Source organism: Herpailurus yagouaroundi, unplaced genomic scaffold (assembly GCF_014898765.1).
Source record: "Herpailurus yagouaroundi ecotype Mexico unplaced genomic scaffold, PumYag 29, whole genome shotgun sequence".
NCBI classification, from domain to species: domain Eukaryota; kingdom Metazoa; phylum Chordata; class Mammalia; order Carnivora; family Felidae; genus Herpailurus; species Herpailurus yagouaroundi.
In genome coordinates, this window is record NW_024412377.1 from 77,305,137 (window position 1) to 77,449,315 (window position 144,179).

Here is a 144,179-nt window from a genome sequence, read left to right on the forward strand (position 1 = left end):
GGCATAAGCTCTTAAGAATTAGATATTATTTTTTATTCCTCTTTATATTTGAATTATTTTCATTCTAATTCCTATGCAGAAATTTTATTCTAATATTAGAATGATATAATTAAAAGTCTAAGATTTGGAACACTATCATAATTCCCCATAAAAATATACATATAAATTGCAATTAAATTTCTTTGTTATTATTTAATAATATCATACACTGTTAAACTCATTCTAGAATAAGTTAATAAAACTAAAATTAATACACAATTGATCCAAATGACATAGACATACAAATTCTTAAAAATAATTTTTCTTTTAAAAAAATTATTTACTTATTTTTGAAAGAGAGAGAGAGAAAGAGAGAGGCAGAGAAAGAAGAGAAAGAGCATCCCAAGCAGGCTCCGTGCTATCAGCACAGGCCTGACACGGGGCTTGAACTCATGAACTGTGAGATCATGACCTGAGCTGATCAAGAGTCAGACACTTAACCGACTAAGCCACTCAGGCGCCCCCAAATAATTTAAAACATAAAATTAAAGTGAAAAATTTTACTGAGGATGTACCACTTTAAGAGACAGGAGAAACTTTATTTTTTCAATTACCCTGATATCTATAGGTTAATTTTAGCTATTGCTAGACCTATACAACACTTTTCATCAGCCTTGAATGTAATTGCTGCAGAAATTAGCTCACATTAAAAACTGGATTCAGATAAAAGCAGATTGGATTTTAACATTACTTCATATTTTACGTCTGAGTTACAAAACCAAAAGGAATGTCTTAGTCGTCATCAAATTATTGTTATCAGCTCACAACTCATTTAGATCCTCCCTTAGTTTTGTTGAAAGTAAGAAAACAGAAATCCCTATTTGCAAAAGGATTTGTACTCACTGATTAGATTCATTTACTTTCTTTACAGCAACATCAATTGCCCTTAGAACTCCAGACATTTTACCTCCGAGAAAATGATAATATTAGGAACAGCTGAGAGGTACATTATGATTTTGTAAAGAAGTATAAAAATAACTGTGAATGGCTTGTTAAGAGCTTCAGTTTTGTCCCAAATTTCATATTAAAATTGGGAACCTGGAATTGGATTCCCTCAAATCCATTTATGTACCTTATCACATACTTTTTGATGATTTATTGTATACTCTGAGTAATTCTACTCTAATTTGATGACCACTTGTTCTAGAGCAAAGTTGGTGTGATTTGTGGTGAGAGCCCAGTTGAAACTGCAGATGAGGAGATAATTCATGGAAGAGATTCTTAAGAGAGATGATCATGACATTTTGTATGGTGGGGAATTAACAGATACACATAATGTCAGAGAATAGTCCTATTCTATCCCATCCCATCCCATCCCATCCCATTCTATCCATGCCATCCTATATCCAAGAACCCAATCAAAGGCTGAAATATTTTACTGATTCTTAATAAATTTTTGTTGAAAGAATGATATGCAGTAAGCTGTTCTGCTGATATTGCCTCTCAATTTTAGGTTTATGTTAAGATCTTAGGATTGGCAGAGATGTAATGAAATCCCCTGAAGTTGATATTGACACGCTTGCAGAGATTGACTTCCTACCTGTTGGCAGTTTGGTGGGCCAGTGTCTCCTGATGCTCCTGGGTTGCACACAATATCATCATCCATTCAAATGTGTACTGAATACATTGAGGTGGTTCTCTGCAACTGAGCCCGTTCCTGAAAGAGTTGACAATTGATGTTTGTCGAATAGCACTCCTATCAGCTGGGCAAGTAGCTGATAACTAAATGTATTGACCTCTTAGTATGCCTCAGATACTATTCATAATATTTTACATTTTTAACTCACTTACCAAAACAATTTTTTGGCTCAAATTTATAAATGAAGGAACCAAGGCACAGAGAAGTTATATATTTTTTATATATTTTTTCCAAAGAGAGAACCTGGTTATAAATTTACCACTTCGGCTCCAAAAGCATGGCTCTTAACTACTATAATATTGGGCCTCTCCTAATCATATGAATGCCTAGTTAATGATATGTAAAATTCATGTTATCTCTAGAAATTCTATAATATTACTGATTATTGACTGCTGAGAAATTTGAGGTATGTTTCTTATAAAATTCTTGGATTCCATACACCCAGAGGAGGGGGCATAATATTTGATGACTCTGAGCATAACTTCATGAAAAAGGTATTATTGTTTATTATTATTATTATTATTATTATTATTATTATTATCTCTAAGACATATATGAAAAAATTGAGATCTGGGAAAAATAATTAATTTGTTAAAGGCAAGGAGAGAAATAAAACCTTTATAAAGTTCTCCTACTTCAAATCTCTTTGCTTTGTTAATGTGCTGCTTTTTTTTCTTTATTTTAACAAATGTATTGGCAGTCAGACAACCTAATCACCTAGTCCAGTATTAGATTAGGCACTAGAACCATTACTCAGTACTTCATGGGAGTCTGTAGCTTCTGTCTAAAGGCTGTAGCCATTCTGAACAGGGATATAGATAATGTTACCTTGAAGGGTAAAGACTAGGCCATGCCTTAGGGAAGCAGGCTGGTGGAGACAAACCTTCAAGTCAAGTGAAGAAAGAATGTCAATGCCATTTTTGGAAAACAAAGGAGTGACATGTCTGTGCCAAAATTGATGGGTGGAACATATGATTATAGTGTAACAGAAAAGATGAACAGAAGGTGAAGGAGTTATAATATGTAATTGATTTCCTACATGTGAATTTGGGTGCACCTGGCTTGGATAGCTTTAGGCTATACTGTTTCCTTACCAGGGGTAAATAGATGCAGGAAACATAAAACTAAAATATATTTCTTGCTGTGGATGCATTATCATAGGTAGACACCTGACAATCTGAATTATAATTTAACTTTTAAAACAAATTCTGCATAGTGATATTTCTCCTTTTTATTAAAGCTCTCTTTCAGTCCTCAAAATGGAAGTACAAGAGGAGAAATGAAAAAAAAAAACCCTAAAAAATGATTATTATGAAATCAAGTTCCTATACTCATAATAAGGAGGTATTTTCCAGTACCAGTCTCCTGCCCAGAAGCCACAGAATATGAGAATATAGTGAGAGCAAAGTAATTATCATTTGTACATGCATAACTTTAAAGCAAGTACTTTATACAACAGGTACTTCATTCCTATTTATTATTATTACCCGATAAATTACTTATGAGAAACCTCAAAATAGTAAACTGACATCGCGAAGCTCTGAACTGGTAAAGCCAGCATTGGCACCTGAGGTTTTGTGATGCAAATATTTGTTCCGTGCATGTCACAGCTCCCCAAAGGATCTTTGTTATATGTAGAATCTGCATTTTTACTGTTCAGAAGAGAACTAATTTAGGGAATGTTCAAATTAAGCATTATATTATACATAAAATAAACCAACAACATAACTGCCATAAATCATTAGATTGTATAAAGAAAAGGAGCATGAGAAGAATTTCAGTGTCTCCTATAGTTTAAGATGGGCGAGTATAGGCATAGCCTCTGTGTTGTCCACGCAATATCTTATTTCTCACCTCCCAAGTGACAAAGAGAAGCTAATTTTATCTTGTGAAATATTTCTGTGGAATCCTTATTTTTCTGACCCATATTTTAAGCTTCAGGGTAGAAATCAATCTCAAAGATGAAACTGAGAAAGTCACCTGGAATAAAAGTTAGCCAGAATCCCAGAGGTTTAGTGTTTTCGGTTTAGACATTAAAAGCTTAGCTACACACCAGGGGAGGCTTTGCAACTTTATAGTCCCTACTCTGACAAAATGTCTAGCCATCCTGCCTGGAGCCTAGCTTCTTCTGAGACACAGCTGCTATCACTAGTGATGAACAAAAGACAAACTTAGAGCTTCATCTAAATAAACCAAAGCCTCTTTTAATTTCTGATTGTTTTTTTTTTAAAAGACCTGGAATATATTACATTAGAAAGCAAAGAATCTGTTAACTAAATCAGAGAAAAGCAGAAAGTATGTCAATGTCTAGGTTGCTCTATACTTCTTTCAGCCTTAGAATTTCTGCATTGGCTAGTTGCTGTATCTGCTGAGGGTAGCAGGGGCAGAAACTTAGCTTTCCATGGAAATTTCAAATCACTTTAAAAGCAGTGACTGACAGACAAATCACATTTACTGATGGCAACAAAATAAACTGAGGCAGGACATTGATCAGTCACAGTGGTGAGATCTACAGTGAGAGAGCAAGGCCATTTGAATCATATTTCTTTACTTACAGCCTGTTCATACTGGTTTGATTCAAAGTCAGAGTTAGCCACCATCTGTACATAAATTTTTATGTAAAACTATGACTTTACTAAAGTGTTTTTACTAATGGTAATGCAGTATAGAGTTGCTTTTTTAAAAGTGATTTTTTTTTTTTTTAAGTAATAAATCAAGGGCTCCTGGGTGGCTTAGTCATACTCCTTAACTCAGCTCAGGTCTTGATCTCAGGGTCATGAATTCAAGCCCCGTGTTGGGCCCAGTGCAGGGTGTGAAGCCTACTTAAGTACTCACACCCCACCCCAACACACACACACACACACACACACACACACACACAAAGTAATAAATCAAAGCACATTCATTTAACCAAAAAAAAAAAAAAAATCCCCATGACCTTACTGCCTCTACCAAGTATAGTTATACCAATGATTTAGCTTAGGTTAAGAAAGAATTTGGTATAGATGTTTAAAAAATGTTTAAATAAAAGTATTTGTCAAATGATGTTAAAGCTCTGTTTAAGTGGAGTTTTAAGTACTTATTTTCTTTATATTTTTAATCATGTTGCATTTTTTTCTCTCTTAATTTTTCTTTGGTGGGAATATATTTTATGTTTAGTGAAATTCTCAGCTCTTATGGGTAACTTTCAATCAAGTTTTGGCAAATTCATATTAAGACAAAGAATGTTTCCATCATACCAGAACATTCTCTCCTGCCCTTTCCCCCAACCAGACCATCAACTGATCTGATCTTTATTAACAGAGATTAGTTTTGCATAATCTTGGATTCTATATTAATGAAATCATACAGTTTAGCATATCCATTTGGCTGACTGGCTCCCTTCATTCAAAATATTTTTGACTATTCCTCCTGTCATTGTACATATCAGTAATTTGTCCCTTTTTTTAATCACTGGGAGCAATTATAACACAGTGTGTTAATCCATTCTCCTGTTGGTGAATATTGGGTTATTTTCAGTTTTTTGTTTTGTTACTATGAATAAAGCTACTATGAATATTATTCTCAAGGTTCTTGGGTCCATACATTTTTTATTAATTTTAAATAAAAATCCTCAGAGCAGAACTGCTGGATTACAGAGTGTTATGTTTAATTAAAGAAAATACCAGTTTTCCAAAGGCATTAAACCACATTTCTATTTCTCCCAATAACACATGAGAGATTTGGTAGTTCCATATTCTCTCCAACTTTAATAGTTTCACTTTCTTTTTATATTTATTTGTATTTCCTGGTGGATATAATTTTCATTTTACAGGTGATTGACATGAAGCACTTTTTCATATACTTATTAGACCCTAATATATTTTCTGTCTCAAGTGTTGGTTCATATAGTTTGTCCATCCTTCTATTGAGCTGTTTTCCACTTTTATATGGATTTGTAATACATTTTTATATGGATACAAGTATTTTTTCGCATATATATGTGTTACAGATTTTTTTTCTCCCAGTCTATTTATGTTTCCAATCACATCTTCTGATGAGTTGAAAATGTCATTATATTGATGTACATTGCATCAAATTTTCTTTTGTTTTATGGCTCTTCCTTTCTGATTTCTAAGAAATATTCATCTTCCCTACACTTACAAAGATATTCTAAGTTTTCTTCTAGAATCATAATAGTTTTAAAGACAATTACCAAATTGATTTTTGTGCATATGTCTTTGTGATTATGTGCATGCTTTTGAATATACCCCATGCTTTCCAATTTCAATTTCTTTGTTTATTCTGTCTTCTGCTCTTATAGTACCTATTCTATCATTCTTTAAAGTTCATTTCATAGTCCCAGCCCCTTCCATATATATTCCTTATTTTCCCAACTTAGATTTAAAAAAATCCTTCCTTAAAGTTTCTAAATATTCAGTATTTTGGAGTCTATCATAAATGGTATTTTTATTTCATTTTTAAATTTTTCATTGCCAATTTATAGATAGACAATTGATCTTTGAATACTCTCTTGATATTCTGGCATTCTGTAACATGGCTAAGTTCACTTATCAGCTCTAATAGATTTTTTGGTAAGTTCTTCATGATCATCTATTATCAAAAACATATCCTCTGTAAATAAAGTCAGTTTTTCTTCTTCCTTCCCAATCTTAATGCCTGTTATTCCTTTCTAATGTCTTATTGCAATGGCTACCATTCCCAATACAATGATAAGTAGAAGTGATAAGAGGAGACATTGTCTTAATTCCTCATAGTACAGTTGACCCTTGAACAACACAGGCTTGAACTGGGCAGGTCCACTTACATGCAGATGTTTTTTGATAAATACAGTACAGTATTGTAAATGTATTTTCTCTTCCTTATATTTTTCTTAATAACATTTTCTTTTCTCTAGCTTACATTATTATATGACTACAATATACAATATACATATACAAAGTATGTGTTAATTATTTATCCTATCGGAAAGGCCTCCAGTCAACAGAAGGCTATTAGTAATTAAGTTTTGGGGAAGTGAAAGTTATACATGGATTTTTGACTGTGCACGTCTGTCAGCACACATCACCACCACATTGTTCAAGGTGTAAGTACTCGATCTTTCACTATTAGATACTCAGAATTTGTCTTATTTTTTTATTATAGTTTTTATTTTGTCAAAAAATTTTTTCTGTATTTAATGAAATGATAATTGTTTTCTCCTTGAACTCCTTCATGTGGTAAATTGCAGTTAATTTTCCTAGGTAAAACCTATCTTTTATTCCTAACATAAACTACTTGTTCATGGCATTATGTTTATTATATATTGCTTGACTTTATTTACTAATATTATATGAGGTTATTTATTAAACTATGACATTTTTAATTCAGGAAATTCAGAAAAAAACTGTTTATGAGGCAAGTTGTATATGGGCAATTTTGGTCAGGACATCACGTGTGAATATTGTATTTTATTCATAAGATATATCCCTGAATATAAAATATGACTTAATATTCTTTGTATTAGAGATAGAACTTGTAGGCTTGTAACTCTACTAGGACATTGTTTTAGTTCTGTATTTTTGTTGTTAAATATCAGTTATATGAGCCTGCATTCTACATTTTGATAATAGATATATTTATATAAAGATCATTTCTAATTAATGTCCAATTGAGCAAAGAGTTATTGGTTTACATTGTGACACATCCATAAAATAGATACTACATAGTTATTCTAAAAAAGCAGTTAAAATACATTGGCTAATAGAAACAAAAATATATATCAGAAATATTACTAAGGTATAAAAATAAATTTCAGTAGAATAGTTAAAATATTATATTTCTTATATAAATAAGAAAATAAAATGATGGATAGATACATAGATAGGTGTACCAGTTTTTGCATAAATAAACAAACACCAGATATCTTTGGGACTAGAAACTAGACACATATAATAAGAAAAGGAAACTTTTGCTTTTCATATGTACATTTCTGGCTTAAAAATAACATACTTATAATGAATTACTTAAGGATATTGCTAAATAGTCTTATGATGGGATTTGAAATTAATAGTCATTGCCATTTCTATGTGTTTATGTGTATAATGTTTGTGTGGGGTTGGAGGAGGAAAAATAGAAATAAAAGACAATACAAAGGCAATCCCAGCTATGTCAAGAAGATAGTAGTTATTATTTGTTTAAATGGATAATAATTACTATCTTCTTCTACTTTGAACCAATCAGAACAGATGGCATACATTGGTTTTTTGCCATTCAACCAGTCAACATAGAATATTGAATTATTGACATTGCAAACATTTGTGTAAGATAATCTTCATACTATTATAAACCGTGGGGAGAACAAAAGGACACAAAAGGTGGGCCGATAGCTATAGAATACATGCTTCTTCCTAGGAGCTATTACTGAATTATCGCATAACTTTCAATGCATATAACAGCATTGAAAAATATTTCCAATAAAATAGTTTTATGTGGCCCATAAAATAGCATTGATGCTGGCCATACTAATATTAATACCTCTGATTCCTAACCATATTTGCTAGTTTACACTGCTCCCCATATTAATAGAGCAACATAAATTCTAATTGTCTTTTTTAATTTCTTCATAAATTCCTAGTAAAAACAAACTGAAGTAGAAAAGAGGCTAATTTTTGGTATTTGATCACCCTAAATTGTTTCAGTGCTTTTTCTAGTAAGGGGCTTCTTATTCCCATGAACTCAGAGAATACATTTAGTTTATCCTTTATTCCCTGATCTCAGAATACCAGCATAAATATCAATGCAGTAGAGAAGTTTTCCATTCACAATAAATAGTATTTGCCTCTCTTGTTATGCCTGCTTTTAGACTGTTTTGCTTCAAGGAAAGTCATTTGGAAAGTTGTGTGTGATACATGAAATCATTCATTTGTGCTTTCATGATATACACTGCACACTTTTCTATTCCATCGTCAGCCCAGGAAACTGAGATATATAAATCACATCAATAGGGCCTTTGTCTTCAGGCTGAGCTCAAAAAATATTGAGCCCCATAAGAAAGTGGAAGAAGAGATAGTGAAGAATGAGGTCAGGCTGTTTGTTCCTTTGACTCCCAGCATGTTTCCCTAGAGCTGCCTATTACCTTCCAACAAAATTTACTGATTTTTTTCAATATGGAAGACCCTATCTAATTCTCTCTCCTTTCTCTGGTTCTAGTATCTGTCTTTCCCTTTGTCTCTTGGTCTTATTTAGTTGCATTTTGGATTACCTCCAAACTCAGTGGGGTAAAATAACCATTTATTACATTCACAGATTCTATGGGTCAGCAATCTAGACAAAGCAGAGCAGGGTCAGGTTGTCTCTGTTTCACAATGTTTGAGACCTCTGATGAAAATTAAAAGATGAAATGACCATGGACTGGAATTTTCTGCAGACTAGAACAAGTCTTATGACTGGTATTTAAAGCTGGCTATCAGTTGGAACTTCAGCTATACACTGGAATACCTTATTGGAATCTTCCAAATAGCTAAACTTCCTCATATTAGTGGTGACTGGATTCAACATGTATCTTGCTTGTGAGAGAGAAACACACATGCAGAGACAGTGACAGAGAGAGACAGAAACTAGACAGAAGTCCTATTGCCTTTTAGATTTAGCCTAAAAAGCTAGACTGGGGTTGTACCTCAGAAGTCTTGTAGCATCACTTCCACCCCATTCTTCTACTGAGGTATCACAAAGTCTGTCCAGCTTTGAAAAGAGGGAAAATAGGCCCTAACTCTTAATTGGGGGGGGGGGCGGCAAGATTCTGAAAGTATAAATAAGACGACAGATACTGCTATGGACATACGAAGAAAACCTAATCTACCACAAGCCTGGGGTAGTAAATGTTTGTCTACTACGAATTCAAGGTTTCTACATGACTCCTGTTGGTCTCTAAATTTTTGTAATAAACTCTCTTGGCTTATTCAGTGTGTTTTATGTTTCTTGTTGGAAACCTAAATGATAAAGTACACTATTGAAGTATAATTTGAAAGAAAAAAAGAACTATTTTCAGCATGTTGAGGTAGTCATAATGTACATAGTGATCTATAATCTTTTAGTTATTAAGGTGAATCCTTTTTGTTACCTAGAAATTAGGTAGAAGGGAAGTACAACCAAAAAAATGCATATTTCTCATTTAATCCATGGAATTCCTAAGGAACAAGTTAAGGAAACCTATCATTGCCTTTTTGTTTCACTATGTTTTGCAACTTCTGGGATATATGTAATATGTAAAATAATGGACCAAATTATATGCATTTCTAGATGATATACCCAAATATCTCAAAAGCCTAATATACAATTCTAAAATATCTACAAAAATTAAGTATATGAGATGTATCTGTTTCTATAATAACCATTTGAAAACACAAGTACCAAATATCACTTTTGTGCTAGATTGATTGCTGCAACGGCCCCAATCAATGGTTTCCTTATATGTATGTGTTTTGCAATGTGACTTTGTAGGTTCTCCCAAGAAGAGAATCAGCCATAGTCTCCACTCTTTCCTCATTCCTTGCAAATGCCATGCCTGTGCAACTTACTTTTACCAAGTGAATAAAGTGAGAAACTGACATTAGCCAGTTTAATTCTAGGCATTGAGAAGACTTGTGTTTTCATTTCTTATCTTTGAATCCAACTTCCTTCATGAGAGCAGGCTAACCTTTAAAAGAGTGAGTAATTGCACCCCTGCTCACTGTTAGTAAACACCCAGAAACAGAGAGGACAAACCAAACAGCTGCTGACGGCAGATATATGAGGTAGAGCCACTGATACTAAAAGGACAAGCTGAACCTAACCTTAACTGTTGGCTTTCTGAATCATGAGTTGGTAAAAGTTTGTTCTTTTTGTAATCAGCTGAATTTTGAGGTATTCTGTTGATCAGCATCAATAGTTAACTGATGCACCATTCATAAATATTTCAAAAATATGTAATATCTAACAATATTTAACAGGAAATATCTGTATCTATCTATACATATGTATATGTATAAAATATCAGATATCTGTTATAATTTATATATTAAAATTTTTATTGTATATAGTAAGTTTATCAGGAAATATTATATATGTATAGTATATATAATTTTTATATGTATAGTATATAAAACAGGAAACACATATAATGTGTGTGTGTGTGTGTGTACATATAAAGTAAGACTTGAAATATTGAAAATTAGTGCTCTGATTCTTCGATAGGAAGATCATAAATATTTCAGTTGTTCAAAATATATTATTTGCAGTTGCACCCAGAATCCTAAAAGGTAATTTTGCTGTTTTCTTTTTTTGTTGCTGTTATTCTTTTCCCCTTTTGAAATAGTCATATTCTTTTGAACTCATGTCCAAGAATATCCATGAAATTTTTATTTTTATTTATTTTATATTTTTATACTTTTATTCTTTTATTTTTTTAATTTATTTATTTTGAGAGAGAGAGAGAGCGAGCAAGCAGGGAAGGGCAGAGAGAAAGGGAGGGAGAGTATGCCAAGCAAACTCCACATTGTCAGTGCAGAGCCCAGTGTGGGGCTTGATCCCACCAACCTTGAGATGATGACCTGAGCCAAAATCAAGAGTCAGAAGCTCAACTGACTGAGCCATCCAGAACCCCCATACTTCTTATTTTTGTAAGTTTTAGACAGAAAGAGAGAGAGAGAGGAGGGGGGAGAGGGACAAAGAAAAGGAAAGAATCTTAAGTAGGCTCCACACTGAGTGTGGAGCCCAACACAAGACTAGATCCCATGACTTCAGGATCATGACTTGAACTAAAATTAAGAGCTGAACGGTCAACCCCCTGAGCCACCAAGACACTCCTATCCATGAAATCTTTAAAAATGAATGGCTTCTACAAGATTTCTAACCCTAGTCATTCCTTTAACTACCCTACCCAATCAACTTTAGCAAACCACTGGATTTAGATGTCCTATTCCAGAGAAACTACAGAAAGAGCTGCTTGCTTAAAATTCATATCATATAAGCATTGTCCCATGCATGATGTTCCAGACATAAAACTATTTTTAGCCATTGACTATTGAAGTGTTTTTAGTTAATAAACACATTAAAAGACATTTGGTAAATGCCCACCATGCTGATATTATTATTGATTTATCCAATCTCTTTCTTTCTTTCTAAGCAATTAATATAATAAAAAGTTATCCTTGGAATTATAAGATCAAACATCATGAAAAGTAAAAATAAATCTGTAAAACACATTTAAGTTTCAATAAATAGATAATGCAAGCATATATGATTTAACAGAAATAGATTGTTCTGCAATGTAATGAGAAAAAGATAGTTTAATAACTGGGATACCATATCTATTTCTCTGAGAAACGGCAAAGAAAAAAAAACTTTTACTAACTCATGTTATATCCCAATGTAAATCCAGGGAGATTAAATAATTGAAACTTAAAATAAGAGGTGCCTGGGTGGCTCAGTCAGTTAAGCTACTGACTCTTGATATCATCTCAGGTCATAATCTTTTGGTGGTGAGATCAAGCCCCAGGTTGGGATGGAGCCTGCTTGGGATTCTATCTCTCTCCCTCTCTTTCTGCCCCTCCCCCACTTGTGTTTTTTCTCTCTCAAAATAAATACATTAACATTTTTAAGTTAATAATAATAAAATAAAATGAACTTTTACAGAAAAGGATAAAGACACTACAAGCAAACATAAAAAGATATACACATGAAAGTACATTTCACCTTTAATTTTGAATAATATTGTGGCTGGATATAGGCTAATTTACTTCTACACCTTAGGTCTCTACTGAATGCCCATATTTTCAACCAGAAATCTTCCACTTTGCCTGGAAATATTCAATGCCTGCATTAGTTATGAGAATTGGTTAGCTCATAACTTCCTAAGTAGTACTTTACTCACCGGTCATTGTTTGCCTGGCCTCACAGAATCTAACCCTACTCATGCACATTTTAGGATTGGGCCAAGTATTTAAAAGTCCTCTATGTGAATTTCTGCATATCTTTCTAAGATTAACTTCCTCCTCTGACTGCCAGCCCTACAAATTCCAGCCACCTCAATCTCAAAGTTTCCTCAATTGATGAGAATACCAAGATCTCTTTAAGCCATCCCCCCTACCCCCAAACCCTGGTAGAAAGCCTGTGTATTCTCAGGGCTCTCCTCATTTTTATTCCCTCTGAGTGATCATGGCATCATGGTGTCCAATTTCTAAAATCATTTATTTGACATACTTTTTTTTCAGTTTTCTAATTTATTTTAGAAAGAGTGTTTTGGAAAACAGGTTAGTGTGTCCAAATAATATTCTTGTATCTGAATAGATACCATATATCATGAAGTCAATAGATCAATAGTAGACTTCAAAAACTTTGCAACATAAATATCAAAAAAGAGCTCATATCCCTCACATATAAAGAACTCTTAAACCAAAAAAAAAGGAATAAAGGATTTAACAGAAAAATAAAATGCATATTAGAAAATTCATAAAAAGGAAAATACACATTGTTTTAAGGATATGGAATATACTGTATTTTACTTGTGGTAAGGAAAATAAAAGTAAAGATTGAAAAAAGCTTTTAAGGGGCGCCTGGGTAGCGCAGTCGGTTGGGCGTCCGACTTCAGCCAGGTCATGATCTCGCCATCTGTGAGTTCAAGCCCCGCGTCAGGCTCTGGGCTGATGGCTCAGAGCCTGGAGCCTGCTTCCGATTCTGTGTCTCCCTCTCTCTCTGCCCCTCCCCCGTTCATGCTCTGTCTCTCTCTGTCCCAAAAATAAATAAACGTTGAAAAAATATACATATAATAAAAAAAAAAGAAAAAAGCTTTTAAAATCAGATCATAAAAAATTTAAGTATGAAATAAGAGTGAAAATATATCTTATGCTTTTGAGGACCTTGAAAACAATTACATATATGTCTGGTGAGATGTATGTTCCTATAACTTTTTTATTATGAATAATCTGACAGTATATATTAACATTAAATGTATATATCCTTTCAGTTAGTAGTGGTAAGTACATGGGAATCTCTATTTTAGAAGAGGTGCCACCAACATGTAAAGATATGTGTATAGAAATATTTATTCCAGGAGTTACTACCCTGGCAAAGATCTTGAAAAAATCAGACTTTATAATGTCTAGGCTATAGTTGAAGAGATTGCAATACATGCCTGACATAACAATTATTTGAATCTATTTAAATGAAGAAATATCCATTCATAATGCTAATTGAGAAAATCAGGTCCAAAGGAATGTGTAAACTATGACAAAATTATCTTTGCTGTGCATAATTTGTGATCTGTTGAAAGACTTGAAGGTTTCACTAAGTTGTTGACCTTCATTACACCAGATTATTTTTTTTTTAATTTTTTTAGTTTATTTATTTATTTATTTATTTATTGAAAGAGAGAGAGAGAGAGCGCACAAGTGGGTGAGGGGCAGAAAGAAAAGGAGAGAGAGAATCCCAAGCAGGCTGCATGACAGAGCCCAGAGCCTGATGCGAGCTTGGACCCATGAACCGTGACTCATGACTTGAGTCAAGATCAAGAGTTATCTCTCAACCAACTCTACCACCCAGTCTCCCCTACACCAGGAGATTTTTAATAAAAGTCTGTGTGATGGGGTATTAATTTTTCAAAATATACCTTTGTTTCCCTAGTCACAATAAACTATTACTGTAAAATTAAAATTTATAATATGTAAAATTAATTGTTAGAATGTTAAATTTATACAGAAATAAAAAATAAATTACCCATATATGGTATAACAAGGAAAAACTCAAGTAAACCAAGTAGTAATTTAAAATATCTTGCTATTATGAAGATAAATTCCTCTAAGATATCCCCCTTTCTCAGTCTGGCATATTAATTCCTCTAAAAACTTAACCAGAAGTTTCCTTTAAAGGTGTCAAATAAGAAGCCTGCATGATCAGATGGTACAAAAAAGGACTCTACACCCAGTCTCTCTGGTTCTAATACTGAATCTGGCACTGGCCAATTAGTTCAACTTCATAATTATTTGAATCTTTGAATATAGCATTCCTGAGTCTTATGAACAAACACAAAAATTACAAAAGAACAGAGAAGAAGAAAATGAGAAGAATCTAGTTCTAACCTTTAAAAAAATTCTGAATATGTCTGAAGCTGAATGAAGAAAATCTTGTAAATTTACAATTATAATGCTTTAGAAATTCAGTTTAAAAGTAAATTTACATGTTACAAAAGTCTAATATTGGCATAATTAATATTTTTTAAATATTTTCTATTTTTCAAATTTGGGTAATATTTTACTTTAGCAAATAAAACCTGATCAGTATATAGCCTGAAAGTTCATCATAGACTTCTTTAGTTGATACTTCTATAGAAAAGCAAAGCTGGAAATGTTGAAAAGTTATTAATTTGAAATTACAAAGTATATGCAATGTGAGCATAAATGCAAATAAGTTTAGGAATATAAAGCTAGAAACTTCTCTTTTGACAGATATACCATAAGCTACTTAACACATAATATTGGAGGGTTAATAATATTTTGCTGCCTTGCTTAACAGGAAAGAGACAAAAAATTGAAATTTGATAAATGTAATTCCTTTGCTCCTTCTACTGAGACTGTGCTGAGTGTTGATGACATCCAAGGACAGTTATGATTGCTTCAGTGGAACAGAGCTCTCTACCTTAACCCCCATCTGAGAAATCTTTTATTAAAGAATGGCCCACTTATCATAAATAATTATTCCTGTTCACGCACTGTTAGGAAGAAAGAATGACAGTCCATTCAAAGTGATGCAAAGCTCAGTGATTTCCTAAATCACAATGAGAACAACATAGGATTCTTGCAGTGAATTGCAGCCAATTTTCTTGCAATCATCACTATCACATAATAAACTGGGACTGGACTGGTCATTATTATACAGAAACATTTTTAAGTTGAGGTAAAACTGCATTAGTTAAAATATCCTTATATTTTCCAAGTTTTCATGAAGATTTCACATAAGCATAAGAGAATGCAAGTTATTCTTTTCCAACATATTTATTTATGAAGTTGATTTATTTATTTTGAGAGACAGCATGCATGTGCATGTGTGCAAGCAGACAGAGAGAATCCCAAGCAGGCTCTCACTCTCAGCACAGAGTCAGACACAGGGCTCAAAGCCATGAACCATGCACTTTCTTATTACCTTGTGTAGCTGTGTTCTAGTGTAATTGTACATAGTAAACACACAAATAAGGATTGATGAGCTACCATATCCCCAAAGTAAGAAATAGGCAGAGATTTCTGCCCTTCTTAGATTTACTTTGTAGTGTAAATCAGTAGTTCAAGAGAGAGAAGTGGGCTATAAACATGAACATGGATATCATCAGCACATAGATGATATTTAAAGCCATGAGACTACATGAGATCATAAGGGAAATCGAATTTTTTTCTTTAGAGAATGTGTGCATGTATGGGGCAGGGTCAGAAGGAGAGAGAATCTCAAGCAGGATGAAGGGCTTGATCCCACAACCATGAGTTTATCACCTGAGCTGAAATCAAGAGCCAGACGCTCAACCAACTGAACCACCAAGGCACCCTGGGTAAATATTTTAGATAGAAGGTTTCAAGGACTATGAGAAGGGAGAAAGGAAGGAACTTTCAAGAAGCTTGATAAGAACAATGAATAGGAGGTACACTGAGAATTTGTGGTTCTGTAGTGAAAGAGGTTAAACATCAGAAGTAATGAGTAAATCAAGTTTATGACACTGATATGATGGAGGAATTGCAGATACTGGTAATGACAGGGTCTAGTTTATGACCCTGCCAGTTAAGAGATCAAATAATTGGAAGTAAGTATCAGTGAAAGAGAAGAGCTCAAAAGATTGAGAGGCCAGGCTGTTAGAAAGATTCTCTAAATTTGTTTTTCTGATTACCAAGGAGTAAAGTGGGGAAAATCCTGAAATATAAGCAATGAGTTAGGAGGTATATTTATTGTGAAATGAGGGAAATGGCTGGGCTTTTACATATGACAACACAATGAAGGAAGGTAGTGATGCTGTGCATTGATAAGTTTTAAAACTTGAATTTTTGGATGGAAGGAAGTGGAAGATTTGAGAAGTGACAAGGAGGAGACAGAACGTCAAATTATCTGCTTCTAAGCCCAGGGCCCTCAGAGTTGGGAGAAGGCTGCAGAAAAAGCATTATCCACAGTGGAGAGCCAATGTCACTTTAGAGTGAAAAGGTGAAGGAATACTCAAAATAAAGGTGAATAACATAGCAGATTTTACCTGTTTATGGGGCATGACCTCCAGAGGGCACAAGGGAAGCATTTGTGGTGTTGGGTAGAGATGAAAAAGAGGTCTTAGAGAATGTGCTGAGGGTTATGGGCATTAGAGCATATATACAACTGGAAGTGATCTGGTAGTCTGAAGTTCTTGTGATGACTGACACATTGAAACATAATGGCATGGTCTTAGAGAATTTAAGGTACACAGGGATAGCAAGGCTCTGATTGTTTGGGATAGGCAGTGAAGTTGAAAATGAGATGCAGTGATCCACTGGTTCTTAACCCCTAATCATGCAGGACAAAAGCATGGAGAGTGTCTTATATCAATCCTTTCACAAAGATTAATCTTGATCCTTGTCCATGATGGGGGCATTTACTCCAAATGTGCATTTTTTCCCCCACCATGACCCTTTTGATCAAATTCAGGACTTTTGGGGAAGAAAGTCTTACTACATTCTCAGCCCTCACATGCCCCTGTTGATGGAGGATAGACATCTTGGGGAGTAATGAAAATACACTTTCCTCCTGTCACATGACAAGATGTTTTCCACCTATTAAGGTCCATTCCAGTTTTCTCAACACCAGAAGAGAGCATACATAATTTCTCTTTACTTTTTACTTTGCATTTTGTTACCAAATATCACCCTATATGTCTGCTATCTTTCCCATTAGGTCATGAGCTCTGCATTCAAGGACGAGGGATAATCATATTTCCATTTGTGTTGTAAATGGAGGAGTAATTTCTGCTTCTGGAGTTTTGAAGGATCATTCCAACACGGTCATGGAAATTATACTCAGAAAAGAACATTAAATTAAAGGATCTATTATATTCACAGGTTTTAGAAGAGGAAGGCACAAAATACCACACAAGAACAATATGGGAGAAGCACCAAAGAAGTGGGCTCAAGAAAGTAGGTGAGAGCCAAAAGAGAGAGTGAGAACTCCAGGGTAAGGGCATTTATTAAGGATCAAGGTGGAATACTCAAATAAAAGGCATGAGGGAATTTCGTTGGTGCATTTAGATGTCACTAGGTCACAATCAGAGAAGGACAAAGTGGGGAACTCTCAGAAGGGACCAGTCAGAACACACTTGATATGCGAGTCACCCGGAGAATTGCCCAAAGCCTGTTTTGGGGGGATGTTAAGGCATCAGGAACATATAAAGATTTAAAAATTTACAACACACTATTATTTACCACAGGATGTGGAATATAATTAGAGCTCAGGAAACATGAACAGCTTGTGGGTGGCAGTAAAATACTCCAGAATCTTGTTTCTTAAATATATTTAGTGGATATGGGTGGAGCCTGAAATTCCACCACTTATAAAAAGCTACCAGGTTATGATAATACCACTTGCTTATGGCCATAGAGTGGCCAGTTCTAACACAGTAGACATAAATAAATTAAGACTATGATCAATTACTATCAGGTTATAAAAAATCTATAGTTTTACTTCTTTGTTAACAGATTTTGTTTTTCCATATAAGAGAGCCATTCGTTTTTACTTTAGACATTTTTGTGATATTATTTTTTCAAGTTTATTTATTTATTTTGAGAGAGAGAGAGCGTGCACAGTGGGGACGAACAGAGAGGGAGAGAGAGAGAATCCCAGGCAAACTCCACTCTGCCAGCATAGAGCCCAATGTGAAGCTCAAACTTACGAACCATGAGATCATAACTTGAGGCTAAACCAAGAGTTGGAAGCCCAAATGACTGAGTCACCCAGGCACCCCTTTGTGATACTATTTTTGATAAAACTTTGGATTTCATTTTGTGTTTCAGGTGAAATTATATACTAGTCCACAGAAACTGAATTAACAAAGCAAGTCACAACAATATATAAAGAAAAATAGAGTGTAAGTAATTAGACACCATCTAGACTAATGCTTATAATATAGGTACCAAATGTCCATTGTGATCAAGGGGAAGAGAATGTCAGAAGATCTTATCTGAGATAAATACATTTTTATCCCTAGCTCACAGAACCCAGGGCATCAGAAAGGGTAGACATGACAGAAGAGGTTACAGGACGACTTGTGCTTACAACAATTATTTCAACAATCTATTTCTTGCACATTAAGTTCATTAGATTCACAATAGTAATACTCAAAATGTCATTGATAGAAATCCTTTTGTTAATTGCTACAATTGGCATTCTATCATTAGAAGGAAACTCTCTGGTAACACCCCGTGAACAATGTTTTAGGAGCATTCTGAGGGTGTGTCTTGCTGAGAGTAAGGAACTAATTAATTAAGTAAGGATTTAAGAGTCCCATGATATTTATGACACAAATTAGAGAGAAGAGATGTCACAATTTCCTTAAAATGCAATGTTTGTGACTTTTTTTTAAATTAATGTCCAGGATCCTTTCTGTAGATACATATATACTTGAAAGTTTTGCTGTGAGTTGATTTTAATCCAATCCAATAGACTGTAAAAGAAGAAAAGGCATCAACATTTAATTTATCTTTATAAAGACTAGAAGTGGGCACCTGGGTGGCTCAGTCGGTTAAGCGGCCGACTTTGGCTCAGGTCATGACCTCGCGGCCCGTGAGTTCGAGCCCTGCGTCGGGCTCTGTGCTGACAGCTCAGAGCCTGGAGCCTGTTTCAGATTCTGGGTCTCCCTTTCTCTGACCCTCCCCCGTTCATGCTCTGTCTCTCTCTGTCTCAAAAATAAATAAATGTTAAAAAAAAAGACTGGAAGTTATTTTAAGACATTTTATATAAATATTTAATTATTGAAACACATGAAGCAATGAGCATTTCACTCAAATGGAATAATATTGAAACTATATCTTTATAACTATATATTTAAACATTATATATCTATTCATACCTTAGGTTTTATAATTTAATCTTTCTGAGTCTTTTGCTCTATCATACACACACACTTACACCCACACACACACATTATTTAATAGATCACAAGGTTTCTAACCCTAGTCATTCCTTTAACTACCCAATCAACTTTAGCAAACCACTAGATTTAGATGTCCTTTTCTAGAAAACCTACAGAAAGAGCTGCTTGCTTAAAAATTTATATCATATAAGCATATGATGTTTCAGACATAAAACTATTTTTCACCATTGACTACTGAAGTTATTTTAATTAATAAACAAAACAAGACATTTGCTAAATATCCACCATGATGATATTATTATTGATTTATCTAATCTCTTTATTTCTAAGCAATTAATATAATAAAAAGTAGATCCTTGGAATTATCTGAATGAGAGGAGGAAAAGTGGATTACATTAAAGTATGGCCAAATTTCATTTTGTATGTTTCACTTTGGATAACCACTAAGCATTGATATCAAACCTAGTTTATGGTATCAACGAGGTGGGAAAAGGTAATGTGTGCCCCAAGACACATGAAAAAAATTTCAGCTCCTCAGTATTAGCTGACATTTCTTCTCTAGCTGTTCATGTTTTCTCCTTTCATACTCTACTAGATTTGGCTACTATAACATCCAGCCTCTATTCTCCCATTTACTTCCCATTGTTGTTTGAGATATGTGCAAGTTGATTAGGAATTTTCTTTTGACAAAGACAAACTACTAACATCTCTTACCTAGAAAACTGCTGTGGCATTTTAGCCAAGAGTAGAAAAACACAATTATTCTCCTACATGTAAAAAAAAATACTATTCATATAACCATTCCATTCTAGTTCTTCATTGCTGGACAGCTAGAAGTAATGGAGACTTTCTCAAAAATTAAGAGACTCTCGGAAATGGTTTCTATTTCTCTTAGAATCCTTGTGCCTTTGGAGGAAGTGACTCTTAAGGTTCTCAGTTAAAACAAGTATACATTTTAAAGTAAATCCTCACAATTTAGTCTCAATTACAAAAACAATAGCTCATGTTGCTTATCATGTTACAATACTGTTTTAGGCATTTTATATTTATCATTTCATTTAATTACCATCAATTTATTTGGGAGTTCCCATTATGTGTCCACTTTTACCAATGTAGAAACTGAAAATATTATCCTTCACAAAAAATGCCCTATAGGTGTAATTTAAAAATATTCATAGAGTTTCACTTTATATAAATTATGACCTGAAATTATAACCAAAATGATAACCAATATTAATAAAAGATTGTGTTTAGATTGCTTCACAAAAAAATGGAAATTAATCTCCAAAATAATCACTTAGACTTTTAGTGGTAAAATTACTACCTGTTAGTTTAGAATTATCCATGTGTCTGATATTGTTAAAATGACTTAAAGCAGGGATTTTATTTGATAAGAAAAAAATTATTATTATTCTGATTCAATTTGGTCAAAGTAATTTTAATGTTCTCTTGGCACATAAGATGTTTCCTTATTTACTTTTTACTAATTCTGATAAAAATTCTATCATATAACATTCATTTTGAATGTGGGTTCACTGGAACTTCCTGATCATTATAAATTATAAAGAGTTTACTACATTTTTTCTTATAATGAGAACTCTTTTTTTAACGTATATTTATTTTTGAGACAGAGAGAGACAGAGCATGAATGGGGGAGGGTCAGAAAGAGGGAGACACAGAATCTGAAACAGGGAAACAGGTTCCAGGCTCTGACCTGTCAGCACAGAGCCCGACGCGGGGCTCGAACTCATGGACCGCAAGATCATGACCTGGGCCGAAGTCGGCCGCTTAACCGACTGAGCCACCCAGGCGCCCCGAGAACAACTTTTTATACATTGGTAGTCTTTAAGTGATCCTATAATGGAACCATTTTTTTAAATAAACCTTTATTAAAATCTTGAATTTACCATTGGTATCACAGCATTTTTAACATTCAAAATCTGATTGTTCAGGGCCTTAATAGAAGGTCCTATTAATAACTTTTATTTTGTATATGTTCCTTATTTATAACGTTTATTTATTTTTGAGAGAGAGAGAGAGAGAGAGAGAGAGAGAATTCCAAGCAGGCTCTGTGCTATTAGAGCCTCCTGATGGGAGGCTTGATCTCACAAACTGTGAGATCATGATCATGACCTGAGACAAAATCAAGAGTCAGATACTTAACCATTTGAGCCACCCAGGCACCCCTTATTTTGTATATATTCTAATTCTAGTTTCCTAGACTTTAGAATTCATTGCTATCTTATGGATATAAAGTTAGCCATAATTAAAGATATCATCCCAAAATAACATATCAGTGCAATGAATATTGTACACATAACTTCATAACTTAAACAATATTATAGATACAGTGTGCAGATTTTAAAATGTCTTAAGAAGGAAATACTTATTCTATGACATATTTTATCTTTCACTCACTAGGAATGGAAATTTAATTTGCAGTTTCAGATATTATGTCTTATAGTTTGATGTTCTGGCCTGTAAATAGTTATGGATTATGAAAGCCTGAATTTCTCTATTATAGGAGATTAACCCAGGTTATTGGCCTGGAAATACACAAGGATAGGGTAATGAGAATTAATAACAATATTTCACTTTTTCTTTTTTTCTGATTGTAATTATCTCTCTTAGTTTAAGAATAGATTGCCATTTATATTTGTTGTAATCTGTTTACTATATATTTTTATCATTATATTCATCAATGATTGTCTTCTTTATTTTGGAAGAACTGCAGCTTTGCTATTCACAATCATTTATTCAACTTTTCACAGAGTAAATGCCTTGTTGGACTCTTCTTTTCTTTTCTTTTCTTTTCTTTTCTTTTCTTTTCTTTTCTTTTCTTTTCTTTTCTTTTTTTAATATTTATTTATTTTTGAGAGAAACAGAGACAGAATGTGAGTGGGTTGGAGCAGAGACAGATGGAGACACAGAATTCAAAGCAGGCTCCAGGCTCTGAGCTGTCAGCACAGAGCCCAATGCAGGGCTTGAACTCCCGGGCCGTGAGATCATGACCTGAGCCAAAGTTGGACACTCAACCAACTGAGTCACCCAGGCGCCCCAGACTCTCATTATTTTAATCTTAGTCTGAATTTTTCTATAACTTTTTGCTTACATTTCTTAGAGAAGATATTGCTTTATATTCTTCTAAGATAACAAATATTAACCCCCCCCAAAAAAATCACTTCTGATATGCATAATGATCTTCCCTTTCCTTTGTTCTGTCCTATTTCGCCCCCCCCCCTTTCTGGTTAGTTGTTCTAGAATGAGATAAGTTTAGTTCACGATAGGTGTAAAAAGATGGTGTATGCACCATGCACACTCACAGTCCTGTGGGTGTTGACAAAATCGTCGTGTGAACTAATGGGGCAGCCAGTTGTGCATAGCCACTGTTTTAATCTTCTGTATGTACCACACAAATAATGTAGATTAATAAGCATGCTAGAGTTATATAGTTGTTTGCTATTGTACTGAAATTTGAATCTTGGCTTATTCCTGATCACCATACACTAAACCACAATGCCAGACTTGTATCTTCATTAGAATATATTGCTTATTAAAAGTAATTGCTGTAATGAATGCACCTTGTCATTTATCTTCCTAGGTCCTTATCTTCAGTACAACACACATATATACAGTTTTCTTATAGCTGAAGTTTCATATGAAGATAGAAGATTTAATATTGATATCAAAGTGCAAATCATTCCCTGGTGATTTCATAAATCACTGTCAAAATCCCAGAGAGAATTGATAGAGTTTTCTGTTTGGTTTAGATCTTGGGTCTATGCAAGAATGTAGTCACTAAGAAAGGACAAATACCACCTTAAACTCTTTTAGATTGAGCAGTTTGCTGTTTTACATGGCAGAACTTTCTTCCCCTATTTTCTCTCTTTCAATTTTTATCAAACTCTAAGGTTAAAAAAATATATAGTGATAGTTTGGAAGTCCTGACCATCAGCCAGGCATTGCTTTCAACAAAATTAGCTTTAGAAAAAATTTCTGATAATAGGAGTGCCTGGGTGGCTCAGTTGATTTGAGTGTCCAAGTCTTGATTTTGGCTCAGGTCATGATCTTGCAGTTCTTTGGAGCCTGCTTCAGAGTCTCTCTCTCCCTCTCTCTCTCCCTTTCTGGCCCTCCCTCACTCGTGTGCACATGTGTGCTCTTTCTCTCTCTCAAAATAAGTAAACACTTAAAAATAATTAAAAAAGAAAAAATAAAAATATTTCTGATAATAAAGCCACATTATAAAGTAAGGAGTATTAGGATAACATATCTTACAAACATTCTTTGAAATACAAATAGATATGTGGACCAGATATTCATGGCCATTATTTTCCTCACTGAAACTTTTTACCCTTCAAAATGCATAGTATGGCGGATGACAGAAAAACAGCGGCATTGAATTTATGACATTATTTGGGTTATGGAGACTAAAATTATAATTCAAATCACCAAGTCAGTAAGGATTTCAGCAGAGGAGCAATGAGAAGACTATCACAAGTCCAGTTTTCCCACATGCATTCAAAAAGGTAGAAAGGACAAAGAGGCATTATGAGCAAATTCTGCTTTTCTATTAGTTTTTCCCTAAAACAAAATAGTAAACAAAATGCTTTTCCAGAAATTTTCCTTTAAATAGTGTTTGTTAGGGAGACTGGGTGGCCTCAGTCAGTTAAATGTGTGACTTTGACTCAGTTGATGATCTCATGGTTTGTAAGTTCAAGCCCCGCTTGGGGCTCTGTGCTGACAGCTCAGAGCCTGAAGCCTGCTTCTGATTCTGTGTCTTCCTCTCTCTCTGCCCCTCCCCCACTCGTGCTCTGTCTCTCAAAAATAAATAAATATAAAAAAATAATAAAGAGTGTTAGAATTGTCTCATATGTTCACCCATAAATGAAGAAGACTTTGGATAACTGAACATGACTAGAAGTGGCTGCCATTTGAAAATTGTAGTTCTATCCAGCTTCCTATTTCAACACTGAAGAGTTTGATATAAAAACTATTTCCTGATGAGTCTGTTCTGTCTCTGAAATTTTTACATGAGTAATTAATTTTTTTTATGTTTTTTAAAGTTCATTTATTTGATAGAGAGCATTGGTGAGAGGCAGAGAGGGAGGAAGAGGGAGGGTGGGGGAAGAGAGACAGAGAGAGAGAGAGAGAGAGAGAGAGAGAGAGAGAGAGAGAGCGCTCTGCTGGTGCAGAGCTCAACATGGAGCTTGAACTTATCAACTGTGAGATCATGATCCAAACTGAAACCAAGAGTTGGACACTCAAGTGACTGAACCACTCTGGTGCCCTGACTAAATAATTTTAGCATATTTTTCTTCTTAGCCAAAGGGTATAGAAAAACCCTTTTATAGTACAAAAAATGACTGATATATGATAGAAAAATTCAGATACTGGATATACACAGGTAGGGGAAATTGAGGGAGTGGCATATTTCTTGATACAATTAAAAACACATCTCGGGGTGCCTGGGTGGCTCAGTCGGTTAAGCGTCCGACTTCAGCCAGGTCACGATCTCGTGGTCCGTGAGTTTGAGCCCCGTGTCAGGCTCTGGACTGATGGCTCAGAGCCTGGAGCCTGTTTCCAATTCTGTGTCTCCCTCTCTCTCTGCCCCTCCCCCGTTCATGCTCTGTCTCTCTCTGTCCCAAAAATAAATAAATGTTGAAAAAAAAATTAAAAAAAAAAACATCTCACAAGCAGATGCTTAATTTAACAGATCTATAGTTTAAACTTCAGTAGAGACAGAAAATTTTCCATTTTCATAAATTTGGGAATATTAGCTAGTAAGTACAATAAATAATGCTGAGTTCCAAAATGTTAATCCTGTTCTAAATAGGATATTTGGTTTATTTTTAAGCCACTACCATTCCCTTGACTTTTTGGAATTCCTGATTCATTAGGCATCATGTTTAGACTCTGAATAAATGGCACTTGTTCCTGGAGCTAACCATCTAACCACACACTGGTGTCAATCAGTTTCAAAAGCAAGGCTTGAGAATACTTACAAAAAGGTACTCGATTTGTGGAACACATTAGTCAGATGTTTCAAGGGCTCTATCAAATCAACACACTGCAGAACCTAAACTTACACAATATGTCAATAATATCTCAATAAAAAAGAAACCAATAGCCATAGAAATGCCTCTTTCTCCAGTAATTTGTAAATATCTCCGAGAGAAATTGATCTATGTATTATTTATTGCCAATTTCATTGGCATTTGTGTGTAGGTATATGTCATTTCAACTTGACTCAAGTAGCACTCACTCTTTGTAAAACATCTGGTGGTAGAAAAGCTATTAGTATTGATCTATTGGAAATTTTATTTCTTTAAAAACTATTTTGTCAATAAGAATCAGATATTGAGATTACTGCTTATTTTATTATAGGCCAATCACATAATGGGGTGTAGTAAATATTTTTATAGTCTTAGGAGAGGAATACACTACCCATACTTGTTATGTTCAAATAACTCAGTTTTAATCCCCATGTTGATAATATCAATAAAGAATAAAAAGATGCCATAATAGGTGAAGCATAGCCTAAACGAAAGAAGATTATCAGCATGCCAACTACACAGTTTCATAAAAACCTTGGAATCTCACATTTTGTATCTGTTTAGCTTATAAAATTGTTGTCTTGTAAAGTTGTGTTTTATTGGAGTCTCATGATTCATGTCCTTTTCTGAACTCTCTTTACAGCTTTAACACCTTCAGAATAATAAGGTTGGCTGGTTGTCAGAAAAAAAAAAAGTTCAATAAAGAGTTTTGTGGTGAGGGCATGTTACTATAACTCACTGATTCTGTTAAAGTTCCAATGTTCAAAGATTATTATCTATATAATATAAATCTACACACCTATTTGCCTGTCATTACAAAATAGGTCCACGTAACCTACAAAATTACCAAAAAGTCTTCTCATATCTTATGGTACTCATTGTCAAATACCTCAGAGGACTTCCAGATTGTCTCACATTTGAATATGAATCGTATGTCTATTATTGCCAGTTGCCACCAGGAAAGTTGGATCATCACCAGAGAGATTTCTAAAACAAAACCCCATTACTAAGTTTCAGATGGCTCAACCTCCCAGTCTCTATTGCTTCTAGTTATATATCTTCTTTGCATGTTTTATTGAATACTGTGTGAAAACGATGGGCATTACATAAGGAAGAGAATAGGCCATATCATCAATTTTTCTGGGCTGCCGCCTTCATTTGCCATGGTCCACAAAAGAGTTTTGGTGTCATCCTCCTAGTCCAGTACTTACCATCTCCTGACAAAGTCACCTACTGACACTCATCAATCTAATTAATGTAAATCTGTCATAATTCCCCTAGGTCATGGTGATTCCTTCCTAAGCCTTTTGCAACGTGAGATTCTGGCAGATCATCTCATGAAAACAATTCCAGACTAGTATAATTAAATTCAGTGAGAATTTTTGTTTATGCACACACGAATTATCTTGAAAGTCACAGATGGAAGGAAATAGATAAGGATGGTTTCTAAGCATCAACTGCTGGCTATACAGAACCATGAACCCCTTGCAGTTTTGAGCCTCAGGGTTAATCTGTCACCTGACTCATCCCTTCACCTGGGAAGTATATTTAATCTCAGAGGATCCATTTGTTTGTAGTCATCTAACTTCAACTATGGGAATCCCAATTTACCAGAAGTATTTAAACAACTTGATGTTTTGTATTTAAGTTGGTCATATTTCTCAATCTTGTTGATGAAGTCGAACTATTATTTCTTTATTTTAGAGTGACTCAGTTTCAATATCAAATATTATTCTGTTATATGTAAATCACTTATCTTTAATGTTTTTAAAAAATTTTTGTTATTATTTATATTGAGAGAGAGAACAAGAGACAGCGAGAGAGCAAGAGCGAGAGCGAGAGAGTGCATGAGTGGGGCAGGGGCAGAGAGAGATAGGGACAGAACCTGAAGTAGGCTCCAGGCTCTGAGCTGTCAGCACAGAGCCCGACATGGGGCTTGAACTCATGAGCCATAATCACTTACCTTTAATATAAATACATAGTCTTGTAGGCTTCTTTGCAATGTATCTTTCTTTCTTTAAACCAGAGATTCTACCTGAGATCTTAAATAGCTTTTATGCCATGAGTTGTGATGTAGCTTCTACCTTCCTTCCTCTATTCATTCAGGCTCCTTCACCAATCTACAGAAACTTTTCTGGTTTAATTATCGGTTATTTTGCTTACACGACATGCTGAAGTCCATGGGCCCTATTATTGAGGTCTTCTTACTGTATGGCCTGTTAAGCTCAACCTTGGTCTCTTTCACTCTACCAATGCTTTTGGGACTTCTGTATTTCACTCCAAAATATGAAGAAAATCTCTGATTCTATTTACACCACACCTAGGATTCACTCTTCAGTCCATCTGTCTAGACACCTTCTGCATCAGTAGCCTCAAAATGTATTTGAATGTCCCCAGATTATGTCCCCAGACATTTTCAATGTCTCACTGAAAATGAAAAACAAGTACCCCTGCATTAGAATGCCTTCCACATTTATTTGACTGCTTTTCTTTTCCTTCCAGCCTCATCTAACCAGGCTTAATATCATTCCAATTAGGAAGAGAGAGTGGCACAGAAAAAAAGGGAACTTATCTCTAGCACAACAATTCTTAGTCTTTCCTGTAGCCTTTGGAAAATAAAGTTTATAAAAAGGAATATGGTCAGTGACCCGGTTCTTGATATTTTCCTTTTATTCTAAATTGCTTGGTTGGAAGTTCAATGTATAGTTTGTTGTTATTGACTTATCTGATTTACTGTTAACTTTAAGACAAAGTTTCTTCAATGGAAATAATATCTATTTATAGATAAATATTACTTAAAAATAAAAAAGATTATGTAAGTCTTCAATGTATTTACCATGTCTAAATGAGGTAAAAACTGATCTTCTCTATAGCCCAAAGTATAAAATAAATGTGCAGGATTCCATATTTATAAAAGTAAAAGATTGAATAAATAATAAATTGAGGATGAAACAAATAATTCATGCAGAATAACTCCATTATTCATGTAGATATTCCACCACCCCTCAAGGTGGTGGGACAGGACTCCCTACCTCTTAAGTGTGGGCTGCACATAGTATTCAACGTTTATTTATTTTTGGGACAGAGAGAGACAGAGCATGAACGGGCGAGGGGCAGAGAGAGAGGGAGACACAGAATCGGAAACAGGCTCCAGGCTCTGAGCCATCAGCCCAGAGCCCGACGCGGGACTCGAACTCACAGACCGCGAGATCGTGACCTGGTTGAAGTCGGACGCTCAACCGACTGCGCCACCCAGGCGCCCCTGCACATAGTATTCAAAGAAAACAATGTGGCAAAGGGGAGAAAAGAGTATCTTTTCAGTGAGGGAACCTGATAAACACTACCTCAGTCAGTTGATCAAGATAAATAGTAGTAGTAAGTCAAGTTGATAGTATGTACCCTTGATATATAATGAAAATGACAATTTATTCTGTAGTCTAAATCTCCAAAACACATAAGCCTTAATTATGACAAAAACATCAAACAAACCTTCACTGAAGCATATCATACAAAGTACTTGACAAAAAATCCTCAAAACTGTGGTCATCAAAAACAAACATATTTTGAGGAATGATTGAAGCAAGGGCATTCATGAGGGCTGTGAATAATTTGACTCATCAGAGAAATTTCAAGTCATTCAGTATAATAGTAAGTAAGTATAGTTTATACCAGTTTGGCAGGGACAAAATGGTGATCTTTTATATACCATGTTAAGAAGTTCCCACATGGTGCTTTCTCTCATAGTGTTTAAGCTGCAACCTATGGTGTTGTAATTTATGGATTAGAAAATACAGCAGGAGGAGCAAACTAAAGCAAATTGATTAACAGATGATAAATAAATGCAATGACACTGATCATCTGATTTTTTCCCTTACTTAAAATGTTTGTACATTAGTTTGAGTAAATATGTTTATCTCTTCATTATACAATGCTCTGTAACCTTCTCAAATGATATCTCATTTGGAGTCTGGACAAGGACTATCACATTTTCCCCTTGTCTTACCTACTGTAGTGTTTGCCATAGAAAACTAAGCATACAATTAACATGTTTTTATCAAGCTTTAAGGCAATACATTTCTATACACATGTAAGCTATTTTTTTTGGTAATTTGTACTGTTTATCTGACATGAACAATTTTTGCTATTTTTAAATTACTCTGATTGAAATCAGTCTTCACTTTCAATGTTAAAATTAAAACTAATGGCATAATACTTAACCTTTCATTATTATTATAGTAAAATGACAAATAACAAATAGCAAAGCTTATACAGTAAACAAAACTTTCCCAGTCCTTTTTATTTACACAAAATATATCAAAATCTTAGTGTTATAGGGTTGCATATTATTGCTCATTGAAGCAGATTTCAAAATAATTAGCTTGATAAGACTAAACAGTGGATTTGGACTTATAGCATTATGTGTCCATACATTTTTAAATAGATGGTAGACCACTAGTCTATGAGCAAGGGGTCTTTGTTTTATTTTCAAGTTAGTCCATATTTATGTATCTGTAAGCAAGACATTTAATCTCTATACTAAAAAAACATATTTATAAGGGAAAAGGTTTAAACCAGATGACTTCTCAGTTTTTATTTTAATATTTAATGATATGTTCATTGTACAAGAAAATGAATCATTTTGGTCACTGTGGTAAGAGATTGGTGATCTATTAATATCTTCTTGGCCAATTTTTCATACATGTAATTTTAAAGTCACATGTAATTGTTAGATTTACATCATTATCGAGCTTTATTATGCTGGATGAAATGTAAATATTGACATTAAATTTCTTTCTGTACCTGAATTCAATGACAGTCTAATTCCCCAACTTGTCTCAAGTCCATTATCAATATACCTGACCAAGACAATGAGTTATTCCATGTTGGACAAAAATAAGCATATTAAACAAATCTAAGCTTTTATTTGCCTTTTCTTTTTTTTATACAAAACATTCTCCAAAGATTACTGGTTACCTCTTATGGAAGATCTAATGTTAATTCAAATGTAAATGGAGATTTGGTAAGAAAATACCAAAAGAGAATCATAAATAGCTATGAAAATAAAATAGTTTTCTTAATTACAGAGAGAAGAGTTTGCACTCGAGATTTCATTTCAGTAAAAACAAATTACACCTAATTTTCTTTCCAGGGTGGGTGAAATAAAGCAGTCACACTAGTTCTAGAAATGGTGGGAATATCTTGTGAAATAGGATTGGAGAACTGGTATGGGTTAATAGTGATGTCTCAAAAAAAATACTAAAAAACTTGCATGTTCAAGAGAAGATCAGAATGGAAGGAGAATGCTAAAACAGTCTCTCTCTATATATCTCTCTGTCTGTTTCTCTCTCTCTCTCTCTCTCACTCTTTCCCCACTTGTTCATCTCAACACAGCTTATATTACTATTAAAAAAAAAAAACAAAAAAAAAAACAAAAAAACAGCTGCCCTTGACTGCCTGTTCCAAACATCCAGCAAAAGAATGCAGGGCAAATATGCAATCATGGACTTTATAAACTGATCAAAAACAAGCAGTACATTAATCCTGTTGCCTCTAATCTTAAATCAAATATGGAGCAATTTTCATTCTGATGAGTGTCTGTGCTTCCTGCATACCCAGTTTCCATTTTACCACTGATAAAAATGTATCACATTGTGGGGGAGCCATCGTCCCCAAACTAAGTGTAGTGTTCCTTGCAGAACTGACACCGATTCTAACTTCAGCTCCAAGCGTGGGGCCATGAGTCAGTCTTAACTAAATGGCACATTCTTATTGCCCTAATCATAGATGGGTTCATGACCCAGTTTGGAACACCCACTGTCAGGCTCACCATTTCACTGAAACTTTTGGTAAAGCAAAATCTCTTTTCTGCAGATTTTGCTGGAAAAGTAAAAGGTAGGTTGGAGCTGTCGCAGCCAACATCCCTTCAGGAAGTGGTAATCACGTGCCTATGAGTGAAGCAAAGACACAGGAAAATAGCCCAGCTACACTTGAATTTCTGAATTAACCAAAGAAGATAAATGTCCTTGTGTTTAAGTCACTTCAAGTAAAGTGGTTCTATCACTTTACAAATAAAATTTCCTCACTAGCATGCTTCCGATGACTGATATTTATAACTTCATGTTTCTGTCCTTATAGTATGTTGTCTTCATCTAACTGCTTTTGCTTTGATTTTGTTAATTATGGTTAAATGATAAAAATTTCCAAGGGTGCTTTAGGACACACTGTTACTGAGGAATACAAAAAAAAAAAAAATCCACAAGTACATAGCATCTGGTCACTGAGATTTTCAAATATTTTTAAACTCATTTGGCCTAGAAAATAATATAAAACATTTATTAACTTACATAATTTTTAAGAAAGATTCATAAATATTATTAATGGCCAGCAAATAAATTAGTTTGTCTGTGGATTTATTTTATTGTATTTAATCTAATTCAAAATTTAACATTCTATTTGAAGAAGTATTCTGAATTCAATTATTCACTTCTGAAACATATGAACTTGTTTAGTAAGACTTCACTCTTAAGTGGAAGAATACTACGGGGAAAACAATGCATATAATCTGTCTGGTGAAGTATTAATGTAAGTACACGGTCGCCGGAGAAAAAACTCCAACTGATTTTTCCTGCCTTGCAAAATAACACTTTTATTATAATGTAGCATAAGCTGGGCTACAGCTAATTATATAAAAACTTCCAGCTATAGAAAACCTTTATTTAACATTGAACCTGAAATAGTATCTGAATCCTGCCAAGACAGGATTTTACCCATATTTTAACTGTTATAGCTTTTTCAGCTTCAAAGAAAACACATCCTCTGCAGCCCCCATAATGGTCTCCTCCTTGGGATAGAGAGAAACCGACACACTATTGGAAGGAATAGTTATAAGTCGTTACCAAGTAGCCTGAGGCTAAAAAAGCCAGTGCTAGACAAATTCCTATTATCTGCACTGTCCAAAAATAAGTATGAAGGCAAAAGACTATTCATGCTCTTCATTTCAAGGAGATTAAGGAGGCAAAGCTGAGGAAGTAGAGGTCCTTGATGCAGTTTCAAAAAGCCTTTGAATCATGTCGATAAGCTTGAAATACCAAGAAAAATGGAATGTAAGTAAAGTATTAACACAACCAGAAACCAAAAATGTAAGCATTACCATAATATGCTTTCTTCATATATTATGTGTTTCTTAGTCTCAGGTACCTTATACCAGAAACATCCCAGTCCCTTGTTAAAAACCTGGATTTGTGGTGTACTATGGGTCAAGGAACTCAGTATATCTGGGGTTGGAGGAATGTGAATTTTTGTTAATACACCCCAAGGAAATTGTTAGTCCATTGATTCAGAGTTTAGAGGTGACTGAGTCAGCTGTATTTCCGCAATTTTGTACCAACTTCACATTTAACTTCTAGGCAGCCCATACTTTCAAACCTGATCCTCACGATCTGCCTTTTAGAAACCATATTTGGTTTGTACATCAATTAATGCAAGTTAAAAGTTATTATATCATGAAGGGTGCCTGGGTAGTTCAGTGGGTTAAGCATCCAACTCTTGAATTTGGCTCACGGTTCGTGGGAATGAGCCCCATGTGGAGCTCTGTGCTGAAACATGTGCTCCTTCTCTCTATATACCTCCCCTGCTCATGCTAGCTCGATCTCTCTCCCTCTCTCTCTCTCTCTCAAAATAAATAAACTTTATAAAAAGATACTACATCATGATGCTGCCTATTAGCCAAGAAAGAATTCTGCTCCAGCTCTATCAACATCTTTGTCTTTTACTGTATTAAGATATATTCAACATGTATTTGAATATTTGTTTGTATTTCTCCCTTATTTACTGACAGAATACAGAAACAAAAATTACTTGAGTGAAAATACTGTATTTGAAAAAAGGTAAAGAACACTATGCATTCAAGAAAGTAACACTTTAACGTCATTTTGAAGGTTACGTTATGTTGAAAAATAAAATCAGTGATGAAATGCATGCTAGAAATATATCTTTCATGTCTATGTCTAACAGGCAGATACATTTGGTGATTTCATAAAGCACTGGTTCTTGGTATTGAAAACTGTTCATTGTTTTGACTTTTGGCTATTTTACATTTTATTCCATATGCCTTTTTCTTCACAAATATATTATGTAAGAAAGTGGGGATGTCACGTGTATATTTAATACTGAGACTATTCAGTTATTTGTCCACTGAATGAACATTTATTAAACAGGTGTCTTAGTTTTGGAAGTTATATATACTGTCGTAACAAACCAGAAAAAAAGACTCTATACACGTAGAGCTAAAATTCTGATCAGGACAATACAGGCCCTAAACAAACAATTGAATATCTATCAGGGCATGATACATGTTAGGAAGAGGAAAACAGCACAAGCTTGCTCCATAGCGGGCAGGCTACTCCATACTGAGTATACTTTGACTAGAGACCAGAAAGAAGTGAGGGAAGGAATCATGTGGCTACCGGAGAAAGCACAATTCTGGGCACAGCAAGGGCAAAGCCTGTGAGATGAGACTTTTGTGGCACAACTGAGGAACAGCAGGAAGGCCAGTGTGGTTAGAGCAGGATGAGTAAGAAGGTGGAGAAGATGAAGGAAGTTAGGGAAGTGTAGGAAACCAGGTCATGTAGCAGCTGACAGTCCAACATACGAACACTGATTTTTATGGAAAAAATAAGAAGCCGTTAGAAAATTTAGAGCAAAGTGTTAATATTTTAAACTGGGTATATTCTTTTATTAAAGATTTCTGTGGTAACTGAGGGAATAGCCTGGAGAATTGCAAGGATGGAAGCAGACAGGCCAGTTATCAGAGTACTGAAAGAATCCAAACTAGAGATAATGATGGCTTAGATGAGAGTAGTTACAGTGGAGATGGTGAGAAATGGTTGGATTTTAGATAATTTCTACAATACTATTTTGAAAAATTGCTGTTGAATTAGATGTGCAATTGGAGAGAGGAAAAATATGTCTTTCACAATTTTTTTCTGTGCATTTCAAGGAAAGGAATTGACAATTATTGAGATGAGAAATACAGCACAATAGAATTTTGGGGGATGGGTGACCATGGTACAAAACACAGACATGTTACCTATGAGGTCTATTCAACACATAGGTGGTTACATGAATAATTTTTCAGAAGAAAGACTGAGATGGAAATATAACTTTATGATCACCATCAAACAAATTACATTTAAAAACAAAAGACTAGGGGTGAGATTGGATGGGTGACCATCCAACAAGTTAATAAAGATAAGATATTCAAGAATTGATACTGAAACAATCTGTTGTTCTGAAATTTTACAAGATGAGAATAAGCCCCATAGGAAGCAGAGAAGAAATAAATACTAAGTTGAAGAGAAAAAAGAGCGACTTTTCTTAGCAGTCAAAAACAAAGATGATGAAGAAACACTCCAAAGTGATGTTGAGGATTCTCTAACTAGAATACTGTGGATGACATTAGGACACTGGACAAAGGAGAGGAGGAATATGTAAAATATCCGTGAAGGACAAAACCAAAGACAATATATCTCTTCCTTAAACGCTCATAACCTATTGCGTTTGCTACACCAACACAACTAGTATAGACAGCAGTTATTAATAAAAACTGTTGGTTAAAAAGTATTAAGAGAATTCTTTTGATAACTTTAAGTCACAATTTATGTAACTAGAAAATGGACAGTAGTGTCTTTGTTAATATGTAAAGTTGCATTTTTGCACACTAGTATCCTTGGTTCTCATTTTATCTTCTCTTTTATTGATCTATTACACAAAGATTAATAGGGTTATTTATGATTATTTGAATTAGAATGCCTTTGGTCGTAGTTGAGATATGAAACAGCAGTAAGGAAATACATATTGGTGTTTTAAAATGAAAGCTTTTGAGAATATACAGCAATTAATTTATTTTAAAAGGTAGTTCCTGAAATTTTAATGATATTTGATTCCAAAGTGTTAGTAACACATGTTGTGGGTTTTGATTAATAAATAGCTATAAGCTAACAAAGCCATATTAGATTTTAGTGTTCTATAAGTATAGTGAATTGATTCACTTATGTACTATAGGGGCAGTACATTTGGGTTTTAAAATCACTAAAATTGGAAAGCATCACTCCCATCCCTGAGTTTATTGATTATATTGCTTACAGTGGGAAGGACTTTCAAATATTATTTTGTAAATTTACATAGTCCTCAGGATTTATCAAGTTTCCAAGAATTTCATTTAGGATTATCAAAGATCAATGTTGTTCACAGAGGAATAAGGATTCTGAATGAGAATAGCAGGTGGGGTTTATTGACTCCAAGCTTGGGCAAACTCTGTGCACTCATTTGTTTGCAAGGTGGTTATACTCAAGCACTTTCCAATAAGTTTTGTCCTGAACTGAGCTCTGAAGAAGTATCTCCAGTTTCTTACTGACATTTCCAAAAAAAATTTCCACCTTGAACCCAACACAAAAACCCAAATTAATTATTTTCCTCCTTTCCAAATACGCTCTTTTTTGATCACTGCCTCACATAATAAAATCACCAGCATCTCTGGGTATTAGGCTTAAAATTTCAGTATTGTCTTTGATTCTTCCATTTCCTATTGGTACCCTAGATATCTTCCAAAAGAGTTTGCATCAGTTATTTTATTCAGTTTATTAGAAACTTTTTCTAGTAAAAATTAAATAATTTCAATATTTATATTGAATTATAATATTCAAATAAAATATAATATTATAAAATATAATATTTTATAATTATTATAAAAGTACTATGTTTATTGTAGAGATTTTAGAAACTGCAGCCAAACCAAGAGATGAAATTAATGCTTACTCATAATCCACAAACCAGAGAGAATTACCCATTATGTTGTTTATCAGTACAATATTTAATATTCATATTAATGTATACAATCTACAAAATCAGAATCATTTTTATATTGTTTTAACCTGGCTTTCAATGTTTGAAAACATTTTCCATTGTATTCTTTACTCTTCCAAGGCAGCCTCCTCTTTTTGTTTAGTTGAGAGGAGCTACAATTTCTTTTTAAATAGCATTACCTTAAAATTTGTCTTTGTACTAGCAATGTAATATTTCCATTAAGTAAATGGATTGCAATTTCCTGAATCCATCCCTACTGATAAGCTTGTAAATTATTATGGTTTTTGTTAATACAAATAGTATGTCTAAGATCACCATTTTAGCTAAATCTTTCCACTAGAATTTCCTAAAAAATGGACTTGCTAGGGCTAAACATTTTTGTGGCATTTGAAATGCACTGTGAAGAGACTGCTTTGCCTTCCATCTCCTGCAGACAGATTGTATGTTTTTTAGCAGGATATTTGAGGCTTTCAACCACTTGGTTTCAACCGATCTGTGGCCCACTGGAACTGTATTTATTCACACAACTACAATTCAGTATAATAATCCCATTTGGTTCTTTTGATTCAACTGCATATTTCTGCCTCTTGTTTAAAACATGTCAGGGTTTCTGTTGTTGTTTTTTTTAAGCTCATTTATTTATTTTGAGAGACAGAGGGAGAGAGGAGGGAAGGGACAGAGAGAGAGGGAGAGAGAGAGAATCCCAAGAAGGTTCTGTGTTGGCAGTGTAGAGCCTGACATGGATTTGAACCATGAGATCATGACCTGAGCCAAACCAAGACTTGATCGCTTAACCAACTGAGACACCCAGGTGCCCCAACATGTCAGTGGTTCTGATGCCATTGAAAGATACTTCTGTGAAAACTACCCAGGTCTCTGTTTTCTTGGATGGCACTTTTTCTCCCCTCTTTGAATTTCTGTGGTATTTCAAGTCTCTAATACACACTTCAGATGAACCTCCATGTAATAAAAGTGTTTGAGACTGTGTCTTCATTCTTGGCATTATGCCTACTAAGTGGCCAACAGCAGAATTTGTTTCAGTCATGTTTGCATGTACCAAATGCCTTGCTCAAAAAAGCAATATTTATCTTATGATTTATATTATATTTAATATCTCATATGATAAGTATAGCTTCCACCTTATTGAATATGGTTTAGGTGTTTATGATATATGCTAAATATCATATCACCAAGAGTTTTTACATTTCTAAAGAATAACATGAGTTTCGATAGTGAAGATTAAAGTGGGATTATTAAGTCTTTCTGGCACATTTGAGGGTTCTGTGCAGCTCTATATCAGAGAGCTATCTAATAACATTTCCCAGCAAGCCTGATTCTCTATTGAATTCAAAACATCTTTTTTTTCTTTTTCAACGTTTATTTATTTTTGGGACAGAGAGAGACAGAGCATGAACGGGGGAGGGGCAGAGAGAGAGGGAGACACAGAATCGGAATCAGGCTCCAGGCTCTGAGCCATCAGCCCAGAGCCTGACGCGGGCTCGAACTCCCGGACCGCGAGATCGTGACCTGGCTGAAGTCGGACGCTTAACCGACTGCGCCACCCAGGCGCCCCGAATTCAAAACATCTTAACTGAGCTTTGGGTCAATACATACGTTAGTAAGGTATTTAGGTATCAATCTTTATTTCTTATTCACCCATATGTCCTTAGGTCTAAAATATTTTTTGAAATGTTTATTTATTTAAGTGAAGTCTTAAGTCAGCTTCATTGTCCAGAGGACAGTTGCCAATGTATGCAAATTATTTGGTTGTCATAAGTAGAGGGTGCTACTGGCATCTCGTGGGTAAAGGACCAGGGATGCTGCTAAATATTCTATGATGCTAAGGTAAATATCCTTAATAATGAATTACCTGACCCCTAATGTCAATAGAGCCAAGTTTGAGCTAGTTTTTATCAGCCCAATGCTCTTCCATGGATTTTTTTTTTTTTCTATCTTTAACAAGGCTATTAACCTGTCTTCATGGCTAAGAAACACAAAGATGTCTCTTAGATCCTATGGAATCTGTGATATTTCCTTTTTTGGTCAAAAGTTACTCAAATCTCTGATATATGTAAAAAAAATAAAAGTGATCATAGGCCATTTATCACTTGCTTTCTCATATACTCATACACTTACACTATTTTTTTTGTTTTCTCATTTGTCTTCAGTAGTTCATTTTTAAGAGAGAATAAATTGATCACATACTAAGGAATATTAAAAGGTCTTAATTTCAAAGAATATTCATTCTTATTTCTGAGTGTTCTTTATAGCTCTTGCTATAATAAATGAGAGTGTGAATCTGTAAGATTAATAAGAGTTACAAAAAACTCATATTTTCATGCAAATTTCCTTGACACCCTAAATTACATCAACTTTAAGATTTAGGCAGTCAACTTAGAGAAGCATAAATTTAAAGAAACATTAAATCATTTCCTTAGATGTAGGGTTGGCAAAGCATAACACACAGGCCCAGTTCAGCTATGTATGTGATTTTGTAAATAGTATGAAGAACAGTCACTTTCATTCATTAATGTATTACCCATGACTATTTCAATGCTACCATGTATATTTGAACTACATAGCCTAAAATGTTTAAAATACCTACTCTCTGATCCTTTACAAAAAAATAAATAAAAGCAGGAGCTTGGAAAGAGAGCAAGTAGGAAGACCATGAGCTCTCACTGACCCATGTTTGCAACTAGATATCATCTACATTTAAGTAAATAAACTGAAGAGTAAATCTACAATATGAAGATTTGTAGAACAAACTCTACATATATAGAGAAGAATCTGCATCTGAAAGTTTAGGAAGGGCAGAGGGAGCTGCCATCAGGAAGGAGGGCACTGTACATGCAGAGAGGGCAGAAAAACACTGTCTCACACCAAGGCATTCACACATGTCCATAAGTCCAGAATTAGAGACTAAAGCTTTAAAAGTCAGCTGACTCAGGACTGGGTGAGCCAGGTAGGTGAGTGATAGCTGGGTCACTGCCCTTAAAGAGACAGCAGTCAGTGAAGAGACAACATAAAAATGGCAGTTTATACAACAACAGAGGAGACAAATGGGAGACAAGTTTATTCATACTGAATTGAGAGAATGATAGGGGACCACTCCAAATATGAGGGATCTAGCAGGCACCTGCCCCCCAGCATAAACACAGAGCCACCTGAAGGAGGTAGCACTGCACAGACACTTGCTACCTAACCAGCAGCAGTTTGCCATGCCCACAAATTCTCCTGAGGACTTGCCCACAAGTATGATAGCTTGAGCCCTGGGCTCAAAGCCAATTTTGTTAAAGGTGTACATGTTCCCTGCCCAGTAGCTGGGTGTAGAGTTGCAGCCACCATGCCCATCTGTCATGCCACACCCAGCTTCATGCTCCAAGCTGCCAAGGACTTCAGGGAATCTGGCATAGGACTAGTGGCCCAATGCAAATTTTTCTCACATTGCTGCCCTGCTCCCAAGTACCCCGACAGGCACACTACCTCAGAGGTGGCATGTCTGGGTCTCACTAACACCACAGAAAGCAAGCACAGCCCACAATAAGCAGCGAGTCAGTTCAGGAAAAATGAATCAGACACAACAACAGAGCATAAGCAACAAACATAGGAAATTCTTCTGAAATGCCAGGTTCTGGTGAACAGGAGACACTGCACTGCAGTTTGGGGCCTCTTATTCATAAAGTCATGACTTTAAAGATCAGAAGACATAGATGACTTTCTTAACCCACAAAAACACATGGATAGGCAGACCATGTGTAGACCAAAGTAGACAGAAATTTATCCCAAATGAAAGAATAGGATAAGGTCATGGCCAGGGATATAAACAGATAGAAGTTAAATGCCTGATAAAATATTTAAAGCAATGATCATAATGATATTGGGTGGACTTAAGAGTAGAAGATACAAGTGAGATCCTTAACAGAGAGATAAAGAGATAAAGGACTCAGTAAACAAAATGAGAACTACAGCAGGATAGAAGAAGCAGAGGAATGAATTAGTGACCCAGAAGACAAAGTCATGGAAAGAACAGACCTAGGGAGATCAATGACTCTATCAAGCATAATAAGAGGCGTATTATAGGAGTTCCAGAAGGAGAAAATAGAGAAGGGGGGCAGAAAATTTATTTGAGGAAATAATAGCTGAAAATTTTCCCAATCTGGGGAAGGAAAGAGATATCCAGATTTATGAGGTACAGAGAACTGCCATCAAAATCAACAAAAGCAAAGCAAAACAAAACAAAATCAACAAAAGCAGATTCATGCCAAAATGTACTGTAATTACATTGACAAAATATAGTTATAAAGAAAGAAAATTTTAAAGTAGCAAGACAAAAGAAGACAGCAGAAACTCTGTAAGCCAAAAGGGAGTGACATGATATATTCAAAGTACTGAATGGGAAAAGTCTGCAGCCAAGAATATTTTATCCAGTAAGTCTATCATTTATAATAGAAGGAGAGGTAAGGAGTATCCCAGACAAACAAAAACTAAAGGAACTCATGACATTAAACCAGCCCTGCAAGAAATATTAAACAAAACACTTTTGAGTAGAAAGGAAAAACCAAAAGTGATAGTATAAAGAAAGGAAACACAAAGGCAGTAAAAATGAATATTTGTGTAAAAAATCAGTCAAGGGATTCACAAAATAAGAGGATATAAAATATAACAACATAGACCTAAAACATGGGAAGGAGAGGAGTAAAGAATGTGTTCAAACCTAAATGTCCATCAAATTAACACATATTGCTAGATGCAGAAGATGTTATATAGAAACTAATGGTATTATCTATCAAAAACCACTAATACATATGCAAAAAATAAAAACAAAGAAATCCAAATATATTACTAAATAAAATCAGCAAAACATGAAAGCAAGACAAGAAATGATCAGACAAAAAATTAAAAAAAAACCAAAATAATAAAATGACAATAAATTATACATCTATCAATAATTACTCTGAATGTAAATGTATTGGACTCAACACTTTAATCAAAAGACATAGGGGGTCAGAATGGATTTTTTAAAAAGCCATCTATATGCTGCCTATAAGAGACTCATTTTAGACCTAAAGACACCTACAGATTGAAAGTGTGGGGATAGAGAAATATCTATCATGCAAATGGATGTCAAAAGAAAGCTGGAGTAGCAATACTTATACTGAACAAAATATACTTTAAAACAAAGCCTACAGGGATGCCTGGGTGGCTCAAAGTACCCAACTTTGGTTCAGGTCATGATTTCATGGTCCGTGGGTTTGAGCCCCACGTTAAGCTCTATGCTGACAGCTCATAACATGGAGCCTGTTTCAAATTCTGTGTCTCCCTCTCTCTTTGCCTCTTCCCTGCTCACTCTCTGTCTCCTGTCCCTCCCTCCCTCCCTCCCTCTCTCTCTCTCTCTCTCTCAAAAATAAATAAACATTAAAAAAAATTAAATTAAAAAATAAACAAAAAAATTAAAACAAAGGCTGTAACAGGGGACAAAGGAGGACATGATATTTTAATAAAGAGGACAATCCAACAAGAAGATAACATTGTAAAGATTTATGTCCCCAACATGGTAGACTGAAATACATAAAACAGTTAATAACATGAGTAAGGGCAACATGGCAGAGAAGTAGGGTTATCCGTACATCCCACCTCTCTCAAAAAAAGAAGAGCTGAAGCAAAAGGACTTTGAACCCCAAGAGTCTGGGAAGAAATGAGACTGAGTCTAACAAGGAGGAACTGGGACAACCTGATGGGCCATAGGTAGGTGATTGCAAAACCCCTCAAATGCTGCAGCACAGGACAAAACCAGCCAGGACCACATATCGGCAGGCATTGAGAAGCAGTTCCCCAGTACCAGGGTGCACAGACTGGGAGTTTAAATCCCAGCCAAGTGTCTGGCTTGGGAGTTGGTGGAGCCAGACTGTCTTGTCTGCACCTGAGGCACAGTGAGGATGGTGCCAAAGGAGTGATTTGGGACACCGAGCCATGAGAAGAGACTGAGGGGCAGCAATTTTTCTCCCCACCACCACCAAGGTGGGGCCACAGGGATGGGTCAGCGGGGCCCACAGTAGAGGCAGGACCGCCTACACCAAACCATGCCACTCTGCTCCAGGTAACTGTGTATCTACTGGAGAGGGATAGACACTGTGAAACCAGACAGCCCCCTCCTCCAGACCAGTGCTGCTGCATTGCCTGGATTAATTATAGGACAATTCTTGTTTAGATATATTCTCCCTTCCATTTCTCCTTCTTATCTCTTCCCTCCTCTAGGCTGGTTACTTTGGTTATTGCTTTGGTTAAACAGACATATTTAATCCATTCTCTTGATACATGTTCTACACCTCCTTCTTTACTTTCCTTTCTCTCTCTCTGGAATAATCAAGCCATATAGTTTCTCTGGCTGGGTAACTTTATCTTCCTTTCTCTTTCCCAGCCTCCCTTCCTTATTTTTCTTTCTCTCCCTCTACATTAAGTCTTTTAGTCTCTCTGCCTGGTCAATGTTTATTTTTTATTTTTCCCTGCTCCTGTCATTTCTCTCTTTATATGTGCTCTTCCATCAGCACCACCTCTAACCTGTTCTTTACTTGTACCTGGTGTTTCTGGTTTTTTCCTTTTGGATTGTTTTTAGTTTTAGTTTTAGTTTTTGTTTTTCTATGTTTTATTTGTTTGTGTGTTTGTGTGTTTTTGTTTCCCATTTGTCTGTTCGTTTTCCTTTCCATACTTCAAGGACAAATCAAAGCACATCCGGTGGAGGGTCAAAAACATCACTACGAGTAGAGAAATAAAATAACCAAAGTCACAACAACAGAGAGCAAGTAACACTCTCCAAAAAATACTTCCTGAAAGGCCAGGTCCTGGACAGTGTATGACCCCCCTTTAATAAAGCAGTGCTCACAGGTGCAGAGCACATAACAAGCTTTTAAAACTAATAAGGGACATAAAACTAACCAAAATGATGAAAGAAAAGAATCCTCCTCAAAAGAAATTCCAGGAAGAAGTGACAGCTAAAGAATTGGTCAAGAGAGATATAAGCAACATAACTAAACAAGAATTGAATATAATAGTCATAAAATTAATTGCTGTGCTTGAAAAAAGCATAGAAGACAGCACAGAATCTATTGCTGCAGAGATCAAGGAACTAAAAAATAGTTATGATGAATTAAAAATACTATAAATGAGCTGCAAAATAAAATGGAGGTGGCCACAGCACCAGATGAGAGAAGAGGTAGATAGGAGATTAGGTTAATTAGAAGATAAAATTATGGAAAAAGAGGAAGCTGAGTAAAAGAGAGAGAAAACAAAATCCAGGATCATGAGAGGAGAATTAGAGAACTAAGTGATACAATCAAACAGAACAATATCCATATTATAGGAATTCCAGAAGAAGAAGAGAGACAGAAAGGGGCTGAAGGTATACTTGAACAAATCATAGCTGAGAACTTCCTCAATCTGGGGAAGGAAACAGACATTGACATCCAAATTGCATAGAGAACTCCTTTCAGACATAATTTGAATCAATCTTCTGCAGGACATATTATAGTGAAACTGACAAAATACAAGGATAAAGAGAAGATTCTGAAAACAGCTAGGGATAAACAGGTTCTAACTTACAAATGTAGACACATAAGGTAGTAGCAGATCTCGCCACTGAAACTTGGCAGGCCAGGAAGGAATGGCAGGAAATCTTTAATGTGATGAAAAGGAAAAATATGCACCCAAGAATCCTTTATTCAGCAAGGTTGCCATTCAGAATAGAAGGAGAGATAAAAGTTTTCCCAAACAAACAAAAACTAAAGGGATTCATCACCACTAATCCAGCCCTACAAGAGATGGGGGACTCTGAGTGAAATGTTGCAAAGGACCAAAAATTACCAGAGACATCATCACTACAACCATAAAACCTACAGATAACACAATGACTATAAACCCATATCTTTCAATAATAACACTGAATGTAAATGGACTAAATGCTCCAATCAAAAGACATAGGGTATCAGAATGGATAAAAAAACAAGACCCGTCCATTTGGGGTCTACAAGAGACTCATTTTAGACCTGAATACAGCATCAGATTGAAAGTGAGAGGATGGAGAACTATCTATCATGCTACAGGAAGTCAAAAGAAAGCTGGAGTAGCCATACTTATATCAGACAAACTAGAGATTGTTTGTTTCTTCATTCGTTTGTTTGTTTGTTTGTTTGTTTGTTTGTTTGTTTATTTATTTATTTAATGTTTATTTACTTTTGAGAGAGACAGAGACAGAATGTGTGTGGGTTAGGGGCAGAGACAGAGGGAGACACAGATCTGAAGCAGGATCCAGGCTCCAAGCTGTCAGCACAGAGCCTGATGTGGGGCTTGAACTCACGAGCTGAGATCATGACCCAAGCTGAAGTGGGCCACTCAAACAACTGAACCACCCACGCACCCTAAGACAAACGAGACTTTAAAGACTATAACAAGAGATGAAGTAGGGCATTATATAATAATTACAGGGTCTATCCATGAAGAAGAACCTACAATTATAAATGTCTATGCGCCAAATACAGGAGCCCCCAAATATGTAAAACAATCACAAACATAAGCAACCTTATTGATAAGAATGTGGTAATTGCAGGGGACTTTAATACCCCACTTATAACAATGGATAGATCATCTAGACACAGGATTAATAAATAATCAAGGTCCATGAATGATACATTGGATCAGATGGGCTTGACAGATATATTTAGAACTCTGCATCCCAAAGCAACAGAATATACTTTCTTCTCGAGTGCTCATGCAACATTCTTCAAGATAGATCATATATTGTGTCACAAAACAGCCCTTAATAAGTATAAAATAATTGAGATCATACCATGCACACTTTCAGATCACAATGCTATTAACTTGAAATCAACCACAGGAAGAAGTCTGGCAAACCTCCAAAAGCATGGAGGTTAAAGAACATCCTACTAAAGAAAGAATGGGTCAACCAGGCAATTACAGAAGAAATGTAAAAAAATATATGGAAACAAATGAAAATAAAAATACAAGAAGTCAAACCCTTTGGGATATAGCAAAGGCAGTCCTAAGAGGAAAATACATTGCAATCTAGGCCTATCTCAAGAAACAAGAAAAATACAAAATACAAAATCTAATATCACACCTAATGGAATAGAAGAACAGAAAAGACACCCCAAACCCTGCAGAAGAAGAAAAATAATAAAGATCAGAGCAGAAATAAACAATATAGAATCGAAAAAAACCCAGTAGAACAGATCAATGAAACCAAGAGTTGTTTTTTTTTTTGTTTTTTTTGTTTTTTTTTGAAAAAATAAACAAAATTGATAAACCTCTAGCCAGGCCTCTCAAAAAGAAGAGAGAGGACCAAATAGATAAAATCATGAATGCAAATGGATTTATTACAACATATCCCTGAGACATACAAGCAATTATCAGGGAATACTATAAAAAATTATATGTCAACAAGTTGAACAACCTGGAAGAAATGAACAAATTCCTAAATACCCACACACTACCAAAACTAAAACGGGAAGATTTAGAACATTGGAACAGACCAATAACTAGTGAAGAAATTGAATCAGCTATCAAAAGTCTCCCAAGAAATGAGTCCTGGACTGGATGGCTTCCCTGGGGAATTCTACCACACATTTAAAGCAATGTTAATACCTATCCTTCTCAAGCTGTTACAAAAATAGAAAGGGAAGAAAAACTTCCAAACTCATTCTATGAAGCCAGCATTACTTTGATTCCTAAACCAGACAGAGACCCAGCCAAAAAAAAAAAAAAAAAAAGGGAATTACAGGCGAATATCCCTGATGAATATGGATGCAAAAATTCTCAACAAGATACTAGCAAATCGAATTCAACAGCATATAAAAAGAATTATTCACCATGATCAAGTGAGATTCATTCCAGGGATGCAGGGCTGGTTCAATATTCACAAGTCAATCAATGTGATACATCACATTAATAAAAGAAAAGATAAAACTATATGATCCTGTCAATAGATGTAGAAAAAGCATTTGACAAAATACAGCATCCTTTCTTAATAAAAACCCTCAAGAAAGTCAGGATAGAAGGAACATAGTTAAACATCATAAAAGCCATTTATAAAAAGCCCACACCTAATATCATTCTCAATAGGAAAAAAACTGAGAGCTTTCCCCTGAGATCAGGAACATGACAGTGATGTCCACTCTTACCACTGTTGTTTATCGTAGTGTTGGAAGTCCTAGCATCAGCAATCAGACAACAAAATGAAATAAAATGCATCAAAATTGACAAGGATGAAGTCAAACTTTCAATTTTCCCAGACCACATGATACTCTACCTGGAAGACCCAAAAGACTCCACCAAAAGGCTGCTAGAACTGATACATGAATTCAGCAAAGTCGCAGGGTAAAAAATTAATGTACAGAAATTGGTTGCACTTTTATACACCAATAATGAAGCAACAGAAAGAGAAATAAATAAACTGATCCCATTCACAATTGCAGCAGGAAACATAAAATACCTAGGAATAAACCTAACCAAAGATGTAAAAGACCTGTATGCTGAAAACTATAGAAAGCTTATGAAGGAAATTGAAGAAGACACAAAGAAGTGGAAAAACATTCCATTGTCATGGATTGGAAGAATAAGTATTGTTAAAATGTCAATACTACACAAAGCTATCTACACATTCAATGAAATCCCAATCAAAATTGCACGAGCATTCTTTTCGAAGCTAGAACAAGCAATCATAAAATTTGTATGGAACCACAAAAGACCCCAAATAGCCAGAGTAATATTGAAGAAGAAAATGAAAGTGGGAGGCATCACAATCCCAGACTCTAACATCTACTACAAATCTGTAGTCATCAAGAAAGTATGGTATTGGCACAAAAACAGACACATGACCAATGGAATAGAATAAAGACTTCAGAATTGGACCCACAAATGTATGGCCAACTAACCTTTGACAAAGCAGGAAGGAGTATCCAATGGAAAAAATACAGTCTCTTTAGCAAATGGTGCTGGGAGAACTGGACAGCAACATGCAGAAGAATGAAACTAGACACTCTTTTACACCATACACAAAAATAAACTCAAAATGGATGAGGGACCTGAATGTGAGACAGGAAATCATCAAAACCCTAGAGGAGAAAGCAGGAAAAAACCTCTCTGACCTCAGCTACAAGAATGTCCTATTTGACACATCTCTAAAGGCAAGGGAATTCAAAGAAAAAAATGAACTTTTGGGACCTCATCAAGATAAAAAGCTGCTGCACTGCAAAGGAAACAATCAATAAAACTAAAAGGCAACCTACGGAATGGGAAAACATATTTGCAAATTACATATTGGATAAAGGGCTACTATCCAAAATCTATAAAGAACTCACCAAACTCCACACCTGAAAAACAAATAATCCAGTGAAGAAATGGGCGGAAGACATGAATAGATATTTTTCCAAAGAAGACATCCAGATGGCCAACAGGCACATGAAAAGATGCTCAACGTCACTCATCATCAGGGAAATACAAAACAAAACCACACTGAGACATCACCTTATCCATATCAAAGTGGCTAAAATGAACAAATCAGGAGACTATCGATGCTGGCAAGGATGTGGAGAAACGGGAACCCTCTTGCATTGTTGGTGGGAATGCAAACTGGTGTAGCTGCTCTGGAAAATAGTGTGGAGATTCCTTAAAAAATTAAAAATAGAACTGCCCTCTGACCCAGCAATAGCACTGCTAGGAATTTATCCAAAGGATACAGGAGTGCTGATACATAGGGACACATGTACCCCAATGTTTATAGCAGCACTTTCAACAAAAGCCAAATTATGGAAAGAGCCTAAATGTCCATCAACTGACCAATGGATAAAGAAGATTGGTTTATATATACAATGGAATACTACGTGGCAATGAGAAAGAATGAAATCTGGCCACTTGGAGCAACTTGGATGGAACTGGAGGGTTTTATGCTAAGTGAAATAAGTCAGTTAGAGAAAGACGGATACCATGTGTTTTCACACAAGATATGTGTATCTTGAAAAATTTAACAGAAGATCATGAGGCAGGGGAAGAGGAAAAAAAGTTACAGAGAGGGAGGGAGGCAAATCATAAGAGACTCTTAAAAACTGAGAACAAACTGAAGATTGATGGGGGCAGGGGAGAGCAGAAAGTGAGTGATGGGCATTGAGGAGGGCACTTGATGGGATGAGCACTGGATGTTGTATGGAAATGAATTTGACAATAAATTATATTAAAAAACAGTTAATAACAAACATAAAGGAACACATTGATAATAATACAATAACAGTAGGGGACTTTAATATCCCACTTAGATCAAAGGGAAGATCAACTAAACAGAAAATCAACAAGGAAATAATGGCTTTGAGTGAATACTGGGCCAAATGGACTTAACAGATATACTCAGAAAATTCCATCCTAAAAATAAAAATACACATTCTTTTCTGGTGTTACCAGAACATTCTCCAGATTAGACTACATATTAGCCCACAAAACAAGCCTCAACAAATTTAATAAGATTGAAGCCATACCATGCATCTTTTCTGACCACAATGAAACTAGAAGTCAACCATAAAGAAAAAACCTAGAAAGACCACAAATACAGAGATGTTAAGTAACATGCTACTGAACAATGAATGGATTAAGCATAAAATAAAAAAAATAAATAAAATTAAATAGGAACAAATGAAAATGAAAATACAACAGTTGAAAACCTTTGGGATGCAGCAAAAGTGGTACTAAGAGGGAAGTTCATAGCGATATAGACCTAAATTAAGAAGCAATAAAATTCTCAAATACACAACCTAAACTTACACCTATAGAAGCTAGAAAAAGAACAATAAAGTTTTCAACCAGAAGGAAGAAATTAATAAAGACTAGAGTAGAAATAAATGATATAGAAACTAACAACAACAACAACAATGATGACAACCACTACCATAGAACAGATCAATGAAACCAGGAACTGGTTCTTTGAAAAAAATGAATAAAATTTATAAACCTCTTGCCACACTTATCAAGAAAAAAAATAGAAAGAATTCAAATTAATAAAATCAAAAATGAGAGAGGAGAAATAATAAGCAACACCGTAGACATACAAACAATTATAAGAAAATATTGTGAAAAATTATGCCAACAAGTTGGATAACCTAGAGTAAATGGATAAATTCCTAGACACATAGCAACTATCAAAATATGTAGAAATGTGAAGAAATGAAACAGGAAGAAATATGGGGCACCTGAGTGGCTCAGTCAATTAAGCATCCAACTGTTGATCTCAGCTCAGGTCATTGTCTCACGATTTGTGATATTGAGCCAAGCGTTACACTCTGCGCTGACAGTGCACAGATTCTCTCTCCCCCTTTCTCTGCCCTTCCCCTGCTCTCTCTCTCAAAATAAATAAATAACCTTTAAGAAACTGAAACAGGGAGGCATCTGGGAGGCTCAGTCAGTTTAGCATCTGACTTTGGCTCCGGTCATGATATCACCACTGGTGGTTTTGAGCCCAACATCGGGCTCTGTGCTAACAGCTCAGAACCTGGATCTTGCTTCTGATTCTGTCTCCATCTCTCTCTGTTCCTACCCCACTTGCACACTGTCTCTTTCTGTCTCTCTCTCTCAGATATAAATAAACATGAAAAAAATTAAAAATAGAAACTGAAACAGGAAGATATAAAAAAACTGCACAGACTGATAACCAGCAAATAAATTTAATCAAAAACAAAACAAAACAAAACTCTAGTAATCAATAGGCCAGGACCAGATGGCTTCACAGGTGAATTCTACCAAACATTTAAATAAGAGTTCTCATTCTTAAAATTTTCCAAAAAAATATAGAAAAGGAAGAAAAATATCCAAATGTATTAAATGAGGCCAGCATTAATTACCCTGATATCATAGCCAGATAAAAACAGAACCAAAAAAGAGAACTACAGGCCAAAATCTCTGATGAACATGGATGTAAAAATCCTCAAAAAATAACAGCAAACTGAATTCAATAATACATTTTAAAAAATCAACTACCACAATCAAATGGGATTTATTCCTGGGTTGCAAGTTAGTTCAATATTCGCAGATCAATCAACATGACACATTACATCAATAAGAGACGGAATAAGAGCCATGTGATCATTTCAATAGATGCAGAAAAAGCATTTCACAAACTACAGCCTGCATTCATGATAAAAACCCTCAACTGAATAGGCTTAGAGGGAACTTACCTCATCATAGTAAAGGCCATATATGAAAACCTCACAGCTGATATCATACTCAGTGGGGAAAAACAGAAATTTATCCCTACAGTCAGGAATAAGACAGGGATGTCCACTCCCACCAATTCTATTTAACATAGTACTGGAAGTCTGAGCTACAGCAATCATAAAGCAAAGAGAAGTAAGAGACAACCAAATCAGTAAGGAACAAGTAAAACTTCTTATTTGCAGATGACATAATATTATTTATAAAAAACCAAACGGCTCCACCAAAAAAAATGCTAGAACTAATAAGTTCAGTCAAGTCGCAGGATACTAAATCAATGTACAGAAATCTGTTGCATTTCTATACATCACTAATGAAGCAGCAGAAAGAGAAATAGGAAAATAATCCCATTTACAATTGCAACAAAAATGGTAAGATACCTAAGAATAAACCTTACCAAAGAGGTGAAAGATCGGTACTCTGAAAACTATAAAACACTGATGAAAGAAATAGAAGGCAACACAAAGAAATGGAAAGACATTCCATGCTCATGGACTGGAAGAACAAATATTGTTAAAATGTCTATATTACCAAAAGCAATCTACATATTTAATGCAACCCTTATCAAAATACCATCAGCATTTTTCAGAGCTAGAATAAACAATCCTAAAATTTGTATGGAATCACAAAAGACACTGAATAGCTAAAGTAACCTTGAAAGAGAAAAGCAAAACTGAAGGCATCACAATTCCAGACTTCAAGTTATATTATAAAGCTGTAGCAATCAAAACAGTAAGATCCTGCCACAAAAATAGACACATAGATCAGAGGAACACAACAGAAAACCTAGAAATAAACCTAGAACTATATAGTCAATTGATATTCTAAAAAGCAGTAAAGAACATCTAATGGGAAAATTTGAGTCTGTTCAACAAATGGTGCTGGGAAAATTGGACAGCAACATGCAAAATAATGAAACTGGACACTTCCTTACAGCATACACAAAAATAAATTCAAAATGAATTAAAGACCTAAATGTGAGACAGGAGGGACGCCTGGGTGGCTCAGTCGGTTAAGCGTCCGACATCAGCTCAGGTCATGATCTCACGGTCTGTGAGTTCGAGCCCCGCTTCAGGCTCTGTGCTGACAGCTCAGAGCCTGGAGCCTGTTTCTGATCCTGTGTCTCCCTCTCTTTCTGCCCCTCCCCCGTTCATGCTTTGTCTCTCGCTGTCCCAAAAATAAATAAACGTTAAAAAAAATAAATGTGAGACAGGAAACCATCAAAATTCTAGAAAATAACATAGGTAGTAGCTTCTTTGACATCAGCTGAAGCATCCTTTTTTCTAGTTAGGTCTCCTGAGGCAAGGAAAATAAAAGCAAAAGTAAACTACTGGGACTAAATCAAAATAAAAATCTTCTGCATAGCAAAGGAAACAACCAATAAAACTAAAAAGCAACCTACATAATGGGAGAAAATAGTTGCAAATTATAAAAGGTTAGTATCCAAAGTCTGTAAAGAACTTATAGAACTCAGCATCCAAAAAGCAAATAATCCAGTTAAAAATGGGCAGAAGTTATGAATAGACATTTCTCCAAAAAAGACATACTGTTGGACAATAGACACACAGAAAGATGTTCATCATCAATTACCATCAGGAAAATGCAAATCAAAGCTACAATAAACTATCACCTCACATCTTTCAGAATGACTAAAATTAACAACACAAGAAACAACAGGTGTTGGAGACTATGTGGAGAAAAAGGAAACCTCTTGCACTATTTTTGGGAATGCAAACTGATACAGCTATTGTGGAACAGTATTGTGGTTCCTCACAAACTTAAAAATAGAACTACCCTAGGATCCAGCAATCAGACTAATACCTATTAACCCAAATAATACAAAACTAATGTAAAACAATACATGCACTGCTATGTTTATAGTAGCATTATTTACAATAGCCAAACGATGGAAGTAGGCCAAGTGTCTATCGACCGATGAACGGATGAAGAAGAGGTGGTATATATATACAATGGAATATTATTCAGCCATAAAAAAGAATAAAATCTGGCCATTTGCAACAGCATGGATGGATCTAGATAGTATAATGCTAAGAGAAATAAGTCAAAGAAAGACAAATACCATATGATTTCACTCGTATGTGCAATTTAAGAAACAAATGAGTAAAGTGAAAAAAAGAGATAAATCAAAAAACATACTCTTAACTATAGAGAACAAACTGATGGTTACCAGAGCAGAAGTGGGTGGGAGGATGGGGGCAATAGGTGATGGGGATCAAGGAAGGCATTTGTAATGAGCAGCGGGTGATGTATGGAATTGTCAAGTCACTATACTGTATACCTGAAACTAATATAACACTGTATGTTAACTACCTGGAAATAAAATAAAAACTTTAAAAAAGAAGGCAGTTTATTGATCCCTTTTCTATAGTCATGGTTTACAAACATTCAAAGGCAGCTCTTCTAGCCACACAAAACCTGAAGAAAGAGCTTTGGAGCCTGAGTGGTCTCTTTTTCCCTTACAATGTCTCTGAGTCTGTCTGTAGAAACTGAGGATACTTTACACAGTTCTAAAATCAGTATCTTAGATCTTTAAGTGCCCAATAAATAATGGTTTTGATGATACTATTGATGACAACAACAATGCTGGAGAGACAGTGATTAAACCTCATGGACACAAGCAATAATTGGATATAGTAAAGTTCAACAAACATTGTCAACCACGTGTTATCTATCAGATATGTGATGAAGGAGTGACAATGTGATTCTTTCTCTAGAGGTAGTTATACTGTTTATTTTTTCTAGGACTTCTATATTTTGTTGACTTTAGGGGCACACATTTTATTTCTTTCATCTGTAAAATTTGAATTTTAGTTAGTGAACATACAGTGCAGTTTTGTTTTCAGGAGTAGAATTGAGTGATTCATCACTTACGTATGACACCCTGTGTTCATAACAACAAGTGAGCACACGTTTTAAATATACAGTTCTAACAGAGAATTACCAATGAAGAAATGAATTAATGTTTTTCCACTTCTTACTCCTTTCATTTTTACCATATATTTACCAAACATTCTTTTATTCAGAAATTCCCTTGAAAGTCTTTAAAGCTTGATTCCAGACTTAACCCTTGGGAATTTTGTGCTGCTCTTTTTATACTTTCCTTGTGGTTTGTCTTCTTTATATTTGCTAAAAATGCTACATCACAAAAATAAGAAAAAAAGAATGCTACATCATAAAATATATACTTTGATTTCTGTCACTAGAAATTTCTGGGTTTAAGTGGATGCAGAATGCAGAAGAAAAGGAAAGAACAGTATAAATTGGGTGGAAAAATGTATCCAAAGTTAAAGTAGAAAAAAAAGTTACTATATATCAAAATACACAAAAACATACCAAAGATGCAGTCCCTCCTTCACTTGTGGCAAAGTGATTCAGCCATTTCTGCCTCACTATGTTCTCCTGTGGGGAGGTACTTTCTCCCAAATTTTGCTGTATGCATTCCTTTGAGAGAGTTTAAATAGAACTGGAGAAATTTTAGCATGATTCTTGCTATCAGAGCTAGCGAGAGGATCTGCATTTGTATTATTTTTTTTAGCTTTAATATTTTAATTTTTAAAAATATATCATTTTCTTGGATAGGTCCTCCTTGTTGGTCAACATATATACTAGCAAATATATACAGGCATATAAACATCACCTTAGTCAAGATAAAGAACATTTCAAAGGCCTAAATGTGAGACTAGAAACCATTAAAATCCTAGAGGACAACACCTGCAGCAACATCTTTGACCTTGGCAGCAGCAACTTCCTACTGGACACATCTCCAGAAGCAAAGGAAACAAAACCAAAAATGAACTATTGAGACTTTATCAAGATAAAAAGTTTCTGCACAGCAAAGGAAACAATCAACAAAACTAAAAGGCAACCTATGGAATGGGAGAAGATATTTGCTAATGACATATCTGATAAAGGATGAATATCCAAAATCTATAAATAACCCCAAAACAGCACCCAAAAACAATCTAGTTAAGAAATAGGAAGAATATATGAATAGACACTTTTCCAAAAAAGTCATGCAGATGGCTAACAGACACATGAAAAGATGTTCAATATCACTCATCATCAGGGGAATACAAATCAAAATCACAACGAGATACTATCTCACACCAGTCAGAATGGCTAAAATTAACAACACAAGAAACATCAGATATGGGCGAGGATATGGAGAAAGAAGAACCTTCTTACACAGTTGGTGGGAATGCAAACTGGTGCAGCCACCCTAGAAAACAGTATGGAGGTTCTTCACAAAGCTAAAAATAGAACCACCCTATGACCCAGCAATTGTACTACTAGGTATTTACCCAAAGGATATACTAATACAGATTCAAAGGGACACATGCACCCCAATGTTTATAGCAGTATTATCAACAATAGCCAAATTATGGAAAGGGCCCTAATGTCCATCATATACAATGGAACGTTACCCAGCTATCAAAAATAATGAAATTTTGCCATTTGCAAATATGTGGATGGAACTAGAGTATATTACACTAAACGAAATAAGTCACTCAGAAACAGACAAATACCATATGATATCACTCATATATGGAATTTAAGAAACAAAATAGATAAACACATGGGAGGGGAGAAAAAGAAAAAGGGAAACAAACCATAAGAGACTCTTAACTGAGGGTTGATGGAGGGAGGTAGATGGGGGATGGGCTAGATGGGTGATGGATATTAAGGAATATACTTGTAATGATAAGCACTGGGTGTTGTATTTAAGTGCTGAGTCACTGAATTCTACTCCTAAAATCAATATTACACATAGTTTAACTAGAATTTAAATAAAAATTTGAAAAGAAAAAAAAATATAAAGACCATTTCTGTAACCTGCTAATCAATAATCTGCCTTCAAATAAATGAAATAAAACCATATGTAGTGTTTTGTGTCTGGTTTCTTTCATACATGATTATTTGTTTTAAGTTCATCCATTTGTTGAATCAATCTGGTGTTCATTTTTTTTTCATTGCTTTTTATCCACTAGATAGATACACCACAAATCTGTTTATGTATTCACCAGGTAATGAACTTTTAAGGTTTTTTAATTTATTAGCAATTACACTTAAAGTTGTTATAAACGTTTGAGTCATTGTCATAGGATGTAATTTTCATTTCAAGAGGCATTACTGAGCTGTATGATGAAGTGTGTGTGTAAATTTGAAAAAAAAATCTTCCAAAGTGCTACATAATTGATTTTATGTTCATTATTGTATATAGTCTGCATGTGTAGTGTTTATATTATTCCCATAGGAACATAAGAACATTGTACATTGAAAATATTATCCCTTCCATTGAGTTACCCTGGCACTGTTGCCAAAAAACAATCATCCATATATGCAGAGGTCTACATCCGGATTCTCTAATCTATCTACTGATCTCTATGTTTATCATCATTTTTTTTTAATGCAGCTTAAGAGTGAGTCTTAAAATTACATAGTGTGAATCATCAATTAGTCCCTTTCTAAAATTGTTTTGGCTACTCTAGACCCTTTACACTGTCATATAAATCTTTGAATATGCTTGTAAATTTCTATGAAACAGTTTAGGGATTTGTGATTGGGATTTTATTAAATCTATAAATCAAGTTGGATGGAACTGATATCTTAGCAACATTGAGTCTTCTGATCCGTGAACATAGTATATATTGTCATTTACTTAGGTCTTATAATTTTGATTAAAAACCAATGCTTTCATAGCTTTAGGTGTACAGATCTTACTCTTATTTTATTAAATGCATCTTTAAAAGTTTAATATTTTGATGCTTTTCTACATGGTATTTTAAATTTTAAATTGGCATGTTTTGATTCTTCATATGGATCTTATTGCCATTATTATTGCCATCCAGTTATTTCTCTACTGGATTTTTTAAAACTTATTTATATGGCTTGCTTTTCCCATTGGAAAGTAAGCTTTGTCACAAGTACCTTTGTATCTTGATCACTACTATCTCCTCTGTCCTATAAAAGTACTGGTGGACAGTAACTTCTCAGTAATTATTTTTCTTAAATAGATGAACTATGTAAGTGAGCTTGGATAAATTCTTTAATCTCTCTAGGTCTGTGTTTCCTTATGTGTGTGTGTGTGTGTGTGTAAACATTTATATATGTATGTAAATATAAATATGTATATAAATATAGACATATATGTATAAACAATTAATCAATAGTACTTACCTTCCCTGAGATTATAACTTACTAGGCTACTCTACAAATAACAGCCTGCGATTCATTTCTTAAATACATGAAAAGAAAAGATTCCTAAATTTAAGTAATTTTTTTCAATTATAAATTTGGGACTGGTTCTCCAGGATTCTTGGTTTTGTTTTGTTTTCTTTTCTTTTTAGAGAATCCCAAGCAGGCTCCACACTGTCAGTGCAGAGTCGAATGTGGGGCTCAAACTAACGAACTATGAGATGACGACCTGAGCCGAGAGTCGGATACTTAACCAACTAAGATGCTCAGCCACCCCTGGACTCTTGATTCTGAGATCAAGTTCTTGCCAGTTTTTCGTTTTATAAAGATGGTGATTTTTTATTTTAGAAATCATGTGAGCAGTGATTTCTGAAAGATAGACAGCTTTGCCAGCTCACCTCAGTGATTAAGATCTTTCTGTTAACAGGGGAGCCTGGGTGGCTCCGTAAGTTAAGTATCCAACTCTTGATCTCAGCTGAGGTCATGATCTCACCGTCTGTGGGTTTGAGCCCTGCATCAGGCTCTGTGCTCTCTCTCACCCTCTTGCTCCGCCCCTCCTCTGCTCATACTTTCTTTCAAAAAATAATAAACATTAAAAAAAAAGACATATCTATTAATCATACAACTGCAAGTACTCAGCTTTCATACCTCTTCTTTTATGTGTAGGAGATCGGTATGAGAATACACCAAGGTAACACAGATTTAAAAGCAAATCTTTGTATGCTTATTTTTAAAACCTCACGGAGGCTGGGCCTCCATGAGTTATTAAATAAAAGTGGCTTGGGTTTAATTACATTTAGAAAACTCTCAAACAAAAATACACAACTGTTTTTACTCGTTTAGCCATGAGCTTGAATGGTGTCATTTCTCAGCCATGCCCTGAGTAAATGTCAAATGATTGGGCATCTTGAGTACAAGACACAGTGCCAAATTTCATTTCCTTGTTCTTCATAATAAAGTGTTACGAATGTTCTAAACGTTTTGTTCCCTTGGTTTTGTATCCAAAGTGCTGGGGTAAGGGAAGAGATATTAGCTATTGGGACCAATTTCCTGGTCTATTTTTCTTTCTTCACTGTCACTCTGGTGCCCTGTGATAAATGAAACTCAAGTAGCAAGGTGCATGGCCAGGTGCCACACAGTCCTCCACAAACCAGCACTAGGTAGGAAATGTTGCTGACACACCACATGATATCATTTCCTTTTTTTGCTACTTTGTCCTTTATATTTTACCAGTACAACAATTATACTAGGAACTCCTGCTTCCTCCTTAGCTCTAAGAAACATTCTTTTTTAAATTTTTTTTCAACGTTTATTTATTTTTGGGACAGAGAGAGACAGAGCATGAACAGGAGAGGGGCAGAGAGAGAGGGAGACACAGAATCAGAAACAGGCTCCAGGCTCTGAGCCATCAGCCCAGAGCCTGACGCGGGGCTCGAACTCACAGACCGTGAGATCGTGACCTGGCTGAAGTCGGAGGCTTAACCGACTGCGCCACCCAGGCACCCCAGAAACATTCTTGATTCTTACCTCAACACACCTGTACCTTTCTCAGGATACCAGGCCTTATATGTTTTTATCACATTTCCCTAATAACCTTTTATCCTAGATATCACCCTATCACTATTCACCAGTCCCTGTCGTTATCTTTAGTCAGCATGACCCCATAAATATCTTTTCAGTGCCAAATATTATTCTATCACTCTGATAAATGCCAGTGATATAAAAGGCCAACTAAGATAGAACTTTCACATACTGAAATGCAGGACAGATTGTTTCCATATAAAGAGGAGGAGCTAATGTAGAGCTCACATTAGATTCACCTATGAAGTCTTTAAAATTCCCATAACCAAGTCTTCATCTAGGATCAATTAAATGTTAGTCTCTGGGAATAAACAGAAGCATCAAAAGATGATTCCAATTTGCAGCCATTAATTGAGAACCACTGAGGGTCAGGAATATCAAGTTGCTAGTTAGTCTAAGATTTGATAAAGTTTTGTGCAGAAGGGTACTTGAGGTAACACATGAGGGATGAATGAGAATGAAACATCTTGACCATGGAACACAGAATAATTACTCCAGGCATAGAAGATACTATGAGACAGGCATGATCCATAAACCCATTGGCTTATCTGAAATGTTGACAATTTTTTAAAAATATATGAGCTGTGCAAATAATTCCTGCATTCTTGGCGTTTTTACAGTCTGGGTCTCTAGATATTAGTAGATGGAAAGGTAAGAGAGAGTTGTTAGAATGGTATGGTATAGTGTTCAATAGATACTATGAAAATTGACTTACTACACAGACTTGAACACACAGAAAATATTTCTTAAAAATAATTTGATCCTTCAAATAGAGCTACAAAACAGTTTTACTCTATTGTACTTTCTGTAACTGTATAAATAAATGTAACTGTTAATTAGATATTATTTTTACAGGACCTAAAGGAAAATAATCTTGACAGTTTCATATATTTACTCCCTGTATGTCTGGGAAACACAAACTTGGGCTTTTAATATAATTTCCTGTTTATAAACATGGTTGTCTGGTTAAAACCCCAATAAGGCTGAGTTTTGTTTTTATTTTTGTTTCTCCTGTGAGGAACAGAGAAAATATTTAAGTCAAAACTTTTGTTCCTTTTGTGAATATACTTAAAGGCACTTACTTTCACATACCTAGATTTCAACAGGAAAGAAACCAAAAAGGTCTTTTTCTTTTCTTTTCAGAAAGAATAAATCATGATGAGTGATTTAGTAATAAAATTCCTCAGAATAAATGCCTTCATGTGTATAGAACTCTGCATATGTCACAAAGTCAAGATTTTACGTATTGTACAGAGTATTAATAATGATTTAAATTTTTCACATGCTTCTGCTAAATGAGTTTTTAAGCATTGAGAACAAAGAGTAATTCAGTAAATGACAAAACTTCTACCTACTCATTTTGCAAACCAAATTCTGACTGTGTTCCACAACTACAAGTGTGTACTATAAGGAGTGTTTTCTTTTGTTTGTTTTTAGGTTGAGCTTCAAAGGCGTGAAATGTCAGGAACATAAATGAAACCACTAGATGGTGTGCTGTATCCTGAACACATGAGAAATGGCAGCAGCTTTAGGAGAATGACAGTTTTGAACCTGGTGTTACCATGGTGACCTGCTTGGCTTGTTCTAGCTTTTCCCTAGGCCACTTTTCCTCTGTTCTTTCTAAATACATGGATTTACTCTTTTATTAACATGGTAATACACTGTGCCACTGGAAAAAGAAATAAGAAATGTACCGACAACCTTTAGAATCAATGCTATGTGTAATGCCCTATGCTAGTAGCATCTAAAGGGGGATTGAAATGAAGTTTAAGCCATGGTATTTGTCATAACACAATTTACAATCTAAGTTAAACATAATAGGAGCTTTTTTAAAAAAAGCTAAACTAAAAATAGCAGGAAGTATTTGATTGTGTATTAAATAGGGGGCTGTTCTTGATAAGTATGGTTGGATTTACAGGGCTCTCTCTGTGTCATGAATTACAGGATATGGCTCTTTACTCTATTTGTGTCATCGATTTGCTGTGTTTCCTGAGGTTTTTTTTTTTTTTTTTTTTTTTTTAATCTCCTATTGTCAGTTTTCTCAAATATGTGGATTGGACAAAGAAATCTCTAAAATCCTACTCAATTCTCACCTGATATTATTATTCTGACATGAATGATAGCAAAGCTGTACTATTCAGAAAAAGTATATACATGTGTCTGTCCATGTACTTGACATTTTAAAACATAAAATACTGAAGAATAAACAGGATTCGGAAAGGGGAAAAAAGAAAAAAGGCTATTAAATCTATTAATCTGATATGGACCTGAGCTCATTTACATTGTTGTATATCTGAAATCCTAAGTGTTTCAATGGTTTGCATGGCAAGTACACTAAGAAACAAGAAGGAATATATGTCTCTGACACTGCAAATGAGGTTATAAACCTGAGAGTTATACTAATAAAATAAATTGTTTAAGTTAAAAATGATATTCACAAGCCAAAACAGAAGAGAAAAATCCAGAAATATCTAATTATAGCGTTACTGCATTTTTAAAAAATGCATAGCTGTTGGGGCACCTGGGTGGTTCAGTTGGTTAAGTGTTGGACTCTTGATTTTGGTTCAGGTCATGATCTCACAGTTGGTGAGATGGAGTCCCAATGTAGGGCTCTGCGCACTGACAGTGTGGAGACTGATTAGGATTGTCTCTCCCCTCTGTCTCTGCGCCTCCACCCACTTGCACCCTCTCTCTCTCTCGCTCTCGCTCTCTCTCAAAATAAATGCACATTTAAAAGTTATTTTTAAAATGCATAGCTCTTTTCCTCAATGTACTATATCAGAATAAACTGTATGTGTTAGAACTGGAGATTCCTGGCCTCTACGTGAAACCCTGTGATAATCTGTAATTTTTTTGGTTTGAATTTATTCACACTCTAATCTTTGAATGAAAGAATGAATGGATTGAGTAAATCAGGGAGCAATGAATGAGGATATAGGAACAATTTATATCTGTTACTAAAAAAAGAAGGTGATTTCATGATGAATCAGCAGAATAACTATTTTAGACAAAGTAGAGGCTACACATTCTTCACAAAGAAACATCTGACTACACATGGCTGGGTTTGTTTGATTCTTTAATCTCAAATCTTAAACCCTCAGAGATCCCTTATTAGCCACCCTATCTTAAGTATTTCACCCTAGTTTCCTGTGTCTCCTATCTCCCTGCTCATTTCTGTCTCATTTATATATGTGTTTCTTTACACATTGCCTTCCTGTCCTCATTACAGGCAGGCTCTTAGAGAACAGCACTCAGTGATTTCCCTTGTGTTTTGCAGTCAGTCACTTGTGAGCCTGAAGCTGGAACATATAGATTCTGTTTCCCAGGTAAAAATTAAGTTCTTCTACAATCTGTCCCTGCAAAATGGCCTTGGACACTGTAATATTATTACTGGGAAACAAATTGCCATTTTGTAACCATAAATATCATAATAAATGTTATTGATTTTAGTTATTTATACATTGAGATTTTTTGGTAATCTGCATTTTAAAAATATAAAGCATAAAAAACTTACAGTAAATAACACACTACAAATCAAACACCTAATAATTTTATCTTTTCAGAAACTTCCCCAGTGACTTTTTCTAGTCAGTACACACTCAGAGTTAACAATCACTGACTTCTCTAACTATAAATTAATTTGCACCATTTTGAACTTCCTATAAATTAAATCATAAATATGTACTTTTTTGAGTATAGCTTCTTTAGTCGAAGACAATGCTTTTGAGATTCATTAAAATTGCTTTGTGTATTTGTATTCCATTCTTTTTTATGGTTGAGTACTATTTCATCTTATATATATGCCACATCCATGTATATATTCTAGACTTACAAACTTATATAGTTTTCAGTTTGAGACTACTTTTAATAAAGATGCTATGAAGCCTTCTTGCACATGCTTTTCTTTTATGTGAATGATTTTTATATTTTCTCTACACACTTGCTGTGTAGTCATATATATTAGACCTTTTGACAATGTCACATATTTCACTTCAACTCCATCCTTTTTCATACTTTGTTTATATCTTCTTTGTGCCTTAGTTTGGGTCTGCTTACCTGTCTTGGAAATGACTTATCATGCTCTTTTTCAGGGCAGGCCACTACTGCATCTATCCATTGAGTTCTTAATTTCATATATTGCATTTTGCAGTTCTAAAATTTGCATTTGGTTCTTTTTGTGTGAGAGTTATATTCTCCTTTGAATTTTTCCATCTTTAAAATATCATTCATAGTCATTTTAAGGCCCTCATCTATTAACTCCAAATCTGGGCCATTTCTGGGTCTGCCTCTCTTGCCCATTTTTTCTCTTATCAGTTGGTTTACTACTTGCTTTCATGTCTAAAACTTTTATACCATATTTTCCCATTGTAAACAACCAGATACTGGAGTTATAGATTATCATATTATTCCTTAGAAATGTTAAATTCTATTTTAATTTGACCTAAAATTACCGGTAGTTCATCTTGATTCTGTCATTGGCTTGGTTTTAGATTTTGTTAAAGTGGTTCCAAATAACCTTTGTTCTTATTTCTAGTGTGTGGCCCTCATGCTCAGGGTGCTAAACTACTCTCAAGCCATGGCCTCTTTGGATTTTCACTTGGAAGCTAATAGTGTCCAAAAAGCTTTCTCTACTTTTGTTGAGTTGGAATTTCAGTAACTCCTCAACACTCTGAGATATTTCTCTGTTTTCAGCCACTCAGTACTGGTCTCTGATAGGCATTCCAGAACATGCTTTCCATATAAGAAGTCTAGAAGTTGGCCCAGACCCAAGGTAAGCTTTTATCTAGATTTTTGGCATTCCTTCTCTGTGTCTTTCTCCTCAGAATTCTGACCCCAAATCCCAATAACTTTGGAAACCCATGCAGAAATCTCTGTGTCCTGACTGGGTTCTATTTTTTCTGAATTATGGTTTGGAAAATCTCCTTAAAGAGACAACAAAAGAAACTGCATGCCTCCCTGCATTGTGTAATGTTCAATGCTTGAAAAGAACTGTTAACTATATTTTGTCCAGATTTTTTAGTTTTTTATAAAAGCAAAAGAGTAAATTTAATATTAACAATCCATCAGGACTAGAACTAGAAGTTCTCTAAGAGATTCCAATGTGTAACTTTCAAGCCACAGAGAATCTATTATGCCTGTTTTTTCATTATTTCTTCATTAATTTTTGAGCAAATATAAATGTAGCACCTATTATTTGCAAGAACTAAGCACTGAGGATATGGAAATATAAAAACAAATATGGATCATGCCTTCATGGAGCTTAGAAAGGAAAATATTCATTAAATAATTAAACATGCAGAAGAATAATTAATCCAAATCTTATAATGGAACAAAATTAGAAATAGAAGTTGCTAGAAGAATGCATAATACACAGGCTCCCAAAATCACTATGCTATAAAATCAATCTAGCATTGTTGTGTCTGAAATGTACTATAGAAGTGCATGTAACTATAATATTTTGGGCTGCAGTCACTTAAATAGAAGTGGGGGCAACGTGTTTCTTGCAACTAAGAATATTTATTTGTAAATTTCAATCTTTGCAATGTTAGCTACCAACATATGAGCAGGAAGAGAACTATATGCCTAAAATATTATGTGTTCTGCAAACTATGAATTCAACTTCATCCATGTGAAGGAAGCAAGTAAATAAACTTACGTGAAATGTTGACAATGGGGACCAAGTAGGACATCTGAGTTTCCAACTGAACATAGGCTTCTCTTGGGGGATAAAACAGTTCCATGTAAACAATCTTTTGGCAGATGTTTTTAAAATGTCTGTTATTCATTGAAAAGTGAATTTTATTATATGAAAATGATAAACATTTCCCAGAACTGAGCACAAAGCCGTTTTCCCATAACCTCGTCTGTCACTATTAACAAAAAATAGAGATTTGATACAAGGTTCACAGGAAGGTCAAGAGATCATTTAATTACTTAAATTGAATTTTTTAAATAGGATTTGAACCTTGATTCATTTAGGTATAACAAAATGCAGCCACTATTCCTCTAACCATTCCTGTATCATTAATGGGCAAGCCTTTATTGAGTTTTTTCTAACACTAGCACCATGCTGGGGACATAAAGGTACGGGACAACCAAAGTCATGGGTCCTGTTCTCAAGGGAAGCAGTGTTTTGAAAACACTGACAGCAATTCAGGAAACTAGTAATACCAATGAGTTGCTAACTTGTGTGACATAAGCAATAAGTATAATATAAAAAGCTGAAAGAGAATGAAGAACAGAGAGAAGTTTGAGTGTCTTAGAACAGTCCAAAAAAAGGGTTGGTTAAGAAGGCAGCATGAAAACAGAGTTGACTCTAAGTAATAATGCGACTGAAAGAAGGTAACACAGAATTGTTAGGTGTTCAGGTTCCGACCTGGAAGGGCCTAAATGGTCTCTGTTGTGGAGCAGAGAGCACCTCAGGAGTTTATTGTGCATTTTAGCCCACAAACTTCTCAGAAGAGACTCATTTCAGAACTTGTGTCTCCTATATAACATTTCTTCATCTGATGCACAGAATAATAAGGCCAGTTCAAAACATTTCAGGAAATATTTATTGGCTGGTAGAAGGTATCTACTTGAAATAGCTTGAGTTCACTGTGCTAGGTTAACTGAGACTCCAATGCCTGAAATTTGTGACCATGGAAACAAGGATCCTAATTTCAAGTTTAATTATCTTTAATAGACATGGGAATCTTTTTTGTGGTTCTTAAAAAGGGATATTAAGAGTCAAAGTTGAATGTATTATGCATGTCAGTGTAAAAATAGAAAGAAAAAAAAGAAGTGTTTTTGAGAAACTATAGGCAAATGATTTGTAAATAATTGTGAAATGTTCAGTCTTTCCTAGACCTTCTGAGTTAATTTATTTGGTTCGATGGAATATGTAAACTCTGAAAAAGGTATGTTTGTATTCTTCCCACAGGTTAATAAAAATTTCTTAACTATAAGTGATTGAACACAGTATAAAATAGCAAACACACCTACAGAAATATAACTTAGGAAACTGAATAATACAAATATTCAGGTCATACTCTCCAGTTGATTCCTTTTCTGGTTTTTGATACAAAGTGTCTGAGTACAGAATGAAATAGAAAACCATGCTGGGAGAGGGACCAGAAGATCAAGCTGCCCACAGAAAAAGACGCTTGAGTGCTTGATGAAAGAGAGAAGATTAAAACTCCAGCTTTCTCATGGGCGACAAGGAGGAAAGATTGCTGCATCACCCACTGCTCAGTGTTGTTTGGAGGCTGATAACGAGGCAGAATAAAGCCAACATGGAGCCTTTCGTCCAAGTTGTTCACAGAGCCAACTGTGACTAAACAGCACCATGAGCTGGCAACAGAGAGTACCACTTGGGGCTTCGTTTCCTTTTGTTGTTTTGGTCAGCTAAGTAAACCTTTGACTCAGTGAAGCAATCCATTGAACATGCAGGATTCAGGATGGCAGAGTAAACTTTCATCAATATTTTGGTTGTCCTTACCAGAGACAGGAAAATATCATACTCTAGAGAGGCCTCCCATCCATTAGCAGAATCACTGCTAGTCACAATTTTCCAGCATTATGACATGTCCCTCTGCAAATATCATAAAACTTTCAATTTATATACCCAGATGGAACTCACCCTGAATACTTCATTCAAATGGTTATTTTATATGATTTTTTTAATTATCTAAAATATTTCCAAAATTACAAACACATACACACACACACACACACACACACACACACACACACACTCCACTGAATGGAATCTAGGAAAAAATAAGTCTCTTTTCTATCCTGTCTTCTATTTCACCTTTCCCTTATAACTACTTCTATAATAGTAATGTATCCTTCAAGAGATATCCAATGCATATGCAAATATCATCTTGTTACACAATTATAGCCTCCTGTAAATACTGTTCATCTTTATTTGACAATGTAACTGGAAAATAATTTCACATCAGTATATATAGAGTAGCCTCACACCTTTCAATGACCGTATAATATTTTATATTATATTATGTACAGATATATCATGATTTTTTTTCAACCAGTCCCATATAGATAGATGGATAACTCAGGTTGCCACTAGTCTTTTGCTTTTACTCTTAAGTATAAATGAATACTGTTTTACATATATACTTGTGCCCATATGTGAATATATCTGTAAAACATATTTATCAGATTTAACATCCAAAGAAGACATGGTTAATTTATAATCTCACCAGTAAGAGTGTAAGAACAAGATGACCCGTCACTGCTCTCCTTTGCTTTTCTAATTGTATATTCCCTTATCATACCCAAATTTCATCTGTTTTAGTGGTTTCACTTCTATAATTTTCTCTAACTACCAAGTGTGCCTCAGAATCAACACTGTGGAACTTGACCAAATACACTATTATCCTAATACTTCTTTCCCCTCCATAGGAACAATCACCAATATCCCAGAAAGCCTAAGCATAGAACTGTAAAAGCATATCCCTATTTGTTTTCTGTTACTTGGTATACTGTTGAATCACAGAAATAAGGATACATTCAGGTCTTTGGATTTAGTTGAGTTTACCCTTCCATGTCATTTTAAGTTTGTATTATAATAATCCTTCAGGTTTCAGGAAAAAAAATTAATAACTGAAGTTTTTCACTTCAACAAGCATTGAGCTGAATATGGAGAAAAGGGAACCCTTGTGCACTGTAAACTGGTACAGCCACTATGAGAAATAATATGGCAGTTCCTCAAAAATTAAAAATATAACCACCATATAATCCTGCAATGTCACTTCTGGGCCCCAAAATAGAAATCAGGTTCTTGAAGTTATATTTTTCATTTCCATATTAATTATAGCACTGTTCACAGTTTCCAAGACATGGAAGCAATCTATGTGTCTATTCATGGATGAATGGATAAAAATTCCCTCAGTGGTCACAGACTCTGGCCTGAGGTCCGGCCTGAGGTGTGGCCCTGGACTGGCTGGCCTTCAATGACTTGCTGGAGCTGGCTGTCCACAACTGCCAGAGCTTCCACCTGCTAACTTTCTGCCTGCAGCCTTACACGTGCTCTTCACCTCCAGCCACATTCAGACCGATTCTCTTCCCCACCATTCAGTGGTAAGATGAGCTGAATGAAGAACCTGATCTAGATGCTGGAGATGCAGACCATGCCAGGCACCTGCCGCCAGTTGATGCCTCAACCCTTTGTCCTGGATGCCCTCTATCTGCTCCTAGACATCCCTGTGCCTAAGCTGTGCCCAGTGAACATGCAGCGGTACAGCGCCCATGAGAAGCAGCAGCTGGCAGCCTCATGGTCACCATGCTTCCCTACTCCTTAGCCTACAGCCAGGAGCACACAACCCACCAACAGGCAGTAAGACTACAGATGGTAGCCCAACATAGAGTTTTGCCACTTTTCCAAGCTGCCCACCTGTCCACAGGACCCTCATCTACCAGCCAAATAACTCATCACCTGAGAGATGGATGTGGAGAAGACAAGGCAGACAGAGACTTTTGGCTGGGCTAGGGACAGCTTCCAGGTATGTGGGGGTCCACCAAGGCCTAGGATCCAAAATGGGGGACACTGGAGAGAAAGGAGCACAGCTACGCACCCCATGCAGCCATGAGCAGTGAGTGGCTGGAGCACATCTTAAAGAGCATAGCCTTGGAAGAGGAGCAGGCTGAGAGGGACTTCAGTTGGTGGTCATTAGGAAAGTGGCAGGCCACAGAGCAGGATCCTCACCCAAGAGGGACATGGGCAAGCTGTCCACAGGAACACAGTAGTGGGCAGAATCATGTCTGGCTCCACCTCTGGAAGGGCATCCCCAGTGCTCTGTAGCAAAGCAAGTACTGGGGGAGCTGCTGTAGCTTTGTAGTCCATGCCTGAAGCCCAGACCCATCCTGGATACAGGTAGTTTAGCTTCTTCTTCTTTTTTTAATTTAAAATTTTATTTTATTGTGATAAAAGCACTTGGCATGAGACTGATCTCCTTAACGGACTTTTAAATGTGAATGCAATATTGTTTACTAGAGGCATAATGTTGTACAGAAGACCTCTAGAACTTATACATCTTGCATTATTGAAACTCTATACTCAATGATTAGCAACTCCTCGTTTTCCCCACCCCCAGCCACTGGTATCTACCATTGTGCTCTCTGCTTTTATGAGTTTAAGTATTTTAGATATGTCATAAAGTGTCACCAGTGGAATCATAAAGTATTTGTCCTGGGCCTGGCTTATTAAATTTAGGTGAAGTCTTCAGTGTTCATTCATCTTTTCACATATGGCAGGATTTCCTTCTTTTTTAAGACTATATCATATTCTATTATATGCATATACTGCATTTTCTTCATTTATCCATAAATAATTTATTACCAGAAATATATATTTGAGGATTACATCATGATTTTTTATTTCCTCCCCAATTATATTTTTAAAAATCTAGATTAGTGACTCTTTGATTAAAATACTACTGTAATTCCATCATATCATATGGGCTTACTGATGGTTAGGAACCCAATTTTGTTGTGAAAATTTTAAATTAAAAATATGTTGGGGCGCCTGGGTGGCTCAGTCAGTTGGGCGTCCGACTGGCTCAGGTCATGATCTCACAGTTTGTGAGTTCGAGCCCCGCATCAGGCTCTATGCTGACAGCTCAGAGCCTGGAGCCTGTTTTGGATTCTGTCTCACCCTCTCTGTTCCCCTCCCCTGCTCCTGGTCTGTCTCTGTCTCTCTCAAAAAATAAACATTAAAAAATTTAAAAAAAAAAGAATATGTCAACATAATTTGCATTGTAGTTTATTTCATTTTTGATCTGGTATCCTTTTCCCATGGATAATATTATAGACTTCTGATTAATGTAAACATGTGCTCCTTTTTAACATAAAGTGAATAAAGTATTTTAAGCTAAAAAAAACATATTAGAAATTAAACCAAATCAAACAAATATCAGAACATTAAAAAAGAGCAAGAGATTCTAAACACATTATATAGTCCCAAAATATAATGGAAGAAAATGTATTTAATACAAAAGTTAAATATTTCTGAATTAAGTGAAAATAAGGCATGCCTATGTTAATAGCATATTTATATAATCACCAAATCCTTATATGATTTATATAATCATAATGAGATAATTTTAAAGATACTAGCTGATGTAACATACATTAAAAAACTTAGTAGGGTGAACTTGGTGAGAATATTCCAAAATTCAAAACCAGAGCAGTGTTAGTAAGTTCTGAAAATTGACATTTTTATACTTATATTGAAAATATATTTTCATATATATTCAGTATATTTCAAAATATATTTCAAAGAAAATATTTTCTTATGAACTGAAGGAATTTTATTTTTTTTTTTACTTTCTCACCTCTTTCAGCGCCCTTGTTCTTCCTTCCTCCCTCACTCACATACGCCCCATTTTTCCTTCCTAGGAAATAAATTAATTTTTTTTTAACCAAAGAGTTGTCATTCACTTGATGTAGAGTCCTTATGCATCACCAGAGGGTTAAAACTGATTAGTAAGTTTAATATGAATGAATAAATTGTATTAGCTCCGAGGTACTTTTCTGACCTCATTGAGATGTTCTACTAGCTGCTTAATGTTTGTGCTAAACTGCTTTTATGCATGAATCTTGACTCTCTCCCAAGGGAAAACCAGAGAGGTTGGTAAGTGGAACAACTAATTAATAGTCCATTTAGATACATAAGGAGTATTACACTGATAAGAAAACCCAGTTGGGAACAGCCAAAATGCCCTTTAAAAAATGAAAGAATATGAACAACACAAGCTATTTTAAATCTTCATCCTTTTTTAGCAATAATCCTCAAAACATGGTGTATGTGTTATTTTTATAACATTTCCTCATAAATGGCTAGAAACCCTTGAGAAATACATGTATTAAAAAGCACACTTGTGAGATATTATTCTCAATGGTAGAAAAGAGTACATTTTAGAACTGTACATAGAAAATAGTGTGATTGTTTTGAAGAAGTATATCTGAAAAGCAGTAAATGATCAGAAGTTCTGTGACAGAAAATATACAACCTAGTCTCCAATTCCATAATTCACTGGTTATCTTGCAATACTTTTTTCAAGGCTTATTGAGGCTTGAAAGACCGTTCTGTTGCTTTCTTTCTTATAAGAACCCACCCTCAGTGAGCCATCATTTCCATGGTCAGGTGCTATGATATTCTGCAATACTCAACCATCTCTCCAGAGTGGAATGTATCTTTCGAGTGTCCCCCTTGAATATACTCCTCTTTAGGCCAGTTTGTAAACTGGGCCCCTTCAGCTTCAGACTCCTTGGTCGGCTAGTGGTCATCTTTTCTGCCCAGCAGAAACTGGGCCTCAGGAAACTTCTTTTCTATGCTGTTAGCTATACTCCATACTTTTTCATTATTTACTTTTCACTAATTATTCTTAGTTTTCATATTTAAAAAGGGTCATGGGTGATTCTTTACACCTGGAAAAGCTTTGTCTTCTAACTTTGAATGTCTAATCCCACCTGATGTCTGTGGTGATAAACAGAGGCAGAAAGTCAAATTTATAAAACAAGAGATTCATAGACATGAATCTGTAGAACGGAAAACAAGCTGGACATCAATAATTAGATATGCTTTCTTGCCTTTGTGATATCTTGGAAACCTTGAACAGCCCCACTTAAAAGGCTCTCCAATATTCATTTAGTAATTAAGCCAATAAATTGGAGGCAGGGAGTGTTTGTTTTACAACAAAAAGTAAGCAATATAATCTGTTGGTTCCATCACCATATATTTCAGTCACCCCTCTTTGGAGAGGGGATACTAAACTCATTTTTTTTATGTTCTGGAAGGATTAGCACCCTTTGACACAAAGCTATAATCATGGCTAAGATCTATTATAACAACACTATAATACAGAAAGAGCAGAAAAAGAAAAGATACACATATGCAAAGGAAATCACACACAGGCTCCCAAGTTCTTCCTCTTTCTCTGCTAGCATAAGATGCAATTTTCTCCTGTAAGATATCTCCACACAAAGAAGACCACCTGAGTCTTGGGGTCTAGAATTCTTAAAAGTACAAACTCCAGTCCAGAACCAAGTATACCATTACTCTTAATATCTTCTTTAAATATGGTGACAGTTTGGTTCATCTTGACACATCATATTACACATTCAGGAAGAGAACCCTACAGTGTAATGCTTAGTGTTTGACCCAAGGGTTGTTGACATGGCTACAGAGACAAAGATCTGAGTAAGCCAGCCCTGCTGTAGTAACTATTTCTCCCACCTGCCTAAGACTAGACATCCAACTGAAAAGGTAAAAAAGAAAAAAAGTGATGTAGAAGATCTTTGAGTCAAAGAAAGTTTTCAGGAAATGAGACAATGTAGTGTAACAGTGAGGGCACCCGGGTTAGTCTGTAATGCCTCTCTTTGTCTTTTAACCTCAGCAACTAATTGTTGTGTGATAACTTTTTTTTTAAAGTTTATTTAATTATTTAGAGGCGGGGGCGGGGAGAAGGGAGAGAGAAAAGGAAAAAGAAAGAAACTCAAACAGGCTCTGCACTATCAGCACAGAGCCCAATGTAGGGCTCCAACCCACAAAATGTGAGATCATGATATGAGACAAAATAAAGAGTCAGATGCTTAACCAACTGAGCCACCCAGGTGCCCCGTTTGTGTTATAATTTTGAAGGAACATTTCTCTCTTCCACAATCTCAGTTTTCTTAATTTTTAGCTCACACAAATCTTGGGGAATTAAAATAAATCAACATGTAGATTTCTTTGGCATTTAGTAGTTCCTCCTGAAATGAATGCAAATATTAAACCTTCAAACAACTTAAAATTATTGTGGATTTCACTGAAAAAAGCAAACAATTTAATTAACTTTTCTTTTTTATTTGACCAAGTGCATTTTCATTCTATTTACAACGTTGTGCTGAAGCTCTTGTTAACTTGCAAACTGAATAAGGTGAGATGGTATGTGCCAGGTGGGATAATATTTATCCTGGACTCATCTGCCATTTGCTTGCACACTGTGTATGTTGACCAAAATGACCTCAAGATCTCCTTGGCAGGCTCTTCAGGAAAGAGGACACACTTGACTCATCAGTGTCTGGCCTTGAATATAAAATATGTTTTCAATAAGCACAAAGTGTCTTTTTAGTTATGCTGTGCAGTAGTGCAGGAGACCATGTGTTTTGGCTTCTAGAGGTCACGGCTGACTGTTTAACAAGGTTTACTCTTCCTTTAGTGGTCCTTCACTTAATCATTGGAATGTTGAAATATGACCTTTCAACTTTTGTTGTTTGCTATTGTCCTTATTACTATGCTTCAACAAACACCAAGAACATTTTTTTTACAAAGAGCATATCCAGATACCAAAGCAGTTATTTTCCTTAGATAGAGGACAATTAAGTTGAGAATGTATTTAAATTCCTAGGGATGAACACTATAGCCATGATGCACATTTCCCTATAGGATAATAATCTTGATGTGTACATTTTATTCTATAATGGTAAGGACATTGATAAAACATATGTCCACTTGTCAAATATTTGTCAGGCACTATTATTTTCTTTATGAGCAAATATGCTTCCCTAAAAATATTACTGTTCAAACCTTAAGGCACCAACGTACAATTATTAAGAAAGTAAGAAGAAAGTGAGATAGATGGGGAAAATGACATTGTTAAAAAATTATTGCAAAATATAGAGGCTATACAACAACTAATGTGTATTAATATTCAGCCTTCATATGCAGAAGTTAACTTTGGGTAAATTTTCTCTCCTATTCTGATTGTAAAAATAATTGCTTTGCTATTAACTTAAATGGAATGTACATTCTACATAATTTTTTAAAATGTAGTGGCTTATTCTATTCATTTTGAATTCAGGATTCAATTTTTCAGGACTTGATGTTACAATTCTTTGTAACACCTGAGAATGTACTGGAAAAAACTGGTAGATTCTAGCCATTTTGCAAGAACAGGCTATTTTGAATAATTAAAAAATTTTAAAGGCACATTAAAAATTTTTTTATCTGCTTTATCCAAGAAAAATGCAAGAGAAAAATATTAGAAATAAAAGTTAAAAATACATTATTAGATATTAATAAATTTATTTTCAATGTCTTTCAGAGCTTAAGATAAATTCTTAAAAATAAGGAAAAAAGTTTATGAAGATTTTTTTTAAATGTTTGGAACATTGTTGCTCTTTAAAATTGCAATAATTTGTAAATTGTGTTATCATTGACTGTAACTATAAAAAATAAGAAAAGTGATTAGCAATAGAAATAATATAGAAGTGATTTGCCACCTAGAGATATATATAAATATATTTAATGCCTTTAAAACTTATTGTCAAAATTCTTTTGTAAGTACTTCTAGAAATTTGCATCATCACTAACTGAAAACTCAGCTAAATGTTTATTTTCATCACAGATTATCATCAGTTTTGGCTTTTGTCAGTATAGTAAGGGTAACATAGTGTCCACTAAGACACTTTTAAAAATGTTTGTTCCTGACTACTTTTAACTGTCTGAGTGTTTCACTCCAAACAGTGTTGCTTAACTTTCAGTGCTCAAGAATAAAGCGGTATTGGCCTAACTTGTAAAGTTTTTAGATAAAGAAGTCTTGCTAGTGCTTTTCTTTAGAAGGTGTTTAGGTTTAAAGTCTTAGTTATTCTGACGGTATTCTTAATGATCTGTATAGAATTGCCTAGGGAAACATAAAAGTGCCTATTTTTAGAAATAGGCAACAGTAGAAAGTAGTATGAAAATATCAGCAATGCATCACTCTTATTTGAAGATATAAATCACAACTACCTAGTAATGGAGATTCTTCTAATTAGGGGTTATGAGGTTAACTTTCTTACCTTCATTAGGTTTAGTTAAAATAGAAACAGCTTAAATATTCATAACATTTACATCCATAACTATATTAAAAGGAATTTGCACACTGTATAATTCTTGCTTGTTTTAACCCTGGGAAGAGTCCAAAGTAATTAGAGGACAAGCAATAACACTTTTTATTTTGTTTTTTAATTAGCTAGAATTTATAAGTAGGTAAACCCAGTCACCTTATCTTCGATGATTTTTGATAAAGTACAAGGCATAATGGGAAATGTCACTAAAGATAGTCAGGGATGACTAGCACCTGCTCTCAAGAAGATGATGAAGCAAGTAAGAAATGACGGGGAAAAAAGGGCCATTATTTGTTTCAAGTTATCAGGAAGACACATCTGTTCAATTGTGTTTTTAACAAGGTGCTATGAAGGATAAGGAAGATTATCTGTGTTTCTAGACCAATAGAAATGATTAAGATTCAGGATTTTTTTTTTTACTTGTTGAAGTATATGACCCACCTTTCATTATACCAAGCTTGACCCCTGAGCAGCATTCAGCTGCTACCATACTATCATCTTGTTAGTTTCTATTTCTGCTATAAAAAATCACCACAAACTTAGTGTCTTAAAATGACAAATGTTTCTTATCCTCTATCTCTGTACTTTGGAAGTCCAAAACAAATCCTACTGACCTAAAATCAAAGTATTAACAGGGCTGCATTGTTTTCTGGAGGTTGTAAGGAAAAATCTGCCTCCTTGCCTTTTCCAGCTTTTAGAAGCTGTTCATAGTCCTTGATTCTGGGCCACTTTCCATCTTCCAAGTCATCAATGGCCAATCAAGTCCTTTTCACATCATATCATTCTTACTTTGATTCTTATTCTGCCCCTCTTCAACTTTTAGAGAATCTTGTGATTATACTGATCTCACCCAGGTAATCTGGAATAATCTCCCTATGTTTTCACCTGATTAGTAAATGTAATTACATCTGCCACCTATTTCTCATTTGCCAGGTAACCTAACAGATTCATAGATTATGGAGATTCTGTCAAGAACATCTTTGGGTGGGGGCCATTATTCTGTCTGCCACAGCTGTGAACTATGAAGATGGAACATAGATGGATATAGTTCAATGTTTTAATGAAATGAATCTTAAACTCTTCTTAAGCATGTTTAACATTTTACTGAACTTCAGGAAATTTCTGTTTGGTCTTCCAGTGTTTCTTAAAATAAACACCTGCACTCCACATTCTCTCGGTCTGCCTAAGAAACTATTTGTGTTTTTTGTTTGTTTGTTTTATGAGCTTTAAATAATGTCACCCACTGAGGTCAGCCTCTGATGCCTAATGAGTTTCTAAAAAACTTCTTGATCAAAACATTCCTGGCCTTGAAATAAAGTTGCCATTGAATCCAAGCTCTGAAAGGCAAGTTGAACTTGAGGACAGGACACAAAGCCCTCTCTGCTGTAAGGAATCATATCCATGTAGTATTATCTGGGTGTGTCAGATCAACACCTGTGCAAACATTTTGATCTCTGGCTTATATGCACCAACACTTGAAATTTTTCAATATTGAAGGAGTTCTGCAACCAGTTTAATTAACAATAAGTATCTTCTCGTTTTTGGAAAGGTTCAGGAGCCTGACTTGCTTAATTTTCTGAAAACCATAAAAAGAGCTTCTGTAAGTTCTCCAAATATCTGACATTTTTTCTTTCATTTTGTTTTGTTTGGTCTTTCCCTTGGAACATTAGAAGTCATATTTTTTACCTAGATCATGGGAGACACAATTACCCTGCTTAGCCATTTAAATCAACTAGAATAGAGGACCGTGGGTGCCTCAGTCAGTTAAGCGTGGGACTCTTGATTTTGGCTCCAGTCATGACCTCAAGGTTGATGAGTTCAACTTCCACATCAGGCTTTGTGAAGTGCCACGCCTGTTTGGGATTCTCTCTCCCTTTCTCTCTGCCCCTTCCCTATGCATGTGTGCACTTGCTCTCTGTCACTCTCTCTCTCTCTCAAAATAAATGAATAAACTTAAAAAAAATCAACTAGAATAGTCCTTAATTTTTTTTATTATTTTCTTCCTAAGTCCTTCAAAATATCTCCCATTGTATTCTGATCTTTGGAAACATCCTCTTTGAAACAACCCTCAAAGGCATTCCCTTTCTCATGTATATCTTAATCTTGTATATTTTCCCTGGGCTTCAGAATTTACTAATCTTCCACTGATCAACTGTAACTAGAAATTATAAAAGTTTAGAAGGATTGTATATGCATGAGGACCAATGAAAGGTTAACTATTTTTGGAATTTGCTCCTTCCTTGCTTAAAAAAACTCCAGAAAATCAGTCAGGAGACCCTGGAGTTAAACTGGGTTAGCGGTGGCTAAAAAAAAAAAAAAAAAAAAAAAATGCACAAAAACAGTGAACCAAACTGAGTGATTCAGACATATTAGATATAAAGAGGCAATAATTAAACCTTTTTTTAAATTGAGGTATAATTGACATTCATTGTATTAATTTCAGGTGTACAACATAATGATCAATATTTGTATATAGTGTGAAACAATCACCATATATAGCTACAGAATCCTTTTCTTGTGACACATTTTTAATATAAAGCTTGCCGTATTGTGATTTAATTCTATTTTGGGCATAAATGGCTTCCTTTTAAGGTAAGCAACAATAATGAATATTTTTTGGAAAGCTAAAAATACCCCTTTCCCATACTAGAATCAGCTTAAGACAACCTTAGTGAGTTAGATCATGACTCTGAGTTATCTGTTCTCCATACTTTTGTCCATTTTCTCTTTAAGATTTTTTTAATTTTTTTAATTTTTTTAAATGCTCATTTATTTTTGAGAAAGAGAGAATGAGCAGATGGTGGGGGGGGGGGTGCAGATAAAGGAGTTGGAGCAGGCTCTGTGCTGACAGAAGAAAGCCCAATTTAGGGCTCAAACTCATGAACTGTGAGATCATGACCTGAGCCGAAGTCAAATGCTTAATCGACTGAGGCACCCAGGTGCCCCTTGTCCTTTTTCTCTCCCTGGAATGAATTCTATTGAGAGATGGATTCATGAAATGATATAGTTTAAGAGAAGTTTTCCTAAGCCTGAAATTTCTCTAAAGTAGTTTTAAAAATCTTCTAATAGGAAATATATTGGGTTCAACAGAGATGCAAGAGTAGATTCTTGGAATTATCAGTCATTCAAATATCAGTGTGCATTAATTTGATTGTTTTTATTTTTTTCTTTAACATCTGTGCTGATGGCAGTGAAATAGCAGGGATTTAGAAGGGAGGAGTTCGCCATGATAGGTAGAGGGCCAACATGAGTTGTTTGGGCCAATTAGCAGAGGGAAATACAGGGGTTGGTAGAAGTGTCAGTGTTTGCTGTGGGTGAAAGAATGCCAGATGAAGGAGAAATGTGGGCCACACTCATGTCAACAACACAACTTCTGCCTATCTTCACACTGGCCCACCAAAGGGGGATGATAACTTCATGCTCAGAAGAAGGGATTATAAATTAGAAAAGCCACCAGAATGGATTAGAGTATTTATAAATGTTTGTATGATTTTATGAAAGAATACAGTGAATACCTTTTCAAAAGATAACTACAACTATTAAAATGTGCACATTTTCTGAAACTGCTACACTCAAACGAGTATGCACTGAACTGAATGAATAACTAAATGAATGTAGGATGTAACTCTAAGAAAGGGATCTCACACCACTGGCTTTTGGAAGGTTTTATGGGTTGAATTATATTCCCCCAAAGATGCTAAAGTCCTAATCCTCAGTACTGCAGATGATCAAGTTAGGATGAGATTATTAAAGTGGGCCCTAACCCAAATGACTATGTCCTTATAAAAAAAGGTAAATGTGGACACTAAAGCAGACATGCACAAAGAAAGATTATGTGAAAAGACAGAATGCTATATGCTATATGAGTATTGGAGTCATGTTGCCATAAGCTAAGGAACATGTGAGACTATCAGAAGCTGAAGAGGCAAGAAAGTATCCTTCCCGAGTGCCTTCAGAGGGACACTCCCTCACGGCCCTTGATTTATTGAGACAATAAATTTCTGTTGTTCAATGCCATGCAATTTATGATACTTTGTTACAGCAGCCCTGGGAAATTAATGTAGGTGTCCTTTTAAAAATAATTAAAAAAATAATTTAAAAAATTATGTTTATTTTTGAGAGAGAGAGAGAGCGCGCGCGCGCGCGCGAGCATGAGTGGGGGAGGGGCAGAGTGTGAGGGAGACACAGAATCTGAAGCAGGCTTCAGGCTCTGAGCTGTCAGTCCAGAGCCTGGACATGGGGCTCAATCTCACGAATGGCGAGATCATGACCTGAGCCGAAGTTAGACACTTAACCAACTGAGCTATCCAGGTGCCCCTAAAAAAACAATTTTTAATGGAAACAACTAAGTTTATTTTGCTCAGCATTAAGTTTTTTTGATTTGTAAGTTTTGTGTTTTAGTTTCTCTGTTACTTTCTTTCTTACAAAGGAAAATCTATGGACTACTCTGATGACGTGTGGCATTCAGGCTACATGTAGGGTATACATTCAAAGTAAAATAGCTAAATAAGAATCTAATATGTGAGGTGGAATAAAGTAAATTAATTTTCACAAGTTTGTCTCTGTACCTGGCCGCTATGCTATCTAATGGGAAATAAGCGATTTCACCCTATACCTCTGAGCTGAAAATAAAACACTCCATAATGTTTGTATTCCTTTATATGGCATTTTTCTTACTGTTGTGATAGTGATGCTCAGGTTTCCCTAATGCTTTATGTCAACTGCAAAGATGTGACCTTGCAGGGACATAAATGATCCCATCTAGGCCAGCCATCTGCATTATCTGATCTTTTCTCCCTAACCCACCTATCCACACACACAATTTCACTAAAGTCTCTTTGCTGTGACTGACTCAAATTCTGAAAATACACAGATTAGATAGATGATAGAGGGGTGAGAGAAAGCAAGAGGGCACAGTGGAGTAAGAACAGTGATATGCAATAAGATATATTTGCAAATCAACCTAATCTCACAATGCACAGTGTTAGGAAATTCTGACTTTTAAACATATATCTATCACTTCTTAGAAACTGCTATTTATTTATTGTTTATATGTTTGTTTTTTGTTCATTTTACCTGTTGGCTTGTTTGAGTACATAATGATTATTAGGTGATGAACCAATATAAATATTTAATAACAACACCCGAAAGATTATAAAATTAACAAACCTAACATTTTTCATAAGAAAATAGGAAAAGATGAGGTAAGATTTTAAAGTGAAAAGAGCCCACAAGATGAAAAAAATATATATGATCTGATGAGTAACTTTTTAAAAAGCATCATGAATGTATGCTATTCTTATTTCTTGAAAGTCCTTGAGAAAATCTTATTAGGGTGCAAATGACTTTGTTATGGATCAGAATGATAAAAGGCCTCTCATCCAGAATAAAAATTGCTTTTTGCTTATAAATTCTATTGTTGTAAGCATCCTCTGTCTCTTCCTGCTAATGCAAATAAAATTAACATTTTCCAGGTAAACAGCATTTCCCTTACATGTGTTTAAGTAGCCAAGTAATCTTGTCACAGATGTTTTTTCCATCAAGCATTTCACTTAAAAGTTTCTAATCGTTCTTCAAACCTTCAGAGTTTAATTTTGGTCTTCTCCAGTTCTAGCGTTTTGCATTAGCAGGAAATAGCATTGTGCCAAATATTTCTAATTGACATCTGCAGAGTATCCTGTAATTCTTCCCTCATCTGTCAGGTAATTCAACTTCTGTAGTCCTATTTTTAAATTAATGAAGCAAAGGAATGTTGTTTTCCCCTTTGTGAAACTGAAAAACAAGATAAGCTTCATCATGGTTATATTAGGGGCATAAGAACATGCCTTCATTTGGGGAAATTCTATACATGCTTAGAAGAGACAGGCCATAATCCAGAATATAAAAGTGTGAATGTGTGATTTTGTTCAAAGGCATCGCTAATATACTTGTCTTATTGTCACAACTTCTAAATATAAAGCTTTGTTTTTCTTTTTCAGCATGATTTAGCATCATTAGTCATACTCGCAAAGTCACTGCAGGGAAGATTTAGATGTCAGAGTCATTTTACAGGTGAAGAAATTTAGAGGAATAAAAAAAAAAAAAAGCGTGTGAGTCTGAGATACAGATGTTGGTTGGTTGGTTGGTTGAGTTTTTTTCCCCAAATGGTTTTCAGTCCTCCTCAGAAATCCATGGGGGTTTCTTATTGTGTTGTGTCAAAGCAAAATACTTTTTTCTGGACTCTTCAAACACTGTTCTATTCTTCAGAGCCAAATAAAAAGCCTAAAATAATCTCTACAATGATTACGTTACTACAATAATAATTATTTCTAAATAACTTATGGACACTTATGATAGAAACAGCTTTAGCAGAGTGAATCCAACTGTAGAAGATTGATAAAGGTGTCTTAGACAGGTGAGGGAGACCCAAGAGTGAGAAAGCAATGTGGACCATGGAACTGGCTTTGATCATATTCACAGCATAGAAATAAGCAATATGCTTCAAGCATTTTAATGTGATCTAGAGGGATCATAGGCAGTCAAGCCAGCCCAAACGGAAAGAAGAGCTGGCACTCTCTCTGGTGAATTGGAAGAGGCCATTTTAGTTTCAGTTCCCCCTCAGGGTCATATACTACAATTCACTATTATGCAAATGACTAAATTTCCAAGGTGAGTTGTAACTGGCAATGTAGCTACCTGTGTTACAGGTGATACAATGAGGCCTTTACAGGCCTAAGATATACACTTAATTATGATATTTCTCTTGAGCCTGGAATGGTGCTGTGAATATTTCTCTCTGCTGTAGTTCTTGCTATGAAGATTCTAAATATAAAATCTATTCAAATTAAAGAAAATTTTTATCTGATAAGAATAAATATACTTTGAGAGCCTAACTATAGAAATTACTTTTTTATATTACATTAGGAAAAGGATAAAGTCACCTAAAAACCTAAAGCCAAAAAGAAACATGAAAGGGATATTGATCAAGTTGATCCATTATTACAAAATTGGATTAAAAAACATAATTATGGGTTTTAATCAAATGATCTCACTAATCACTGAGTAAATTGCCTCCTAAATTTAAATCTATGAGTCTAGTTTCTCTTACTTAAAAATGTGCCTCTACCAATTTTCAGTTGAGTAAGTTCTCTTAAAATTGAGCTAGTGGGTTCATATTGTAGACATATTTATTCCTCTTATAGTTTTATAGCCCTTTTTGTGACAAATTTTTATTGTATTTTGGAAAATTGTTGATTCCAGTAAAAAAAGAATATACACTTTTGAACTAGTGTTTACAATTGTAAAAGAAACAAAGATCTTTTTTATAATGCTTATTTTGCTTCTAATTAGCTATGTGTGTTCATGAAAAAATTTACTTAGTTCTCACATATTTCCATTTCTTTGTATTGCTATCAAGAAAAAGAAGATGGATGGAGAAGATGGATATAAAAACACTTATAAAGCATTCAGAGTACATAAGTTTCCTGTGAGATTATTGTTCCTATTTCGACTATTACTATTTATTTTGATTCAGCCATCTGTACATTTCTTAAGTTGTGTTGAGCAATCTCAAAAATGGTAACAGTCTCTATTTTTCTTTCTCAAATGGATGTGAAGAGAATACAGCTGTTAACAATAAGATGATAATTTTATCTCAAAATTTTTCAAATATTAGGGGCGCCTGGATGGCTCAGTCGGTTAGGCATCTGACTTCCTCCCGGGTCATGATCTCGTGGTTCATGGGTTCGGGCCTCACATCGGGCTATGCGCTGACAGCTTGGAGCCTGGAACCCGATTCAGATTCTGTGTCTCCTTCTCTCTCTGGCCCTCCTCTGTTTACACTCTTTCTCTCAAAATGAATAAATGTTAAAAAATTTTTTTTCAAAAATTAGAACACACTGGCAGCTGTAATCAAAATAAAAAGAAGAAGAGTTTAATAAAACAGAAATGGGAAAAGTCAGTAAGAGTTAAATATGATGGTAATGAGGGTGATTAAATATTTGGGAAAATTGCTAATAGCATGGTCCACTTTTAAAAGTTGATTGTACAAGTGATGTTGGTGAGAAAGAGTGTTTATAGTGTGACTTAAATTAAGGAAATCCATCTTAGAAAAAAGACCATTATCTTGGAAATGTTCGAAAAGGTCCAATTTATTATCATTTAGGTATGATTTCCACAATGATCTTAGTATGATATTCTTTCTTTTATATCCACTCATGTGTCTGCATTTATTTTTGGAGTGAACAACTCACATGAAAAGACACAACTATTACACAACTAGCTGCTTCAAGAGGGTTGTTTCTGCCTGAACTTAATTAGCCATTACCTAACACATACTTACTGAAACTAAATAATATAAGAAAGTGAAATTCTGAAGTAGGCACATGAAGGAGAGGACTGGGTACAATTATGTGGTATTGGATGGTTCTGAATGGTATTGCTCTTCTTGTTTCCTTTAATTATACATATTCCTCTATATCCTCAATTTAGATATTTGGTTAGTCAATTTCCTTCTCCAATCACCAGGGCGAGTCCCCAGATAATTTGAGTGTGTTCATTCAAATGAAAAGACAGTGTATTTCTTTCTTTCCTTGTTTATTTCTTTCCTTTTTTTATTTTTAATGTCTCAGTTGTTAAAGATCAACTTAGTATGCAGTCTTGAAATGTTGGAGAAGCTGTTCAATTAAGTTTGACAGCAATAGTAGTATGACGACATGCTCACTGGGGACTAGAGTACTCTAATTATAATAACTAAGATTGGTTTGAATCCTAACAGTGATTAAGCTCTCAATTCTCCTGGATCAATAAATTATGACATTAAAATGAAAGGAAACCTAGTTAATACATGCCTGTGTCAAAATGTATGCAGTTACCCTAGGAGAAAATTCATGGTGTAAGAGTAGCTCATTTATACAAAAGTGATAGAATGTCTTACTAACCATACTGGAAGAAAATTCTGACACTGAAAATATATGAGAAAATTGATTATTTAAGCCAGACCTTTTACATGTAAACAGTGGGCTGGAGATTAAGAGAGAAGCATTCTGCATGGATTACTAGAATGATGTTAGAAGTTCTACAGGGATACAAGCAGTATACAAGTTACCTCTTCATAAGGTTGTAGATAGGTCTGAAGGTAAGAAGTGGGCCTGAATAATAGCACTAAATCAAGTAGCTTTATATATTAACTCATACCACTGCTAATGAGTTGAAGGGTTTCAGAGTCATGGATACTACTCCGTTTACTATGATATCGAACAGGTATCAGATTACAAAGAGACAGAAATATAAGTAAATACAGGACCATCAGTAAATAGTAATTAAAAGTGGTACTTTAGAAACTAAAAAAAGAAAAAAATGTAGACAAAGGAGCAAGAGGAATGATTACACAGGTCTTGGAACAGCTATTGACTCTGGAATGTCAGTAACCATCGGAAGAATAACTGCATGTAGAAATACTTCACTTGGCAAGATGCTTGAGTGAAAATAAAAAGGATACTTGCTGTTTCTTGTTTATCATGATGCTAGTGGTTCTACCTAGGAATATGTGAATGTGAGTAAAGAAAAACATAATGCTTCCGTATGTATTGTATGGTATAATACTATCCTTGATATAAATGGGCATCTGTTAAAAGAAATGTATTATTGTCAAAAAAGTTGGAGAGACATTGAGATAAATGTTTATTGAAAGATATGCCAGAGTATTTGACAAATGAATGTCCAATGTATCATTTTTGAATAGGTGCACAGTGAACAAGTTTTCCTTAATGTTTTTATTGATAAACTTCATTTTTTAGAACATTTTTATGCTTACAGAAAAACTGAGCAGATACCATGGGGTGTACATATATACTTTTGTTTCTCCCTTGCCATTTCTATGTTAATATCTTACATTACTGTGGTACATTCTTTAACAATGGAACAAATTTCTCTTTATTTGTAGTTTGCTGGGTTTTTGTCAGGAATGTGTGTTGAATTTTGTTAAGTGACTTTTCTGCATCAATTGGCATGATTACATCATTTTTCTCTCCAGCCAGTTGATGTAGTAAATTACATTGATTGATTTTTTTGATTGTTGAATCTTCCTTGCTGACATAAATCTGACTTGGTTATGGTATCTAATTATTTTCTTAAAATGTTGGCCTTATTTTCAAATATTAATTAGGATTTTGGGGTCTGTGTTCATGAAATTATTGGTCAACAATTTTCTTTGTCATGTCTTCAGCTGATTACTGATTACAGCTATTATTGTAAGGCTGGCATTACAGAATGAGGTGGGAATTGTTTCTTCTACTTTTCTCATTAGTTAAATATACTGTATTAGCTTTCCAGGTCTGCCATAACAAATTACTACAAACTGGATAGCTTCAAACAACAGAAATGTATTTTCTCATAGTTTGGGATGGATGGTAGATGCTTATATTCAAGGTGTTGACAGGGCTTTGTTTCCACTGAAACCTCAAGGGGAGGATCCTTCCTTGCATCTCCCAGCTTATTCCACCATGATGATGATGTCATTCCTCAATCTCCATTTCTTTAGGGTCAGTTACTGGAAATTTATTTTGTTCTGTTGATTATGTCCCATTTTCCTATTCTTTGAGTTCCTTGAAGCTTTGCATAGGTGTCTGCATTTGGAGAAACAGTCACTTCTCTTGGCTTTTATAGACTGGCTTTGACAAAGAAAACCTTCATTAATCAGCATAGCTAGATATTATAGGAGCCTTTCAACCTTTTCTATGGAAAAGGTGTCTTCTCTGGACTTGTCTGTGTAGATTCCTAATTAGAGAGTATATACTCTTATTTTCAGGAGCTTAGAATCTTCTGCTCTCTCTCTCTGGGGTCTCTCACTGCTGTAACACAGGCCAGGACTTTGGAGACATATTCAACTCTTCTACCCCCTTTCCTATGGAGAAGCCTCAAGCTCTGTTCCTTCCCCTAAATTTATTGAACCATGTTGGGCTCAGCATATTGCCTGCTCCTTTTCCTTTATTCTTAGCTTCTCCTATGAAACTATGAGAGTTCCATTGCTCCTGTTGGGGAAATAAATTTACTAGACTGTCAGCACACCAAAATGCCGGGGACATTGGAGGAATGCTCTCCTTCACTCTCTCTCCAACCTGGTGGAGAAACCACAGCTTTTGTATGTCTTCTCTCAGTCTTATAGAGCTCTTTCAGTAGCAGCCTACCCCTTTTCCTTTGTTTTCATCTCTCCCCAAGCATAGATCTGATTTTCCAACAAATCATTTTCCCTTCTTTCCAAAGGATTTTTTTAATGCTTATTTATTTTGAGAAAGAGACAGAGACATAGATTAGATGAGTAAAGGAAGGGCAGAGAAAGAGAGAGAGAGAGAGAGAGAGAGAGAGAGAGAGAGAGAGAGAGAGAGAGAGAGAAACCTAAGCAGGCTCCTCACTGCTGGGGCTAGAACTCACAAACTGTGAGATCATGACTTGAGCCAAAACCAAGAGTCAGATCCTTAACTGAGTGAGCCACCCAGGCACCCTTGAACAATTTATTTTGATTTTACTTGCAATATCGCTTCACTGGTGACTTATTCTCTCATTTTTTAAATTTGTTTTAGGAAGACTTTTTCCCTCTCCAGTTTGGAAAGATAATTACACTGGATACAGAATTCTGTTGTGCTAGACTTTTTCTTTCAACACTTCAAATGTTTTCCTCCACCTCTCCTCTTGCTTGCAAGTATTTTAAAGAGAGGTCCAAAGTAATTTATATCTTTGTTCCTCTATAGGTAAGTTCCCCACCCGCTCCCCAACTCCTGGCTTCTTCCTAGATTTTGTGTTTATTTTTGGTTTTCTGCTGCTGCACTATGGTATGCCTGGATCATACATTTTAATATCTGCCCTTCCTGGTCTTCTTTTTGATATTTGTTTCATTCAGATATTATTGGATGATTACTCTGAGCCAGACTGTGTAGTAAGTAACTATGTCAAGAAAAATAGACATGAATCAGACAAAGTCGCTGTCTTCTAAAAGGTAAAACAGAGTATATATATGCATGCCTGTATTCCAAGACAGGATATAACCAGTGTCATAGCAAACTCATAATGTTCTCTGTTAGCTCATTAAGTAGTGACCAAAATGAATATCTCATTTTTGTCCACATTGGTTCTTCAGTATTTCTGAGAGGAAATCACAACCTTGTATGGTGTGCAGAAAAATTATTTTCACTTCAAAAATGAAGTACTTTACATGTGTGTAGACCTACATGATCAGGGATGATATTATGGTGTAGCCTGATCATCAGAGGCTCTCTGTCCAGACAGTAGCTCCAGAACCTCAGTGGGTGTGCAGTTGGAGATAGCACTAACTTGCTACAGAAGTATGTACATATTTGCAGGAGTCCCTAAACATTTTGAAAATTTATCATCCGTATTGGCTGGAATTACAAATTCAGTTGCTCAAGGATATATGTGTAAATTTATAGCTACAGCTTCAAAGGCAAATAAACAAAAGCTTGCTACAGGCTTTATTATGTTCACTATTTGTTGTTTTTGAAAATTCATTTAGTGGTTGTGAAAGATGCCAGATTGAAAAAGACACTAAAAAAAGAAACTCACAGTTATTCACAGATGACTCATTAGTGGTTCAGTTTCCTCAGGAGTCTTGTTACCTCTAGGCTTCTTATCAGTGTAATATAAGTTCCTTGCTGCACTTACATATCTACTTTGGATTTGTGGTGGGTGGGTGGATGGGAAAAAAGCATGAGTCACCATGAGGAGTCAGTGATCAGATTTTAGAGTTGACTTCCTATGGGCAAATCAACTTAATTTCTCTGTGCCTCAGTTCTTCATCTGTAAAATAAGGATAAATTGCACTACTTTGCAGAGTTGTTTTGAGCATTAAATTAGTCAATATGTGCAGCACTTGAAAAAACTGGAATGATACTTTTCACATATTCAGTACTTTCTGGGTATTAACTACTTTATGAATTTAGTTAAGCATATAGCTTGTTGCAAAAAATTCATTAACATAACATATTCCATGTTTAAATCATAAAGCAGTGTTCACTCTTCGATTTTTGATTTTGTAATGGTAGTAATTGTACTACAATTAGCGAGCAGTGAGAGAGAATGGAACAGCTGTATTCACTGAACTCTATGGCATCATCAGTTGGTTGTAATAGGTCATTATTCTCCTTATTACATTTCCATCCATCATACTATATCCTACTCATTCCTTCTGTGCTTGGTCAACATCTTTTTAAAGGCATGTTTTCTATAGTGGCTTTTGAGACTACATTTAGTCAGGACCCTTTGCCCCCTATTCATGGGAGAATGAATTCTGCCACCCTGTTGTGCTCAAAAGACCCTATGGAGATCCACTGTTTTGCTCCCAGGGATGTGAGAGGAAGTGCTGAACTATATTTATCTTTTTCCTGAAAGAGACAGGTTTCAGTTCAAGAAGATCCTGCCAAGCTTTAGAGTCAACAGTTCAATCCCTAATCATTAAAATATTATTATAATCCCTATCATTTTTATTTCAAGGTTGCACTAATTTAGAAAGGAGGGTCTTCTGCAGGTTCTCACAGTCATGAATGACATTCTCACATGATACTGACTTTATCTAAACTTTATAAAAACTACAGGATTCACCCACTTGCTAAGGGACCTAGGCCTAAGTTGAGATAAAGTTGTAGGGTGATAGAAATATGGAAAACATGGAAAATAATCCTAGGAATGAACACATCAGTAAGAATTTGTGGCTCATGCATGAAAATCAACATAATTCAACAAATTTTAGAAGATTCATAGTTTATACCTATGAGATCAGAGGTGAGAATAGGATATGCAAAAGGGATTATCATGCAGTGTGTTCATGTTATATCACATATACCTCCTTTATAGATACTATATGGCTGACTCATTGTTTTACTCTCTTATTTTATCTACCATTTCATCTCCAATGTTGGGCTTATCTCCTGTCACATGACTGTACATAGCTTGTTTACTTTCCTAGCTCTGGTCTCTATCATTATCTGGGCAAATAGTACATATTAACTATAATCTTTATCTCCTTGTCACAATGTGTGGTAGTACAAAAAGTTTAGACAGCAGATTACAATTATCATCATCACTCAGTTATTTTGGTTAAATACTTACAAGTTCTCACATACTGTTCCAAGCACTCTTTTAACTCATTCAATCCTTGTAACAACTCTATGGGTTATTTTTTAAGATACTCCTCTTTACATATGATAATACTAATAAAACAGAAAAATATATCAAATTGCCCAAGGTCAATGGCCAACTACGTGGTGAGCCAGGATTTAAATTCAGGGTCTGACTCCAAAGTAAAAATCATCACAATGAGCACTTGAGGGTAACAACATAAGCCCTTCCTTGCAGACCTGGTGTATATGCCCAGCTGTGAGGCAAGGCAAGAAGTTCTCCATCCTTCCACAACTTACAAGGACATCAAAGTGCCAGGAAATCTATTAGGGATAGAGTTTAAAGAACAATTGGGGAGTTTTGGCACTTCTTAGCCTTTGAAATTATAAAGCACACTTCTATACATTTGCATCCATAATTTTTTTTTAAAAGAAGAGCTATATAGTGTACCAAAAAACCATTTAAAAATGTGAGTTTCAGCAATTTAAAGGTACTACATATATCCTGGACAATGTGAACTTTAACATTTAGGTCGATTTACTATCAGGCACAGAAAAATACCCTTGCCAAGGAGAAAGTTTTACTCAAACTTCTATTCTTAAACTATCTACCTTAAAAAAAAGTAGTTTATATTCATAAGCTCTGATTTTCATATAATCTGACACAGTACTAACTTAAAGTAATCCACACAAGGTGAGGTGATGCCCTTATCTTTAGGAAAATAATTAAAAAATTCAAGTTGATTCCAATATTATTATGTAGTACTTAACATTGTATATAGCATGTGTTATATCAGTTAATATTATTTAAGCTTTTATCTAGGTATAGCAGAACTTCATTCTTCATTATTTATTTTCTCTTTTAGGGCACTTAGTGACACAAAATTAAAGTAACATGTTTCAGTTCATACACTGAGTTACCAGGAGTCCTAGAATCAGTACTTCCATCTTACCTTTCCACTAAATTTCAGCAGGTTAAATGATTTCATTTTGTTCAAATGTGCCTCTCTCTTTCCCAAAATTCACACATCCAAGTAATATAGTTAAATAAATAAAATTTACATTCTTGGTAGCTTTTCCTACAATATTACTTCCTCATAAAATTTATGTCACATTTTGAATGGCTCTGTCATACAAGTGTTTTGAAAGGATAGACGCCTACAGTGCATGATTTCAATGGTCTGGTATGGCTCTCGAGTTGAACTTACTCAGCTATCCATAATCACAGAGTTGTATCTTTGGAGTTTGGTGGACAGTCTTACTATGATTCCATTTATTATAAATACTATCTATATGAATTCTATGAATTTGTATAAATTCATTTGAGTCTATATAATAATTTGAAACTAATGTAGTGAGAAATATGAGGGGTGTGGTTCTCCTTGGGGACCACTGACTAGCAAGAGGTAGAAAGAGCCTTCTGGGAGTCCTGAGAAGGTGCTATAAAGACCGTTAAGGCCGAGGCAGAGACTGGAATGATGCAGCTAGACGAGAAAATCAGGGTTGCCAACAACCACCAGAAGTGGTTCTAGTCAGGGAAGGACTCCCCTAGATCTTTCAGCAGGAATGCGGCCCTGAAAGCACTTAGATTTTCAACTCTGACTTCCAGATCTATGAAAAAAAATTGGTTTTGGCCACTCAGTTTATGGTAGTTCTTCAAAGCAGCCATAAAAACTGATACACCCAATGAGACCTTTAGACTCCACTATAGCTTTCCTGACATTGTGGATACTGTGTTCACCAAAATGTATTACAGTTAACAGAGGGTAGCCCTACTGTATTTCAAAACTACATGGGTTTCTATAAATACCATCACACACATTTTTATCGTGAGTATAGAGTAATTATGTGATCTAACTTGTAAAATTATGGTCAGAGACACATGAGTGACACAGAAGTACAGCATGTTCAAAAGGCTTTGAAAGGAGTCATAAAGAAAAGAGACATTTTTTAAAAAAAAATGATGTTGGAATACAGGGTACATCCAACAATGTGTCAGAGTGTTAAAAAAGAGAGAAATAAAATGGTTGGAATTCAAAGCAAAGATGGTAAGAACATGAAATTAGAGACAGCTGGGGTACCTGGATGGCTCAGTCAGTTAAGCAATGGACTCTTGATTTCCACTCAGGTCATGATCTCATGGTTCTTGAGATCAAGTCCTGCATCAGACTCCGGGCTGACAAAGCGGAGCCTTCTTGAGATTCTTTATTTCTTCTTCTCTCTCTCTGTCCCTTCCCTGGTTGCACACTCTCTCTCTTTCAAAATAGATAAATAAACATTAAAAAAAAAATCAGAGGCAGCTGGGTTCAAATCTCAGTTCTAAATTTTAAGAGTTGTAATAATTTAGACAGTTTGCTTAATCTCTCAATTTTTAAGTTTACTTATCTGTTAAACAGCAATAATAATGGGCACTTACCCCATTTTAAAAATCATATTAGATAAGATAAAAAATATAAAATGGTTAATAAAGTTCTTGATAGTAGAGTGTTTAATAAATTTTAAATATTACTGTTTTTCTTTTTCTTATTATCATCTCATATTACTTAAATGAAGTAGGTTTCTTCAGGTTCTATTTATAAACCTTCTCACAGATAAATTCTAAAGGAGTAGAGTTCAGTGTAATAATGGTCTTTTCTAACATGCTCAGAAGAGATTTACTTATAAGCACAAGACTGAAAATAGACCCATCCTTATTAATAAGACTTCCCAAGACAATTGTTTGTTTTAATATATTATGACATGAATGTGAATTAGAGATCTGAGGTTAAACCCAGGCATACCATAGAGAGTTAAAGGCAACTACTCTTTTCTAAATGCTAAATGAAATTCACTATTTGAGAGAAGCCAATGAGAGGTAACAGTACTCACAAAGAACTGTGTAATTCAGCGTTCTTGTATTCTAAAATCTTGAATCCATCTGTTTGTTTCCTTTAGTCAATTTCTACACTTCTGACACAATTTTTGACATATGATTCTATATTCTTAATTTTTTATAAATTATACTATGCTATACTAAAGAACCTACTTTGTCATGTTTCAATCCCCTTGTTATCATATATGTTTGATGAATATATTGTTAAAATATCATGGGATATATGAAGAATCATCTTCATTAATTTGTATTTGCTAGAAGAGAAGAGAAATGGTATGGGCTGTGTGTGTGTGTGTGTGTGTGTGTGTGTGTGTGTGTGTGTGTGTGTGTGTTGGAGATAATTCTTACCAATTACTTGAAAATGAACTTAGGCAATTTTAATTGTCATTTTATAGTGTGTGCTTTTTAAATATAACACTATAAATGCTAAAGTGCATATTTTACTTTAATGAGAAAGAATTTATATGTATAACTTTTCTCATTTTGTGTTAATGGGCATTATATGAACAAAACACTGCGCATTTAGATAAGAATATATTCTTTGTTTCTTAGAGTGAGGAAGTTTTTCACCTGCAGTTTTTCCAAAAGCTTGAGAGTTAATTAACTAAATAGTTACAACATCACATAAACGACTGGATTCTAATTACATTTAGTTGGCAAAAAATATTTCTTTCTCTTTAAATGACACTCCTAAATAAGCCTGCATTTTAAAGCTTTGTTATTATTATTATGGTTTTTTTTTTTTTGAAGTTCCCTATCATTTTCTGGGGCTGCCTGTTGCCTTAATTCTGTCCCTCCATGCCTTGTGGGAAGGGGTGGGCAGTAGATTACCATGTTTGTTATGGTAACAATAGGCACTATTAATAATATACTACCAATAATATACTAAAATCAGTGGCTTAACACGTAAGAAAGAAAATGTCTTAGTTATGTAATGCAGTCTTTGGGGTTCCTGGACTATAAAATCTGTGCCATCTATAAAAGTAACTTCTCCAATTGCTCTGAGTTTTTGACATCAAGTCTGAAATGAAAAGACAAAAGATGAAGAATGCATAGGTCTTTCACAAACTCTGGTTTAAAATGTATGTATTTCACTTCTGCTACCATCCTATGGGCTAGAATGGGTCACACGATCCTATCTAAATGCAAGCTGGGGAAAGGCTAGGAAATATGGTTCCAACTGAGTGTTCCTTCCCCCAAATCTGTTACCTTAAATGGAAAAAATGGACCTGCCATAGCCTGCCCTCTAAGGACTTAATATTCATGGACATGCTTTTCCCAACACCCAGAACACAGCCTTGATGGATTTTTACTCTCCTTATCCCTTTTCTACATGCTGATATTTTAGTCTCTGATATATTTAAAGCTATTTCCCCTTCCATTTTTTTTATTTTGAGACAAAAACACTGTTATAGTTGGAGATTTCAATACGCTTCTACTAGTAATGGATTTATACAGCAGGCAGAAAATCAGTAAGATACAGATGACCTGAGCAGTATTTTCAATCCACTTGATTTAATTGACATTTAGAGAGTATTTCATCTAACAACTGAAACAGAAGGAACATTTCCTATTTCATTCTGTGAGGTCAGGCCTACTATATACCAAACCAGATGAAGACACTGCAAGGGTGGAGGTTGGGGTGGAAACTATTTTCCAAATATACTCATGAACAGAGACCCCCCCAAAATTGAATTAAAATACTTGCCAATGAATCCAAAAACATAAGAAAAGAATTATACACCAGGTACAATATATGCTAGGGAAGCAAAGTAGTTTCGTTATAAAAAAAAATCAACCAATATAAATTACCACATTAACTGGCTAAAGAATAAAAACCATATAATATATTAATTGATTTAGAAAAAGCATTTGACAAAAGCCAATGCCCATTTATGATGCAAACTCTCAGTAAATTAAGCATAAGTGGAAACCTCCTCACTTGATTAAAGAAAACACCTATAAAACACTAGCACTAACATCCTAAGTGGTAGAAGACCAAATGCTTTCCCCTAAGATCAGAAACAAAACAAGAATGTCTTCTCTCACCATTCCTATATTTTATTAGAAGTTTTAGTTGGTACAATAGGACAAAAATTTTTAAAAAGAAGGATATATAGATATATAGGTATAGATTTGAAAGGAAGAAATAAGACTGTCTTTATTTGGAGTGAGAGTTACTGTCTACGTATAAAAATCAAAGAATCTACCAAAAATCTCTTAATACCAATAAATAATTATAGCACATTCACAGGAAACCTATAAAGTCAATATGTAAAAGCCTTACTTTCCTATTGTTGGAAATTGGGTATTGGGCAATACCTAATTAAATTATGTAATTAAAAAACCATTTACAATAGCATTAATATAAATGTAAATTATATATAAATCTAATAAAATATGTATAAGTTCTGTATGTGTGCTAGGAAGTAGAAAATATGAAGGAAATCAAAGAGGATCTATATGAATTAAGAGTTATTATGTATGTTATTAGAAAACTCAGTATTAAGATATGAATTCTTCCCAACTTGATCTGTATATTCAAAACCATATCAACTAAAGTTTTAACTATTTTGGAGATACTGACAGATTCTAAAATTCCTATGTAAAAGGCAGAAGACCTAGAAGCAAAGTTGAAGGACTCACATTATGTGACTTAAAGACAATGCAAGCTTTAGTAATCAAGGGACCATGTTATTGGTAACAGAATAGACACATCGGTCAGTGAAATATAAAAGAGAACTCAGACATAGTCTATACAAATATAATTAATTGATTTTTGAGAAGGCACAAAGGCAATTTAATGGAGGAAGGATTGCTTTTCAATAAATCTGGCTGGTAAAACTGGACAACTGTGTACAAAAAAAGAAAGAAACTATACATATACCTTAGACATTACACAAAAGTTCAGACAAATTCTATTGCCAACTTAAATGTAAAATGCAAAAATATAAAACTTCCAGAAGAAAGCATAGGAGAAAATTAGTTGGCTTTGTCAATAATTTTTAAAAATTTTTTTAACGTTTATTCACTTTTTTGAGAGACAGAGACAGAGCACGAGTGGAGGAGAGGTAGAGAGAGAAGCAGACACAGAATCTGAAGCAGGCTCCGGGCTCTGAGCTGTCAGCACAGAGCCCGATGTGGGGCTCGAACTCACAAACACGTGAGATCATGACCTGAGCTGAAGTTGGATGCTTAGCCAACTGAGCCACCCAGGCATCCCAATAAGTTATTAAAAATCACACTAAAAGCAGGATTTCTAAAAGAAAAAGTTGCTAACTTGGACTTCAGTAAAAAACACTGCTCTAATAAAGACAATGTTGGAATAGGAAAAGACAAACCACATACTGGGAGAAGATATTTTCAAGGCGCATCACTGAAAAAGGATGTGTGTCCACAGGACACCAAGAACTTTTAAAACTCAGCCAAAAATAATTTAAACAACCTAGTTAAAAAATGGGTAAAAGATCTGACCAGAGACCTCACCGATGAAAATACATAGATGGCATGTATGCATTTAAAAAAGATACTCGATACCATTTTTTATTAGGGAACTGCAAATTTACACAAGATTGAGATACCACCACACACATATTTCAATGCTTAGGATTCAAAATTTGATAACACCAGTTGCTGTCAAGATATGTAGTATCAGAAAGTTCATTAAGTACTGGTGGGAATGAAATACAATATACTGTGAAACACACTTTGGAAGTTTCTTCTCAAGCAAAATATAGCTTTGCCATATGATCCAGCAATCATTCCCCTACATATTTACCAAACTGGTTTGAAAAGTTATATATACAATATATATACCCTGCATGTGCATATGTAGATGTATAGTAGTTTTATTTATAATCACACACACACAAAAAAAACCCAAATGAAAACAAAGATGTCCTTCATTCAGTAGATTAACAAACTGTGGTATATCGATACAATGAAATACTATTTATTCTTAGATAAAAAGCAGTGATTTATCTATCTATGCAAAGTTGGGTGAATCTAAATGAATTTTACTAAGTGAAAGAAACCAGTTTGAAAAGGCTATACATTGTATGATTCCAATTATGTAACATTTTGGAAAGGCAAAACTACAAAGATGGTAAGGAGATCAGTTGTCACCAAGTGTTTAGGGATGGAATTGAATAATGAAGTGCATATGACATTTTAGCGTGATGAAATTATTCAGTAGGATGTGATACTGGTGAAAACATTACATTATGCATTTATCAAAATATAGAACTTTACAGTACAAAGAGAACTTTAATGTACACTAAAAAACAACAGAATTTATTTAGGAGAATGGTGGATTCCATTTTGTAAAAAGTGACAAAACAAAACAATCTAATTGTAATACAAATACGCATGGAACAAACACACCAAATAGGGTGGAGGGAAAAAGTGCTGAACTAAGTAACTTTGGAAATGAGTTGCATCTGTAAGACTAAAAAAGGTAAAAGGAGCTATAGTTAAGCACTATACTCTAGCTAATAAACTTGTATCCTATGGGGTTAAGGTTAACAGATCTGAAACCACTGTATTAATGGAACTGAACAATTAAATAAAGAGCAGATGTTGGAGCCAGGTGTCTTCATTGTGTTTATGAAAAGTTAGAGACCATCAAGGAGAAAAAGCTAAAATGGTCCATATAGTAATTGTAATTAGTATAGTAATTAGAGTTGGGAGACATCAATATGAACCTATGTTTAGCTTCATATAGATACAAGTTGATACATTTAGAATATTTATGTTTGTGTGTGTGTGTGTGTGTGTGTGTGTATGTCTTAAAATACACACATAATATTTTTCTTTGTGTCAGCTGAAAGGGACTAGAAGTACTAAATCCCAGGAGCGCCATGCATACCAAGTATCTAGATTTTGTTTACAATATATGTAAAATCCGAATATGTATATATATATATATATATAATTGTAGCTATAGGTACACAACATGTAGCATATCTAAAACGTATGTTTATATGCATACATATTTATATATACTGTATATATTTTTTTAGATTTTTATATTTCCCAGAGAAACAAAAACAAAACAAAGCCAGGTACTCATGCACAAATGGATGACTAATTTGAGAACCACTGCTAGAAATATGAAAGATGAGCCAACAGCTTTTTGCATTGGCAGAAAGGTGAGGAAGTGCTTAAAAACAAACAAAAAAAATGATGATGGGGGCATTTCAAAGAGACACAGGAGCCAACAGAAAGAGATCCCAATTGCTTAATCTGAAACAATTTGAGCAACAAAATAAATAAAATAATGCTGAATTATAAGCTATAAAATAAATATTCCTAAGTCCATAATGATATAAATAATTGAATAAATAAATGGGGAGAAGAGACTTATTTCCCAAGTGGGAAAATTCCAAAGAATCTATGTAGATACTCTGTCCTCAAGGAGGTGGTCTTAACTCCTTACTCCTAAAATGTGGATGGCACATAGCTGCCCTCCAAAGAGTACCATATGCAATTGGAGAAGAAAAATTGTTTTTGCAGTAGGGAAATCTGACAAACACGATCTCATCCAAGTAATCAAGATTTACCTCAATAGTGATATCAGATTATAATATGTTGCTTTGATATGATGAGAATGACAATTTATCCCTGCAATTTCCTTCACAAACATAATGTCAACCCCACCAAGATAAAACGTTAGACAAATTCCAATCAAAGGCCATTCTAGCCTAGGTGGCTCAGTCGGTTAAGTGTCCAACTTCAGCTCAGGTCATGATCTCACAGTTAATGAGTTCAAGCCCTGTGTTGGGTTCAACACTGATAGCTCAGAGCCTGGAGCCTGCTTTGGATTCTGTGTCTTCCTCTTTCTCTCTCTCTCTCTCTCTCTCTCTCTCTTTCTCTCTCTCTGTCCTTCCCCTGCTTGTGCTCTCTCTGTCAAAAATAAATAATCATTTCTTTAAAATCGCCATTTCTAAAAAATATCTGACTAGTACCCACTAAAACTGTCAAGGTAATTCAAAATAAGGAAAGTCTGAGAAATTAATCATGGCCAATAGGAAACTAAAGACATATGACTGCTAAATGTAGTGATCATGGATGGGATTCTGGAACAGAAAAAAGATGTTAAGTAAAAACTAAGGAAATCTAGATAAAGTATAAATTCTAGTTAACAGTAGCATTAATATTGGTACATTAACTATGACAAATGCACTATACTAATGTAAGATTTTAATAAGGAAAGCTGCATTTGGTTTCTGTTGGACTTCTATAGTTTTCACAAATTTTATGTGAATCTTAAATTATTACACAATTTTTTAAGTAATTTATTTTTTAAAACCCTAAAAATTGTGTTTCATTATAACTGGTTCTACATAACATCATCTGGGAAATCATTACAAATTGAAGATGCTTTCTGATGAACAAAGAGACTTCCTTTAATTGAATATATACAGACTAGCAATCCATTCTATCCTATCTGGAGGGCTAATTTTAGATGATTACTTAAGACCAGGATTATGAACTCCTTTTTTCTAAAATTTAGTATTTCCTGACTTCCCTTTAGGGATACTATTATGTGAAGTTCTTCCTAGGTGTTAGTTCTTTGCCCAGCAAGTAAATGAGTTTTGTTTTGTTTTGTTTTGTTTTCTTTTTTCTTTACCTCCTTGTCCTTCTCTTTCTTCCCCTCCTGTACCCTCCCCTCCTTTCTTTTTACCCCCTTCCTTCCTCCTTTTTTTACTCCCTCTCCAAGTCCCAGTCTTAGCCTCTGGCATACCTTTGTTTTTGTTGTTTTTGTTTTTTCTTTAACCAACCTATTTATCTTTATCATGCAATGCAACCACTGTAGAAGGTACTCATATCTCAGAACATTATTAAATATAGCAGTATAGTTATACTTTGCTTTTTCTTAATCTGCCTGAAATGTACAAATAAAATTAAGGTACAAAGTGTTCTTTTAACTGGCTTCTCCAATGGTAAAAACGATCATGGATATGTTTCTTCCAATTAATGCTGGGTACTGTGGATTAAATATGTTGCAATAACCTATCTGAAGCCCCCACTTGGTGGAAATGAACCTCATTCAGTGAGGAATTTTTATCATTGTTTTAAAGAATCACGTTTTCTTCATCATTTAGAGCTACTGACAAGTGATAGCTCTCCTTCTTGCAGAATATCCTAGGGTCTCTCTTATTTTTGAGGCATATCAAGATTAGAACATGGTATACGTATTTTTCAGTAATGATCAATATCTTGGCTTCAACTACATCCCAATGAGAGAGAACTGACGTTAGGTGAAATTGTCTTTTGAGTCGATTCCTTTGTTTCGATCCTATTTCACTGTGCACAGGTATCAAAGTGGTTCCAAGTCTAAGTTTTATAAAAAGAGAAATTAAGGCTCATAATATCTTGGCTCTGACAAAATAAGTTATTGAATACTGTGGTTTTGTGGAAGTTATTTCTCCATACTTCAAATTTATAACTATAAAATAGGAATAATTTTTACCCAATAGTTTGTGTGTGTGAGCATTACATTAGGTAATTTGTGTAAAGTATTAGAAGATTACCTCTGTACAATCATAGACACTCAAAAATAGCTGATATCCTAGCTAGAGGAATCTTCAATATACTTCCATACAAATGCTCTTATGAAATATACTACTTTGACTATTATAGACTATTCATATTTTCATATTTACTCATTTATGCTTACAGCACAGCTAGTGAGAAATACAGTTCCATCTAAAACTTTGCAATAAATTTCGCATATGAAGCAAGACTTTAGTAAAAGATTCCTAAGTAATGAACACCATAAGTAACCTAGGAAATACAGATTTAGAAGAAGAAAAATGGCGATACCAGACATAGAACTTAGAGAGTGTAATATTGTATATAGACTTATCTCTATGCTAATTTACTGCATAAGAATTCAGATATTTGGGGTATACTTGGAAGTTTTAGGTATGTGCGTGTAAAGACATGAAAGGTAGAAGCAGATAAGTCACGTATGTATAACATTAGATTTGCTCTGATTAAAAAAAAAGAAACATAATAAATTTTTAAAATACAGAAATTATAGATTCAAAAAAATGTAAAAAAATTTTTTTGGGGGGCGCCTTGGGTGATTCAGTTGGTTAAGCCTCTGAGTGTTGATTTTGTCTTAGGTCATGATCTCATGGTTCATGGGATGGAGCCCTGCATTGGGCTCTGCGCGGACCACATGGAGCCTACTTAGGATTCTCTCTTTCTCTCTCTCTCTCTCTCTCTGCCCCTCTCCCACTCCCTCTTTCTCTCTTTCTCTCTCAAAATAAATAAACTTTAAAAAGTAAAGAAATGGAATACATTTTTAAAATATAGAAATTATAGATTCAAAATAATAATGTAAAATTCTTTTTTTTTTTTTAATTTGAGGGAGAGCATGAGTATGGGAGAGGGACAGAGAGACAGAGAGAGAGAGAGAGAGAGAATCTTAAGCAGGCTTCACATGTGGAGCCCGACACAGGGCTTGATCCCATGACCCTGGGATCATGACCTGAGCCAAAATGAAGAGTTGCATGCTCAACTGACTAAGCCACCCATGCACCCCAAAATTCATTTTGGACAGTAGACAACAATGTTCTTGCTCAAAAACAATTTCTACTTAATCTCAACTAATTTTTATCAGTTATGTTTGAATATTTTATTCCATTTTATTTTCAATCATTATAAAGTCTTAATATCCTAATTCTTAATAATGTTTCAGCCCTCCACTTATATCTTTGAATGTGTAGGCAATATTTTTCTTTATTTCCCTACTTATCTGTATCCTTATTGTATTACTTCCGTTTTTGTGTGCTAAATATTTAAAAGAATTATAACTAAGTTCTTTTCTAATGTTCTTATCTAGTCAAACCATTTGTTTGTTTTTACTTCATGGATTTACCAAAAGTCTGATTTTCTATTAATTGTATATTTTGTTATCCCATGGCATTTCCTTCTCCTAGGTCATCAACAGTGAAATTGCCCCAAAGTAGATACCTATCTGAGCAACATTGTCTCAGACTATTTTAAAGAATTTTGTCTGCCTGAATCCCTTTACCACCTAAAATTTACTAAATTGTTTTCAGTGTTCATGCCATGATGCCACAATCCTGACCTCCTAAGTTAATCTTTTGTGTGTTCTACTGTGCTGAAAGTACTGTAAAAACAGAGTCAGATTTAATCCTCAGATTTTCCTGCTGAATCTCTGTACTCTGCCATTAAAAACTGTCAGATTTACTAGGCACTCTGTGATTCTAAGCTATGACTATTTTTAATCAACCTTTTTTCTTATTAAGAACTCTGTGGGTGTGGCTATAATTGACATTTCTAAAATTTCCTTTTTCAAAAATTACTTTAGATTTAAAATGGCGTGTCAGTGATTTGTTACAGCATAATGGCTTCTGATTTCCCTTTCTCCAGTGTAGAAGCATTAGGTTGGTCAAAGAGGAGATCCTGTAGGCAAAAAAACTGAGGTGAGAAATGTGGTCTAATCATTAATGACCAGGGATAGAATCAGGTCAAGAGCAGGGTTAACCTGCATCCACTACTCAGGACCACATGAGCCTGAGACTTTAAACTGTGTCTTCAAGAAGCTCAAGCCAGGGATTAGCACACATGGCAGAGCCAGAGTTTACAGAACTGGCCAAAGATCTGCAAGAGATGCTTTTAAAAACATGTCTATAGACGCTTCTGCAGATGTCTTCTAGCTGCTAATCAAAGGATCTGGTATTCATTTATTCTTTTTCATCCACAGGCATTTTAGGCATTCCTACATTAGATCCATTTGGCTTTGATTCCAGAAAACTTTGAGATCCCCCATGTTCCTGGTTACAGTAAGGAAGTGATTGCTACCGAATAAAAAAGGTAAAATCTTTGTGTAGAGTAACTGGGTTTCTTCAGAAGATTGAGACCCATAACTGTATCTATTACCTCCGGGGGAAAAAAAGAAATGTATTTTACACAAGAAGAAAAATCTCCTCGTCTTGAACACAGAAACTACAGAGTATTGAAGGTAATGAACTTCTGAATGTTGATGGTGGTAAACTACCAAAGTGTTAAATGTGAAATACTCTGGTCCCTTCTAATCCCAGACTGATGAGGAGATGAGAAGGAAATTAAAAGCAAAACATACAAAAATTTATAATGTACCCCTGTGTTTCTGCCAGCCCGTGGCTTCACTGGCTGACTACCTCAGGACTACAGTTGAGAGAACAGGGTCTATATGCTTGGGGGAAGTTGGATTTGGGGAAGGTCAGAATGATATTTTTAAAGTAAGCCACTGTTTATTTGTTCAATAATTCTATTTTCACTGCTCATTTTCTTTAAGGGAACGTAATTGGGTTCAAATTGCATCAGGGTGAAAAGTGGGAATACTGGAATCTAGGAGTCACAGGTTGTGAGCTTAACAAATAATTCACATAAATTAATAATTTTTATAAATAAATACATTAATATATTTCTATATAAGTAAATACATAATTATATTAATGAAAACATACACACATACACACACTCACACTCTTTTTTAAGTCACACAGAGGAGGAATTAGCTGAGTAATTGAGGCCAAACTGACACAGGGAACATTTTACCATCTGGACATGATTTTTTGCATACTAAAAGGTTCCACTTCTTATTTATTAATACAGATAGTTTTACCTTATAGCTTATCCTGTGAAGCCCAATAGAAAATATCAGAAATAATATTTTATTAGAAAGGAAGTAGGTGCTGTCTTATAAGTCTTGCCTGTATTCTTTTGATCAAGACTTGTACGATATATGGGGGTTTTTTTGTTTGTTTTGCTGCTGTTGTTTTTAAATAACCCATGGAAAAGTTCCTTCTCTAGGTCTTCAAAATAGTATAATGAAGCTATTAAATTATGAACACAATTAAGGTTTAACATAATCAGAAATATTTCTATCCCCACTACATTTTATAAATACTTGAAAATGATTGTAATGTGTATATATATACACATATATAAAATTAATTTCTTTTTTAAAAAATTTTTTATGTTTACTTATTTTTGAGAGCTAGAGAGACACAGCAGTAGTTGGGGAGGAGCAGAGAGGGAGGGAGGCACAGAATCTGAAGCAGGCTCCAGGCTCTGAGCTGTCAGCACAGAGCCTGATGCGGGATTCGAAAGCACAGACTGAGAGATCATGACCTGAACCAAAGTCATACGCTTAACCAACTGAGCCACCCAGACACCCCAAAATTACTTAATTTCTTTGCAAATAAGCATATGACTATTATAATTGCTCAAGTCAACTAGTATTTTTTGAAGACCTACTGACCACAGTTCTGTGATAACCAGAAGTAATGGCCTAAAAATTGAACCTTTGCCCTGAAATATCACAATGATTTTTAAAATGCCTAGACTATGGGTTAGACAGAGGAAGAAACAAGTGACTATATAATCCAAGTTGGATGTACTCAGCAATGATTCAAATTCTGGAGCAATTTTCTTATCTCATTACAGAAGCACATTTTGCATAGCACATTCTAGACAATGATTTCTGAAAATCAAATAAAATGATGCTCTTCTGTCCTCTTCTATCCAGGTTCAGTGCTTGGAGGACAAAGCTAACTTTTGAATCATTCCCCTTGGAACCTGTCATTTAAAAAATTTATTGACATTAATTGTTATTGATGTGGAATATTTGTAGAAAACTGGAGGCCTGCTAATAGAACTCTTTTCTATGATTATGCAGCAAAAGTGAAAATGTTTCAATGCCTAAAATAAACTCAACATTTCTTTTTAAGAAAAATTCTTATACCATAAATGCATGTTATTAATGATTTGTGGACATGTGGGCTTTGCAAAATGAGTTTAGCAGGGTTCTATAGTTCTAGCAATAAAAAACATACAAGGATGATACCAAATAGTATAGAATTTTTCATGATTTCTGTAATTTAGAGGAAAGATAAAAAGCTGTCCTGATTTTGTGTGCTAATTAGTGCCTCTTTAATGGTAGAATAAAATGCTCTAATGTTAACATTGTGGGAAGTAACTTAGTTTTTTTCACAAAAAAATGATACTTGGGTGGTGTCACTAAAAATAGACACACTGTATAGAAGCATTGGGCCTTCCCATTACAGCAGTTCAATACATGTCTGCCCAAGTGTAACCTTCTGTAGATACTTGGACAGGGATGTGGGTTTATAATCTTGTCTTTCACATCAAGGAAAGTTAGTGAATGTTGTTCATTCAAATGTACTTTAAAGGTGAGAAAGGGAATGTCTAAGGGAAATAAAGTCAAGGGGGAAGAACGAGAGAGAAAGAAGAAATTTCTATTGCAGGGGAAGAAAAATCATTCCTCCTCTATCTTGTAGGTTCTTGCCTGAGATCCTGCTGTCATAAAAGACAGATTAACAGGTGAAAAACAAACACAATTTTAATAACTTGTATACCTCCTGTATACTTCGGAGATACCTAGGAAAACTGAGTAACTCCCTGAAATGTCCCAAGCTACCACCTTAAATACCATCTCCAGCCACACAAGAGAGGTTGAGGGAGGAAGACGCTGCTTATGGAAGGTTATCAGGCAAAGCATTTCAACAAGGGTAAGATCGCTATATAGATTGAAGTCCAAGACTTCTCCATTGATAAAACTTTCTAGATATTTGGCCATCCTCCTTTTCTTTACTAGAGGGAGACACCGTTACAAATGGAGATTTTCCTTATGAATGTAAATGTCTGTTACAAAAGGGTAACTTTTACTGTTTTCAGAGTTTCTCCTGTGTTTGCAGCCTGCTGAAAAAATAATACATTAAAGAAGCATATTTGGTGATGGTGTATTTTGCTTCCCTTTACTATCCTGTCTTATTAGGAAAAGATTTGGTGATGTCCTCTTTTTTTTCTTTCCCTCCTCCTCAGTCCTGCAGTTTTGTAAGGTACTGAATTCTGCTGTCATTGGGAATGACCTTGGAAACAGATTCTTCCCCAGAGCATCCAGATAAGAGCTCTGCCCAGCTGACATCTTGGTTTTGGCCTCGGGACAGCCTAAGCAGAGGGCCCAGCCAAGCTTGCCTAGACTTATTCACCTACAGAATTGGATCAGAATTGATGGATGTTGATTTAAGCCAGTAAATTTGCGGTAATTTGTTATACAATAATAGAAAACTAATAAAGATGGATATAAATGACATCTCTTTACTCTTAACTTTGACAGTTAAATGTATACTGTTTTCTCAGATGACATTTTCCAGTTATTACCATCCCCCCTACCCCCACTTGTGTACTTTGTAAAGAGTTGTGAGAGTCCTTGATATTTTTGAAATACTCTCCCATTGGGGAAGTGAACTAATGTGGTATGCTTTCAGCAATTGTAGTAAACACTGGTTGTTTTTAAAAATGCTCATGATAAGCTTAGAGTCTGGAAAATTGCTCTTTAACTTGATGGGGTATTTTTTTATCCTTTTAGATAAGATACTAATTTGCATCCTTTTGAAACTCTTCAATTCAAATCATAAATGCTCATTATACTTCTTCATTGTGAGCATGATCAAGCCTTATACATTCATATCTTTAGCACCTCTTGAAATGGCTACAGTCCTTTGAACAAACTAAGTACTGGAGAAAATGAGGACTGTATTTCCCTGCATCTTGTTTTCAAAGATGGATGCACTCTTCAACAGCAAATGCCTAACAAGCTGAACAGTTTCAAGGGCTCTGTTGATTGAAAAACATTATCAGATAGTACTTTGTGAAGCAGGCCTTCCTAAATGTGGATGCAATGTTATTTGAAAGAGAACCATCTCCTAGTTAAGATTAACAAAGGCCTTACATAATAAAAACAAATTTTATTATAAAAGAAAATTGTGTGTGTGTTTGTGTGTGTGTGTTTGAGGACTAAATGCATTCATTACTGTAACAAAAATGACCTAGAAATGTCAAGGACAAAATCTCTTAGGCACTGATAACTTTAGAAAATGATTGCTGGGAACATTTTTTTAATGAATTTTTTTTCATTACGTTAAATTTAGTGGTTCTGTTTGTCTCTTGTGTTACTTCCTCATTATTATAATTTCTAAGATTGTTAAAATGGTATGTCTACCTAATTCATAGGTTGTATAGATTTATAAAGCATAGCATTATAAGTAATACCTATATAATCTATAAATATTATAATTTAAGGACACTAAAGTATATTAAGTTAAAATATAAGGATAGGATCGAGAAGGCACCTGGTGTCTCAGTTGGTTAAGCATCCTCTTTCAGCTCAGGTTATGATCTCACAATTCCTGAGTTCGAGCCCTGCATCAGACTCTGTGCTGACAGCTCAGAGCCTGGGGCCTGTTTTGGATTCTGTGTTTCCCTCTCTCTCTGCTCCCACCCAGTGTCTCTGTCTCTCTCTCCTCTTTTCTCTCTCTCTCTCAAATAAACATTAAAAAAAATTTTTTTTAATATGAGGATAAGGATCTGGATAGTGAGTTGCTACATAGTTGTGGTGCTGCAATTTTAATCAGTTAATCATAAAAAAAAATCAATGAAATTATTATCCCTTATTATTATTTTTAGATTGATTAGTTCTAGCTTAAGGTGGTTTGTCTTTCTTCAGTATTGCGGAAATAACTGATAAACTTATTTGGAAAGAGGAGAAAAATATATTTGTAAATAATAATCTTAATTTTTCATTTGCGTATTTTGACAAGATTTTATAATATATTTTTATGCCTATTTTACTGATGAGAATAGTAAAGCCTATTTAGACTGTATAAAAATTAGTAATGGGAAATCTCACTAACATGGAGTTCGGAGGTTTCAGCAAGGCAGACTCTCAAGCCTTACCACTTATGATCAATTGCAGACCCAACAGGAAGAAAGAGACTTGACCTTCCAAAAACTTGACCTTGCATGTGGATACTGTTCTACTCCTCCAGTGGAGGAAGAAACACTTTCTCATCCCTTCTAGGCAACAACTCAGCCAATAAAAAGCCACCACAGTTCTGAGTCCCAGTTTACTCCAATGGACTTACTTTTATGTATTTATTTTTGAAAGAGAGAGAGAGAGAGAGAGAGAGAGAGAGAGCGCACAAGCAGGGGAGGGGCAGAGAGAGAAAGAGGGAAACACAGAATATGAAGCAGGCTCCAGGCTCTGACCTGTCAATGACAACGTCAGAGCCTGATGCAGGGACTGAACTCACGATTGTAAGATCATGACCTGAGCTAAAGTCAGACACTTAACCAACTGAGCCACTCAGGCACCTCCAATGAATTTAATTCTTAACAACCTTTCCAGCTTATCCCCTTTCTCCTTAAAAAACATACCTCTTCTTTGTTCCCCAGAGTTGCCTACAGTTTTGCTGCAGCTTATTTGCCTTGGATTGCATATCTCTTTTATTCCTGACTAAAACTTTTTTTTTTGGGGGGGGGGGTGGAGGGGCGCTGGTAAAATAACTGACAGTTACCTATATTTTAAGGTGAACAACTGTAATCTGCCCTTTGATGACTTATGTAGTTAAGTATATAGCCAGTATTCAAATCCAGATCTTTTGGCGTGTTTTCTCAGGACCCACTTAACAGTACTTTCAGATAGTTGTAAACATACTCAAACAATCTTAATCAACATTCTCGTTGAATTTTTCTGAAGAACGCAGTAAACTTACCTTAATATTTAATTGGCAGGAATAACATCTGCAAAGAGTTCAGAAAAAAAGTATCAAGAGGCTTATCCTACCACATAATGAAATACTACTTTTAGATCAATGGAGATACACTAAAATAAATACAAAATATGTGAGTATATATGTATGTGTGTGTATGCATATTTAATGTGTCTATTTTTATATCCTCCATCAACCTAACTATTTATAGAACCAGGAGTTCTCATTGACACCTCTAGTTCCTATCCATGACTGGAGATTTCCATTTAGTTTTTCTCTTTTTGCATTTGAAATGCTTTTGTTAAGAGAGAGGCCTACATACAATGATACATCAGTGGAAATGAGCACACCTAGGTTACAGTGTAAATATGTTTTCAACTGTATGAACATGGTGCTTTTCGGAGGAATGGCTAATTTCACACAGAAGTAGGAGAAATACAGATGAGACCAAAACACCTTATTGCCAGAAAATAAGGAAATGCTTTTTAAAAGTAATAGGGACATATTAAAATAAGACAGGAACTATTGAGAGGGACACATCTTGGAGCAATCCTGGCCAAATCTGAGACAATTTGAGTATCAAAATAGATAAAGTTAGCAATATATTATAACCCACTGAATCAAGTAAAAATCCGTGAATCCACACAGATATCAATAAATGAATAAACAAATAATTAGGACAAAAATCTAAGCTCTTTTACCTTTAACACTAATAAAATTCTGTGGTTAAGAAAAATCTTCAATGTCTGCCAAAACTAGTGGGAAGAATATTGATTCTGAACAGGATAGTGTGAAAAAGTTCCTCTTCATAAATTAATTTTCAATTGTGAAGGAAAATTGTGTGGTAACTAGGTGGAGGATTTGGCCAGGACTTCTTTATCCATGAAGCAGAGTTACCAGCAGCAACAATGCTTCCTGATATGATGTACTAAGAGATGCATCTCTTCTGTGTAATTCCTGACAAAAATGAAAAACCTAACTCTAACCATGAGGAAATATCAATCTAACCTGAATTGTAGGATAACCTGCACAACTAGCCTATATACTTTTCAAAAATAGCAAAGTTAAGAACAAAGAAAATTTGGAAATATTCCTAGTAAAGAATATCAATACTAAAGAACATGACTAATATGTTAAATGTGACTATTAAAGAATAGTCACCACTGATAAAATTAATTAGCATATTGAGATCCACAAAATGGAGGCTGCCTTCCGTGCCTACCTCATACCCCAAATCTAATCCTGCAGGCCTGCATGTATGGAAAACTCTTGTCAAGGAATCCGAACATATACTCATCACAATCTTCCAGCTCAAATTTAGCTAGGTTACCTTACCCTAGAAAATAGGACCTCATAGCCAATCATGCCCTGTTTCTGCATTGCCTCTTCTAACACTCTATAAAACTCTTTCTTGACCCAAATTCCTTAGAAATAGTGCTTCAATCCACTAATTGTTTTCCCATGTATAAAGGACGTCAAAGTCATTAATAAATTGTATTATTTTTGTCACTTGACTGTTTTTGGCAATAAGATGGGACCTAAAGACAGCATCTGGAGTTTCTGAGGACAGCTCCTAGATACAGGTAAATGTACCTACAGAGGCATTCTGGCTCAGTGCCTCTTTAGCCACTCGCTGAAATCTCTGGTAAGCTTCTTTTGGATTGAGCTTCACTTTTTGTGCTCTGAGCTCTTCAAGTTTTTTTTTTTTTTCCCCTAATCCTTCTATGTGGAAAACTCAGGGGTGTGAGAGACTCCAGATTTTCATGGTGAGATTTACAGGTTTCAGAAACTGTGCAAAGGCAGTCAGAAATATGAAGTCTAATGGAATTAGGAAGGATTATTTCAAACAAAAATTATAGGTACCCTTCAGTCTAAGAAACAAGATGACAGTTATGAGTGGACTCCCAATGCCTCAAGGTAAGTCCATAGCAAAAATAGTTAGGGTACTTGGAGAAATAAATTAAGACAAGAAAATCATACTCTTTTTGACGAATGGCATATCAAAATCTAAGTAGGCACTAGTCAGACTGTTAACAGTCATTAGGTTATTCGCCACTATAAAGAAATACTCTCATGAACAGATTAACAGATCTGTGGCTAGTGGAAATTTCAAGAGCCAAAGTCACAAAGTTGGTGGGCATGGGTAGAGCTCTTAAACACCATTAGAGTGTTCATTTTATAGCTAAGACTCCCATGTTAGGTTGGATAAGTTGGCCACAGAACAGGTTAAATTGACAGTAGGTTACCTACTCACCTCGAGAACACTTCTGCACAACAGAAACACTGTTGTGTACACTGTAAAACACTACAAAATCCTCAACTCTGCAGCACATGCCCATTAGGTGTTATTTTGGCTTTGAGAGACCCAATGCTTAGCTAAAGAAATGGGATCTTCAAGTTTCAGAGAATTGAGCTCTCTACCATTCAGCATATCTGTTTATTTTATGTCCAAGAACTCTGGTACCAGAGGCTGTAGTTATCTACAAAAATAGCAAAATCTTACAAAAACAACCTAGAATTTCAATAGCCATTGTGGGTAATATTCCATTAGATAAGATCATTCATTTAATAAGTGCACTTGAAATCAAGGGCTCCTGTAGGTTAAGATTCAACTCTTGATTTCCATTCAGGTCATTATTCTAGGGTCTTGAGATCAGGCCCCATGCTGGGTGCCATGCTGGGTGTGGAACCAGCTTAAGATTTTCTGAGTGTCCCTCTTTCTCTCTCTCCCTCTCTCTCTCTCTGTGCCCCTCTGCCCCTCCCCTGCTCATCTGTGCTCTTTCTCTAAAAAAACAAAACAAAAAAAAAAAACAAAAAAAACATAAGCAAGCGTTCTCAAATCAACAAACAGAATGGGATACCAATTTTAACTAGTATGCAGGAGACTCCAAAAGCCTTCAAGATTCCAAAATAGATTCACTAAAAGATTCATTGCAAAAGGCTAATGAAAAATTAAAGACACATGAAGGAGAAAGAAAGAAAGAAAGAAGGAAAGAAAGAAAGAAAGAAAGAAAAAAAACAGAAAAGATTGTTATGGCTCCTATTACTACCATCTATCTTTCTTTTCTTGGCTACTCATTCTACTAATCTTCCATCTGAATTGTTTGTACTCTGAAAACACATCCACGCTATAAGTAAAGTCTGCCTTAACAGTGGCCTTAACAGCTACAATTGCTCCAAGGCCAGAAACCTAAAATACATGGGCCTCCACCATTGTACCTTCCCAGGGGTTCATCATCAAAACAATGATCCTGAAATCAGTGTGTTATTGTCAATCAACTAGAACACTGGAAAAAAGATGGTCTTCAAAAGGTTTTGTCAAATCTTTCCACACCAACTTGAATGCCCCATATAAACCCTTGAAGGAAGGGCCCCCTGTATGACACCCTTCTCAGGTTTGATGAGGCTGTAAGTGGGGGTTATCCAGTAAAACACTACCAGTTATTTCCTTAAAAACCAAAAGGCAAACTAAAATTAAAATTAATGGAAAACATTGCCAAAGTCTGGTAGATAATCAGGGCTACAATTTCTGCTTTATTTTTTTAAATGAGTTTTTAAAGGAATTTTTTAAAGGTTATTTATTTATTTTGAAAGAGAGAGAAAGAGAATGAGGAGGGGAGGGGCAGAGAGAGAGAGAGAGAGAGAGAGAGAGAGAGAGAATCCCAAGCAGGCTCCACTCTGTCAGTGCGGAGCCCAACACAGGGCTTAAACTCACAAACTGTGAGATCAAGACCTGAGACAAAATCAACAGTCAGATGCTTAACCGACTGAGTCACCCAAGTGCCCCTACGATGTCTGCTTTAAATGCCATTCACACCGGAGGCTACAGATGGGATCCTGAAAAAACTGGCAGAAGCCATCAAAAGGCAAGAATTCTTACCCAAGTCAGCTCTTCTGGTTCTCTGTAGTGCCCAGTCAAGAAAGGAAGGTAAAATTAAATGTTGGCTCTTCGTTTCCACATTTAAATTCTTGTGAATTTCATTTTGGGGTGCCCATTGTTGTTTATCCTTTCTCTCCCAGGGTAACTATTTCCTTCATGCTTGTCTCTTTTTGTGTTCTGAGAACTTGGCTTGGTTTTCTGCCTGCCTGGGACACACAGGTGGTCAGGTTTTTGTCTATGCAAGCATGTAAAAATATGGCTGGACAGAAATATGGGTTGCACTCTATTTGTGCCTAGGGTCCTATGGATTGCTGCCACCTCTCACAGTAGTCTAAGTCTTTTTCTGGCTATCTTTGGAGGCAGCTTTGGATCTCGGAAGAAGAGTACCTTTTGCAGCCTCTTTGGGATGCTTCTTTTATCCATGGGGTCATTCAATACTGTCTCAAGTAATTAATTGTACTGGCTAAAATGATGAGATATTTGAAAGGATTTTTGAAGTAGCTCTATGGTCAGAAGTTGGCCAAATTGGAAGCTGATATTCAGATCCTAATAGCAACTCTTTGTTTTAGGCTTTCTCCCCTAAGCTAAATGAAACTATATACCCAGATGGAAAGAAAAACATTACAAAGATGAACAATTCTAAATCTAGAATCTAAGAACCTTGAAGATTCTCTCCCTGATCTTAAGAAGCAAACTTCAGATAATGCAGTTAAATGTGTGGGTCAGTTCTTTGATGTCATTCAGGCTATAGTCCAATTCTTGGAGGAATTAAAAACAACTGGCCTTTTTCTTTCTTTCTCTCCTTCTCTCTCCTTCTCTCCCTCTCTCAACAAACTGAGTCTTTACAAGAACAGGAAAAGTACGACTAATTTTTATCTATCCCCTAACCTAAACTCTTCATCTCAAAAGACTTGTAGCTATTGTAAAATTCTAGATTTAGGAACTAAAAGTTCTTGGAAGAACTTGAATTATTTCCCTGTGCCTTTGAGATGTAAATGTTCTCTCCAGTCTTCTCTCCAGTCCTCTCTAGGAACTCTTATCAAGGCCATGTCTTTGAAATGCAAACTTCAGGGTGGTATTTCTTATTAAAGAGGAAAAAATGGTTATTTGGAAACTAAGAGAATAAAAAAACCTTTAAAGTCTTCTACACAAATATTACTAAATGTAGAAGCCATCTGAACAGATAAACTTATTCCATCTTCCAGAACACAATTTGGATCCAACTATTCTCTTATAAACTAGTGAATTTTGCTTTACCATACCCATCTCACAGCTAAATTTTGAAAACAAAAGCTTCTAAGATCTCTGTATATGTTTGTATGGTTGTATATGTCTACATATGTCTGTGGTACATGCTGGATAACTATTTTGTGCAAGCATACCCTGAATGCCCCTATTAATTATTATCTTGGAGATGTCGAGATACAGTCCTCCCTCTATATTCCCAACAAGAATTTGCAGGTATTGCCCAGCATTCAAGGTCAGAGGGACATGGAGCTGTCAACTCCCTTGTTATGGAGATCTCTCTCCATCTCCTTGGAAACATTGGCTGTGCAAGGAGGGGAAGGGCTGCTGATAGTTGCTAGACCAAGTTGCTGTACTATAAAAACATGATGCACATAGACCCCAGTAGCAGATGCTTTGTGCAGCCAGCCACTCCTGGACTCCCTATACATGTATGTAAGTTCCTCAATAAACCTATGTCTCAATTGCTGTCTCCAGGTTTGTTTTTTTTTTTTTGGCTTCCCTAGACCATCACCCACTCTAGTCTTAGAGTTTGCTGGGGTGTGCCTGCACCCCAGTATATTATAGATGTACAGTATATTATAGATGTATGTATGTATATTATATTGTAGATGTATGTATGTTATAGCGGTACAGTATTTTTCTACCTCAGGATAGCATTGCCAAAATAAGTTTTTAAAGAGGTCTATTTAATTGGTTTAAAAAAAGTAAACATTTATATAAATCAAATGTACTCTCAGAAATATAAACAACAACTTAAAGGTCTTTCAAGTTCACATGACCTGGGATAATCTTTAATAAATAAAAACTAGTGTAAGTTTATTGGTTCAATTAAAACAGGAGGGTCTTAAGAGTTATCAGCATTAAAAATAATACTTTTATTCTACCTAGATTTTCAAAAAGCCTAATAGGTTCATGTTATCTCTGTTACAGAATTTGTCAGCAAGAAATATAACTTAAGATATTAAACAGCTAAGCATCATGTTAAGAAATTTTCATGAGTAATGTAAATGTAATTATTAAGAATGAGTAGGTTCAATAAATATAAGACAAAAGTTTGTAAATGAACTTCTCTACAATAATTATACTTTATGGTATGTCCCCATAAAAACATTTTCCAAAATCATTTTGGTAAATTGAAACCTTAAAGTTACACTGAGATAAGGTAAATGATAGATATTTATTTAATAGCTATGATAAGGAGAACAAAGGCAAAAGAAGTGTAGAAAAAATTAAACTTCCTTACAATTTGTAGCCCACTGACCAGCCTTAGGACAGGCAGGGGGACCTTCCTCAGAGCTAAACTGTCTCAAAGTTAATACTTTGCTAGATGCAAAAGGCAACATTAGCTTGACATTAGCCTGACCTCCAGGATCCTGTAAATCTTCAACATACAAAATCCCTTTAGAAACTTCCTTTATCTCTACCTGCCTCCCGCAAGATATATGTTAGCAATCATCCTGGCCCAGTGATATACATCTGAAGGGTCTCATGAAATAACATCATCTTAACAGCAGTTAGCCTCTCAAGGTCCTGGAAGCCTTGCTTCCAAATTCCTTAGAGACCTAAGAACTATCCCTAACCCCTGCTAAGTAAAAAAGTATATAATCAGTCACTCCTCACAATCTCACAATCCCAGTGAATTTCTGTCAATGGGTCCTGTCATCGTGCTTTAATAAATCACCTTTTCACACCAAATGTGTCTTACAAATTCTTTCTTGATGGTACATTCCTGGATCCCACCTCACATCACATCATTTAGATCATTCTCCAATAAGATAAAATACTGTAACACTAATTAATGACCATCGGTTCATCCACTTTTGGCTGTCTTTTACAAAGGAACTAAAGATATTGGGTTATCTAATAAACATGTTTGGTGTCACTTTGAGGAAGAATAAACTTTTAGAAATTATGAAATGTATTTATAAATCTGGCAGTCCACAATTGCTTACTTCTGGGTTTGTGCTAAGAATTAAAGATTCCAAAAGTTAAGAATTGCTTTTGATATGTCTACTTAAAACTACTTAGAAATGATAAGGGTGAAAGGAAAAAAAACTGTATATGAAAATTAAGTAAGTAAAATTATCATTTTCCAGAATGAGAAAGAGAAACACAGGACAAAATCTCAACAGATAGAAAAACATGTAGAATGTTTGTGGGAAATAAGTTTTAGGTGTGGGTCCATGGGGCCAAGATTGGAATGAGTTTATTTAAAATTTTTAATAAATGAGTTTTAATGTCAAAAGTACATTGATACAAAATTAGATTTTGGTTTTCTCTCTAAGGACAAAGTTTTCTTAGATTATTGATCATTTCTTAGTAAGTAATTATAAATGGGGGTTTTTCTTTATCTCTTTAATTTATTTGACAAAGTGAGGGTACATGTGCACATACACCCACAAGCAGGGGAGGGGCAGAGAGAGAGCGGGAGAGAGAGAATCCCAAGCAGGCTCTGCACTGCCAGTGCAGAGCCCAAAGCAAGGCTCCATCTAACGAACTGTGAGATCATGACCTGAACCAAAATCAGGAGTCACCTAGACACCCTGGTTTTTCTTTACCCCTTAAGTAATCTGCTTGGACAAAGATTTTGCCTTTTACCAAAACAGTTTATTGTTCTTCATGTTGCCTTTATCAGGTCTTTGATTACCTAAGAAAATCCAGTCTTCTCAGTATTAAAAGAGCTAAATTTTGTTTACAGCTGTGTAACTTTCTGTATTTGTCTTTGACATCTTCCATTGTCACTGTGGTTGAGTAGATAATTATGTATTATTTCATAGTGATCTGTGGTCCTATTTAATCAAATGTTTAAATCTTCTGACATTTTCTCAAAAAACAAATTCTAAATGGAGTCCTGTTGTCCTCAAAGTAACTTTAAGATTTCCCAGAGGGTCTGTCAAAAATTTCAAAGAATTTGTCTTAAACCTCATAAAGACGAGATGCGAAACTAATTAGGTTTATTTGGTATGTTAAGTTACATGAAAAGCATTGTCAAGCAGGTGATGATAAACCGTCTCAGATTATGTGTATAGGGATCTATGTTACTAATCTGGGTATTCCAGAAATTGTTTGAAGTTCATAGAAACCTGTCAAGTCTTCTTGCCCAATTATTATCTTAAATTGTAGTATGCTGCCAAAATAATTACATTTTATTATTAAATAAATTCTCATCAGATCTTTAACCATTGGCATTTTCTTAAAGTCGCTTATTTATACACAGCTATTGTTTTATTCTGATGCTTTTGCAAAAGTGAGGTTCATGGAAAGGACCCTACCAAGTACTCTTGACCAGTAACAAGACTGCTAAATTACAAAGTATCAAAACCTGAGTGCATATTACACAACCAAAGAAGGTTCCATCTGACATCTGGTCCTGTGCAGATGGAAACCTCAAAATCAAACTGACTATGAAGAGAAGTAGCTGACATCAAGGTAGACTGCTCCTCCCAAGATATCACAGAATGTTTCTTTCCCTTCCTCCTTCTCTGTCTGACCATCTTTTCCTTAATCATATAGACCACAAAGGTCTATGTGATTCTTTTGTCCACCTACAGTCTTGCCCTGTTGTTCAGTTAACAGTTGTTCACTGTTAACATTTCTCAGTCCGTTACAAAGGATGGTAAACTGTTAGATTTCTAGGATGATGATGATCCTATAGGTCTTCCTACCTGCCACAAACTTCTCTGATTTCTAATACCTCAGTTCTTCTGGAACAAGCTCACTGGATAAACACTTCTAGGGAAGTGGGGATAGTTACATGGAATACATAAAGAAGCCACTTGACCTAAGAAAGTGACTCCTTCAAAGGGGGTCTTTCTTTGATCTATTACATTTATGTTGGCTTGGATCATAGGACCATGGTTTTGGAGTATCCTCCAAATGTTGGGTATTATTCTGCTTATAGTCATTCTAAAGTCTCCTTGATGTTTTCTAAAAGCTTTAATTGCATGCTTGCAGTCACTGGTGAGCAGACAAATAATTTCCCTCTGTCTAGAAGGCCAAAAATGGAATTTAAAAAGCAGCCAACTCAAGCACCAAGATTTCAAAACACTAACCTATGGATTCCAGGCAGACATCCAACCTGACCCCAACATGAACAAGAAGCAGTAGCAGAGAGTGGCACTAATGCCTTAACTCTACGTGTTTAAAACCTTAACTCTCAATATAACTGAGAATATTGATCAAAAGAGTACAATTGATAAAGTTAAAATAATGAGCAGTTGCTTTATCTGAATAATTGCTAAAAGATTGCTTTTCCACTAGGCCTATACCAATATGTTCTTTAGCAGTGCATAGAAGTTCTTGCAGTTTTAAGTCCCCACTACAAATGACACATTTTTTCAAATATCTGTCAATCAAACTTTCTATTATTTGGAAGACAAAATGAGTCAAATGGACTGAAAGCATACCATGAAATATCATTCAATGGTTGAAGGAAATGGTTTAGATGTAGAGAAAGCGACATTGGTGTATATCCATAGAATAGTGAATATTGAAAAAAAAAGTAAGACACATAATGAGGTATATGATACAATACTACTTTTGCAGATACTACTTTTGCAGAAAATAGTTATGCCAATTTTGAACAAAAAAAGTATTCATACAATGCATTAAAATAACTCTCTATGAGAGTGCAAAATAGGAGACTAGTATGGGGAAATAGATGGAAGAGTTTTTCCATATATAATGCTAACTCTTAAGCAGTAAGGACTGGCATTTTTGTTTTTTACTGCACTCAGACCAGGTCCTTTCCTGTAAAAAGGCAACTGAAGCTTTTCATAATAATAATCCTATCCCCCAAGTTTCTTCTCTCTGCCTACAGATTAATACATTATTTAATGATATTTTGAATTAAAAACACCTTTACATTATGTTCCAGGTGTTGTTCTAATTACTTTGAGAATGTTGACTCCATTAATCTCATCACAAAACTTGGGATAGGTTTTATCATTATTCCCATTGTATAGATGAAGAAATCTACTCACAGAGAGACTGAGTAACTTGCCTGATGTCCTGGCATTATTCATTGGTAGTGCTTACACATAAGTCTAAGCAGTCTGGCCACAGAATTTGCATGTTGACCATCATGACCATCTACTCTTCATGAGTCATGTTTATTGGCCATATGAAAATCTATTCCATAATGATTCTGTCAATTTTCAGGGAACTAGCTTTTAGCATCTCTCTTAAAGAGCCATTGGTTAAACACTATTTTCAGAGTACGGTCAGGAAGTGATCTATGAGTCTTACACAACATAGTTATTACAGGTTTCAAGACTCAACTCAGGAAACTCAGGTCAGTTTGAGCATAAAATCCTTGTTTTCTTTCTTTCTTTATTTATTTTTTATTTTGGTGGATCATTGTGTAAGCAGCTATAACATCTCATCTACAGTTAGCCTCATCCCTCATTAGATGTGATGCATCAGGGTTAAGGGACCAGTATTCACCTAGTTTCATCTCTGAAAATCCTCCTCCTTACGTAAGAGTCAAAAGCAATAAAGGACTCATGCAATTCCTTTCCTTCTTTGCCATTTATTCCCATAACACAGACATTGTTGTTCATCAGACCTAGACAATCTTTGCTCTCTGTATGCAGAGTATACGTCCAAATACCCATTTTGTGCAAATAGGCATTTTGTTTTGCTAAAGAATGCCAGATCATTCAGGGTATGGGCTCTCCTAATAATGTTGGTTGCTAACTGCTTCTTTCATCTTTTTGTTGTTTTCTCTATGGTCTAAGCCAAACAAATCAGTTAAGTATTTCTTGTTTTGTTTTTACTTATTGCTTTAATTTCCCATCATTTTGAAGGACTCTTCTTACAGAGACGAATCCAGTACTTTTGTGACTTCCAGCTTACAAAGTTTGATGGAGTCATTTTAAGATATATAATATAAAAACACAACTTCAATAAGATACAATGTGAATATTTATATAAATTAATTTATATACATTTGTATTTATAGAAATAATTGAAAGTTGAGAAATAAACATTTCAATCTTTCCTATGGTCTATGGAATTTGTTTTTATTATTGATAACTTAGAAAAGTTTCTTTTAGATTCACAACTTTTTATTGGTAATGCTATTTCCCTTTTAGGATTTTGTTAAATATGCTGAAAACTTTATCAAGTTTCTTTAATTTATAAGCTCTACATTTTAGAGGAATCTACTACAAGCCCCATAGAATCCATTCAAATTAGAAAATGGGTTTCGCAGGCATTTTCCTTTCGGATGCCGAGTGCATTAAAGGCAGTAGGAATATTCTTGCAAACTGCTGTTATAGTGTGAGAGCCAGGAATAAGTTAGCACTCCAAGAAAAATGACTTTGACTATCATAAATATAAATAGCTAAGACAAATATGGTAATATATTACTGCTACCTAAATTCTAGTTGCTATTTGGATTTCACCAGATTTTCTACTTTTGTTCTTTTTCTGTTGCAGAATCTAATCTAGGATATGACATTGCATATGACCTCACTTGAATTTTATTGAGAAAAATTATAGTTAAGGAGTCAAAATTTAATATTCATGACCATTGTGCCATTTTTGAACCTTTTCATTTCTACAGTTTCTTTACATGCTTAACTACAATATATGGTCCAGTTCATATTTCTTTCATCCAGCAGGGTTGCTGCTGTTCAACAAGGGTAGTTAGTCACATTCATATTTGTGTTCTCATGGTAGTGTGTTTGTGCTGTTAGCCTATCACTCACTGTCTTGCCAGAACCATTTTATTCATGTTGTACTCATTTTTACACTGAACTCCTTCAAGGGGAAAAGTACCTCGTTTTTTCAACTTTAATTTCTAAGTGTCTAGTGCAGAGGAAGACAAATTGCAGTATTTAATAAAATGTTTGCTGAATTGATATAAATTGACTTTTTAGAGACCCAGCTATTGTTTAGTATCCACACATTCAGTTCTAAAACAACAAAAATAAAAACTGGCACTATTATGCATAGAAATATACTTTTTGGTTTATCCCCTTTTCCTCCCTATCTCTCCAGTCATTATGGCTCATTCAGGATCATTGTTTGTTTGTTTGTTTGTTTTGCCTGGGTCGATATGTGGTTGGGATGGTGGAAAGCACATTTATTTTTTAAAAAAATTTTTTTTCAACGTGTTTTATTTATTTTGGGGGCAGAGAGAGACAGAGCATGAACGGGGGAGGGGCAGAGAGAGAGGGAGACACAGAATCGGAAACAGGCTCCAGGCTCCGAGCCATCAGCCCAGAGCCTGACGCGGGGCTCGAACTCACGGACTGCAAGATCGTGACCTGGCAGAAGTCGGACGCTTAACCGACTGCGCCACCCAGGCGCCCCGGAAAGCACATTTAGATAGGGCATTCCATCCTTATGTACAACCAGTAAAAACAGTACGTTTTCTTCAAGCTCTGAAAATTGGAGATTCATTACAGTAATACTTCTGACATCATAGTACATATAAAACTGCCTTTATATATGAAAGAAGTATTTGTCATCATCTTAGGTATTTATCTGGGTGCTTCATCAATATATGTTAAATTAAGAAAAAAAATAAGCCTTGTGCACTATACTTATCAACGAAGCCAACATTTTAAAACTAAGATAAAATGTTAATAGAATTAATTCTGTTAGAAAATGTCATGCTTATGAGACATAACTACAGATGCATATGATCCATATTAACTAAGGGAAACTCTTCCTTATACTTAAAGCTATGGGCTTAACTAATTATATTCATGTAACTGGATATACTTTCCTTATTAATATTTAAGTAATAACAGCATTTTCTGTTTTGTATTATTTTGAAAATAAACCCATCTGATATTTCTATTTCAAAAATCACATTTGAACAAAATAAAAATCTTTATGAAATTTATATAATGCAAAAGAAAATTAAGTTGACAAAAATACCCTTTAAATTAATAAACCTAAAATCTAATCTTTCTTCAGACTTAGTCAAATTCAAAGTTATTTTCTATTTCAGAATGATCTACCAAGCTGGAAGCTTCAAGCAAGTTCCAGTATATGTGCTTGTGTGTTTGAGTGATGTACCTATTTGTTTCCTACGTGGCAACTCCTTTACATGGTCATTAACGAGTCTCTGTGAACCTGACTTTGATGGAAGGGATCACTATGATTACTCAAAGAAAATATTTCTGTCATTTTTTCCCATTGTCCAAATTTATTCAGAGACTATACGTACACTGTAGACTGTACTTCTATTTATGAATATTTCAAATAAAATATAGAAATATCTTCACTGAAAATTTGAGAAAAATTTGAGATGGTTTGAGAATTTTGTGACACATTAAAATTTGACCTTAAAGGGTACCTGGCTGGTTCAGTTGGTAGAGCATGAGACTCTTGATCTTGGAGTTTTAAGTTTGAGCCCCATGTTGGGTGTAGAGATAGCTTCAAAATAAAATTTAAAAAAGAATGAAAGAAAAAAAGATTTGAGTTTCAGATTTGTGGGTAATTTTGTAGAATTTTTACTGACTTCATAATTATCACTATGAAGACAGAGATTAGTTGTAGATTAAAAATGGAACTTGTAAATAGGTACAGGCTATTAGTTAACTGTCTACCACATATTTATCATTCCCATGTTTTGGGGACATGTTTGTATGTGTATGTGTATGTGTATGTGTATGTGTATGTGTGCGTGTGCATGCCTAGTGCTTCAAAAACAGGAATCCTTTACCTGTAATCTACCTCTTTGAATTTAGTTTCTCCAATACCTCAATGTTTTCCCAGTCTTTGATCTTCATTTATAAAAAAGAACTAATGAGGTTGTGGGGAGAGGAGGATATCCAGTTTGATGGGACAGTCTTAAAATAAGTTAATGTTTTTTATTTCTATATTTAATAACATTCACTTTTATAAATTTTTTAGTGTTTATTTTTTAGAGAGAAACAGAGTGACAGAGCCTCAGAGGGGGAAGGTCAGAGAGAGAAGACACAGAATCCAAAGCAGGCTCTAGGCTTTAAGATGTCAGCACAGAGCCCGATGTGGGGCTTGAACTCACAAGCTATGAGATCATGACTTGAACTGGAGTTGGACTCTTAACTGACTGACCCATCCAGGCATCCCAAAAACATTCACTTTTAAAATACCTTATCTTGGAACACATTTTTAAATAGTATAAAGATAGCACATTCAGTCAAAATTTTCTTGCCTGACAGTAAGTCATTCACAATTGGGTTTGTACTTCAGCCCAATTTAATTTTGACACTACACAAATTTATGGGGCTTGTGTCAGACCATAAACCACTTTTAACCTGTCTTCAAGGTATAAAAACTGGGTTGTTCCCCTACAGGTATGTTTAATCGCAGAGTGTGTTTCCCAAAGGAATACAGAAACATCTAAATATGGGTACAATGGACAAGATACATGGAAACTGGGTTTTATAGGGAGAAAGGGATAGAGAGTGAGGACTGTAACAGTTTTTTCTTTAATGTTTGTTTATTTTTGAGAGAGAGAGAGAGAGAGAGAGAGAGAGAGAGAGAGAGAGAGACAGAGTGTGAGTGGAAGAAGGGAAGAGAGAGAGGGAGACAGAATCCAAAGCAGGCTTCAGGCTCTGAGCTGTCAGCACAGAGCCTGATGTGGGCCTCAAACTCATGAATCGTAAGATCATGACCTGAGACCAAATCGGACACTTAACAGACTGAGCCACCCAACTGCCCCAGGACCCTAACGGTTTTATGGGATGCATTATAGTTAACTATTCCAAACACCCATAATCTGAGGATACACCCTACACATTTTTTGTCAGTCTCACATTTGGAAACCAGAGGATTCATGTCCATGTCAGTGGATAGATGAAAGATTATTTATCCACTACTGGTTGCTATAGGTGGCCTTTCATACCCTATAATTTTCTTCTTAAACCAGTCCAATTAAGGGTGGCAAAATTATCAAGAAGTATATTGATAAGAATATGTTTTTCCTTCTAGCAAATAGTAGTGATAATGGTAATAGCTGATTTTTATTAAGTGATTTCATTTTCTGTTAGATTGACAAATATGATATAACTCAACAAATAGATGAGCTAGATACTATTATTGCTATTTTACCTTATTTTTAAATAGGCTTCATGCCAAGTGCAGAGCCCAGTGTGAGGTTTGAACATAATGACTATGAGATGGAGACGTGAGCTGAGATCAAGTGTCAGACGCTTAACCAGTTGACCCACCCAGGCACCTCATTATTGCTATTTTAAAGGTGAGAAAAATGAGTGTTAGAGAAGTTAACTAATTTTCCAAATGTCATAAAGCAACTGTGATGGCAGGATTGGAACACAAACTTTCTGATTCAGATGTCTACATTCTTTAATGTTTATTTTTGAGAGAGAGAGAGAGAGAGAGAGAGAGAGAGAGAGAGAGAGAGAGAGAGACAGTAAGGGAAGAGCAGAGAGAGAGGAAGACACAGAATCCGAAGCAGGCTCGAGTCTCTGAACTATCAGCACAGAGCTAGACGGGCTCGAACTCAGGAGCTGTGAGATCACAACCTGAGTCGAAGTCAGACACTTAATCAACTGAGCCACCCAGGCACCCAGAAATGTTTACATTTTTAAACTGCATTATTTAACTTCACATATAAACAGATGGCTACCAATATGTTAAATTGAGTCATTTATTAAATTTCTGCTTTATTTCTAATAGAACTAGGAACTATTGGGTATCTCTTAATTTTTTTGATAAACCGAGTACAAGAAACCAATACAAATTATATTTATGCATACTTGATCCATTTTCCAGGAAATTTAAGTTGTACAGTAACTCATGATTTATTTTTCAGCTGAATACGCTTTTATAGATGAGATGGTGACTAACTGGAAGGTAGAATTTTATCATTTTAAAAGGCTTAGTGATTTGACTAATAGACTCTACTATTATGATTTATTATACTGTTATTTATTATACAATAGGTTAATAAGGTATTTTAAAACTTCCCATTCAGAAACAAAGAAAAATGTTTGAATTAAACTTGTCAGCTTCCAGTATTTTCTTTAAAATTGTAAGAGAATGATCAATGTTTTTCTATATTAAGTCAAATTTTAAAAGCATTATTTAAAAGCACTCATTTGCAAATTAAAGGTAATTCACTACATTCATTAAAGCTACACTTACCTAAAACGATTTCACTTGATTACGAATATTATGATTAAATGAGTCTTAGTATGCAAATATCACTTAAATTCATTTACATGTTACCTAAATCACAAGCTCTTATAATCATAGTAGAGTTAATCAAAATACAAAGACTTCTACCAAATAAAAGTTAGAAATTAGCATCCTGCAAAGTGTATGGATAATAGTAATTTTTAACTAACCTATTTATCCTCCTTACTTTAAAATATGAAAGTGTGGGGTGCCTGGGTGGCTCATTCAGTTAAGTGTCCCAGTCTTGATTTATGCTCAGGTATTGATCTCGCAGTTCACACTGACAAGGTGGAGCCTGTTTGAGATTCACTTTCTCCCTCTCCTTTGGCTCCTCTCCCATTCATGAGCTTGTGTGCTCTATCTCTCAAAATTAATAAATATTAAAAAATAAAATATGAAAATGTAGTTAAAATTTATGACAATTCTTTTCTCAAAAAAGCAAGTATGGCATGTAAAATGTACATATGTGCAGAATGAATATATAAGCATATTTATGTAATGATTGTCTATAACATTAAACTTTAATATTTTTAATAACTAAAATGATATTATTAATACTAATAACAGCCAAGAGAGTCATGAGTTCTTCAAATTCAAAGTGGTTGTAATCATATCTTGATGAGATGATATAAAATGATAGTAAGAAGTTCAATTTATGGGGGCGCCTGGGTGGCTCAGTCAGTTGGGCGTCCGACTCCCAGCTCAGGTCATGATCTCACGGTTCCTGAGTTTGAGCCCCGTGTTGGTCTGTGTGGTGACAGCTCAGAGCCTGGAGCTTGCTTCAGATTCTGTGTCTCCTTCTCTCTGTCCCTCCCCTGCTCTGTCTCTGTCTCTGTCTCTCTCAAACATAGATATCAAAAAAAATCATTAAAAAATCACAATTTATTTGTTAAACATATACCAGGTTTGGTGGTAAGCACCTTTCATGACCTATGTCACCATATAATCACTAAAGGTCTTCGGGTCTCATGGTATTATAGTCCCGCATTAATCAAATTAGCACACTCTGGCTTTGAAAATAAGAAATTTTACAGGATTACATGAGTAGTAAGCAGCTAAGTAGGAGCTACAATCTATGCTCATGTGGTACCTGGCTGGCTGAAATGGTGGGGCATGCAACTTTTGATCTCAAGGTTGTAAATTCAGACACCAAACTGGGCATACAGCTTGCTTAAAAAATATAATAATAAAGTCTGCACTCATAATTTCTGTGTTTTGCTTCCACAACAGAGAACAGTAAATGAAAAATTCAGAAATAGACTTCTCTGTGTATATCTATTATTAAAGTTCTTTATGTGAAAATTCAAGATTATGCATATTCTGATGTCCATTTTAGAACTGTGGGGATTCTGATAGGTAAGTGTACTTGTAAAAATGAAAATAAAAATTTTAGTAGTAGCATGTCCCTTTTTTACTTGGTGTCTTATGCTCAAAAGAACACTTAACAGTGACTATCACCATATGAGACATTCTAACTAATATCTGGCTTTAAGGCTATCTTGTGCTTACTAGATGTTCTCCAACTATATAAAATAAAATAACCTTGTGAATGTTCAAATTTACAGAAAAGCTAAGTTGGAGTGTCATTGTATGAATTCCAAAATATTTCTCACTTCATAGGAATATTCGCTAAAGTGTATGTAAATGTTGTTTCCTAAGAGAAGTTTGAATTACACTATGAGTTATAGAAAATAATCACTTTCCAACCATCTTTGAAAGCAAGCATCTATTGGTTAAACCTATGTAAACCTGATTTCTAAAGAAATCATGATGCTGTTCTGAGAAAAAGCACCAATGTGTTATGCCCTGTATTAGATGTAACAAAGCCAGTTGCTCTATATTGTTAGTGGAAGAGGAGATAGCATTGTTTTCCAGAGGACCCAACCCTGCCCATCATGGCACTCTACTTTTTAGGTGAGTTTCCTTGTAGAACACAAGCAGCACTAAATGCATTAAAGTGCATTCGATGGATTCACCACTTATTTCTGAAAACAAGGAAATTCCAAGTTTTGAAATGGTGTTATTTAAACAGTTTTACAAATGCTAACCAAGCATTTCCCACTACCTATACCCTCCTCCTATCTATAACAGACTTCTATTTAAAAATGAGATGTAACATTGAAAGTATCATTTTATAGGCTTGGTGTAAACATTTATTGATTTCTTTGGTTTGCCTTCTTTTGTGCCTTCCCAAATGAGGAAAGAGAAAAAAATCTGTTATTTTTGTATCATCAAAAATAGAAAAATATTGTTGAAATCCAATTGGACTTAATAGACATTGAATAATATGTCTTTCAGAAGCAAAGGAAAACTCTCTTGGAATCATTCTAGGGGAAACAGTTAATGACATTTCTCATACCAAAAACTTCAAAATTTTGAAAGTTCTTCACCTTGAATATTTGGAGGCCCTTATTATGATTAAGGATAGTAACGATAATAACTATAATGACAATGAATGCAAAAGAATGAATAATCCTAAGACCATTAACATTCTCTTCACAAGTAGAATGTGGAAATAAAAGCAAACCTGTATTAAAAAAATACTACCTTGCTAGATAATGTGCAAAGCTTTCACATATACTATTTCTTTTAAACTTCACCAAATCCTTGTAGGTAGATATTGTTGTCCTAATTCAACAAATAATAAAACTTAGACTACCAAGAGTCAAGCAACCTAATTCACTCTTAGATACGTACTGTTCACTATTTATTTGTTCATCTCTATGGCAATTAGTTCAACCGCAAAAATTCCCTAACAGAGATTACATTCTAGCTGGGGACATATGCACACACACACACACACACACACACACACACACACACACACACACTGAAAATACAAAAAAGCCAGTGAAATTTTAATTTCAGATAACAAATAAATTTTCATGCAAGAATGTCCCAAATGTTTCATGGTTAAATGATGGTACCATATACTGTATTTTAATTATATGTACGTCTCATATATTGCATATTAAGATGCATCATTAAATGTGAATTTCTAGTAAATAACAAATAATGTTTTTATTATAAACATATCCCAGGCAGTATTTAGAAATACTTTTATTTGAAAACAGGTCTAGAAAAAGAACTTTCTAGGTAGAGTAAATGACAAATGCAAAACAATAATCCACCACTGTATCATTTTGCATGACAAAGAGTGACATAGAAAGCAGCATGATATCAGGCTACAAGAATAACAACTACCACTTGGGACTCAAGTGAGTTTTTACTACATTTTTTCAACCACAACTGTTGACAGATACATATGCAAGGACATATCCACTTGTTTCATCAAACTTTCTAAGAGCTAGATGCAATCCATGTTGATATCAGCAAATATAGATCATGGTTTATGTAGGTAGAGAACCAATGCACAAATAATTCATGTGGCTAGCCGATATTCAATCAGGTTTTAGTGTGAGATGTACATATACAATATAATATTCTATACCATCTTTACAAAGATCAACAGATAAATCACAACCATAAATTCTCTACTTCCAAAAACAATTAAAATTTTCCACAGCTCACTTACATTGTACTTTAAAGCACAAATGGGTTTATGACACTATACACTTTTATTACTAAGTTTTCCTTTTTCCATTTGAAGAACCTTCTTGTTTCAAGAATAACATCTGCTGTTTTCAGTGATACAGAAAAATAAACCCTTGAATACACCCTAAGCTTGTGTTCCCATTTAGAAAAAAAGACAAACAACAACAAAAACTTCTAATTCAACATAGCAAATGTCTTCATGGGAAAATTAGGCCTCCCACTAAACTGTACTGTGTACCATCAGAACATAAATAATTTATAAAATGAGAAGTGAAATTATTAATTATCTGCCAAAATGTTATAAGGATCTTCTGAAGTCCAGAATGAAAAACTTAGCACCTAAGATGTTAATGGAAAGTCTTCCATGACTTCCACAATCCATGGTCAAATAAAAAGCAAGAAGCAAAACAGAGAGGAAGAAGATCCTACCCTAGTAGAAGAGGCACAGACAGCAATGATTTATTCATAACAGAAATATACTAATCCTTATAATAACCTATTGAGCAGAAACCAATCCTGTAATGGCCTGAAAGAACTAGGGTGCTTATTTAGGTGAAGTATTCTAAGCTTTAAGTTACTTTTGATAAAATTTAGCTAATTAGGTCATTAAAATTTTGTCTAAGTTTTAGTGATGTTTATGCATTGATGTATCTGGTTTCCCACTATGGTTTTTCATATGGAACTTTCTAAGAAAGAAAATTAGTTTACATATTACAGACATATATAACTTTGATAAACTATGTAAATTATAGGCCTTCTAAAAATATCCTATTCCTTTCATGAATATACAGAGAATAAAAGTTATTTACCATACATATTAAACTATTTAAAAAAATCCTGAAATATTTTTAATTTCCTGTATACAGTTTAATATGATTGGACTTATTCCAAGCACCAAACTAGTAATTTCTATTAATGATTCCCATCTTGAGGATACATAGCATGGGAGTAGTAGCTGAGAGACAGATTTAGATATGGCTATGCATGCAGGTTTGATTAAAATGGTGACAATATTGTCATCCTGAAAAATTACAAAGACGAAAAGGCAGCATTAGGAAATTGTTAAGTTTTTATCACTTAAAATTTTTAGTTAATACAAGTATTTTAAAGAGACATATTGTCTGTGACAATTATGAAGTCAACGTTGTAAGTAAGTAACGAAAACATACAATCATTTATTCATTTTTTGATGTTTGTTCATTTTTGAGAGAGAGAGCACAAGCAGAGGAGGGGCAGAGAGAGAAGGAGACAGAGGATCTGAAGTGGGCTCTGTACTGACAGCAGACAGCCTGATGTGGGACTCAAACCCATGAACTGTGAAATCATGACCTGAGTCAAAGTCAGACACCTAACTGACTAAGCCAAGCAGCTGCCCCAAATATTCACTAATTTAAAATTGTTTTGATGCCCTCTTACTCTCAAAAAATTTCAAAATATCAGTGAATCCAGTAGCCTTTTTATTCTTGGGGCAGAAATAGTAACATATTCCAGATAAGTGCGGCAGATGTATATTTGCTCAATATTTGAAGTGGTTTGATTTAAAGTAGTCAATAAGCTCCACCAAGAAATTGGTGCAAGTGATATACGAATTCAGCAAACTTGCAAGATATAAAATCAACATACAGAAATCTGTTGCATTTCTATCCACCAATAGTGGAGTAGCAGAAAGAGAAATCCAGGAATCGATCCCATTTACAATTCCATCAAAAACCAAGATATACCTAGGAATAAACCTAATCAAAGAAATATAAGATCTGTACTCTGAAAACTATAGAAAACTTAATGAAAGAAATCAAAGATGACACAAAGAAATGGAAAAATATTCCATGCTCATGTATTGGAAGAAGAAACAATGTTAAAATATCTATACTACCTAAGCAATCTATACATTTAACACAATCCTTACCAAAATACCACCAGCATTTTTCACAGAGATAAAACAAAGAATCATAAAATTTGTATGGAACCACAAAAGACCCTGAACAGTCAAGGCAATCTTAAGAAAACAAAAGCAGAGCTGGGGGCATCACAATTCCAGACTTCAAGCTATGTTACAAAGCTGCAGTCATCAAGACTATATGGTACTAGCCAAAAAAAAAAAAAATACTCAGATCAATGAAACAGAATAGAAAACCCAGAAATGGACTCACAACTATATGATCAACTTATCTTTAACAAAGCAGGAAAGAATATCCAAAGGAAAAAGGACAGTCTCTTAAACAAATGGTGTTGGGAAAACTGGACAGCCACATGCAGAATGAATCTGCACCACTTCCTTACAGCATACACAAAAGTAAATTCATAATTGATGAAAGACTTAAATATGAGATTGGAAACCATCAAAATCCTAGAGAACAACACAGGCATCAACCTCTTTGAGCTTGGCCATGGCACCTTTTTGCTAGATACGTAGTATACCTTAGGAGGAAAAGGAAACAAAAGCAGAAATGAATTATTGGGATTTCACCAAGATAAAAAGCTTCTTCACAGTGAAGGAAACAATAACAAAACTAAAAGGTAGGCATGGAATGGGAGAAGATATTTGCAAATGACATTTCCAATAAAGTGTTAGTATCCAAAATCCATAAAGAACTTACCAAACTCAACACCCAAAAAACAAATAGTTAAGAAATGGGCAGAAGACATGAAAAGACACTTTTCCAAGGAAGACATCCCAATGGCCAACAGACAAGTGAAAAGATGCTAACATCACACTCATAACTCCACCACACACCTATCAAACTGACTACAAATAACGCAGGAAACAGTAAATGTTGGTGAGGATGTAGAGAAAGGGAATCCTCTTATACTGTTGGTGGGAATAAAAACTGGTGCAGCCACTGTGGAAAACATTATGGAGGGTCCTCAGAAAGGTAAAAATAGAACTACCCTACAACCTAGCAATTACACTACTATGTATTCACCCAAAGAATACAAAAATACTGACTGAAAGGGGAACATGCATTGCAATGTTTATAGCAGCATTATCAACAATAGCCCAACTATGAAAGAGCTCAAATATCTATCAACTGATGAATGGATACACAAGATGTACCATATATATATGTACCCACACATACATACATACACAGCGGAATATTACTCATCCATCAAAAACAACAAAATCTTCCTATTTGCAACAATGTGAATGGAGCAGGAGACTATTATGCTAGGCTAAATAAGTCAGAGACAAATACCAAATGATTTCACTCACATAGAATTCAATAAACAAAACAGATGAACATAGGGGAAGGGAAACAAAAAAGACAGGGAAGCAAACCATAAAGACTCTTAAGTACAGAAATGTGGGGGGGAGGTTGGGCTAGATGTATGAGGGGCATTAAGAAGGGCACTTGTGTTGAACCCTGGGTATTGTACGTAAGTGATGAATCACTAAATTCTACTCCTGAAACCAGTATTATACTATATGGTTTAACTAAAATTTAAATAAAAATTAAAAAAAAAATAGTCAATAAGCACATAAAATCACAAGAAGTAACTGAACACATACATTTTTCAAACACATTGGAATTCAGCTGCAATTTTCTTCTAGGCACTCTAAGTTTGTGTATGTAGTTTTGGGACTGGGAAAAAAAAAGCCTTTCTTTTTCTAATAAAAAAGAAATGTACTTTAGAAAAATATACAGGGGCATTTTTACTTTCTTCTGACTTCATTAATATGTTCAATTATTAGGTAAATGAAGTAATTTATAAGAATCTACAACTTTTTTCCTGCAATTTTGATCATTTTTTCATAGTCATTAGAAGATGAATTCAAGTATACAACACAGTCCCATGGTCCACTATGTATTCTTCCCACAAATACTTGATGGGTATTTGCTGTGGAGATAGAAAGACGGAAAAGGAGGAATTTATATTTTCTTTTAAGGATACAATTAAACTGATGCCTAACTTTAGATAGATGCCAAGATCAGACAAGATATTTGCTCTAAAGATAGGAGAATCCATTAGTATGCCTTTGCATGTAGATAGTAGCCCTGGAGCAAAGGAGACCAAAAATGCTATGAATTTATAAGGGGAAAAAAAAACTGTATTCTTCAATTTAAACAAATGCCAGGGATTACTCTTATTTGGCAAGTTTCACTTAAACGTTGAGCTCTATGGGTGTTGAACTCTATGAAGTGAGAGCTCTAGCAGTCTTGGTCTAATCAAGAAAAAAGAAATCACACAGTAGGCTTACCAGGAAAAGTTTCATATAAAGATTTATAAATTATGATTTAATACATATGTGACTGTTAAAAGAAATTATTGAGTAATGTGTTTGTTTGCAAATGATGGTTTAGAACAACACTGAGATTATTTTCAAGAACTATTTCAATTGCCCCTAGCATTACATGTTATGGGAAACAAAGAATATGGAAAGAGTATTCAGAGAGGAGTCAAAATAACTGGTTTCAAGCTCTACTTCTATTTCCTTGAGAGCCTACCAAGTCTCTAAACCTCTTACTCTTACTCTATTTTAAATAAATTCCTCCCCTCATTCTGCAAGGATGTGATAAAAAGCAAATGAAAAATGTGGGTAAAAGTACTTGCAAAGCATAAAACATTAACACAAGTAAGATCTCATTGACAGTGTTGATCGAAGTGGTCACTTAAATACTCCACCAAAATAAGTAAATGCCCCAAATCTGTCTACTAGTCAATTAACACCAAGAAGAGAGATACCAAAACTAACCATTTCAAAAGATGTCTTGCCTATGGATTGGGTGAGTGTTCTCTTGGCAGCACTGTACAGAAGTTCCATGGAAGAATCACAGACCCAACTGTGCTGCTCATGGGGATAAAGAATAAATGGCAGCAAGGGGGAGCTTGTGGAAAGAGTGTTCACTTGTACTTGTCGATCTTGCTCTGGTCTATTGAAGTATGTATATGAACTTGAACAAACTAGCCTACAAACCTTTTCTTCTGTTTTGTTAAATGGGAAAGAGTAAAAGAAATTGTAGTTCCAGGGTACATTAGGTATTGATACAGCATTGTATGATTAATTTATTATTTAGATGTGGCAATGGTCCACTTATGCCAGTAAAAATAAGGACTCATAATCATAATGATTTTTTCCAGTTACTACAGGCTATTAGAAGCACTCGATGGGTCATCCAAGTCACACATCCAATCAGTCACTTCATTGCAGCCAGTCATGTTCTTCCTGCAGGCTAGTTTCCTAGGTGGTGTTAAAACTTAATTTTATCAGTTGCCCTTGAGTATAGTATCATCCCAAGCAAAGCCTTATCTTTAGTTTTTTTTTTCACATTTGTAATTTTTAAGTATTTGATATTTATCTCTATCTGTGTCTTTGTATTTAGAACTTAAACTTATTTTGTTAATGTTATCATACTTACCTGGGTTTTTGTTACATTAGAATTCAGTTTAATTTATTTTAATTCATTTTAACCAACGTCCATATTACTATAGAAAAAAAAAAAACAGACTTGGCTCTTTCAGTAAATTGCCAAAATTGTTTACACATTTAGATGGTTTTAAACTTCAGGGAATTTATCTCCAAAATGGTAACTATTAGTTTACCAATGCCATATACCAATGCCATACTTCAAAACATTATTTTGAGAAAATTTAAAATAGACAATATTTGAGACATCAAAGTATTATCCGTTAGCATTTTTTTCCAGATATTCTCCAGACTTTTAAAGTAAAATATACAGAATACTACAGATAAATGCAAGGTCTTCCTTGAATTTACTTCTCCTCTTTCTTCTTTACTTCTCTGCCATTCTTCGCTTTCCATTTGCCTCCATTTTTTCCTCAGAGTTAATTATTACCACAACAGGCACCATATTGCACCTAAAATGCCAGTGTAGTATCAAATAAGATTATCCACAATTATCTGAAAAATGTATTAAAGCACTTTTTCTTTCCAACTACATATCTGAGTCAGGCTGGATTTTTATTGTGTGTTTCAATTGGAATGATATATTGCAACAGATATAAATTTAAAATCTTAGGAGAGTACTGCTGTCCTTTAGGAAGCCAGGCAAAATATATAGGGTACTGTTCTCAAAAAATTTTGTTTTGGAAAAGGTTTTCAATTTTTTAGAAGTGTTTTTTTTTTTAATGTTTACATGTGATGAGTCAATTTTATTATTTTAAAAGCCTTAGTGTTTGGACAGTTCTGATATTAGGATATTCTTTTCATGTATTGAGTGACTACTCAATCACCATCTGCCTTCCTATCGTTCCACAGATGCAGACATTACACATTTTTTTCTTATCTCAGCAACTCGAGGTTTCTCTGGACACTTGATTTTCAGATGATAGAAACATTTGATTAAAATGACATTTAGTCTTTATAAGTAGAAATGCCTATTTTACAAGTATCTTACTATACTCTACCAAAATAAGAAACTACACTATTGCTCTGATTATCATTGATAGGGATTTATGTTACTTATGACCTACGGACTTTGTTTTTAAAGTTTAGTAGAATGAAAAGGCAAACAAAGGAATAGGAAAAACACTGCAAGAGGAGTATTTTGTCAGAGGACTACAGTTCAGAATATAAAAACTCTTACAACTCATTGAGACGATAAACAGCCCTCTCTGCTGTCAGCACAGAACCCACTTTGGATCCTCTTTCCCCCTTTCTCTCTGCCCTACAACCCCTCCTCTCTTTCCCAAAAAGAAATAAACACTTTTTTTAAATTTTTCTTAAAAGAAGATAAAGAGCCTGATTTAAAAACGTACAAAGGATTTGAACAAATCTTACCAAATACGATGTACAATTGACCAATAAGCACATACGAAGATGCTCATATCAGTTGTCATCAAGGAAATGAAAATTAAAACTATAACGAGGTATCACTACAAACTCCCTATAATTATTAAAATTTAATAGGCTAACATATTAACGGTTGGTGATATAATACACATAGAATCCTCAGATCTTGCTAGTGTTAATGCAAATATTGACCACTTTGAAAAGTAGGCAGAATTTTAAAAAGAAATTTCCATCTACCATACCAGCCATTCCTTTCTAAGTGTTTGTAACCACAACAGGGACACATTTCAGAAAATGACTCATACACAATTACTGTTAGTGGCTTTGTTCATAATAGCACCGAACTATAAAAAACCAAATGACCATGTGACCAAATGACAAAAAGACTACGTGATGTATACCCCAGTTGAATGCCATTCAGCAAAAAAAGCAACCAACTACTGATAGAATATAGATGAGTCTAAAACACATTATGCACAGTGAAATAATCCAGACAAGAAGAATATATAAAATAGTTATCTAACTTCTAGAAAATAAAATTCACCTGTAGTGACAAAAATGAGATCATTTCTTCCTTTGGGTCAGGAGGAGAGGAAATGGACTGCAAAGGGGCTTGAGTAACTTTGGTGGTTGTTGGCCTTGTTCTTATCTTGATTCTGCCAAGGGATCTATGGGTACATAGGTCTCTCAAAGCTCACTCTATTTTACACTTTAAAGAGGTGTAGTAGTAGTAATGTAGTTTATTCTACCTAAATTATACAAAAATAAAACTGAAAAAGTAACAAAAATGGAAGTAACACAAAATCTTTAATGACTATAATACACAAATTTTCTGTTGTTCGTTTTGGTACATTGTAGTTTTCAAGGAATGTCCCCATTTCATCTAAGTTAGCAAATTTACTAGCACAAAGTTCAGATTATATTATTCTATTATTGTTTTCAGACATGTAGGATTTGTAGTGAAGTCCTTTTTATTCATTATTAATGTTAGAAATTTGTGTTTTCCTTCTTCTTGATCAGTCTTGCTAGGAGTTTAGCAATTTTATAAATATTTCCAAAGATTTAACTTTAACCTTTGGTGAGTTTTATCTATTGCACATATGTTTTGCTTTTTATTGATCTGTTTTTATTCCCCTTTTTAATTGATTTTTTGTTCATTTATATACTTTCATGCTTTATTTTTAACCTTTCTTTTTTTTTTTTTTTTTACTTCAAAATTAGTTAACATACAGCATAATCTTGGCTTCAGGAGGAGAACCTAGTGATTCACCTCTTACCTATGACACCCAGTGTTTATCCCAACAAGTGCCCCCCTTAGTGCCCATCACCCATTTAACCCATCCCCCCACCCACCTCCTCTCCACCAACTCTGTTTGTTCTTTGTATTTAAGAGTTTCTTATGGTTTGCCTCCCTCTGTTTTAATCGTATTTTTCCTAACTTTCCCCTATGTTTATTTGTGGTGTTTCTGAAATTCCACATGAGTGAAATCATATTTTATCTGTCAAAGACTGATAGCCTTTCTTCCTATCTAATATGTATTTAAAGCTAAATACTTCCTTAATTGTTTTAGTTGTGTCCCATATGCTTTTGTCATGTATTATCTACCAGTAACATATATTTTCTAATTTCCTTTGAGATTTCCTCCTTCAATCATTTTTACAGGTTTCTGTTTTACATTCAAGTATTTGCATACTTTTTGTTATTTGATTTCTTATTGTCATTGATTCCTATTCATTTCTAATTTTAAAATTCTGTTGTTTACACCAAAATATAGTTACTAATTGTTAAATATTTTATGTGAGCTTGAAAAAAATGTATTATCTGCCTTTTGCAAGTACTCATTATCTGCTTTTTCCTGTTTATTACTTTTTGAAAAGGGCTAAAATATCATATATTGTGTATTTTCCCTTTTTCCTCCCTTCAATTCTGGTAAGTTTTGCTTTAAATATTTTGAATCAACATTAATTTTAATACAGTGATTTTTATTATCTAAAAAATAATCATCCAAGAAACATGATTACTGGGATCCCTTTAAATCTATTTCTAATACTTCTTTGTATTGATTCATTAATGTTTCTATCCTATATTGTTGTTAGTTCAGAGAAAACATAGTAGGGAATCAAATAGCACGCAATACAAATCAACTGTAGGTTAAAAATATTTAAAAATCCAATGACCCTATAGAAAATGTAATATATACATATAATTTCTGAGCCCTCCAAAAGAAAACCAAAACATTGATGTAACCAAATATGAAAGATTTATTTTTAGAGGACTCGTCTGCAATAAAAAGACCATTTGTTCGACTTGTCAGAAAAATCATACTGTGTGACACGAAAAATTGTATGGACTATCTAAAAGTCAACACTGTGGCATAACTTATTATGTTTTAGAATTTCAAATGTAAACATTAAAAAAAAATAATTCACTAGCTGTGTCTCAGAATTCTCAACATAAACATTCAATTATTGCAGCATATCCACAAATTCATTGCAAGAAAAGACAGTACAAAGCAAGAATTATATTTTACATTCAGCTAAAGTAACTTTCAAGAAGAATTGCTATAGAAAACAGTCTTGAAATAAAGAGCATACTTTTCCTACTCTCTACTTAAGAAAACTATGTAGGATGAATGTCAGTTAGTCAAAAGATAATGGCACAACCACAGCAAATGGAGGAAATTATTCCACTTCTTTTTATGAATTAATTCTAGAATAGCGAAGTCTGACAAAAACAAGGCACTGTTGGAGTCACTATAGAGATTTTATAAAACCTAATAAAGTATAGGAGATTAACATGATTACCATTTCAACACATGGAGGAACTCAAACAAAATCACGAGTAAAATATCTTGTTCACATTGTTCTCAAAGTGAAGAAGCAGGAATTCCAAGAAGTAGGACTACAGAAAAAATCCTCTTAACTGCTTTTCTCTACATACTCACAATTCAGGTAGATGGAATGGAAATCATGAAAGATACCTCCCTTGTTTTGAGTGGTACAAATAACATAAGCTTATCCTCGTTATAAAGCTTCCCTGTTCTTTTTGGGTAACTGAGTCACTCATCATTTCAACAGCATTTCAGATCCATTTTTTACCTTGTGAATTTACTTCCTTCAGCTTTCCTTCCAGGGTTCAGTAACTCCGATTTTAAATCTATGAACAAAAATAATTGAAAAGAACCACAGGGAAAAAAATATTGTCATTTATTCATCCAACACGTGTTTATTGAACATCTATTCTGTGTGAGATTCTGGATATGTTTCAATGGACTGAAAAGACCAAAATTCTGCTCTCATAAAGCATATATTCTAGAAGTAGAATACAAATAAAAACACTAGCATAACAAATTGAGTAATATGCTAAATTTTTAATTTTTTAAAAATATTTATTTTTGAGAGAGAGAGAGAGAGAGACAAAGCATGTGCAGGGGAGGGGCAGAGAGAGAGAGGGAGACACAGAATCTGAAGCAGGCTCTAGGCACAGAGCCCAACGTGGGCCCGAACTCGTCAACCACGAGATTATGACCAGAGCAGAAGTTGGATGCTCAACCGACTGAGCCACCCCGGTGCCCCGTTAAAGTATTTTTTTAGCTTTCTTTTTTCAAAGTTTATTTATTTAGAGATAGAGAGAGGTAGAGACCACATAAGTGTGGGAGAGGCATGAAGAGAGGGAAAGAGAGAGAATCCCAAGCAGACTCCACACTATCAGTACTAAGTCTGATGTGGGGCTCAAGCTCATGAACCTTGAGATCATGACCCAAGCGGAAACCACGAGTGGAATGTTTTACCAACTGAGCCACCTGGATACCCAATAGTAAAAGATGTTAAGTGCCATGGAAAAGACAGATCAATATAAAGAGGATTGAGAATACAAGGTGGTGAGTTGGAGTCGCAAAATTAAGAAGGTGAGCATAGATCTCATTCTGAAGATAGTATTTGAGGACTTAAAGGAGGTGAAAAAGGTTATTTAGACATATGGATAAAGTTTGTTCTATGCATAAAAAAAAAAAAAAAACAACTCCAAAATGACCCTCAGGAGCATACCAAGTAGATTCAAGTATGATGTTCAATATGCAAGAAGCCAAAGGAGAGAGATGGAGGGTAGTATTGTAAGGGAGAGTAGTCCCTTACTCTCTAATTTAGGACACTTACTCTCTAATTTAGGACACTAGTGCCCAATAGGCCTTCTAGACTTTTGTAGGAATTTTGGCCTCCATTCTGAGAGAAGCAAGTAGCCATCACATGGTTTTGAGTACGGATGCAAAAATGACCGAATATTTTAATAAGATCGCTCTGGCCCCTGTACTGAAAACAGATTCTAAGAAGGCAAACATGGAAGTAGGGAGGCCATTTGGAAGGCTATTACAATAAATCATTTGAAGGGTGATTTTGGCTTGTCAAGGAAGGAATTATTTCTTAGCCAATACTTTCTGTAGTATACAATATATCTAATCTGCCGTGCTCATAAATAATTTTAAAGTTGTTGATCAGTTGCTTTTACAATAATTGAATGGAGTTTTCTTTCAAAACTATGTTTCTCATTGATATTTTTTTCCTCTTTTTTGTATCTGTAAGGCATTTCTAATTTTCAGTTTTAAAGGGTTTATAGGTGTTTGTCCTAGCACCTTTCCCGAGATTTTATTTTGTCTTATGCAGTAATTGTTCTCTACTAGTAAAGTTTATACAGGAAAATCCTTTGATCTTTTATCAATTTTTCTTTTAGAACGGACATTCTAATCCTGTCTTCTATCATTTTAAATACTATTACTGATACATACTAACACCTTAGTACCTCAAGTACTATATTGGATAGTAAACTCAAATAGTCTATCACAGAAGCACACCATCAAAGGTAAGGATAAAACATACTTTCCATAGTAGCATGGTTTTGCTATAAGTAGCTGTTGGTTAATGAAATAGTTTTTAAAATTGCAAATCAAATACTTTTATGTGTACATAAATCAAAATAGTACCTATTTGTGTGCATGTGTGTGTGTTTGTGTGTGTGTGTGTAGCTTGAATGGTTTTTGGAAGTTATTCTATTAAAAACAGTGTACATAAAAATATCAAACATTTTCGTTCAGTATTAAGATTAACAAAAATATACATTTACTGCTTTTTTTTGAATTAGTATTTGATGTTGTTTAAATCATTCTGAGAATCCCAAGTGATAAAATTTTTATGCTTATAATTCACTGTACTTTGGCCTCTCAATTTTTAAATCTGTTTCCAAAGAGTTAACATTCTATTGATATGCTTTATAATATTAGCAAATAACTGAAACTGTACAAATAATTGTAAAATCAGAAATGGCTGTGCGGCTCCACTACAATGTCACCTTTTGACAAGAGCCTAATTTTAAGACTTGTAAATGGCAATTCCCTGTATGTGAATAGTTTTTAAAAATGTTTAAGGTCTCTTATGCAATTTTATTTTTTTTTAATTTTTTTTCAACGTTTATTTATTTTTGGGGGGGGACAGAGAGAGACAGAGCATGAACGGGGGAAGGGCAGAGAGAGAGGGAGACACAGAATCAGAAACAGGCTCCAGGCTCTGAGCCATCAGCCCAGAGCCTGACGCGGGGCTCAAACTCACGGACCGCAAGATCATGACCTGGCTGAAGTCGGACGCTTAACCGACTGCGCCACCCAGGGGCCCCTCTTACGCAATTTTAAATATCATCTTAACAAGGTTTTTTTTTGTTTTTAATTTCCTGTCATCCATTCCTTTTTCAGATTTCCTTAATTTTTTCCTCACATCCTTTTTCTAACCTACCCTACCGTCCGGGACAGCACATTATATTTACCTGTCACGTGCCCTGAGGCTCCTCCTGGTTGTGACACTTTCTCATACTTTTGTTTCGGAGGTTCTTGACAACCTAAGGAAGAATACTGATCATGCATTTTATAGCATGTTCCTCAGTTGGAATTTGCCTGATGTTTTCCTCATGATTAAACCGTAATTGTGGGTTCTTGGAAGAACACAAAAGGTGAAATGCCATTCTTATCACATTTTATCAAGGTTATTCACTATCAACATAATTTACCACTGATGATGTTGACCTAGATTCTCTGAGTTATTATTTATAAGGTTTTTACACTGTAAAATTACTCTTTTCCCCATTCCACACTGTATTCTTTGGAAGGAAGTCACTAGGCAGTCTATATTCCAAGGATGGGGAGTTATGCTCTACCTCCTTGAATACAGAATATCTCTGTAAATTATTCAGAATTCTTCTGCCCTAGGCAATCCCTCTGTTCTCCCTCATTTACTTACTCAATAATTTCTGTCAGAATGGATTCACACAACTTAAGGAATTTTTTTAATAAGTATAAATAAGTCCCTATGGAAATGGTTATTTTCTGGAGGAATTTAGTCCAAAAGTAGAAAAAATTCTCACTGATCCGTAAATTCTATAGTTGCTTATTTAGAGTAAATACAAATTGCTATCTTGAGGAACCACATAAAGTAAAAGTTCATGTTGACTTGGTCACTGGACCATTTGTCCACAGAATCAGAGATGGCCTCAATTGGATCTGCTAACTACCATTCAGGAGCTTATCCTCAGCCTGGGTCTTGAAATATGTCAAATTTGGAATTTTATTCCTTTTTCTCAAGGTTTTTAATTCTCCATGACTCAGAAAAAAATCTTTTTTCCTGCTTACTGTCATTGACTACTTACTCTGAATGATTTCTAGGGACTTTACTGATAGTGTATTGATCAATGCTCTTTTTTCTCTTAAGCATCTTTAAATATAAATTCTGGCTGCTATATCTAGATGGATTTTATTGCTATTTCTCAGTAATCTCCTCTGCCACTTTGAAAGTTTTTGATTTGATGGTGGCCATTTTTATTCCCTTAATTTTCTAACAGTAATTACGAGGTTTAAATTTTATCTCTCTGATCCCCTCCAGCAGCTGTTTCCAGACTGACCTTCTTTGACTTTTTTATGCTTATGAGACCTTTGAATTCCTTTTCTTTCTAATTCTTTCTGAATATCATTGAGCTTATGTGTTAAAATTGAACTGCTTGTGATAGTCACCTTGATTTCTCCTTTGAACTTTCAAAGCTCTATTTTTCCAGTCTTTTCACTAATAAATTTAGATTATTTTTTTATCCCTATTACCACATAACTTATACAAACACATTAATGTATTTGCTTAGTACAAAAGATCGTTTTTCCTGCTACTCTATTGTCTTCACCAAGATTATAAATCTGCATTGGTCATACTGAATTTATTGCTTTGAGAGTCTATACATCATAGTATAGTGTGTGATATTATATATAGCCATACCTCTAAAAGGTGGAAAGGAAATATTTTAATCAGAATATTACATACGTTATTTGTATATATTTATAATGGGGAAAATAATTTCATATGCATTTTAACATATGAAATATTTTAGAATACAACATTTTACATAGAAACATGTAATTTTAATACACTTTGTTAACCAGGTATACGCTATTGTGTGCCCAACTGTCTTTGCATTCTGCTATAATACTGGTTATTTTTTATCCTGCAACTTTTGTATTCAAATATACAGAATAGTGCAAACATTAAATAAAATTGACTGCCCTGCAATCATTTCCAACACAAAATAGCAACAGTAGTATAAGTTCTGGATTGTTGAACATTTTGTCAATACTGGAAATTAAATTAATACTTTTGTTTACTCCTCATTGTCTTATCTTTTATATATTCATTATATTCATTTTTAAAATTATCCTTATTGTCCTGCTAGCTATATCTAACTAAATCAACAAAGAATTCCATCTCATATATAGGTCTCCAAATTATGATCACTTGTGCTATTTTTTTCAAGGAGTAGTATGCCTAATAAGGAATATTGGACCATTTTAATGATACAGAAACTTCAAGCATGTCTTTAAAGGCAACAGATGTTATATTTGCCTCTCCGTCATGTTTAAAGGAAGCAAGTTGCTATCTAAGTGTTTATTTCCAAATTGCTTTAGGAATTCTCATTAATGCTAACAATCCTTTAATAGTCATAAGAGTGCTGAGGATAGCATAAAAAAATTATTCTATGGTATAATCATTTTATCTCTAAATTGTATAAACATTAAACATGAATTTTTACTGAAAAGATTATTTAATGCATTAAATTTTCCCAAGGATGTTATTGAAATAACTAACAAATTTTTAATTATAATATTCCTTAAATGATTACTTATTTAACCAAATAATCAACCTTTTATTATTTCATTACTAAAGCCCTACTATGCATAAAGCAATCTCCATAGTGCTATAAATGATGAATGTTTATAGGGGCACCGGGATGGCTCAGCCTGTTAAACCTCTGACTTTGGTCAGGTCATGATTTCATGGTTCATGGGTTCGAGCCCTGCATCAGGCTCTGTGCTGACAGCTCAGAGCCTGGAGCCTTCTTCAGATTCTGTGTCTCCTTCTCTTTCTGCCCCTACCCTGCTCACACTTTGTCTGTCTGTCTCTCAAAAATAAACATTTAAAACTGTTTTAAAGTTTAAAAAAAACACAAGTGTACAAATAAGAAAATCTTTTAAAATATTGACTATATTCTATGCATTAATTGCTATAGGACTTCACAAAAATTACAGTCTTAACACAAATTAACAGCCTTATTATTATGTATTAGTAAACCAGGATAAGTTAACTTCCAGAAATCATGAAATTAGTGAGTGACAATAGAAATTTGAATCCAGTTATGCTATTATGCAATATATAAATGTAATACTATTATTTCTTAACTCCTATGTCAGGTATGCCAACTGCCTTACCTATGTCTCTTCATTTACTACCTTCAAGAAATCTTAGATTTAAGGTCATTATGTCTTATTATAGATGACACACTTGGACCTCAAAACTCAGATAACTAATTAGATCAGTTTGAGTTGGGATTTAAACTCAGACTTACCGGACACCAAACTATGTGCCATCAACTTCCATGACCAGTAACCCAAATCTATTACTTTTACTCTATAGTGGAGAAAATCCCATATAGGAGTTAGTTTTGTGCTGTTCACAAGAGGGGTGTCTCTACTTGGGCTTAATGTTAAGTGATAGTATAAAGAAGGTATTCTGAAGATGCTAACAGATAATGATTAAGATAAAGAAAATGCAAAGTAGCCTGAACATAATGAAACTCTTCATAGGAGGGGCTGATCAAAGCAATTTCAAATTATCAAGTTATGAGAGAGGACTTACAAACCTTAGATGCTTACTTAGTGAAATTAGCTGAAATGATACTACTAAATTCCAATAGTGTAGTAGCATAAGGGGAACAGCTATCTTCCAGCAAAAAGAAACAAGTATAATTGTGATTGAAAGATTTTGGAACCTTCACATGATTTATGCAAGATGTTATGATAGATTGCTTTTATCACTTAAAGTTTTACGGGTGTCTAGTTTATTTATTTTTTCAATTAACTTAGTGGATTTGGGAGTCTGACATCATATTAAGGGCAGATATGATATGAGGGTAGTAAGGAAATCTTTTCATTGGTTTTCATGATTAAATAGCTCATAAATAGAAAAGTGAAATATATTGCTATACTTCTTTGAGCCTCAACTTTCTCCCATTCATATGACACCTATATTTTCATGGCCACTTTCATAAAAATCTCAGGATCAAGGAGTCAGTGCACATCATCTGAGCATATCATTATTTATAACCCATTTTTTTAAGAAAATGGCTTGAGGAATTGAGATCTGAGGTAATAGTCTGTTAATTAGTAGAGTTGGAGATAAAGGATTGTTATATTTTAGATATTCCCTTGAGGAAGAATGCACATTTTAATTAGGGTAACTATGGCATTCCCAGAGTAATGTGGATGGGAATTTGAAGTCATGGCACAAGACTTTATGAAGTAGATTATTAATAATGCTAAAATTTTGATAATTTTATTAATAGGGACAAAGTTGTAGGCAGACTAACCTAAAATAGGATGTCTGTCCTTAATGGACAGAAAATAGAACCCAGCAAACAGAGTAAGCCCAAGCACTACCAGGTACTTCCTATGTAAGAACTCCCTCCAAAGTTGACCCACTCACAACCCAGGCCACAGATGGAGGGCAAGGGCAAGGCAGGCTAGATAACTTCTACATGTTCAAGTATAGCCAAGATGCAAAACACTTAGATCTGAAAACATGCTATACAGGCATTGTAGAAGATCACTGGATAACTATGGTGGACTCCAGTTCCTGCTTTGTTATCCTTCACACCCTACCGTTGTCTCTACTTTTCTCTGCCTGAAAGGAGCTAAACTGGATAGAATGAGACTTTCTCTTCAAATTAAAGCTAATGCTAAGGTTCAGACAGTACAACAGAGACACTGAGGCCACACTCACTGGCTGGCTATGCAGATAGAGCCATCAACAAAACTACTA